General features: G+C 40.1%; 6 protein-coding genes and 2 long non-coding RNA genes across 14 annotated transcripts in view; 4 read left to right on the top strand and 4 right to left on the bottom strand.

Annotated features, from left to right (window-relative positions):
• The window catches only part of LOC134224922 (uncharacterized), a 356,688-nt gene extending 351,387 nt beyond the window's left edge, over positions 1–5,301 (top strand). The window contains exon 9 of the mRNA XM_062704579.1: positions 1–5,301. This exon is cut by the window's left edge and continues 2,982 nt beyond it. The gene's annotated coding sequence lies outside the window, so the exon portion shown is untranslated.
• Positions 5,302–20,202: 14,901 nt separating this feature from the next.
• LOC134220428 (SET domain-containing protein SmydA-8-like) lies at positions 20,203–22,533 on the bottom strand. Its single transcript, XM_062699486.1, has 7 exons — positions 22,382–22,533; positions 22,136–22,267; positions 21,516–22,071; positions 21,305–21,456; positions 21,010–21,104; positions 20,606–20,928; positions 20,203–20,541 (listed from the first exon to the last, which is right to left on the bottom strand). Exons 1-7 carry the CDS (start codon positions 22,432–22,434, stop codon positions 20,293–20,295), a joined length of 1,560 nt encoding a protein of 519 aa, XP_062555470.1. The 5' UTR covers positions 22,435–22,533; the 3' UTR covers positions 20,203–20,292.
• A 9,046-nt stretch (positions 22,534–31,579) lies between these two features.
• LOC134224913 (SET domain-containing protein SmydA-8-like) lies at positions 31,580–45,943 on the top strand. The gene is made up of 7 exons (XM_062704566.1): positions 31,580–31,744; positions 32,002–32,133; positions 43,610–44,159; positions 44,239–44,390; positions 44,455–44,549; positions 45,387–45,709; positions 45,770–45,943. Exons 1-7 carry the CDS (start codon positions 31,692–31,694, stop codon positions 45,941–45,943), a joined length of 1,479 nt encoding a protein of 492 aa, XP_062560550.1. The 5' UTR covers positions 31,580–31,691.
• A 41-nt stretch (positions 45,944–45,984) lies between these two features.
• Positions 45,985–59,498, bottom strand: LOC134224916 (uncharacterized). Of its 2 annotated transcripts, none has more exons than XM_062704570.1 (5): positions 59,416–59,498; positions 46,807–47,415; positions 46,559–46,743; positions 46,268–46,505; positions 45,985–46,210 (listed from the first exon to the last, which is right to left on the bottom strand). In XM_062704570.1, the coding sequence occupies exons 2-5, from the start codon at positions 47,371–47,373 to the stop codon at positions 46,019–46,021; spliced, it is 1,182 nt and encodes a 393-aa protein (XP_062560554.1). In that variant the 5' UTR covers positions 47,374–47,415; positions 59,416–59,498; the 3' UTR covers positions 45,985–46,018. The 2 variants fall into 2 exon arrangements, with proteins under 2 accessions (XP_062560554.1, XP_062560553.1); XM_062704569.1 differs by lacking the exon at positions 59,416–59,498 and adding an exon at positions 58,786–59,244.
• An 88-nt stretch (positions 59,499–59,586) lies between these two features.
• On the top strand, positions 59,587–87,406 carry LOC134224914 (BTB/POZ domain-containing protein 6). Of its 2 annotated transcripts, none has more exons than XM_062704568.1 (2): positions 59,587–59,733; positions 85,629–87,406. In XM_062704568.1, exon 2 carries the CDS (start codon positions 85,650–85,652, stop codon positions 86,886–86,888), a length of 1,239 nt encoding a protein of 412 aa, XP_062560552.1. In that variant the 5' UTR covers positions 59,587–59,733; positions 85,629–85,649; the 3' UTR covers positions 86,889–87,406. The 2 variants fall into 2 exon arrangements, with proteins under 2 accessions (XP_062560552.1, XP_062560551.1); XM_062704567.1 differs by having other exon boundaries at positions 59,680–60,251.
• Positions 87,407–92,168: 4,762 nt separating this feature from the next.
• On the bottom strand, positions 92,169–100,401 carry LOC134220425 (uncharacterized). Of its 2 annotated transcripts, none has more exons than XR_009981893.1 (3): positions 99,799–100,401; positions 99,446–99,596; positions 92,169–92,590 (listed from the first exon to the last, which is right to left on the bottom strand). It is a non-coding gene; the product is annotated as an uncharacterized LOC134220425 (long non-coding RNA). The 2 variants fall into 2 exon arrangements; XR_009981892.1 differs by having other exon boundaries at positions 99,813–100,396.
• On the bottom strand, positions 96,450–97,067 carry LOC134220424 (uncharacterized). Its single transcript, XR_009981891.1, has 3 exons — positions 96,995–97,067; positions 96,718–96,939; positions 96,450–96,659 (listed from the first exon to the last, which is right to left on the bottom strand). It is a non-coding gene; the product is annotated as an uncharacterized LOC134220424 (long non-coding RNA).
• Positions 100,402–112,827: 12,426 nt separating the features above from the next.
• On the top strand, positions 112,828–129,395 carry LOC134224911 (endophilin-B1). 4 transcript variants are annotated; one of them, XM_062704560.1, is made up of 7 exons: positions 112,831–113,198; positions 113,529–113,962; positions 114,031–114,094; positions 114,512–114,547; positions 114,745–114,935; positions 127,922–128,099; positions 128,169–129,395. In XM_062704560.1, exons 1-7 carry the CDS (start codon positions 113,121–113,123, stop codon positions 128,277–128,279), a joined length of 1,092 nt encoding a protein of 363 aa, XP_062560544.1. In that variant the 5' UTR covers positions 112,831–113,120; the 3' UTR covers positions 128,280–129,395. The 4 variants fall into 4 exon arrangements, with proteins under 4 accessions (XP_062560542.1, XP_062560545.1, XP_062560544.1 ...); XM_062704558.1 differs by lacking the exons at positions 127,922–128,099; positions 128,169–129,395 and adding an exon at positions 115,127–115,577 and having other exon boundaries at positions 112,828–113,198; XM_062704562.1 differs by lacking the exon at positions 114,512–114,547 and having other exon boundaries at positions 112,832–113,198.
• The last annotated feature ends 14,784 nt before the right edge of the window (positions 129,396–144,179 follow it).

Here is a 144,179-nt window from a genome sequence, read left to right as displayed (position 1 = left end):
GAGGATGCTCCACATATGCATCAACGTGAAAACCGCATTAAAATTCAATTCAAACATAAAAATATACTTGAAAATGTAAATTTTCACTGCATAGGCAAAATTATTATAAGATTTCAAGTTTATAAATAAGGTTTTGACACAAAACTGATTAAAATACAGGTCAAAAATACACCACAATCAAAAGATATATTAAATTGCATATTGTGCACACATGTTTATATTGATACAAATCTGAATTTATCATAAAACTTTTTCTTCCCAAAACCAGTCTCTATGAGGCAATATGGGCATACCTGCATAGAACAAGATATTGTGCATCCGGAATAAATTTATACCGCTTTTTATACCGAAGTTGGATTTTTCTTCAGATGCAGGCAACTTTCCCAACTTCGGAAGTAGTGCGCTGGATTCGCCTAAATATGCCTAAATAAACAACGCATCAATTAGTTTGACAAATAAAACTTCGGAAGAAAGTTCGGTTCGGAAGTCCCGACTTCCGAATTCTAACTTGGTGCTACGCCGACAATATCTGGCCTTAAAATGCGAACAAGTTCAAATGTCAGTATTCAAATACAAGAATATTATCATATATGTAAGATTCATTACGGAAAAATTACAACAGCGCATTACTGCGATAGAAACAGAAAAAATGACCATTGACCAATTGAAATGTGGCTGTTCAAACGGTGAAGAGTGGCAAATCAGTTCAGTCCGCTGTTGTGCAGTTTTTTTATTTTATTTGGTATGGAATACTCACAACTGTTGTAGGAATATCATATTCTTCCATATTACGATACTTCTTTCGCCTAAATAAAGGTTTTGGAAGGGTGGCCCGTACTGCCCCAAAAGGTGGCTCATATTGCCCCGTATAGTCGGGAACACACATTGAAATCAATACATTTTCAAAAGTGCATTCCAACGATTTCCAAACGCATTTTTCGTCATTCATCGACGAAATATGAAAGGTAACATTCTCTAGTATAAGTCAACTACATTTGAACGATGCTTTTTTGAGCTTTTAAGCGCTTTTCGGAACGATTTCCTTAGGTGGCCCATATTGCATCGATCACCCCTAATAAATAAATCAGATAAATTAATAAATTTACATTCGTGTCACTATTTGTAAAGCTATGAATCTGACGAAATAACCAGACTTGGAAACTTTTTTTGAAACGCCAAAAAGAAAAATGTTTGTGTTCATAAACTGTGTTATAAATCAAACTATATTTAGCGAATTCTTTATCATAAAACCTTGTCATAAACGAAATAGCAAAATATTTCATTTTAACTTGTTTTCGATTTGTGCATGGAAAGAGAAATTTAAACCTTTAGTGGCTATTGACCAAAACTTTTGATGCTGATGTAAAAGTTGAGGCTGTAGGAGAAATTATGGGATCAGTACAAAAGGCTGAATCACAAAAGGACAAACCACAGAAGGCATATCACAAAAGGCCGAAAATGTTCTAACATACCACAAAAGGCGGAACCACGAAAGGCCGAATGATACAAAAGGCCGAATCATTACAAAAGTTTCAATCTTCCAACCAAGAGAACTTGGAATATTCAAAAATTAACGTTTACTTTCATTATGCTGCCCCATAAAGAAAAACTTGTTTACGTGTTTTGCAACTACTAGCAGCGATGTAATCAATCTTATTCAGTTGAGATAATTAACGTAAGTTCAACGTCGAAGTTCAATCTTCCAATTGAAAGAAGTTGTATGACGGTGTTTACCGAGTCAATTTGAATCCTTATATATTGCATAATAAATCAATCTTCATTGCAGTAATGGAAGGATGTACAGTACACAACTGAACACTGTATAAGGTACACTGGGGGAAGTGGAAAAAGGGGGTAAGTGTAAAAATCGACTCGAAAAATTGGAATTGTACATACTTTACAGTGTTTACCACATCATAACATTATGCAAGAATATACTTTGATGCTCACACTAATACTATGTTAAAATTTGTATAATACATACACTAACACAATTAACGCTTGAACTGTAATTTAAGGTTTCCCGAAAAGTTGATTTTTGCATTCATAAAATCAATTCTTAATTGCACCAATTGTCCCTTTTTCAAGTGAATTTATATCACAGGTTACTATTACAATACAATTGAACTAATCCCATTCAATTTGTGATGGTTTGTACCTTGAAAGCAAATAATTCAAAGATTTTACACTTACCCCTGGTATCAAACACTGCGGGGGAAGTGGATAATGCTCTAATAACGCAAATTTTGTCTACCCTCCAGGGTTTATTTCGATAGCTGTGAATCTTAATATGTTCCTTCTTTGTTATCATTGTGATTCCAGTGGTGATTGGACTAATATAAATGAGAAAATGCCTGATTAATCCACCTATCGGTATTGATGCCTTTCACATGTTTTACATATGAAAAAAAAATGTATAAAAAAGTTAAAAATAGCACTGATAGGTAAATATATTCTATAATTCACATTAATTTTTATTCATAACAAGTATCGCCGTTGAATGCAATTTTTTTGTGAACAAATTGGTTAAGGACAAGTGCTTAAGAATAGCTGATAATTTTGAACGTGCTTTGCGCACACACATACATACAAATACGCACCTACAGACATCATCTCAATTCGTTAAACTAAGTTGATTTGTTTATAACCCTGTAAGTCCCATTTTTCCTTTAAAAAGTTCATCTTTGGGGCGAACATATAGATCTTACGTACACTTAGTGTTCGAGAAGGCAAAACCAGCCCTCCCCTACCTATTACGAGAATTCCTTGAGGATCTTTTCCGTTAACGTAATGAAAATATTCCACAAAAAATACTCAGACTAATTATAGTATTGATTTTAGTTATATATAACTACTCATCACTATTGAAGTTCAAGGTAACATGGGTTTTCCACTTACCCCATTCCACTAGGGTAAGTGGAAAAACAACTCCTAATTTTAAAATCAATTTTTATAAATTTCAAGCGACCAAAATGGTATGAATTACCGCACAGTTGGTGCAAAATGGACTGTTTTTGATAGCCCATTTTAATTGAACGCATTTAGATCATTTAAACTGGTTTTACACTAATTCAAACATGCACTATCGATTTTTCCTTTTCCACTTCCCCCAGTGTACCTTACATATAAATATTAGCACTTTAAAGTAACGGAGTAATCCAAGAGGTCTCTTTTTTATTCCTTTGCTGATGTAGTAAACTAATCATCATCAGTAGTATTGGGAAACGTCAAATTCCCAAATCTAATGCAAGAGCCCGAGTTAGAATCCACCGGATTCATGGCTCACAGAATCGAATCTCCGATTCGCATCAATGTAGGAGTTGTGCGCTGGACCAAGCGCACGCTCGCTCCGGTTCACTTTGTTGATCTGCTGGGTTCATTCGGCTTTTTGTGCATTCGGCTTTTTTTGCTTTCGGCCTTTTGCAATTCGACCATTCGTGATTCGGCCTTTCGTAGTAGACTTATGACGTTTACAGCTTTTATTTAACTTGAACATTTTTAAACACTGAACCGATACCGAAAAAAACATGTTAGGTATTTTTCTCGACTACCAAATACCGGAACGACAGACGACGCAAACTACATTTTCTCTATCCCATCAAGCTGCAGACTATATGCGAGATTAAAATCTCTATGAGAATCCTACGACCGCAAAAAGAAGAACATAAAAATAGTGTATGAATATGGTACTTATTCAGAACACAACATAAAAGCAAAGAAATAATGATAAACGGTAAAGTGAAGTAGACTTTTTCTCTTATATATACAAAATATATACAAAACAAACAAAACAAAAACCTAATTATTATTTTTGTAGTAGATGCTAGTTTTATAAGACAATTTACTGTGAAGCATAGGGTACGGTGTGGTAAAATGGTTCTCAAGAACAGACAGAATTGTGTACAGTTAGGCGAGTAGTTACATTGCGATTGATGTTTGGATCATCGTTCAGGCCCGCGGTTTAAGGAACCTTTTGCCCACCCACCCGTCAACAAACAAAAAATAACTAAAAAAAAACGCGCTCCATTAGCATTCATCTCATTGTGGTAGTGATATTTTCGTAAACCATTTCCAATTTCTATTAGTAGAGATCACTGGAATCTAGGGCAAGAAAATATGTGGATCAAGTAATACACAAAATAATGGTACACACAAACTATAAAGCGCATATTAGGTTGATTTTAACTAATTCGACGAGAAAAGACGACTTGTGACTGGACACAGAAGATAGGAGAAAGAAAACTTTGTGCAAAGTGAAAATATCGTTTGAAACATTGACATTGTGCAGGGAAGCGGAAATCAAAATGCAAATCTAGAAAAAAAAAATGGAAGAAAATTATGAAGAACACTAGGAACATAATAGTGAACCGCAGAAATATTAAAATAACAACAGTGAAAAGTTTTAAATTCCTCCAAATCTGTGTAAAACATTGACTGCTTGTGGAGGCTCCTTCTCTCGCTCGAGTGATTAAACTTAGAAAATGTTAATAACAGCAGCAAAGAGGAAGCAAACTAACCATTAACGAAATAATTTTGAAACAATTAAACATAGGTAGATTGTGATAGAGGACACTAAGCCAACAATACAAAATGAAAAAAGAGGCAAATATGTACCAACGCTAAAATGTATGACGTTAGCGTGTTTTTAAACAAAAATCGTTGTTCCACTCCCGTTTTCCATATTTCGTTCCTTGTTTCCCGAAGTTTGCATCTAATTTCTCTGTAAACTCGGGTGAACTGTTTGCGAGAACAAGTAGAGCCACTACGAAATCGAGCTGAATTGTAAATTCCCTGTTTTCGGTTATTATGTAGCACATACATCCTAATAAATTTCAATATTTCTAATGGAAGCCGATTTAGGTAACGCGTGGCACTTTGCTTCGACAAATCGGTCATATCGTGAAAACTTTCAGCTATTGTTGAGCGATCGATTTATCGAAATGGAATGCTCGTTGTGCAGACATAAGTTGCTTGTCGTGCCATCAAGACCCGAACTGTATGTTTACGAATACGGCGTGGTAGTAGCAATGTAATACAACAGCAACAAACTGGAATCAATTAATGCGAAACTTAAGGAATGAAAGAACCATGGACAGCAAATCCAGAACATGAACAAGAACTACTCACAATGAATTTTAATCCCGTCTCTGTTGAATTGAAACAAAAATAGATATTTTAAGAAGTTTTCTTCTGTATTTCTCGTTGCACAAGAGTAAGAATATATTATTAATCAATGAAGACAAAATGGAAAAGAGATCGTAAATCGATGCAAATCAAATAATAAAATCAAGACAAAACAAACTTGAACTGATCTAATGTGTTTGCCGTAGAAGATTTGAGAAAATTCCATTGTCGGTTAGTTGTATCTTGGGCATATCCATGTCTGTTGAATGAGGAGTGTCATTTATAACCAGTAAAAAGTTCAGCACTAACTTGACAAAACAGTTTTTATACATTTTTTTGAGACATTTCCCGATAATAGCCACAAACTCGTTCGTTGCGAACATAATCTTTCTTCAGTCGATGCACATTAAAATTTTCTGTGCGAAAGAAATGTTTTATCTGATTGTTAACTATTAATTGTTGAATGAATCCAAAATATGAAAATTATTAGTCGACTGTCTAATGAGCAGGTTGAAGTCGCTCGAAGTTGCGTCCATCCTGCTTGTTAATTTTTATCTACAAATAATGGAAACAAGCGGGATGGGAATAACTAACTTAGCCATAACTTTTGATCCCATAGTCCGACCTGGACAATTTTCAATAGGAAACAATGGGACAGGATTCCCCTTCGAATGCAACTTATTGCAAACAAATCGGATCAAGATAAGTGCCTCAAAAATTAGTGAGTTCTATTTTGCGCACATACATACACACACGCACACACAGACAGACATCATCTCAATTCGTCGAGCTGAGTCGATTGGTATATAACACTATGGGTCTCCGGACATTCTATCACGAAATCGTCTTGGAAGTGAATATATAGCCCTTTCGTTACACATTGGTGTACGAGAAAGGCAAAAAAAAGATGTAAAAACAAAAATGAGAGATCATTCTGAAGAACCGATTTGTTTTCTAGATAAATTGTGGACTCATAAAATTGTATCAGAAAATAATTGATCAATTTTTGGCGAGACAAGGTTGCCCGGGTCAGCTAGTATAATTATAAATTAGAATTTCCTTCGAAATTTCTTCTGAAATAATTTAAAGGGTAATTCCTGCAAGAATTTTCAAAGGAACTCCTAAAGTAATTATTAATAATTTAGAAGGTATTTCCGGAAAATTTCCTAAAGAAGTTCTCGGTGGAATTTCTAACGGGATTTCTAAATGGATTACGAATAGAGGTGTGCGGCGGCGTTTTCGGCGTCACGCCAAAAGTCATTTTAGCCGCCTGCAGCGGCAGCGGCGTTAATCGGCGTGGCAATTTTTTATTATGTTTCTTTAAGATTTTTTTACATTTTTCGGGATATTTTCATATACATAAATTCTATAAGTTTTCCTAAATTTGGAAATTATTTTCGGATTTTCCACGGTAACTACTTTGAAGCTCTTTAGAATTCCCAAATAAAATTGTTTGGAATTTCAGCATAAAATTCGTCGCAATTTACATAAGAAACTTTAGAATTTCAACGAAAAATTGTTCATAACTTCTACAGGAAAATCTTAGGAAATTTACGGAAAGTTCCTGATGAGCTTCTGTTGAGCATTCGTCGAAATTTACACAAACAATTCTTCATAATTGTAGGAGAGTGCGGCTGGTAGAATGGGTGTTCTATATTGGCTTTCTCAGTGTAGAATAATTAAGAATGGTTAGCTTGGTTCCACGGGAGACTCTAAGAAGTTTTCAAGGATAATTCTCTGGAATATTCACGAGAAATTCTCCGGAATTTTTAAGGAAGCTTCATTAGAATTTTCTGCGAAGGATTGTTCAAAATGTAGATATCAATAAGAAACATCTTAGGATTTCAACGATATTATTCGGAATTATTAGATTTCTACGGGAAATTCTTTGTACAGTACCCGGGCAGAAGCCGTGAACAGAATAACAAAACATGATATGGACTTGATTGATATAAGAGATAAAAGAACAGGCAACAATATCAAAAATTTGCACCGAAATATCATTTAAATATCAAGATATGCTATGGATAAGAACAAACTAATGGCACATGATATTGATCACTTCTTACAAATAGCATAACTAGATATCCTTTTGATATTTTAGTGCAAAATATTGATATTTTCGTCTGATCTTTTATCTCTTATATCAATCATGTCCATATCTCATTTTGCTATCTTATCAACATTTGATATTATTGAGATATTTTCTTCTGTTCGGGTATAGGTTCGGTAACTGATAGTCATTTAACTGCATTGTTTTCAACTGCAATTCGATAGTTACATCGGTTTTGCAGTTATCGTACAGCTGAACTTCAAAACGATTTCCAAGTCGATGATAGCTGCATTGCACTGCACAATCAGGTGCACTTCTATTGCATCTGACGTCGTTTGACAATCGTTTTAGACTACCTTGACAAAGGAATTGCAATAAAATAGAAATATACGAATAGTTTCCACTTTTCAAAGACATAACTTACATTGAGTTTGATAGTATTGCCACTAGAGTGGCCCAGCCTAGTATGGGGAGAAAAAAAGTCGTCGGATTCTACGGGGCACCCTCCAGGATTTTGCCTTCAGGTAAGAACATCATTCTCTGAAAATTTCAGCCTGATCGGTTATTGCATAAGCTGGCGCAATTGATTTGAAGTTAATATGGGGGTTTCAGCCGAAATATATGGAAAAATTCACCTCTGTTACTATTTCGTGAACATGCGCTTGTTTTCAAGGCAATTAATAAATTTAAAAGTGCTCAACCAAACTCCAAATAAATGAGCTAAAAACTGATTTAATGTTAATGTCATAGTAGAATTTTATGTCGAATTGTTCATTGGCATGTTAACTTCATTTCCTGCAAATCTGGGCTCAATCGGGCTCTTCCATCCAATTTCCTGTACGAAATAGTAACAGAGGTGTATTTTCCCATATATTTCTGCCGAAGCCCCCATATAAACTTCAAATCAATTGCGCCAGCTTATGCAATAACCGATCAGGCTGAAATTTTCAGAGAATGATTGTCTTACCTAAAGGCAAAATCCTGGGGGGTGCCCCGTAGAATCGGACCACTTTTTGTATCCTGGGCCAGTCTTTGCCACAGATCAAAAATCATGAAGAACCAATAACTTAGGCAAACAAAGTAATTCAACGAACGCATACTTCATACCTTCTGACCATAAAGACAAGAATGACATCGTAGGGGAGACTGGGTAGACTTGATCCCCTTTTCTGATTTCCGATGTATCACAGCCAAAAATAAATAAACATACGCGATTTCCACACAGATTCTCTGAGAAATATAGTATTTAACTTTACTGATGTTGAACAGTCCTTAAATTATTGTTGTTACTGATACACAATCGATTTTTTGGAGTGCTGTCAAAAATCGACTTTTAAAATATTAGGGGGAAATTGATCCCTCTCCAAGAACTTGCTTTGATAAAATTATAAAGGTGAACTCTGATTTTTTAAATATTTTTACTACAAAATACGCGGAATTTTCGAATTGCTGTGCGTATACAGGGACGATTTTTGTTATTGAATTTGACAGCACATGCAATTTTTCAATTTGGGGAGACTTGATCCCCTTTTTATGATATCTACGCAATAAATATTTTTTCCTGACAACCCTTCATCATCTCTGTCAAATCTTCAAATATTTAGAAGTCTGAGAATAGATCGATATTTTTTGAATTTTTTCGTCAAATTTTTGTATGAGTGACTAATGGGGGATCAAGTGTCCCCATATTGAGGCAATAACTTCAAATCTAAATATCCTAAAACTTTGATGGAATGTTGACATTTTCATCAGTACAGATCATTAAGCATATTTATGGCTTTGTGCTGAGAAAAAAACGAAAGCATTTGGTCATTGTTATGAAAAGTTGTTCAAATTTTGCGTGGCCAATAAAAAAATCTTTGAGAAGGTCAAAACATACAAACCGCTCTGCAGAATAAATAAGGTTGTTAATCTACAAAATAACTTTCGAGCGATCACCATCCTTAATGCCGCCTACAAAGTGATATCCCAGATCATCTTCCGTCGTCTGTCACCCAGTGTTGGTAAAATCACTCATAAATCTCAATCAACGAGCGCTCCCGTGCGAATGAAATCGTCTGCGATTTTAAAGGAATGCATCACGCTTGAATTTTTCATGCTAAAACGCATCATTTCACTCATTTGCTAAAAAATCATTTTGATTTAAAAACGCATTTGAAATCAATTTGGGGGCCATTTATTGCTTATACATAAAAGAGTGTCTAATATTTTATACGACAAACGTCAATTCACTGTTTTTAACGAAGGAGAACAAAAGAAAACCTACAATGATTCAAATGGATGATTCAACTCATCCATGAGTTTTTAGGTGCTGAGTTGGGTGCGTTTCAACTCACGCTTGATTTGAATCATCCATGAGTTTTGGGATTTTGAGTTTTTACCAACACTGCTGTCACCATTAGTGAACGAGTTCGTGGGAAGTTATCAAGCCAGCTTCGTTGACGGCCGCTCGACAACGGACCAGATCTTTACTGTACGGCAAATCCTCCAAAAATGCCGTGAATACCAGGTTCCAACACACCATCTGTTCGTTGATTTCAAGGCGGCATACGACAGTATAAACCGCGTAGAGCTATGGAAAATTATGGACGAGAACAGCTTTCCTGGGAAGCTTACCAGACTGATCAGAGCAACGGTGGATGGTGTGCAAAACTGTATGAAGATTTCGGACGAACACTCCAGTTTGTTCGGATCGCGCCGGGGACTAAGACAAGGTGATAGATTTTCGTGCCTGTTGCTCAACATTGCGCTAGAAGGTGTCATGCGGAGAGCCGGAGAGCGATTTTCAACAGATCCAGTCAATTTATTTGTTTCGCGGATGACATGGACATTGTCGGCCGAACATTTGCAAAGGTGGCAGAACTGTACACCCGCCTGAAACGTGAAGCAACAAAAGTTGGACTGGTGGTGAATGCGTCAAAGACAAAGTACATGCTTGTGGGCGGAACCGAGCGCGACAGGGCCCGCCTGGGAAGCAGTGTTACGATAGACGTGGATACCTTCGAGGTGGTCGAGGAATTCGTCTACCTTGGATCCTTGCTAATGGCTGATAACAATGTTAGTCGTGAAATACGAAGGCGCATCATCTGTGGAAGTCGGGCCTACTACGGGCTCCAAAAGAAACTGCGGTCAAAAAGATTCGCCACCGCACCAAATGTGTCATGTACAAGACGCTAATAAGACCGGTTGTCCTCTACGGACATGAAACATGGACAATGCTCGAGTAGGACTTGCAAGCACTCGGAGTATTCGAGAGACGGGTGCTTAGGACCATCTTTGGCGGTACGCAAGACGGTGTGTTGCGGGGAAGAATGAACCATGAGCCCAACTCTACGGCGAACCCAGCATCCAGAAGGTAGCTAAAGCCGGAAGGGCACGCGGGGCACGACATGTTGCAAGAATGCCGGACAACAACCCTGCAAAGATGGTGTTCGCTTCCGATCCGGCAGGTACGAGACGGCGTGGAGCGCAGCGAGCGAGATGGGCAGACCAGGTGCAAAACGACTTGGCGAGCGTGGGGCGTATTCGAAGATGGAGAGATGCGGCCTCGAACCGTGTATTGTGGCGTCAAATTGTTGATTCAGTGTTATCTGTTTAGATGTAGACTAAATAAATGAAAGTGAATGCAGGGCCTGACACCAACCCCCTAATTTTTCGGAGGACCATGTTTCCAAAATTTCCGGTGGATCATGGTGCACAATTTTGCTCAAAATCCCTTGTTGGCACTCGGATGATGATCAGCCGCCCTTGACATGTGAACAGACGCTGTTTTGAAATGCTCTTATCATGGAGAACAAATGCTCGATCAGATTTCATCCCCCGATAGGAGCATCCACCCCCCCTTTTTCCCTGTCAGCATTTGACCATAGTTTCCGGTCAGCACCATTGCCATGAGGAGACAGGGATAGGCGTTACTGGGTAAGAGGCTAAGAACCGCGAGATGGGGTCTATTTTACTTCTTCAGGTACACGATGTACCAATGCAATGGTACGCTTTACCTAGCATTTGCCGTGCCAAACACCTAGTCTACATTATAAACCAAAATTAAAAATTGTACGAATAGGGTAGATGTACTAGGGTAAAATGCCCGATAGTGGACCCCTTAGTAGCGAAATTTTGCTCTTCCTGAAATAAGGAGTGGAAATTTTCAAAATATTATTTTTGCGTGATATCTAATATCAAGCTCTGCATCTCCTCTTCACGATACGTACATGAAACACTCAAATACTCGACGTTATTCCTTGGAATTAACATTTCAAAATTTGACTGAATTCGCCCTATAGTAGACCCCCTGGGGGTCCATAATAGGAAATTGCTTCCCTATAGTCGACACTTCATTTGATTTTTATGTTCCGTTTCGAAACGTTCTTCTTCCCTATTATGGACCCCCTAAAATATTTCTATAATGGACACTCTCGTGTTTATTTTTTATAGAATTGTAAAAAATCATCTAATTTTAGTTCAATCAAAGTTAATTGCCTATTTCCGGGGATTAAACCACCCGACTTGGACGTTAATTTACAATGTTATGGAAACTCATATGTGAATATGTACGTTATGTGGAAGATATTGATTTGAAAAATGTATTGGAGGTAACCACTTTCCCTTCGATGGGACTCGAACCCATGACCCTACAGTACGCTAGACTGGTGCTTTAACCAACTAAGCTACGAAGGACCTCCGTCGGCCTTCGCAACCTAGCGGCTACTGAACGAGCTCGAGATTCCCAAATTGGACGCATAGTCAAATCACTCGCAATCCATTTCTCAAGCCAATACTTCCACATGTGTATTGTACACGTCCACATTAGAGGAGCGTGAGTACCCTATACTGCCGTTCTATGCATACCAAATTCAAAAAACGACAAATGAGAAAATGGCATTTGAAATCAAACCTTTATTTTCATTGCTGACGTATAACCTGAATGAAATATAAGATTATAAAATCACAGAACCATTCAGAAGACTTAATTTCACTGAAATCATTCTTATTTTTCACCCACAAATAGAATTTTGCTACGCATATCTGCCCCGTTCAGTGCATGATTTCGTGAATGACTACTGCGATTGATATATGTCTCCACTATAGACACTGTTCGTGAACCCTATCACGAAGAACCAAACTAGAGACATCTGTGTGTCATACGTCTGTTCGTCGATTATGCATTTACGCAAAAACGCAAACTTGTGGAATTGTAGTATGGCGGCTAACCTTCTTCCGTTGTACCTTGAATATAAAAAGGGAAACCATGACAGAAAGGGGACTCTTCTGCTGCAACGGCTAACCTGAAATTATCATCAAAGTGAAGTAAACTGGGTTGTGTATGGGAATTAAATTTGAATTAGTGGTTAAAAGTAAAAAGTTAGTTTGAAATAAAATAGCATTAAGAAAGTTGGAATAAACTGGTTTAAATGATCTTACCTGAAATTGTGATATGTGAAACCGAGTGTTGAGAACCGAAAGAAACTGCAAGGATACTTACCGTCACAATCTGGAAGCACAACTAGTTCCTGTTTCTCCGCTGCTCGCTGGTGCTACCAGACACTATAGGTTCCATAGACGAGCGCAGGCACGGTTGGGTTATTTCGATTAAGTGTGTTTTTCCACTTTTTCACAGTGTACCACGCGAATTTAACATCACACGCTGCGTTGCTTGGGTTGCTAAAGTGACGTCATGCTCGTTTCGCTACACTAACTGACAGTTCGTTTGGCTACACTCGCCTTTGCCTCAGCTCGTCTATGGAACCTATAGTGTCTATAGTCTCCACATGCTTTATCTATGGAAGTGAACCATCCACGTGGTTGGAGTATTTATGCCGCATAGAATGAGTATTGTACAAGCGGGCTTGGTAGTCATATGGCTACTGCTTCTGCCTCATACGCAGGAGGTCGTGGGTTCAATCCCAGGTCCGTTCCATTATCCTACTTTGTATCTTTTTCTAAATTTCTCATGTTCTATCAATCGCTAGAACTGGAAATGGACTTCCATACCGTTTCCATCTCAATTCCTATACCTTCAACTTGAATATTCTAACAGTAATCTGCTAGAATTGGAAATGATTTATAAAGCGCGTTTCCAAACATCCAATTAGAAATTCCATCAGTTGCTTTCTCCTATCTATCACATTGGCAGCTCGTTAACCAAGACGGACCTCTGCCTCTCGAACCTAACCCAAAAATTCCAAAAAAATCCGTATGAACTCGTGGCAAGTGCAGAGGTATATTCGGCTTGCAGTGGGCGAGTGATTGCATCATCATTTCCTCCCCCTTCCCTACATTGACTTGCATTCTGACGTGGCAGGCGACAGTATGACCTAACAAATGAGATCACCAGTACTTGTACATTGAAGATGTGAGCTAGTCCCAAGCAAACATCTGTTGGTTCCCTGTGCAAGAACAGTTGATCTGGTCATAATGGAGTAGCAACTACGAGCAGTCAATCAAGCTCAAGCTCAAGTTCAAGCTCGCATAGAATGGAGTATTGTACAAATTGCCCTCATTAAACCAGTGGGACAGGGTAAGTTTGGAAGATCTAAACAGAAAATGCTATTTCAATGTGTGTTACTACATAAAATAAGAGAATCCACCATAATGATGAATTTAATCACCTCGAGACAATTATGCGTAGAAATTAAGGTGATTATACAATCAAGTCATGTGGTGAATTTTAAATTCACCACACGGTTTTCTACTCCTACAGTCCCTTCCCGATTTTGGCAACACGACCGGATTTTAAAGTTGCCAAAATGGGGATGTTGCCAAAAACGGTAAAAAAATTTCATACAAAATTTCAATTTTTTTGTTTGCATTATTGAAGCTAAATACGTAGAAAATGTACTACAAAGTATGTGGAGTGTGTTTAAGTGATGCACGTGCATTATAATTGACATTTTTGCGATATTATTCATAACTCGGAGGTTGTAGTTCGAACAAAATTGAATCAAACTCAAGAATGGTAATCAAACGATAATGTATCTAATTAGCCAATTTCATAATACAAATTGAATAATGAATAATATTTGAAATTAAAAATAGCGTCGGCCACGTCCTTACATAAATTTGTGGTTATAAAAAAAACGTTTCTATTGTAGGCAAACTTTCTTGTGGTCGGTGTGATTAAGAGTAAAGTTCTGTACAATTTTCGCTGACATTATGGAAAAAATGAACGCAAAGCATAAGGCATTCCATTGTTTTAGAAAATGGTAACGGAAATCTGCATTCTGCAAATTGGTCAAGCCAAGTGTATCCAATATAGTGTGAGTATGGGTTAACTACACTCGACTACAGTTCACTTCCATTATTATACCAGCAGACAAATTCGGAGACGCAACGTGGCAGAAAAGCGTACGTACTTGGAACTCCAAAAAACAATCCAATCGAATAGAGTTCGCCGCCGTACCAAACAGACTCCCTCATTAAACAGGTGGCGGTAGTCCTCCTTGGACACGAGTCCTGGACAATGCTTGTGGAGGACCAACCCGCACTTGAAGTAAAAATTGTTCTATACAACGATCCGACAGGCACAAGAAGGCGAGGTGTGCAGCGATCAAGGTGGATCGATCAGGTTGAAGAAGAATTACGGACACTCCGTAGACTGCGTGACTGGTAACGTACAGCAATGGACGGAGACGACTGTTATGTACCGCAAAGGCCACTCCGGTCTTAGGCTGAATAAGTAATAATAAAACCACATGTGACGCATCACTCGCCTATCGAAGCAGCTAGAATTACGCCAGCGATCTCATTGGAACTTCACGGGAGGTACTCCACTTCTGATACTTCGCCATCACAAACAGAACACTCGAGAGCAAGCATTAGAAGTGTGAGTGAGCATTGTGAGCATCAATCTATTGCAATCGTGGCATCCACAGCCAATGAGTGAACTGCCTCGCTCAGATGGATGCCAAACCACGAGTAGAAGCGATCGTTGCTGTGATAAACAATGAGCAACACCGTCTAACAAGCCAAGCCATGGTGAGATATCCATGTAAGCTACGATTTTTGCATTCGTACCCCGCTTGCTCTACTACAACAAATGAAGCCCAACAATCAAACCACATCATGCGTTCTGCTTTATTCGCTCTTTTTTTCAAGGTGATCGAGAGGTCGAGAGGAAGTATCAACGCTTGCCATTCAGTGTGCTAGAGCTCCAGACTCTAAGAGGTCTTCATTTTTAGAATGCTTGAATGGCTTCTTCTAATAACGCACCGTAACGACGCTCATTGTTGTGTTACCAAGCTTCACTCGATAGGCATCCATTGGTGAGCGTTGAAGATCATTAAACGGTGAATCATCGAACGTCCAATTTCAAAGCTCTTAGAGCACCTCCACGGGAGTCCCCATCTGGGTCCCTATCGCTATTTCCGGGCCCTTCATAGGGACTCACTTTCACACCGGAGGTATCTAAACGGGAATGTAAAATAAGAACGCAACTCAAAATTAGCCGCGAGTTTCCAAATTTAGCGCCCCATACTGGGGTGCTAAATTTCCATACAGGGTTGTTATTTTGTGAAACGTCACTTTGGTATTGATAAAAAAATGCAGAAAATCTGTTTTTCTTTTTCAGAACAATTTCGACATAAATTAGCTAGCAAGGGAATTATTCAATATTTTTGCATCTAGTGCGCCAGTCCAACTCAGCGAAGAAGTAATTACAGTAAAAGATCAGCTATAATGAGGAGCGATGCGCACCGGCGCCCGCTAGAACCCGAAATATTCATGGATTTTTCGTGAAAGAAAATTCTACTGTTTTTATTTTAAAAGTTATTCCAAGGAGGAGGTCTTCCAGGAATCCCTCAGAAGGTTCCTTTAGTAACTGTTCAGTATGTTCTTCAAGTAGTTCCACCAGAAAATCTCCCGCAAGTTTGCCTTTTGTGTCGTTGATTTGAACATGATTTGTTTTGGAAATTCATCTAGGATACCTGGCAGGTTCTCCGGGAGTTTCCCAGCAATATTTGTGTTCTTTTAAGAATCTTTAGCAGTTCTCTCAAAATAGTTTAAGGATTTCTTCCAGAATCTTTCAGGATTTTTTTTTTGTTGGAATCTCCCTATAATTTCGTTTGTGGTTTCATTTGAAAACTTATTTTTTTCATGAGAATACGCCGGATTTTTCGGATCTTGTTACAATTTTTTTCTCCGAGGCATCCTTCAGAGAAAAGAACTGTGGAAGCATTCCTGCATGATTTTGTCTAGAGTTTCATGTAGGAAAACTGGTGGGTATTTCAGGAGGAATTTTCTCGACTGCAAGTATAAATCCCCGAAGGAAATTTATAGGAGGAAGAAAGTCCAGAAGGAATAACGGTGAACAAATTTACTACGACGGGTGTCCAGCTAGCCTTGCGATCAAAAGCGTAGAATTCCTGTTCCCGATTCAGTCAAAGATGTTTTCGAGTGGGCTCCTTGGGCATAGTTGTCACACAAAATACATACTCATGCAATGGCGGGCAATTAATTAATAACTGAGGAAATGCGTATAGAATACAAAGTTGAGCAGCTAGCCATGTTCCAGTTGGAATGTAGAGAAATTAAAGAACTTTTAGCAACGCCCGGTGAGAACTCAACATGATTACGAAGTCGCTATACCTAAAACAGAAACCACCGGTGGGAAGATGGGGTGCTATCCTAAAATAGCACTCGGGAGGGAGCGCTATAATAAGAATAGCGATGAGGACTCCCGTGGAGGTGCTCTTAGGAAGCTTATAACTTGCCCCGCGGCAGAACATCAAGTTGGCTTAGATTAACCCGATTTTTTATCATGATCTGATTCTTTTCAATGCCTGCTCGAGAGCCTTACATGTTACCGAACTCTTACGATTACTGTTGAACTGTTGGCAAGCATGCTGGAATCAAAAGACTGCAATTGACACATCAGGAAACTGGAAAAGCCAGCAGTGTTCTGATATTAATCGCTAGACAAATTTGCATCAATTTGAAACAATAAGACTCTTTGAAATAAATTATTGCTTATTATCTGAACGGGAATGCAGCAGAAAGACGGATAAAATGATAAAATGACAGTTTCTCGGCTGATATCAGAAAAGAGGCGCATAATGAGCAAACTTGATGGCTATAAAGCGCATTTAGAAAATCGAATGTACTAATCACTAGCAATTAAACCTGCTGGGGTTTGCTTGCTCCTGGATCACTCATGCAGTATCGGTTGGGTTGGATGTTAACAGCGGGCTTCGCTTAATAGGTGTTATACTATGTACAACCGTGTGAGTCAGCTTGTTGACGACAAAATCAGTGAGAATGCCAAAAAATACGACAATCTACGGTGTGCTGGTTATATAAGGAGGTGAATAGGAACATGAAAAACGAGAATTAAAAAAACAGAAAAGTTTAATAAAAATTGTTTGCAATGAGCGGTGATACTAGTGGTGATTCATTATTTCAGTGAAAGTGCCCACTATTCGTACAGAGCCCATAATACGCATATAAACCTTTAATGGTTAAACGGTAATGGCTTTGTTTATCCTATTACACATGATTAAAAAAGTTTTAGCTCTAAAAAGTAAGAAAAAAAAATTTCGAGGTTGTTGCCAAAATCGGGAAGAAAATGTTGCCAAAAACGGGTGTTGCCAAAATCGGGGGTAGACAAAAACGGGTGTTGCCAAAATCGGGATGGGACTGTATTATCAAAAGTTCAAATCTAGCATAATAATGTTCGTACAATGCTAAAATTAAAGTCGATTGTTTAGCATAAGTAAGCAAACGATCTAGGGATGTTTCATCCCCATTGGCGTTGTAGTTCTTCCAGTTCGTGCTCTTGAAAAATCACCATAAAAAGCACGTGGCCGATTTGTGGCGTTGTTCTATAACCACCTTAAGCGATGGGACAAGTAGACTTGATGTTGTTTTCAATGATTTTCCGAACAAAGCTCGAAATCTGTTAGAGTTTTCTAAAAGTATGCATCAAAATAGACTGCTCTATGGTGAACAGTCAAAATACACAAAAACTAACATGGGACAATTCTGCGTAGAAGGGCAGTATATTTCACAACTGTGTTATATTTCGCCACCTTGGTAAAACATAGTGTCGACTACCTGGAAAGTCAGGGAATTTCAATTTGGACCTGGAATGTCAGGGAAAGTCAGGGAATTTTGATTGAGGTCAGGGAACAAATCACAAAACTATAATAATAAAAATTCATATTGATTTAAAAAAATTCAAGCTGTGAAGCATATTTTATTTTTTCGTGTAGCAGTCTCTAGACTAAAAGTCTACTTCGGGCATATTCCACACACTTAACCAGCATTTCAATGTTCGGTATTTTGTTTGCCGAGTTTCAACTGTAAAATTTCTTTTTTACTGAAATTCTAGTTTTTTAGTAGACCAACGACGTTTGTCAGTAATAAATTCCCGAGTCTCGGTAAAAAAATATGTTGATTATTTTGACATTTACTTATTTTTACTGAACAAATCATTAAATCTGTAAATTGCTGAACAGCACAAAAAGTCGGTAGAAATTGATACAGCTCCACAGGTGAAAAATGAAAATTTACCGGCTATCCTTTAAAAAATACTAAACGTGATTCAAGAGCTTCTCGCTGTTGTTTTGTTGTTTATTTTTTATCTGTTTGGCTTAAAACCATTTTGTAAATTATTGCCGTCGTGCTGGTTGGACATGCGTTTCCAAAAGTGATTTTTTTTGTGTTTTACAAAGCTCAGCCACAGATCGCATAGCGTAAAACAAGTTGAAAGGCATCATGAGAACCGGTGCCCTCTATCTTTACAACTTTTTAAAAGATTTTGTCTTGGAGTATAGCCTCCAGAATTATCGTATTGAACATCGTTCATATTATGCTACATATCGTAAGTGATGATGATAATAAGTCAGAGTTTTTCTTTCCATTCAATCTTTGTCTGACTTTAATTAATATAAATCTGCCAAAGTATTTATTCCTCCATAATTTTATTTTATGCAAATGAACATTGATTTACTGTCCAGTCAGTAAAATATTTTCCTAAAAAACAAATCCTCATTTACTGACTAACTCAGTTATGTTAATATTTATTTGACATTTTCGCTTATGCTGAAAACTCCGTAATGTAAAATATTGCTGTTGAAATTACTGGATGATCCGTAGTCCAAAAACCGACTCCCGTAAAATAAAGTAGCTGTGATGACATTGTTGCCTGTTCTTTTATCTCTTATACCAATCGAGTCCATATGATGTTTTGCTATTCAGTTTATAACTTCTGTCCGGGAACACCCGTTCAGCGAATGAAAATTTCGACCGTATGACTCATTGGAACAAATAGCATTTTCTGCCAAGTGGCCTTTTCTGTCAATCAACCAACTTATTCGGCCAAACTACCATTTAGTTTAGAGTAAACGCTTTGATCAAATGAAATTTTTAGCGAAACCGTTTTCGGTTTAATAACCGTTTAGTCCGATCGTTCATTTCGGGTCTATGAATTTCGGCTTGACACGTAATTCGATCAAATGACTTTCCACCGAAAAATTTTGTCATTTGACTTTGATTTTGATTTGATTTAATAATTTCGCGTGGACTTGCATTGGACAATAAAAACTCCAAAAAAATTTACGTTCAAATATTAAAAAGTGTTCCGTGAAAATATTCAGAATTTCACGTAGAAATTTTAAAGTCTTAGTAAAATTGGAATTCCGAATAATTTTCCTAAAGAATAAAAAAAAATGCGTATCGAAATTCCGCATCACATTCCGTTTAACAGAATTTTGTTGTTTAAATCCCCATTTTGAGTATATTTTAAACAATTGATTATAGAAATTCAGAACAATTTGCAGAAGAATTTCTCATGTAAATTCCGGAGAATTTTCATGGAAATTCCAAAAACCTTCCCCTTGAAATTCCAAAGAAACTCTCATAAATAGGTATTTTGGAATAACTAACAGATTTTTTGGAGAACTTCAAAAAAAATCTCCCGGTAATGTCTTGAAAACGACCTGAAAAAAAAACAGATAAAAATATTCTCGAAACGAACGCAATGAAAAAAGCACCCCCGAAGGAGGTAAACACTATGGAGTAAATTTAAGAAATATAAACAAGTGCCACTGTGTCTGTGGACATTTATTGAAGAAATTGCCGTTATCAAATCAAATCATCCCCTCTACAGCTACAAGTATCAACTATCGACGTTTTCCGAATTTAATTTTATAATTGTTATTACTATTTCCGTTGCCACTCCGTTGATTACGGTTTTGGCCTTCAAGATTTTCGTCCTCGATCATTGCTCGGACAACCGAGATTTCCGCACGCAGCTCTTTGAGTTCTCTCATCGCCCGTTTCACTAGTTGGCCTTCAGGTGTACTGTGATGCTCGAACAGTAGCATGTTTATCGCCTGTTTCAGCTCCCCTTCTGCCTTGATAAGGTTGTCCTAAGAATGATTAAAATCAATAATAATCTTTTTGAAGGAACATAACTGTGTTGAATATTCTTACCAACAGCTCATGAGATCTAATTTCAGTGGTATCGAAATTTCTTCGCGAAAGTTCAATCAGCGCAACGTGATAGTCGTACATGGCGATCCCTACTAATCGTGACAAGCCCGGTTCAAGGAAACGTAAGATAAGGAGCATCTCCTCGCAAAGCTCGAATTTGCGCCTCAGAACTGGTTTAGGCACGGCCATCGGATCGGTCGACACGCAAATGAACTTGAACTCTCCTAGCAGCGTTTGTTTGGCCTCAATTATAAGCGAATGATGTGGGTTTAAAACTTTTGAGTGCTTATTAATAACTCGCTCCAGATCCCGTACTTCCAACGCTGCAGAAAAGTGAATAAGAAGATATGTTTATTATGAAATGTAATGGAGACGCATGGTAAGCTGTACGTCAAGATACTTACGACAAATCATAATGTCATCACGAGCAGCGCACAACACCTCGTTGACGTATTCTCTTTTTAAAAGTTTATGACACTTATTGCATTCCCATCGAGGACTGAAAATCAAATAGGTATTCATTAATGGTTATGATACATTTGTGTTTATTCTGCGTCTCTAGAATAGTCTAATTCGACACGTCTCATGTGAGACGACCGTGTAACTTAAATGGAAGGAATCGCCAATTGCCAATTGATTAGAAACGCTTCTCCTCATACAAGACGCAGAATAAGCACAATTATTATAAGCCGCCCTTACTCATCTGTATAAAATGAACACAGTCCTCCATCGCATTCCGTACACTTAATCGAGCTTAAGTGCGTACCCAACTCCGTAGGATCATTGCACCGTCTGCAATTGCAAATGAAATACCTACCCTTCCGAAGATGAGTTTGTCGATCGTAAGTACCCTACCATGGCAACATGTTAGTAAAGTTTTCTTTTATATATTTTTTGGGTGGGATCTTACAAATAAACTCCTGGTGTAACTGATAGTCAACATTTCCCCCATCTTTACGGGATACGTCGTGAAAACTCTCACATTCGAATAACCATCCACAGACAGTAATGTATTCGGCATGCAACTGTGGGTCATCAGTGCTGTCTTGGGATAAAGTCCTCGAGCCAAATAGCCCTTCTCCGATCCACGACTGTCCACGTTTCCTCGAATTTCGAATGTATTGGCATCCAACAAACCACAAATGCGTTGTAACAATTCTCCGGTAACCTCTAGATCGTCGAGTTTATCAACAAACATCCCGCTTTCTATCAAAGGTTTCACCACGAATTTTTCGTGGATGTCCCAAATCTCTGTTCCGCGACGTTCCTCCAGTCGCGATTCCATCGTCATTATTTCATCATACCGCTCACGATTGCTTCTGTGAAGCATCAGGCAACGCACCGGCATAACCACATTGAAATTGTTGTAGAGGAAATGCCTATCCAAACCAGACATTCGATAGAAGCTGCACTCGGCTTCGTCATGATTGGTGCAATCGTAACATAGTGGTGCTACCCCACACTGCCTACAAAATATAAATATACATATCACAGTTATTTTGTCCATCAAAAACTTCGCATGAAAACTACTGGCATGTGGAACAAGAGTCCCTGAAGCAATTCAAACAACTGACATCCGCATCCCAGTATGGTCCGGTTACATATGGTTCCTCGAGTAAAATCTGCTGCCCTCGCGTCAGGTCGCGTTTTGCTACGACAAACCTGTAAGAAAATATACCCAATTAGGAGAACATTCAGCGTCATGATTTCTCTCCCGGATGGCTTAGACACATGTTTAATTCGTAAAATAGGAAATAATTTCAATCAAAATCTGACCTTCCCAGTTGTTCGGATTCCATAACTTGGAAGTTTTCTTCGAATCCTTCCATTTTTCACTACTATTTCGTTAGATAATTGTATGAAACTATCCCGGGGTGGTAAAAAAACACTTCAAATTATTCTAGAGCTGTTGTTCGATAATGTCTGCTTCGTGCCATGCGCACAGGAAAAGCGAGAGTTCGGCGCATGTAATTTTCGCCCGGTTTGCGCATGTATCATATGCTTAGATGTAATGTTTTGGATTTTCGAAACAGACACAATGCAAGCTGCTGCGTCACAGTGGTGAATATCTTTGGGCAATCACATGGTAAAAGGCGTTACAGTTTGATTTTTTATTACTCGGTTGAAAACTGATTTGATGTCCGTTACAACATGTTTCAAATATGTTAATTTTACGGCCTACAATACGGCCGTTACAAATATTAAATTCTTTTGATAATTTAAAATAACAATAAAAAAAATGATAGCAAAGAATGTTTAGAGAAAAAAATTGTAACTTATTCATCCAGTAGTGAATTTAGAACAAACTTTATTATTATTTTATTTGTTATTTTGGTTATAAGACGAGTTCGAGGCCCTCCTTAGCCGTGCGGTAAGACGCGCGGCTACAAAGCAAGACCATGCTGAGGGTGGATGGGTTCGATTCCAGGTGCCGGTCTAGGCAATTTTCGGATTGGAAACTGTCTTCCCTGAGCATAAAAGTATCATCGTGTTAGCCTCATGATATACGAATGCAAAAATGGTAACCTGGCTTAGAAACCTCGCAGTTAATAACTGTGGAAGTGCTTAATGAACACTAAGCTGCGAGGCGGCTCTGTCCCAGTGTGGGGATGTAATGCCAATTAGAAGAAGAAGACGAGTACAATTTCATTTAATTTCACCACGTGATTGTACCTTTGACAGATACGTATCGTGTCAAGTACGAAACACTGAAGACGGCCTTACTGTTGAGGTCGAATTACATATCTGTCAAAAGTACAATCAAGTGATGGAACTAAATGGGATTGTTCGAATTTGTCTTATGACAAGTTAAGACATTCCACTCAAAGCTCAAAATAATTTTCTTATCAGAAATTTTTGTTTTTTTTTCTGGAAATGTGCTGTTTTTGTTGAATTTTGAAGTACTGCTAGAATTATAAGCTTTTGTTAAAGTCAAGTATGAAACTCAAACTGGTAGAATCAATAGGGGCAATTGTCAGATGTACTTTTGAAAACACGGATGTGTTGTCTGAACAGCTGTTTAATAAAGTTCTTGCATAGGTTCGGAATTGCAGACTTCCCTTGGTGAAGTCTGAAGTAGAATCGGCGGAGCTCGTCATATCAGCATACCCATTACCCACGTTCCGAATATTATCGAAATGCCATACTACTTGATAGCGATGCAATGGACGCTAAAAACTCACCCATCACAATAGAGCTTGGTGACGTTTGATCATCTTTCTCTTGTACGCGTACAGGATGGATAGGATTTGTTTTCATCGGGAAACGCTTCGGAAGCGTTTCCCGATGAAACAAATCTTATCCCCTCCGTGCGCGTGCAGAAGAAAGATGATTAACGTCAGCAAGCTGACGCTCCCTTGACGCTCCCTAACTTGACTTCGGTGATCTCTCCAGGTCTTTGACCCTTAGATTCACCTCCGTCGTGAGTGCCCTCACCTTGACCGTCTCGCCTAGGACTTCCTCCGCCAACTTCTTGTAGGCGGCGCCCTTTTGCGAGACGCCCCGCTTCAGCTCGAGGATCATCTCGCCCATCCGGGTACGTCTTATTCGACGTACGTCAGAGCCGAGTTCACCGAGCTTCACGTCACTCCTCATCGCCGTCCGTCTTGATGACTATAGGGCATCGCCCCTGATGCGATTGGCACCTACCCTAGACTTCTTGCTACCCTCATTCGCCTGGGCGTTCTTTTCGGCCCTTGACGTCTTCGGTTTCCTCTTGACTTGAGAATCGTAGTGTGCTGCGTTTGACAGTAGAAGCATTTTTTTCACGGGTCCAAATTTTTCCATCAGCGGAAAATCGAAGTTTCGGCTGGTGGTGCTGATCTATGCACGAAGAACTATATTCCAGAGATCCTTTTGTAATTGGTAGTGCCGTTTAAATAATGGGCTCACATGACAAAAGTATGAATTCCGATTAAATATGGTTGAATGTTGAATGTACTATTGCTGAAGCTCCAGTCGACCCGGAACAATCAAGTGAATTAGTAACCCACAACGCCACCAGAGGCAATCACCAATGAGAAAGATACGATGAGATTCAGGCTGTGCATCCCATATCCAAGTGAAGCTTTGGGAAATACTGGTGTAAAAATGTATGCGAGCTTCTATGAATCATGACCTGAATGTCGAGCGTGGACCTGATTATCGGCCGCCGATGGCCGTTGGAATAAGAAGTTGCAGATCATTAAGTATAATTTTAATCTATTGTCCTTCATTATATTTGGTCTTATCGTGATACGCGCATATGCAATCGGTCGTTAAAGAGATGATCCTTATTGTTGTGTTGATTTTGGTACTAGAATCACATATTGTTACTGACGCCTATCGGGTTTTAGTCACATTCATTCTAAAAGTGATTTTTGCATATTAATAATTAGCTCTTCCATTTACATTCTTCCTGATAGGTAACATTATATTTCCCCAAGCTCCCACTACAATAAATCATTGCATCTGTTATCTTTCATCTTTATATATCTTTTTCTTAAATAACTTAAATTTAGATGGTGATAATCTTTCAAATTTTCACATGAAATTTCCAATTTCGCGTGAATTTCCACGAGCAATTTTTTGAGTTTTCGCAGATTATTCTTATTATTCTTATTATTCTGTAGAGTAGTTTTTTATCAACGCTGGAAAATCTTTTACATTTCCAAAGAAAATTCTTCACAAACTGCATGGCAGAAGCCCTTCTCCAATTTCTATAAAAATCGGATTATTTCAAGCAAAAATAAGCTAATATGGATTTCGACAAAATGTTTGTCCTAAAAGTATACTGCCGTAAATCGCATATCTGTCCCATATGAATAGGAAACCCAGCAAATATGGGACAGATATGCGATTCACGGCAGTATAGCGAATCCAATTATTAGTATGTTCGATTACACTGTTGGAAGGGGATTCTCTCTATCCCGTGGGTTTTGTGTAAGTGTCTCTGTCTACGGTTCCGTCACCCTTATTTTTGGTCCTTCATTGTCATCAAGATGAACCATAAACCATAAATACTCTGATTACCATGATAAAAAAAAAGAAATAGGAAAAAATGTTTGTGAAAAAAATCAGATTTCATATTCATTTTAATCAAGACGCTAATGTTATTATCTATGATACTGCCATCTGTCCTTTTATTTCATCTTTTCAGAAATCAAGAAGTCTATTTTTCAAGAACAAACATGAACAATAAACAAGAACAAAGAATATTCCCAACTATTGGTTTTCCATCTCTGAAGACAGCACAAATCTAAAACTAGCTGATGTTGAAGAAAGGTCCTCCCTCATCCAGGACATGCGATTTAAAATTTGGTGAGAGAATTCCTTTATACATGATATATATATACATAAATATTTACCAAATTATATGATTATTGACAAAAAACAAAACCATCAGGGCACCCGATTGAAGCGATTTGGATAGGAAGAGTGGAATCGCCAACTTCCTATTGTTAACATCTCGTGGATAAAGGGCGGGCTCTTCTCCCCATCTATTGGGTCAATCTGGGTAACGAGGGCTAGATTATATTATTGTATGTACGAACTTTCTTCTGGAAGGAGATTCTCTATTTATCCCGTGGATTCGCATAAGCGTCTTTGCTTATGGAACCACCCCACCCATTTTTGGCCCTTCATACAGGAGTTTGATGGAATACATACAATAGTATAATCATGATCAAATCGTTTGTCAGATATGGCCAGTGCTATCGGCAGGTGCCTTGCTACAATAGATGGTAGTATCATCATCATCATCATTGACGTCTTCGGTTTCCTCTTGTTCTTGACCAGGGTCCAGGAGGCGTCATCCCCCTCTATTTCCCTGGTCTGGTGCGGCTGAGAGCTCTCAGCCTGCCGTAACCCCTTACCACCGTCTTTTCTGGGTGGACGGACCTTTCCAGGTCCTTCCTCCCCGGTTTTGGAGGTACCTGGCCGGGGTTCAGCTTCCCAGCCCCACTACCCTTGTTCGGGGTAGTAACCCTCCGCGTTTTGGAGCGGCCCCCAGGGAGCTCATCCCCTGGAGACTGTCTCCCCCGTTTTTGTGTCTGCTTCGTTGGAGCAGTCACCCCCGACGTGCCCGCAAATACTTGAGCCTCAGTCTGGGTAGAGTTTGGCACCATCGTCGTTGCTGGCACGCCCTCGGTCGATTCGACCTTGCCCGAGTCCGCGAATCATTGGGCCTCAGTCTGGGTAGACCTCGACTCCACGGATTTCACGGGTTTACACTTGGCCGTCCCGACCGCCCTCTCCAGCTTGGCGTCCAGCATCGACTTTCGAAGTTTCAGCAAGCTCCTCTTGAGTTCCTTACTGATATTATGCTTCGATGACGCAAAGTCGATGATGGCGTCCAGCTGTTCCGTCGCCACCTCGAAGGCCGAAAGCCCATCGCGTTTGCGGTTCATCGCTTTCACAAGCCATGGGCCGTCTATAACCTCTACCGGCGGAGTCTGGGAGATGGTTAAGTGACCCACGCTGGCGCTGCGCACTGAGCTGCCGACTATTGCCTCTGGCCTCCTAGGCGGAGACCTGAACAACCCACCTCTTGCGAAGGGGTTGTCGCCTACACTACTACCAATAATTGAAGAATTGACTTGGTTTTCCATTTTGGTCCCACGAGTTGCTCGGGAAAAGAGGTCCACCACGCCAGAGCCCAGCATGACGCGGTAAGGGACAATTACTGTAGAGGGTGCGCAGGTACCCCACAGGCTCCGTTAAAGGCCTAGCTCATTATTTCACCCCCCTGGCCATGCATCCCCTCGGCACGGGTCGCTTAACGCCTTGGGATTAGGGGTTAGGGACGATGGTCCCGTTGGTCGCACCCACTCACTCTAGTTGATGTCAGAAGGACAACAGTGCCCAGGCTGCACTACCAGCTAAGTACGCAACCCTTAGCTGGCGGTCAATTGTCATCGGAGGACCCGTGGAAGCGTGAGATTGGAACTTGTGAGGACCAGAGCTGTGTAGGTCGCTCCTTCCCAGATGTCAACTCACCATTTCGCAGCCCAGGCCGATGTGTTTTTTTTTTACAAGGGAGAATGCATTTACACACTAACCCAGTACACGTGCATTGTAGTTGCCAAACTACCACACGTACTGGAGTGTCGGACTCGACCACCATCGTTTCCCCCAGGAACTACCTCCCAGTACTACTTCTGGGGGATGGCAGTACTAAACGTACTCGCTCATTCTCGCTCACACAGGCACCCGTCCCATGCGAGACTGACTTGGGTGCTCGCTCTATCGCACCCTCAAACACACCCTACATACTCTGTTGCACCTCTGTCATGCCGTGTGGGTCTAACTTGTGTGCCCACCCTTCTCATGCCATGTGGGTCTAACTTGTATGCCCACCCAAACCCTTGATTCATGCTCATACACTCCATGCTTGCACACACGCTAACGCAACGCTCCTATGGGTCTGACTTGTGTGCCCACCCTTTTCAACTTGCCCAACTTCCCCATGGGGTCTCCCCACCCAGCTTGATATGTTAGGAATCAGCCGGTGGGTCCACCTACCTTTCGAGGAGTTATCCCACTCGCGCTGCCATCAGGCAACCGAAGTCACCCTGGTACGCTCGCGGGCTCCTCTGGTGCCACGTAGGTCAAAACACTCCTCGTCCTCCCGGATGACCAGCCCGACTGGCATCATACTCGCTATCACGCAGGATGCGTCGCGCGATACCGTGCGGTAGGCCGATATCACTCTGAGACACATCAAGCGGTAGGTGCAGGTAACTGGTTACCCCCAGTGCTTTTGTCCAGGACGGGCCGCCGTACCTAAGAATAGATGCGGCAACGCCTGCCAGTAGCCTACGTCTACTGGCGCACACCTTGGAGCTGTTGGACATCATCCTCGATAATGCCGCCACAGCAGTCGAAGCCTTCTTGCACGCATATTCGACATGGCTACCGAAGGTAAGCTTGTCGTCTATGATGACCCTAAGAATCTTCAGACTCCGCTTTGAAGTCCATCGATCTCCATCGGGGCCCGGAGCTTTGTTCATCGCAAGGGTGTTAGCCACTGCGAGTAACTCGTCGTTCGTCACCGGAGCCACCATTTCGGCCACACTCCCAGCGCCTTGCAGCGCAGGAGGAGGCCAGGGACTTGTGGCTCGGGACGGGAAGAGTACTTCGATAATCCTCGCCAACCGGTCCGGTGACCGTTCGGGGGGTGAAGAGCCTCCTTTGGTCTTGGCCATCACGATCCTATAGGCGTCACCCCACGAATTCGCATTGGCACCCTCGCACAGGTTGTCGAAGCACGCTCTCTTGCTGCTCTCTGCTCCGATTGGCTTCTCCGAAGGGACACGCAGGCCCGCCCATAGCATGGATTTTTTTTCTCTACCCATTCAATCCATTTATCAACATTGTCGTACGGCGAGGGCTCATCGAAGTAATCAGCGCTGCTTGCATGCTCCATTGTATCATCGATCTTCTCTGTGCAATCGGACTTCTTTCTCGGTGGCGATGTGATCGTGCGGCTTGCATTTGAGTCCACGCGTTGTTGAAATAGAACTTCTTGCAACCAATCCACCTTTCCATCATTATCCACCTTTCTGGATCCGGATATAAGGGACCATATCCCCTGTTGGCAATATTGAAAATAAAAATACAAATTTGGCTTGAGACACATCATCTCTCATTATTTTGCGATCATGAGTTGGAAAATGACATACGGGAATCGAAATGACCTAACCTGGCTACATTGGCATGGTTTTACGGCATCCGGAATCCGATCCCGGTGGACAACTTTTGACATCATTTCTCATTATTTTGTGATCAGGAGTTTGAAAACTTCTGACTGACTTCGGAGATCTCCATCTACGATTTGTACAGGGGTTCATGCTATGCTATGCTATGCTAGGAGTTCGAAAATTACTTCCGAGAATTGATATCACCCAATCTGGCCACATTAGCATGGTTTTACGGCATCTGGAATCTGATCTCGGTGTACCAATTTTGCAAAAAATCCAAATATGACTTGCGATACATCATTTATCATTATTTAGGAGGAGTTCGAAAGAGACTTCCAGGAATTTAAATGACCCAATTTGGCCACATTGGCATTGTCTTACGGCATCCGAAATCTGGAAAAATTCCAAATATGGCTACGACACATGGTATGTCATTATTTTGCGATCAGGAGTTCGAAAGCAACTTCCGCCAATTGATATGAGTCAACCTGGCCACATTGGCATTGTCTTACGGCATCCGGAATCTGGCCCCGGTGGACCACTTTTGTAAAAAATTCCATGTATGGCTTGGCATGGATCTAGTAGGCGATACAAGTCATATGTAAAAAATATTCTCGATTTTGGCATCTGAAATAAAATTAAAATTAGATCATCTATCCTTAGTAGAACCCGCCCGATAGTGCTCGGGTTTGTAATTTTTGCGTTCGACGTCAGTGCAAGCATGATTGTTTTCTCCACAACACACAAGACCTTTGCATTTTCAAGACCTGCATTCTCATCAAAATTTCCCGCTTTGCATATATACAAACACAGCGGATCCTAAGACGAATCGATTAGTGAGAAAACCGTAAAAATCGATCAACCCGTTCGTAAGTTATATTGATTCAAAGGAAATGCAAACTCATTTCTATATAGAGAGAAGATACTCAATCAATACTTTTCCCAAACCAATCCTTCATCAAATTTGTCAACAGTTGTGCTACGCATGGAAACAATAGCGTATTTCAACAAATACACTCCTACTTTCAGCCAACGTTTGTTGGATTCTAATAATAACCATGCGCCTCCACCATGCACTACTTTTTATTTCAATGATGCCATGCTATCATCACCTACAGTAAACATGTAGGTAGACAACCTGTGCATTGCAGTACCGGTGAGCAGTAATGGAAATGTGACGGACAGCTGTAGCTTCAGAAATATTATTTTTTCATGCTTATGACTAATTAGTATGAATACTTTAATTAGTTTTATAACGTTTAGATGGACGACTTCTTGTCTGCTTCGGACACACACGGATTAGACGCTATCCTACGCGAAACTGCATTTTAATTTGATTCACTTTTGGCAAAGATCCATGTGCATCGGATTGATATGTTCTTCCTGTGGTATGTCTACGCAATGCTATACGTCGTTAGTGGGATGCATGTGGCCGTGCCTATGGAAAAGTATTACGTGCACCTGCGATGCTGTGAAAACGGAATGTTATGTTTATCCAAACGCGCGCGGCTGACCAAAAATGTTAGAATTTGTCCAAGAGCTGCGCATTTGATATTCGCGCGTGTAGCAGGATCGTTTTGTTTTTCCCACCCACTCAGTAGGATGGTCTACAGAGAGTGATAATTTCTTCCAGCTGACGGCTCATCCAACATTTTCTTATTTTTTCATCATATCTCCTGGGTTCTCAATTGTGCGTTGAGGTGTCCAGTATATGGATTAGCCGATACAATATTGTCAATTTAACATGTTGAAACACTGTTCTTTAATGAGCATTCAAATATCAGTTTTGGCGATGATCTAAGAATAGTGTTTATACGTGTGCAGAAGTGAAGTTTGTATTTCACTTCTTTGTAGTTATCTATTAAACAGAGCAACTGAAATTGAGACGCTATATAAATAAGTAATAAACTCAAGTTGAATACTACGAAATCCAATAATCAGTGTCTTATGGCTAATCGCATTATCAGGAATATTTACAACTTCTATTATGTTTTTTTTATTTTCCACACACTTCATTAAAAACAAATGCTGAATGAGAGTACATATTTGAATAAGTTTTTTAAGGGGTATCATTTTAGGAATCGAAAAATAACAAATAGTTATTGAAATTTTTTTTTATTTAAGACCATTCATATCTGGTCGTGAATATGTTACTTAGAACTTTCCTTTTTCTATGTGTGGTTGGTAATGTTTCCCTCAAAATGTACGATGCTGATGTGGGAACCGCTGGTCAGTTTTAAGTCCAGTAGGTGTGGCGCACCGTCAGCAGACTTGTTTGATCATTCGGTCAGAAAATTCATATCGTGACGGTTGCAAACGGGTGAAGTATTAACCGCATACTGTTGGGGTAAATTGTTGGTGAAAGTTTTTTGGAACGGCGACACCGAGCTGTGGGTGCATAGTGGAAAATGGCACATTTCGAGGAAAACTGTGAGATTAAGGAATCGGACGAATTGGGGCGGTAAGGTTAAAGGCGAAATTATCTGCCACAGTTTACGATTGGAATTAGTAGGTGTGAAAGGTGCATCGTTTGGGGTCGGAAGAAAATTGTTTCTTTAATTGTGTGCCGTTTGAAAGTCAGTCAACCATGTCGAAGTGGCTGACATGCAGATTGACGTTGGCCTAGTTGTACAGCGCGTGTGGCTTCAGTTCCGTTTTAACTGCGATGTTGATGGACAATAATGTTTGGTTGTTTATTTTTTCTCACTTTTATTATAGATATTTGGTGGCGAAAAGAGACCTAGCTCGGGGCCAACAGATACTGGTGGAGCAACCGATTGCCGTTGGACCATATTGGGACTCGGAGATACGGTGTTTGAACTGCTACAAAAACTCATGTACGATATGCAGGTTGGTAATCGGCAAGGAACTTTGTTAAGTAAGGTTTTGATTTTTTTTGCAAGTTTTCGCATTATTATTTCCCAAAAATGGGCCAACGGAATGAAGGAAATAGTCAGTTCAGAGAATGAATTCGGAGAGTTAGACTATGTGCCACATATACATCTTCTACATGTTGAGTTTTGAAACTTTAAAATGTGTTACCTAATTGAAGGATCCTCTATGTTTTCAGTTTTAAGAGAAATTAAGAACTTACGTTTCTTACTATTCGGCATTCCTAGTAGTTTAATGATATTGTTCTACATTTTCTTAGTAGCGTTGTCATGCCATCGAAGAGTGCTATATAAAAGTTTAGTTTAGCCACTTTCCGACTAGGAAGGCAAAACAAGATTATAACATGATTGTAACATCAGTTATTTTTAACAACCGTTGATATAATCAAGTTAGGATAAATTATTATCACATTTTTTCACAACAAAATTATAAAATAAAATTAATTTTCAATGATATGGAAATGCTAATATCATCTTCCAAACTTGGACGTACATGTTCATGATAGCATTAGAGGCGAAAGTATAGAATTGATAGTTCCGTTAGGATACGGCAGGCATGAAGAATGTTTTTATAGAAGTCGATTTAAAAGCGAGCGGAGGGCAATATTTGTGATGGCACATATCACACGACCTTCCTTCTGTCAAGCTCCCGTATGAAGGGGAGGGAAGAATATCAGTGTGGAAGCTGATATATCTCCACTGGCAAAAGGAAGGTGGTTTGACTTGCTCATATGCCATCGCGTGCGGAAGGATTTGCTATCGACGAGTACTGTCTCCAAATTTCTAATATGACATCAGAAGTAACACACACGAAATCATTAATTTAGTGTACTACCCTTGGTGGGGGCATCCATCAATTCAGCTGTTATTGGTCGCCGGTACAGCAGCAGTGCCTTTCTCTGCTTTGTTCTCTCCGAGGCAGCCAAGTTGGTTGCGACGAGACGGACGCAATGAGAAAACAGAACTGTGCAATAAAAATCCTATTCGACTAAATGCTGATGTCATATTAGAAATTTGAAGACAGTACTCGTCGATAGCAAATCCTTCCGCACGCGATGGCATATGAGCAAGTCAAACCACCTTCCTTTTGCCAGTGGAGATATATCAGCTTCCACACTGATATTCTTCCTCCCCCTTCATACGGGAGCTTGGCAGAAGGAAGGTCGTGATATGTGCCATCACAAATATTGCCTCCGCTCGCTTTCAAATCGACTTCTATAAAAAACATTCTTCATGCCTGCCGTATCCTAACGGAACTATCAATTCTATACTTTCGCCTCTAATGCTATCATGAACATGTACGTCCAAGTTTGGAAGATGATATTAGCATTTCCATATCATTGTAAATCGTTTAACTTCACGTAGAAGTAACACACACGAAATCATTAATTTAGAAAATTAATTTTGTTAGAAAATTTAGTTATTTTAACAACATCCTGAACCAAGCTTATAGCAGCCTATGTTAGAAAAACTGTTGAACTCAGTAACACAATATGATATAAATTTGTTATTCTCTCCTGATTGGGTTGTTCTGTCCTTTGTAATTGATATGTTTCAATAGTTCACATAAGCTTCGGTGGGCTTCCGTTAAAGTTCCTTTTTTTTGTTTATTACCTGCATAAACTTTCAAACTGGTAAACTAATCCATGGACATGTCAACTCGACCTCACTAGCCATCTAACCTTGAGTCACATCGATTCTCTTAGATATGAATAATATCTATTGCAAATATCAAAAAATCTCGGCTCCGTTAAGTGTTATACACGGCTGAGTCTGTCAAATAAATGCAATAGATAGAAAAAAAAAAAAACCGACCTAATCCACCTACAGTGAACGCAACCCTTCTTACACTTTTGAATGGTTGTGTGTGCCCAGTTCATATTACAATTTCTATGCATATGACCTTCAATTGAATATAAAATAACTGATATTATCATGCTTTTATCGATTTCAAAATAAAAAAAGGGATATTTCTGGAAATTTAACAATTTTAAAAAAATACAAAAAGACTGCAGATTTGATTTGCCGCCTTAAATGGCAATATTAAAGCTTCTGTTTAAGCCCAAAAGAGTTCAAATCGGGTCATAGACGGCTGAGATATTGGTGTGACAATTCTTCTTTAGTAGTCTAAAAATATGTCTCATATTCGTATTTCACAGATATCTCTGAAACCGAATTTCCGATTGTAGAAAAAAATTAATGGGTCCAATGACAAAAACATAGCTTTCGTTTAAAGATAAAATCGCACAAATCGGTCCAAGGACGACTGAGATTTTGATGGGACATATTTTACCAATGTGTGAAGTTGATACGTCTAATGCTTTATGTTCGTATTTCAGAGATATCTCCGGAACCCAATGTCTAATTGCAAAAACAAAATACAATGGGTTCAATGGCAAAGTTATAGCTTTCGTTTAAAGATAAAATCATGCAAATTGGTTTACAGACGGCTGAGATATTCATGTGACATTATTTTATTAGATTTCTGAAAATACACTTCATGTTCGTATTTCTTACATGTTTCTGGAACCAAATGTCCGATTGCAAAAAAAAATTAAACTCGTACAATGGCAAAGTCATAGCTTTCGTTTAGTGTTAAAATCGTGCAAATCGGTCCACGGGCGGCTGAGATCTTGATGTGACATTTTTGTAACGCACACACATACGCACACACGCACACACGCACACACACATACATACATACATGTGCTCAGTTCGTCGAGCTGAGTTGATTGGTGTCTACGACTTGGGTCTCTGAGCCTCGGATAAAAAGTCGGTTTTTCAAGCGATCTTTATACCCTTCTTAGGATGTAAGAAGGGTAAAAAGGGATATTTCTGGAAATTTAACAATTTTTAAAAAATACAAAAAGACTGCCGATTCGATTTGCCGCCTTAAATGGCAATATTACAGCTTCTGTTTAAGCCCAAAAGAGTTCAAATCGGGTCATAGGCGGCTGAGATATTGGTGTGATAATTCATTAGTAGTCTGAAAATATGTCTCATATTCGTATTTCACAGATATCTCTGAAACCGAATTTCTAATTGCAGAAAAAAATTAATGGGTCCAATGACAAAAACATAGCTTTCGTTTAAAGATAAAATCGCACAAATCGGTCCAAGGACGACTGAGATCTTGATGGGACTTTTTTACCAATGTGTGAAGTTGATACATCTAATGCTTTATGTTCGTATTTCAGGGATATCTCCGGAACCCAATGTTAATTGCAAAAACAAAATACAATGGGTTCAATGGCAAAGTCATAGCTTTCGTTTAAAGATAAAATCATGCAAATTGGTTTACAGATGGCTGAGATATTCATGTGACATTATTTTGTTAGTTTTCTGAAAATACACTTCATGTTCGTATTTCTCACATATCTCTGGAACCAAATGTCCGATTGCAAAAAATTAAAAAAAAATTAAACTCGTACAATGACAAAGTCATAGCTTTCGTTTAGTGTTAAAATCGTGCAAATCGGTCCACGGACGGCTGAGATCTTGATGCGACATTTTTGTAACGCACACACATACGCACACACGCACACACACACATACATACACATGCTCAGTTCGTCGAGCTGAGTTGATTGGTATATACGACTTGGGCCTCCGAGTCTCGGATAAAAAGTCGTTTTTCAAGCGATCTTTATACCCTTCTTAGGATGTAAGAAGGGTAAAAACTGAGTGATACACGCGTCATAGGACGAGTTCCAGCATATTTATGGTGCCGGCAGGGCCACCATTAGAGATTTGATTCTCAATCCCTGAAGCAGCTATTTTTTTCCATCCTGAATAGCACAGAAAAAATATGCAAATATGTATTCTAAATCTTTTTTTAACGACTATAATTGTACTAACCTTAGTTCACATAAGTAGTGTCAAAGGACATTATAAACACACAAAAAATCATGTTTGATGATACGTCGGGGTTAATTAATAAGCAGCATATCGATACCTATGGCGCGTACACTAGAGCAGTGTGCTCGACGCTGTGTGGAGGGTGACCTTCTATTGCTTCAGGTCCGTTGAGGGAACTTAGCGTCCTCCTACCGGTCTGAAAATTTTAGGGGTTTCCATTTTTAAGCAGAATCTTCGACGCCATCCCAAAGGATTTTGGTTAATACTATGAGGAACTTAATACTAAGTTAATACTAAGAGGAACGAAATCGGTTCGCTTCACCGTCACAAGCTGAAATTTGACGTGCAATCAGTGATGTACTTGAGGATGCCATCGACATTGACGTTTTTAACATTGAAGCTCAAATGGTTGTTTCGGCTATTAATAGGATCAAATCGTCCTTCTCTACTGGCCCGAGCCAAATAACTTCAGCAGTGTTAAAAAATGCTCCGATATTTTGACCACCCCTCAGTGCATACTATTCAACCTTTCACTTCTTCAGCAAAACTTTCCTATTCAATGGAAATGTTCTACCATGTTTCCTGTATTTAAAAAAGGAGGCAACAGTGACGTAAGAAACTATCGGGGCATTACATCACTTGGAGTTGAATCGAAAGTGTTTGAGTCGCTGATCTATGAGAGATTATTCGCGGCATGCAAGAATTATATCAGCCCGTTCCAACGTGGTTTCTTTCCTGGTCGATCTGTGGAAACGAATCGCGTAAGCTTCACATCGTTTTGTATGAACAACATATCCAAAAAAATTTAAGTCGATGCCGTTTTAAGTTGATGAAAAATTTCCAAACTCGATTTGTCAATTTGTCCCACTAGTTCCAGAATCGATTGGATCTTAAAATCTAACAAATATTTTTGGGATGTTATGAGCGTAGGCAACACTTTGCCAGGACATAAAACGAATCACTACTTATTTAAACGGTTTTCAGTCTATTATTATCAAACAACCACTTCATTTTTTCAGTGGGACAAATTGATTCGAGTTTGAGATTTTTCATCAAAAGTAACATGGGACAATTATGCGTAGAACGCCAGTATTTTATTTATTTATTATCAGACTAAGGCCGGAGTGGCCTGTGCTGCACATAAAAGTCTTCTCCATTCAGCTCGGTCCATGGCTGCACTTCGCCAACCACGCAGTCTGCGGAGGATCCGCAAATCGTCCTCCACCTGATCGATCCACCTTGCCCGTTGTGCACCTCGCCTTCTTGTTCCCGTCGGATCGTTGTCGAGAACCATTTTCACCGGATTACTGTCCGACATTCTGGCTACGTGCCCGGCCCTCCGCAGTCTTCCGATTTTCGCGGTGTGAACGATGGATGGTTCTCCCAGCAGCTGATGCAACTCGTGGTTCATTCGCCTCCTCCACGTACCGTCCGCCATCTGCACCCCACCATAGATGGTACGCAACACTTTCCTTTCAAAAACTCCCAGTGCGCGTTGGTCTTCCACGAGCATCGTCCAGGTCTCGTGTCCGTAGAGAACTACCGGTCTTATAAGCGTTTTGTAGATAGTCAGTTTGGTACGGCGGCGAACTCTATTCGATCGGAGCGTCTTGCGGAGTCCAAAGTACATGCGATTTCCAGCCACTATGCACCTCCAAATTTCTCTGCTGGTATCGTTATCGGCGGTCACCAGTGAGCCCAAGTACACAAATTCTTCTACCACCTCGATTTTGTTGATGACTAGTCCAATCCGTTTAGCTTCGCTTTTCAGTCTGATGTAGGCTTCCTCCATCCTCTCAAAGTTACGTGCCATGATATCAATGTCGTCGGCGAACCAAATAACTGGACGGATTTCGTGAAAATCTTACCATTCGTGTCAATCCCTGCCCTTCGTATTACTCCCTCCAAAGCGATGTTGAATAGCAGACACGAAAGACCATCACCTTGCCGTAACCCTCTACGCGTTTCGAAGGGATTCGAGAATGCCCCTGAAACTCGAACTACGCACATCACCCGATCCATCGTCGCTTTGATCAACCGTGTCAGTTTATCCGGAAATCCGTTTTCGTGCATTAGCTGCCATAGCTGGTCCCGATCGATTGTATCATATGCGGCTTTGAAGTCGATGAATAGATGATGTGTGGGCACGTTGTATTCGCGGCATTTCTGCAGTACTTGGTGAATGGCGAACACCTGGTCCGTGGTAGAGCGTTCGCCCATAAAACCCGCCTGGTACTGCCCCACGAACTCCCTTGCAATTGGTGCTAGTCGACGGCATAAAATTTGGGAGAGTCCCTTGTAGGCAGCGTTCAGCAATGTGATTGCGCGGTAGTTGCTACAATGCAGCTTATCGCCCTTTTTGTAGATGGGACACTAGGGCAGTTCAAATTTCAAAAATGTTCGAAAACTTCAACTCCCATAGGTCTATTAGCATCATTTTGATAATATAGGAGTTCTGGCAAAATTTCAGGCAATTCGGTGGCCATATAGGGGTGGCGCGAAGTCAACTTATGTTTATATGGAAATTTGTATGGGAAAAACTTTAAATTTATTCAAATCCCCCTACAACTCTTAAATCGTGATGAATTTAAATAATCATCCCCAACCTCCCTTTTTGGAATCTATATAAATGAGACCTCCAGATAACACATTAGTTATTAGTGGATTGAATGGTTCTATTGACAGTGTGAATATGGGATAAATGGCTAAAATGGTGTAATTAGCCTCAACGTAGCAGTGGAAATATAAATCAAAATTAATGAGTTACCCACTGGTTGAGCTCAAAAAGATGCCAAAAATGGAGGTTGGGAATTTTGCCAGGACTCCTATATTATAAAAATTATGCTAATAAACATATGGGAGTTGGAATTTTCGAACATTTTTGAAATGTGAACTGCCCTAATGGGACACACGACACCTTCCATCCACTCCAGCGGCAGAACCTCATCCTCCCAAACCTTGGTAATCACTCAGTGCAGCGCTCTAGCCAGTGCCTCACGACCGTGTTTAAATAGCTTTCCTGGTAGTTGGTCAACTCCAGGGGCTTTCTTGTTCTTCAGCCGGCCAATCTCCTCCTGGATTTCCTGAAGATCCGGAGCCTGTAGAATTATATCCTGCGCGCGTTCCCCCAGGTCCATCACCATACCGCCATCTTCGTCTGCCACATCGCCATTCAGGTGCTCTTCGTAGTGCTGCCACCACCTTTGGATCACCTCACGCTCGTTCGTAAGAATGTTCCCCTTTTATGTTTTGTACATATCAGGCTGTGGCACGTGGCCCTTACGTGAACGGTTCAACTTCTCATAGAACTTTCGTGTGTTATTAGCGCAATACAGTTGCTCCGTCTCTTCACGTTATCGATCCTCCTGCTGGCGTTTTTTCCTCCGGAAAATCGCTGCGCCTAGCTGCTCTTCCAGCTGCTGCGCGTATCCTTGGGCTAGTCTACCGTCTTGTAGCCGCCCAATGTTAAGCAGCGGCGTCCGACTTCGACGCGTGTTGTACACCGTCGAGAGTTTTGAGCGCAGGCATACTGCAACGATGTAGTGGTCGGATTCAATATTCAAACTGCGGTAAGTGCGGACGTTCGTGATATCGGAGAAGAATTTACCGGCATTTAGAACGTGGTCGATTTGGTTTTCCGTTTCTTGGTTAGGTGATCTCCATGTGGCCTTGTGGATATTTTTGCGGGGAAAGAAGATGCTTCGGACTACCATTCCGCGGGAGGCTGCGAAGTTTATGCATCGTTGGCCGTTATCATTCGATACGGTGTGCAGAATATCCGGTCCGATGACCGGTCTATACATTTCCTCCCTTCCTACCTGTGCGTTTATGTCGCCGATGACGATTTTGACGTCCCGCAGTGGGCATCCATCGTATGTCTGCTCCAGCTGTGCGTAGAACGCTTCTTTCTCATTGTCGGGTTGAAAATCATTTAAAAAGTCCGTTGCCAACCACTGGTGCCTTGAGAACTCCTGTCGGTTAAGCACCACTGCTCTATAGGAGCCGTGGTCTCAAGACAGTGGTTGCCACACACTTGTTGGGGCGTTTTCACTACAGTGATCTCTAGGACAAACTTAAATTAATGTTTTACTCACCCTTGCTTATTTCATGAACAGACGGTACATTGGGCATTTATGGATTACATTCAATCATAACAAAAAAGGGACGAAACAGCTTGATTTGCTTGGACCATGCACATTAAATTTGTTTATTAAACATTCTAAAGGAACAGTGGGGATACGGAACGCATGTTCATTTTATTCATTTATGTAGGTAATTGCTCATTTTATGTTCCCTATTCGTTGCGGCCGATGCACGTTGGTCGACTTGTAGAACTGGGGCGGGCTTCAGACAGGAGGGGTGTGCGGCTGGGACGCCGGCGAGGGACACCAATCAGCTTCCACATTCAAATCGGACAGAGCGTCCAGTTTTGCTTCCGTGGAAAACTTGGCCTTATAACAAATGGCCTAACGTTTCACTGTGGTCCCGGGGAACGGTACCGTGTGCACTACTTCGCGAGTCTTTGCAGAATCGAGTGGGATTTATAACTTTTAGGTCGAAATCACATGCGGTAATCTTCTAGCGGTCTTGTCGTCCGGTGGCTTCTGTCTATTGACTACAGTAAACTGTCCGGCACTACACTACACCAGCACCGCTACTGGTTGAATTCTCAACGACTTGGCTTTCACTCGCGACGTATATACGCTTTCTTTATTAAAGACCGCTAGAACTGGCTTTAAGTCCACACTAATCCCACTCGATAGTTCAATTAGAGGAATTAAGACGTAACCGTGTGGCTTATCTAATTGATCTCACGTTCAACTTTTATAAAATACCTAACTGTTTGAAACGTGTGGTCACTTTGACTGTGTGACGACGCTGCCGCTTTCTTCGTCCCTCCGGGCCAGTATCGAAATTACAAGAGAGCCCTCCAAGGGGCTTGTGGCCTTTTATATCCTATCCCAAGAACATCCCCAATTTTCCCGCGCATCATTTTGCCTATCGCCATCTTCCTTCCGCCCCAGTGTGATGATCACAGGTATTGTTGTTTTTGTTTTTGACAATAATTCAAGCGGTACATAATATTGTATTGATGCCAATTTAAATTTGAATTTTATTGCATGCAAGTTTTATTAAATTTAATTATCAATTTGATACTACTTTATTTTATTTTAATTCAACAAGTTGTAAATAGGGTATAAATAAATAAATAACAAAAATATAAATAATTTGTGGCATCAACATGGCTAATAAATATATAATTAAGATTCACTCAAACGTGTATTAACAACGGAGCACGAACCTTAATTTTATATTTATACATTTACTGACATAATATTTTCAACAAAACATATTTACAAAATTTAAACAAAATCAAGCTGACGTTCACAAAACTCTTGGTACATTGTAACCAGTAAACGGTTGGTTACAAGGTCTCCCTTCGTGCGGGCAGTGCACGTTGATGATACTATAGTTGAAGAAACGGCCTTTAATCCTTGCGTTGATTGGCTGCCGGGCCGTCGTGTCAGGTCTGTTTTGTGTCCCAACTGACACCAGAACTTGAGTTTGTGCGCTTTGAGCGGCACACGGTCGCTTTGGTGGGGCCTACTTGCGGATACATTCAGCTTTTTATATGAATTTAACAGGGCCCACTGCAATGATGTTATCGATCATTTAGAAATCTGCCTTCGATCATTTAGTAGTTTTTCAATAACTCAGTCCAGAGGCTAAATTTCAAAATGTGTTGTATGACGGACTTCTAGTGCAAAGGTTTATCTACAACTCTGCCTAACAGTTTGTTGTTTGAATTTCACTAAGAACGGAGCTATAGCGCTAGTAGCAGTAACTTAGACTAAATGATTGCATATTTTGTTATCATTTAGTATAAGTATAGCAAATAGCACCGTAACTCCTTTAGCAGTGGAATTCGAACATCGACCTGTTCAGGAGAGTTGTAGAAAAACCTTCGAACTAAAAGCCCAAAATACAACACATTTTGAAATTTAGCCTCCTAAATGAGTTATTGACAAACTACTAAATGATCGATAACATCCTTGGCCCACTGTCAAAGCCACCATATCCTAGGCAAGCCCCACAGCTCGCAGATGGCCTGGGGAGGGATCGTCAAGCTCTTAGACATAGACCCTGCTGCCCGCATAACCGGGCAACAGTTATTCCCAATAAATAACATATCCAAAAAAAAATGTTTTCCCTGAAAATAACATTTCCCCGAATATGACATTTCCCAGAAAATGATCTTTTTCCTGAAAATGACATGTCGCCGAATATAACATACCACAAAAAATACTTTTTTTCTAAAATAACAATTGCTCTAGAATAACATTTCCCCGGTTATATATTTTCTTAAAATATAACAAGAATTCATTTGGCGGAATTAATGCAACCAAAAGTGAAATCTGCCTTCTTTTAATTATTGGATGTTTTTTTACCATTATTCTTCTTCTTCTTCATTGGCATTACATGCCCCACTGGGACATTGCCGCCTCGCAGCTTAGTGTTCATTAAGCACTTCCATTGCGAGGTTTCTAGCCAAGTTACCATTTTTGCATTCGTATATCATAAGGCTAACACGATAATACTTTTATGCCCAGGGAAATCGAGACAATTTCCAACCCGAAAATAGACCAGACCGGGAATCGAACCCAGTCACCCTCAGCATGGTCTTGCTTTGTAGCAGCGCATCTTACCGTACGGTTTTTTCTTTGACCATTCTCTTCTCATCAAATGATAAAGTATCAAAACACAATGACCCCGTTGACCAACTAATTTTATCATTTTACGATTGTAACAGTAGCAGGAATTGCGAAATTAAACTGGCAATTCCGGACAAGATCGGGCTCATACAGCTAGTTACTAATTGATCGAAAACATCCTTGGGCTAGGGATGCCCTTAAGACTGAGAACTTCGGAGTCCAGAAGATATGTTCAGACTCGGACAAATGAAGTGTAGCTTTATCGTATACGACTCGTGATTGCCCGTAAAGCTGCAACGCATATGGCGAGCTCAAAAGCAAGCAACAAAGTGAACGTAACTAATATGATCGCACCAGCCTCTGCCCGAAGCCACTAGCCAGCCGGGTTCTTCGATAAGTCCATCGGTGCCTGTTTGCAGATTTCCTCATCCAAAGTCGAGTTAGGCTCTTCCGGTTTTCAAAAGGGGTTTTTTCCTGAGGAAAATAAAAAAAAACCTTGGAAGTTCAGAATTTTTTTAGTAAATAGCCAGAACAATTTTCCTTGGGAAATAAGAAGAATTTCGGGAATTCGTAGTTCAGAAGAATTTCTCGTAGATCTTCGGATTCAAATCCATTTGCTTTTTCCTGTTCTGTCTATCTGTTTCAATTTTACTTTACTTGGCGTAAATTTCATTGGCTTCGCAATCTTATTATTAACTCGAACGAACCATAATGTTCTTGTTCCGACGGTTTGGTAAGGAACTACGGAACATTGTGGTTCGTTTGTTTGAATAATAAGACTGCCAAGGCAAGCACACTACATATATTAATTAATATCCAGTTAAAACCCTATAACATAATTCTCATATTTTTTTACAATCGCAGAAAATGCAAAATGGCACCCCTTTGCTTCGATTGCGCGGCTCACAACGAAACTGAATGCAATTTCTATCGTGACTCTGGTTTGAACATCAATTTCCTGATCGATCACTTCAACGTCGTTACTCCGGTGCGTTGTCTACTGTTAGCCACAACGAATCCGGCAAAATTCGACGAGATGATGACCATGGAAGCGCACTCAAATATCAGGAGAGGTTCGGAAATATGGAAGGCCCACGAGAAAAAAGTGGTTCGCCCTTTGCTGGATAGTAAAGCATTCGAAAAGATGCAGTACCCCGTTGTGACCGATGAATTGATCCAGCAGATTTGTGGATTTTTCGACATCAATGCGTTTGAAATTCGCGGCAACATGGATGATGGACTACAATTCGAGAGTCTCGTAAGAGGACTGTATCCGAAAGTGGCCCTGATGGCCCACCATTGTGTGCCCAACACGTTGATCGTAGTCGATGGGGATGCAAAACTCAGACTGTACACGACGGTACCAGTGAAGAAAGGTGAAATGCTGCTCTACAATTACACAAGGAGTTTGTTTGTACGTTCTACCGCCTCCGCATCCTCGTGCATAACTCGTTACGGACTGTAAACATTACTTATTATTATTTATCCGGCAGGGGACATTTGAACGAAAAGCTCATCTCAAGATAGGAAAATATTTTGTCTGTTCTTGCAGTAGGTGTGAAGACCCAACCGAGCTGGGGACGCATCTGAGCTCGCTCATTTGCACACGATGTGATGACGGATTATGCTCGTACTATGGCAAAGAGTGAGTTTTTGTTTACACGGGAAGCTTGGGTTAGATTTTGATGACTAATTGGTTACTATTTTAGAGACAAATGGGTGTGTAGCAGCTGCGCGAAAGAAGTCGAGAAAAAATACGTAGATAATGTGTTTTCGAATGCCCGAAAAGATGCAATGGAATGTGGTGAGTGATTGAAATCAATTATTCATTTATTAATGGAACAGTTGCATTTTTTTGGTGTGTACTATAATATTCGAAAATTAAAACTGAGTAGGTACAGTTCATTATTGTAGTGATCTCATAGAAGTTACATATACATAAAAAAGCTAATAATGAAGGAAAATTAATTAATCACGTCACCCTTCTTTATTACGTGTTTGTATTTAATCTCTATTTTCTTGCATGGAACTTCACTCTTCTCGAGCTCCCTACTTCTAAAATCGTGGCGTGGTTTATGGCCGATCAGAATTTCTCAAAGAGATGAAAAAATCCCGTTGAAATTTTCTTATTTTTCTTTTTAATAGGACCACATTCCAACTGGAAATTGGCCTGTTTTTCAACTGAGTGTTCTATTAGAATTTTCACGTTTATAAAATGTAGTCTATTTTATGCTTGCCATTGCATGAGATCGAAACTTCCATGGTTGTTGAGTGACAAGGACAACTTCCAACCAATCCATACATTTGAACATTGTGTGACAAGTACAATTTAATTTTGGGAAGTCATCCAAAATTTGAATTCTTGCGACCGTATTGAAAATCGTTCATAAACTTGTGAACTAACACGTGTATTTTGAGTCACGGTCTCGGAAACAACAGTCACGTTTTCTGGAAAATGTAACTGGTGCTCCTGAATCTGTCACTTAAATCACGGTGTATTTTTTCTGCTATATGGTGTCTCTGATTAGGTTATCTGAGATAAATAATTTTCTTCGGTTTTTCGAATGCATTAACATCTTAGTAGTTCAGGGCTACTTATTAGTATGTATAATAATCCAAATAAATGTCAATTTAATACTAGCCAACGATATCCACGAGCTGGAACGCACAATCGCTAAGCATTCCCGAACACTGCACCCATGTAACTCCATTATATTGGAACTGAAACAAACACTTGCTGGAGAGTTGCGGAATCTATGTTTACTATCACCACCATCCAAGATATCCAAACAAATACTGCAGCGTAAATTCGATCTATGTCAGGAAATGCTTGCGATCCTGCGAGTTTTGGAGCCTGGCATATCCCGCCTTACCGGAATCGCACTATATGAATACAATGTAGCCCTGTGGGATCTAACGAGAAAGAAGTTCGATACTAAGATTATCCCAGCGGAAGATCTTTTGGTAAGATGCCTTTTCTATTATTTCACTCGTTTGGAATATAACCCATTTTTTCATTAATAGGAAGAACTCGCTAAGGCTGAAAGTGGACTAAAGGAATCTATAAGTATGTTACTGTTTGAACATCCTTCAACGCCAGAGGGTCAATTGACGAAACGTGCGATGCGCGATCTTAAGAGCTTACGAGAGGAAATGAAACAAGTGAGGTCAATGATGGTCTTGAACTCAACAGGATGAAAGAACAAGGATGGTCAGTGCAAGGAATAATGATGATTAAATTCATATGACACATTTTTTTTATTTTGATACATATCATACATTATACACAACATCACGTATTATTGTCTGAATTCGTTGAAGAATTGCCTGACGGTTTTCACAGTGGGGAGGGCTACAGTAAACACAATTTTGCAAAAGAGATTGAATTGTAACCAAATTGGGATTATCATCTAGGTTATGAAGAAATCCTCTACTGCTATCTCCGTTGAGATCCTCCAGGAGTAACTGCGAAAAGAGTATGTTTAAAACCATTGAGTTGTTTTACACATTGCAGTGACCTACCTGACAAACGGCATACAAATTTATATCACTTTTTTCGTAGGAACAAATATCGTTCTGTACATAGGCAAAACAACCATCGCAATCTATTCGAGAATGCGTATGTGCGTGTGGATTCAGTCTTCTATTATGACTATCGAGTATTATCACATTATTTAGATCTACAAAAGAAAGTTTCACTTCTTTGGAGGAAAGAATTCGTACAACGATGTTGTCTAAACTCATGTCTGTTAGATAGAATCTGAAGAGAAAAAAATGTAATTATATTTGTACTTTTTTTAACGCATTGTTTACCTAAAGCCATTGTATCCGTTGGTGAATTTTAAACTAGCCTTAATCAATTCATTTGCTATCATTAGTCTCACATTCAACGAGTTATCGTAAAAGTTGACCAGTGATTGCCCTTCATAGGTTTCCACAACAGTAAATCCACCTTGGAATACAAGCTTTGGGACTGGAAAACCCCGTTCATGTAACATCTATTAGAATTCAACACCCATTATTCTAAAATCAGTTCATATTATTCAGTAGCCAAAGATTACCTTTAAAAGCAGTGGTTGAACATTCACTTTTAGAAGAAGCATTTTGCTCAACTCATGTCCATCAATCTCAAGCAACAACCTTCTTAAAACTTCTTCATCAGAGGGACAGATTACGGCACCTTCTACAAGATTTTCATCCAGCACGCGTCGCCGAAGAGCTCGAAGATATGGTTCCTCGTTTTTCAATCGGCACTCTTCTGTCCCACTGGTGCCAATTTCATCGCATATTTCGTCGCTCAACGCTCGCACAGCACCGTCCTTGTTGAGATTCCTGATGACAACTCGTTGCTTATTGTCATTTAGGGTGCCGTAACGGACACCATGTTGATTAATGCAGTGCATTATGCCTTCCAACAATTCATTCCCATCAAGGGTTAAGAAGTTCTCGAAAAAATCACAATTGATGGATGCGGAGAAGCATCCAGGACAGAGAACTTCGGTGTCATATCGGCACTGTTGTGTGAGTAATTGAAGGGATGATTTTTTTTCTGCTGGCTCATATTTCGTAATGACACTCAAGAATATGGCAATGAGATGCAGTTTGGTAAGTATCCGGTGATGTGACATCCTGTGGTTTTCTCATAGTGGCGTGAGTATCGACTTACGAATCTGTAATATGAAAAAAAAAAAACAAATTCGCTTCAGTGTCATAGTTGTAAATGGAGAAGCTCTGAAGGAACGAATTGATTCCTTGCTCATCCGCGAAAAATCTAGTAATGAAAAAATGCTGCACCATGCGTCTCCATCTGCTCGAACGTTTATAAGATGATAAACGTGTTCAAGATCCCTACCTACCCTGCTCTCTTGGAGGCCCATTTTACCCTGAAAATCATTTGTGGGAACATATCAACCTATCAAAACCACTTGGTATATTACACCCCAATAATATGAAATATGGAAATAACTTCAGCGTAATTATTAAAAATGGAAATTTCAAGTGACGAACCCTCAGGTCGGAAAATGCAAAAAAAATCACATACAATTTAATAAAAATAGTCTGGAAAATCAGACAGCTTTGCTTTTTTTCTATTAATTCACAAAAAAAAAACTTGACGCTGCAAGACTCCGACGCCTTTTTCTACTTTTATTTGATAATTATCTAATACATGCATTCATCTCTTAGACTAGGTGTTCCGTGTTTTCTTAACACTATCATCCTTATTTGCTATGTTACATTTTTTAGTTATTATTAATACATTTCAATTGTCTCTGGCAGTTAGGATTTTTCCTCTGGTTTAATTGAACCATGTAGGAATTACAATGTTTTCAACTTAAACTAAACTTAACGTAATTTATACTAAGGGTACAAGGAGCTAATCGTTGCAATAGAAGATTGCAACGATTTTTGTCTAAAATTGGAAATTATTTTGTTGGACATTTGTTGCAATGTCTCAATATTAGAAATTCTATGAAGTTCATTGGTACTATACCACGGAGGCATCTTCAGAATCAGTTTCAAAATTTTATTTTGAATCCTCTGGAGTGCCTTCTTTCTGGTATTGCAGCAACTAGTCCATATTGGCACAGCATACAACATGGCTGGTCTAAAAATTTGTTTGTAAATCAAAAGTTTGTTCTTAAGACAAAGTTTTGATTTTCTGTTTATAAGTGGATATAGACACTCAATATATTTGTTACATTTCGCTTGAATGCCTTCAATGTGACTTTTAAAAGATATTTTTTGATATAGCAGAATTGCTGATTATTTAGCTTCGCTATACCAATTAATTAGAACCCCATTCATAGTGACAATATGTCTGCTAGAAGGTTTCAAATAATAAGCTCTTGGCTTATGTGGGAAAATTATAAGCTGAGTTTTGGAAGCATTCGGAGAAATTTTCCATTTTTGCAAGTAAGTGGAGAAAATATCCAAACTTTTTTGAAATCTACTACAAATGACACGAAGGCTTCTCCCTTTGGCTTGGCCTCTCTGTCATCCGCAAACAAAGTGAGCGATCTGATAAATAATTTTGGATCAGTTTAATGATGTACAGAGGAAAATTAAAATTCATCAATTTTACCTTCATGCCAAACACTGTCAAATTCTTTCTTTATATCAAGAAGAGCAACTCCAGTCAAATATCCTTCAGATTTGTTGAACCGAATTAAATTCGGAACTTTTAATAACTGATGGGTGGTTGAATGCCCATGGCGAAAACCAAATTGCTTATTACCAAAAATAGGGCGATAACTAGAAGCCTCAGCTGGATCTTTGTCCGGCTTCAAAATTGGAACAACTTTGGCGTTTTCCCATTTATCTGAAAAGTAGGCCAATTGAAAACATTTGTTAAATAAATTAACCAAAAAGGATAAAGAGCTCTCAGGCAGTTTTTTGATAAGTATGTAGAAAATACCATCATAACCCGGGGCTTTCATATTTTTAAATTTCCTAGTAATACATCTCACTTCATCCAAATTAGTTTCCAACGAAGGGTCAAAAACATTCTCATTCTCTTCATTCTGTTTTTCTCTTGATTGAGAATGTCTTCGAAGCTCCGTGTAACCTGATCCTCAATTGGACTAGTGAGACCTAGACTAAAATTATGGGCACTCTCGAACTGCTGAGCAAGTTTTTGAGCCTTTTCGCCATTTGTTAAAAAAAATTATTTCCCTCTTTAAGCGCTTCGTTAATTTCCAAAAGGGTTTCGAACTGGGATCCAATCAGGATCAAAATTCCTATCGATATACGTTTTATATAAATCCCAATCAGCTCTATGATAATTAAAAGTAGAGCTGATTGGATTGCTAATGGCTTCTTGTGAGATTGTCAAAAGGTGAAGGTGATCAGAGTCAAAGTCAGCATGAGTTACCAATTGGCCACACAGCTGACTTGAATCCGTTGAAACTAAATCAATTGTAGAAGGATTTCGACTGGAAGAAAAACAAGTTGGTCCATTGGGATATTGAATAGTATAATATCCTGCAGATCAATCTTCAAATAAAATTTTACCATTGGAATTACTTTGAGCATTATTCCATGAACGGTGTTTGGCATTTTAGTGACCAATTATGAAAAAAATGGATTTGTTGCGAGTTAGAATTTGAAGATCAGCTCTCAACAAATTCCTTTGCTGTCCATTGCATTGGAAAGGCAAGTATGCAGCAATAAAAGAGAATTGTCCAAAATTTGTTTCAACAGAAACTCCCAAGGTTTCGAAAACTTTGGTTTCAAACGAAGATTATAATTTATGTTTGATACGTCTATTAATGATAATGGCGACCTCACCACAGGCGCTGTCAAGACGAACATTTCGGTAAATAAAATAATTTGGATAATTTTTTGATGAAAAGACCAGGTTTTAAATATGTTTCAGTTATAATGGCAATGTGCACATTATGAAATGATAGGAAGTGGAATGATTCATCTTCCTTACCCTTTAAAGAGCAGGCATTTCAAAGAATTATTTGAATCCATTAAAACGAACTCCAACAACATTTTTTTTGAGTAAATTTGATACCAACCTGAACAGCTTCAGTTTTGGTATTTGGTTTGAATCATGTGATGCAATTGTTCATTTAGAAAATAAAAGTCGGAAGCAGACATGCTACCTGAGTCGTCAAAACGAATGTTATTTCCCGTTGAAGAATGGGTATGAAAATCATTCATCGTCGGTGAATTGGCACATTTAAATTTATTGGAATCCTCTCTCACAGGACAGGCGTCCTTGGCGTGAGAGGTTCCACCACAAATCATGCATTTAGCATCCATGTGGCAATGTTTAGTTCCATGACCCCACTTTTGGCACTTACGGCACTGAGTGGGGTTTTGGAAATTTTCCCCAGGCCTGCGGAAATGTTCCCATGTAACACGGACATGGGACATAATACAGGCCTTTTCCAAACTTTTCATATTATTTAGTTCATTTTTGTTAAAGTGAATTAAATAAAATTCTTGAGAAATACCCCTCTAGAAAGTATCAGAGCGAGATTTCTTTTTCATCCAAAGTAATTGAGAAATTTCAATTTTAATCTCATCCAGTGATTTATCATCACGGGGGAGACCTTTCAAAACGACTTTGAATAATCGCTCAGTTTTGTCGTCGTATGTGAAGAATTTATGGCGCTTCTCAGTTAAATACTGAAGAAGACGTTTGCGATCGTCAAAGGATCCCGGCAAAACGCGGCAGTCACTCTTCCTGACAATCTGAAATGAAACCTTGATCCCCTGAAGGTTACTCAAGATTTCATTCCTAAAGCCAGAAAACTCGGCAACAGATACCACAATTGACAGAATCCGTTGTTTCTTCGCATGAATCGAATCACCTGGGCTAGAGGTAGATTCGATTTTCTCAAATTCGTCATTAATCAAATCGAACTGATTGCTCAGTTCGATAGGAGAAGAAATAATGTCAACGTTAGAGTTAGAAGGAATATCTGAAGTCTCCAGCTTCCTTCTATTTTTTCCGCGCTTGGGCAGGACGGTCTTGAAACCTTGTTTCTTAGAAGGAAGTGGAGAATTCAGAGATTCCCTCTTCTACTTGTTTTTGTTAATACTCATTGCTGAGCGTGAAGACGTGACCTTCGGAGAGTTTTTTTCCAGAACGCTGTCGCTGCAGGATTACCACCGCTTGTCGGAATTTTACTTCCGCAAACGGGTTCAACGTAAAACGAAGGCACGGGTCCTTGCAAATATCGTAACGGGATCAATGGGTAAAAATATAGCGCTGAAAAGCACTGTTGAAATTGAAATAGCTTCGGGTAGTATTCCTTCCGCAAAGAGAAAAATCAACCGCACAGTACAAGAGCACAATGCGGTCTGATATTGGTGAAAATGGATTTCCCGATTAAAGTCCGCCTAAATCCCCATAGTGCGATGGCGGTAACTTTGAAACGCATCCCGAGCAGGAGCAACGACCTCGATAACAGAAATTGGTATGAACTAGCCTTGCCTAAGAGTTAAAATGCCAAAAAATAATACCAAAAACTTATATGCAGAATACTTGAGGCATAACATGCTTAGGTATTTCAATACCAAACGAATAATAGTTGGATATGCATTTGGTATTGAAATTCAATTTAATAACAGAGTATGTTACGACTAAAGTATTATGTATATAAGTTTTTGGTATTATTCCTTTGGTATTTTACCTCTTATGCAGGGCTAGTATATAACAGAGTATGGTATCAATAACAGAATTAGGTATCATTGAGCCAATTTCTCCTGCTCGGAATCGGATCGATTTCAACAGAATTTAGAACACGTATTCTTCGTCCTAAAGAAACTATTATAGAGGGTGGGAGGGCCAGTTGGAATGCGGAAGGCTTTCCACAAATTTCCACAAATATTGGGACACATATTCTATATCCTTAGCAGACGATCATAGACGAGGTGATTGTGATGCATAAGTACAGGGGTTAGACAAAAAAGTTGAGATAGGCAAAATTTTGTCGAAGCTCAAATCAACATAAGTCTGCATAGAATAATCCGATTTTAATAGAACTGGGACCATCGGACGCGGAAACCCTTCTAGTATACATGTAAACCTCCGATTGGGCATTGGCCATTGGAGTTGTTTCGGGCTTTCCGAGGGTATTTTGAAAATGCATTTTTTCTACTGCTTGTAGATTTAAGGGACGTTTACTTTTATAATATTTTATGCTTTACCCAAAAACGAAAACTAATATGCTGATCAATGCTGACTGCAGATCGAAAATCCGTCAGGTATACGCAGAGACTTTTGGTTTTTATGGTTTATGCTAACGTAAAAACAACACGACACTAATAAAACGCGACGCGAGACAAGACATAACACTTATCGTTTTCACACTCGTCAACTAAGAATTTTAAAAAATTACCTTTTAAGTCCACCGGTTTCGGGCGCGATGTTGCCCATCATCAGGACAGTGTAAAAACAGTGTAAAAACGATAAGTGTTATGTCTTGTCTCGCGTCGCGTTTTATTAGTATACGCAGAGATATGACCATTTCCGTGAAAACGGTACGGGGTTGGCCATACACGCTGATCAAATATCACTTTCGCAGAACCTGATACAAATTGGCCAGTGAGTCCTACAGTACTCAAAATATATCTTTTATAGAGATTCTGTATTCATTGTTTTGGGAAAACATGAATTTTGACGCCAGATGGCTCCATAACCGGATTCACTTTGAAGGCCCCTGGAACCTTCTATAAGGGTGGCAGTGGACACTATCATTCTGGAAATGTTTCTGCAATCATCGTCTCAAAAAGCTATGGAGTTAGATACCCATGTTTGCACTATTCCGATCTATAATCATTTCATCATGTTCCCGAAACCGTTTTTACGGAAATGGCCATATCTATGCGTAGTTTTGATGGATTCTCGATCTACAGCCACCATTGGTCGGCATATTTGTTCTAGTTTATGGAGAAACCATAAAACACAGAGGGGAGATTTTTTTCATATGGAGTTTAGCAAGTATGACAGTACCCGCATACATTTATTCTCCAATGTCAAAATGCTCATATTTACTATCATAAATTGTCGTGGTATTTGTGAAAATTTGTATTGTTTACCGTTTTTACAAGAGAGAGTGGTGTCGAAGGCACATACTAAATTAAAGATTGCATCGAACAAAAATACACCGAATCCGTTGTATTTTGTATTGTTGTATTAAATGCTGATAAATAATTATGTTGCTAGAAGAAACTCTGTGCTGAGCAGAAACAGTTGTTTCTGGCATTATCAAAACTTTATGCGTTTCATAACATTCTCACTCACTGCAGTGTTTATTTTTCATAAACTACAGCGTTATTGTGATAGTGCCGTCGGCATTCGCTTGCCTGAAAGCAACAAACAGCTTGACACCTACCTGTTAAAACATGGTGAAAGTAAACGTCACATAAAATTACAAGCAGTGGAAAAAATGCATTATGAACATACCCTCGGAAAACCCGGAGCATCTCCGGTGGCCAATGACCAATCTGTGGTGTCAAGAGTGTCCGCTTCTGATGGTACGGATTTTTAAAATCGGATTATTCTACACAAAGTTCTATTCTTCTCTACTTATGCATAACAATCCCCCCGTTTATGATTGTCTGCTAAGGATAGAGAATATGTGGGTGGAAATCGGACAACCCTAATAACCTTCCGCATTCCAAATGGCCCTGCTACCCTCTTTAATCGTTTCCTTAGGACGTGCTCTAAATTCGCGGTTGAAATCGATGCGATGCGTTTCAAAGTTACCACCATCGGCATGAGCATGAGCATGATTGATGTTTTAAAGCTACCGCCATCGGCCGTAAGTCGTTCAAAACAGGTTTAGTTTTCTTGCCCTCAGATACATTGAACCTATTATACAAGCATTCTATATAATTTAAACGTGTAAATTTGCTGAACAAAAAAGTGTCTAAAATTCCCGGTTGTGGGCCCCTCATTGTACCTAAATGTAACCCGCTGCAAACTCCATCCATTGCTTTCAATTAATAACTGTGGAAATGCAAATGTACACCAAGTTGACAAGCAGGTCTAGTTTGGAATGTAGAGTCATAAAAAGAATAATATTAAGTTATCAAAGGTCTCTCTCCATTCGTGTTCATATCACTGCATAATATTGAGAGTCTTTTACGTCGTGTTTCTGTTTCAAAATGTCCAAAGTAGCCCACGCTGATTATAATTATATAGGTATTAATAACATTTCCACCTTTGCTCTTGAATTGAAAAGTTAGTGAAAACCAAATAGCTTAAATATTTTAAATGTGCGATCATAACAAGCAGTACAGACGTCTATACTGCCCATGATCGCATATTTGTAACAATTGCATTTTTTGCGATTTTGACTTAGGCTCATGAATTGTCCTCAAATTGTTAGATCTTTCATCTAAGTTGGTGAAATCTGAAAGTTTGTTCTAAAAATCTTGAAAAAACTACCAAGTTGTTTTGTAACATCGAGCATAGTGACCGCATAATTGTAACACTGGAAAATTATTTCACCGATGTGCCATGTTCCTTGAACAAAAATCAGTACAATTGATGTGCACTCAAATATTAAGTGATGCAGATATAGCTGCCGATGATTTTAACTGCAAAAAGTGTTTGTGCAATTTTCTAGAATTTTTTTGAAAATGAGTTAGATTTCCATACTAATGCATATCACAAACTTCATCGTTCCATTTCTCCCATGCCTACTTTTGTCGATTGTTACAAATATGCGATCATGGGCAGTAATAGCACATACTCATTTAATGTCGATTCTTCTAGATTTTGTTGGAGATTCTTCAGTATACTGCTTATGATCACATATCAGTCCCATCTCTCCTGGATTTCCTATTCATGTGGAACAATTATGCGATTGTGGGCAGTATATTATTTGAAACTGCGAGGATCTTTCTATTGCTTTAAGACGATCTAAACCAGGCCTGCTCAACTTTTACAAGCCACGGGCCAATCTCTAGAATTAACATCTCCTGGCGGGCCAGACAATATTGATTATGTTTGTTTTCATTAATCAATGTTTGTGCTGTACACACAGATATGTGCTTCCGGAAAGAGAAAATACCTTATATGAGAGATGTTTCTTTCTGAAATTTTGATTTTAGCTCTTCATTGTATTGTAGGTTGATGATCTCTATTTAAAACGTTTCAGGTATGTATATGTCAAGCGAATAAACTTGAAAACAGCTGGGAAGACCTTAGATTTTATCATAATATTTAACAGATTTGCTATTTACTATTTTAAACAAGATATGGTTAAGCTCAATTTTTCAATTCTGTATCAATTTTCAGCATCCAACTGTGTCATCTTCCGTCAACATAAATCAGAATTGGTTGTTGATAAAGTTTATTGGCTTAACCCTCTAAGACCCGGGACGAACGGATTTTTTTCAAATGGCTCGCATTCAGCACCTGATTGTCGGAATTCCTCGTGGTTTCGTTTGTGCTCAATGGGAATAGCTATATTTTTGCTCTGATACATTTTCAAATAGAAATTTTTGTTCAGGTCCGAGTTATTGCTAAAAATAAGTGTGCGCGGGGGTGTTTTTCCTATAATTCAAACATTTTTTTTTGTCTTTATTATCGAGACATTCAGCCCGAGGCTGGCTCGTCTCGTGATAATAATTCAAACATCTCTTCAATATTCTGGACGTGTTCGTTCATGCCCAAAATTTATCAAATCACCCATCAAACCAACCCAAAAAGATATTTGTAAAGATTTTTAGTCGATTCCGATGTTTTCACCATTTGAGTAGGGCATTCATTTCATTTATTTAGTTTACATCTAAACAGATAACACTGAATCAACAATTTGACGCCACAATACACGAATCGAGGCCGCATCTCTCCACCCTCGGATACGCCCCACGCTCGCCAAGTCGTTTTGCACCTGGTCGCACCACGCCGTCTCGTACCTGCCGGATCGGAAGCGAACACCATCTTTGCAGGGTTGCTGTCCGGCATTCTTGCAACATGTCCTGCCCATCGTATCCTTCCGGCTTTAGCTACCTTCTGGATACTGGGTTCGCCGTAGAGTTGGGCGAGCTCATGATACATTCTTCGCCGCCACACACCGTCTTCTTGCACACCGCCAAAGATGGTCCTAAGCACCCGTCTCTCGAATACTCCGAGTGCTTGAAAGTCCTCCTCGAGCATTGTCCATGTTTCATGTCCGTAGAGGACAACCGGTCTTATAAGCGTCTTGTACATGACACATTTGATGCGGTGGCGAATCTTTTTCGACCGCAGTTTCTTCTGGAGCCCGTGGTAGGCCCAACTTTCACAGATGATGCGCCTTCGTATTTCACGACTAACGTTGTAGTCAGCCGTTGGCAAGGATCCGAGGTAGACGAATTCCTCGACCACCTTGAAGGTATCCCCGTCTATCGTAACACTGCTTCCCAGGCGGGCCCTGTCGCGCTCGGTTCCGCCCACAAGCATGTACTTTGTCTTTGACTTATTCACCACCAGTCCAACTTTTGTTGCTTCACGTTTCAGGCGGGTGTACAGTTCTGCCACCTTTGCAAATGTTCGGCCGACAATGTCCATGTCATCCGCGAAGCAAATAAATTGACTGGATCTGTTGAAAATCGTACCCCGGCTGTTACACCCGGCTCTCCGCATGACACCTTCTAGCGCAATGTTGAACAACAGGCACGAAAGTCCATCACCTTGTCTTAGTCCCCGGCGCGATTCGAACGAACTGGAGTGTTCGCCCGAAATCTTCACACAGTTTTGCACACCATACACCGTTGCTTTGATCAGTCTGGTAAGCTTCCCAGGGAAGCTATTCTCGTCCATAATTTTCCATAGCTCTACGCGATCTATACTGTCGTATGCCGCCTTGAAATCAACGAAAAGATGGTGCGTTGGGACCTGGTATTCACGGCATTTTTGAAGGATTTGCCGTACAGTAAAGATCTGGTCCGTTGTCGAGCGGCCGTCAACGAAGCCGGCTTGATAACTTCCCACGAACTCGTTCACTAATGGTGACAGACGACGGAAGATGATCTGAGATATCACTTTGTAGGCGGCATTAAGGATGGTGATCGCTCGAAAGTTCTCACACTCCAGTTTGTCGCCTTTTTTGTAGATGGGGCATATAACCCCTTCCTTCCACTCCTCCGGTAGCTGTTCGGTTTCCCAGATTCTGACTATCAGTTTGTGCAGGCAAGTGGCCAGCTTTTCCGGGGCCATCTTGATGAGCTCAGCTCCGATACCATCTTTACCAGCTGCTTTATTGGTCTTCAGCTGTTGAATTCCCTCAAGGTGGGGGCTGGTTGGCTTCCATCGTCCGCTGAACTGACGTAGTCATCTCCTCCGCTGCCTTGACTTTCACTGCCTGTACTCTCAGCGCCATTCAGATGTTCCTCGTAATGCTGCTTCCACCTTTCGATCACCACATGTTCGTCCGTCAAGATGCTCCCATCCTTATACGGGCACATTTCGGCTCGCGACACGAAGCCTTTGCGGGATGCGTTGAGCTTCTGATAGAACTTGCGTGTATCTTGAGAACGGCACAGCTGTTCCATCTCCTCGCACTCCGCTTCTTTCAGGCGGCGTTTCTTCTCCTGAAAAAGGGGGGTCTGCTGTCTCCGCTTCCGTCTATAACGTTCCGCGTTCTGCCGGGTACCTTGCTGCAGCGCGACCGCCCGCGCTGCGTCCTTCTCCTCCAGAATCTGTCTGCACTCTTCGTCGAACCAATCGTTCCGTCGACTTCGACCCATATACCCGACGTTGTTCTCCGCTGCGTCGTTAATGGCTGCTTTGACTGTATTCCAGCAGTCCTCAAGAGGGGCCCCATCGAGCTCACCCTCTTCCGGCAACGCTGCCTCGAGATGCTGCGCGTATGCAGTGGCGACATCAGGTTGCTTCAGTCGCTCTAGGTCGTACCGCGGCGGTCGTCGGTACCGAACATTGTTGATGACGGATAGTTTTGGGCGCAGTTTAACCACCAGATAGTGGTCAGAGTCGATGTTAGCGCCACGATATGTCCTGACGTCGATAATGTCGGAGTAGTGCCGTCCATCAATCAGAACGTGGTCGATCGATCGAAGAACTGTAGCCCATCAAGTATCAAGTAAATACAGACACCACCCCAATTAATAAAAACAAAGTCGATTGTTATAGATAACTAGTTGACCCGGCAGAAGTTGTCCTGCATAGTAGGCGATAAAACGCGTTGTGAACTGCCCATGCGAAATTTTCCATACAAATCATAATATTAGATTTTAACTATTTACTCAACTTTTCCCGTGATTTTCACATGAGTAAATATCATATAAACCCGTCGGAAACAATAACCAATACTTGTTGCAAGAATGAAGAAAATCCATCCAGCCGTTTTCGAGTTATGCGGATATGAACACAGACCATTTCATTTTTATTATATAGAGAAGATAGAAGATAGATAAAAAGATAGAAGATATGGTTTCGTGGACCACTAATCAAAAGTTCGGCTTCCAACTTAGTACACAAGAAAGGTATAAAGAAGTTAAGAAAAAATAGCGTAATAGTTATCATTCAAAGCTTTCATAAACACGAATGAATAAATACACTTTCTTACCACTTCCTACTAGTCATATTGGATTCTCGAACAGCACAATGATCATCAAGGTTCTATTTCAATATTACACACTATGTTAGGCGTTCTTGGTAGGCCTTTCCGTCACTGAATAGAATTGTACCTACTAAAAGTGGCGCCGAAACGATAATCTTTATTCATCCCCGCACTGAACCACCTAACGTTCTCGGCGTTTTGTAAAAACAAACAAACAATTAATGTCTCTACTCATCGACCACGTTGTGCTCTTGCTAGAATGAATTCTCGGGCGCTCTCTATGTTATTGAATAACATATCTGGGTATATCGGTAAACAGTCACGATTTGTTCACCGTTTGTTCTGAGTAGGATTAACATCGTCTCACCTGATATTACTAGGTATGTATGTACCATAAGATATTGAACAGTGCGACACTAGCTCTTGGTTCACCAAAGATTTACAAATACAAAGATTTTACATGAAACGTGTACCAGTTGGCGTGTAAGTAACTTTGTCTCTGTTTTCATTGGAAATTAGCAGGATTATAGAGTAGGTTTGAAAATCATTTATAATTTAAGGGCAAACAATATTTCTTATCGAATAGTATTTGAATCCCAAGGCGAATTACCCTCTGATTTATAAATAATAAATTACCACGATTTTTTAGGAATATTTTTAAACTTAACTAGAACTTCTCTATTTCATAAGTGCTATCAATCTGCTACAAATCAAAACATTGCACAACCACTAGAATCAGGGCCTACTACGACACCGTTAGATATCGCATGCGCATAACTGCGAACCAGGCCCATCATTGAGAGCAGCGAGAAGCGAGTGAACCAAGACTACGGATGGACTTGGCTATGAAGAGAGCGACCTAACGCCATCATCGGTCGGACTGGTCAGTCAGTCTTAGAATTTGTTCGATTCGATCAACATCTTCTCCCGGTGCGGTTATCTTGCGGATGTACGGTGAGCCGTTTTCACTCATACGGAACTTTCTCTGGTCGTTGCATGCCTTTCTTTCAACTATAAACGTCGCGTGCTCGCGGTGAACTACGAACCTGTGCCATTATTGCCTCGGTTAACAACACTGTTTTCAATACGCATGTGCTTTCGTGTTCTAAACTTAAAACAAACATCAGAGGGCGAATAATCGATTGGGTTTCCACTGTTCATAAGTCGTTTTGAATTGTACGGCATTCATTATTCCACACAATTCAAATCAGTGACCGTGCATAAAGTGAACCAGTGACATCCCGTTACGTAAGCTTGTAGCTGTACTGCTGCACTTGGATATAATATTCTCGTTTGGCCACAACAACACACAGGCCGGACATCGACATTAAACAACAGCAAAAACAGCTACCTATATTTATCTGCGTACATCGTAGCAACATCAGCGGAACAAAAACACCACGCGCCGAGGAGGCAGACGACAATCGGAAGCCATCTGAACCAGAGGCCGAACGGCATAAATGAGCAATAAAGTAAGTCAAAGAAGTGGAGAATAAATTAAAATTTACAGTCATCAGCACCTACACGCCCCTGTCTGCTAAAGGAATCGCACACAAGTCCTCCACATACATACATAATGTTCGCGAGAATTCGCATCGCATTATCTCCCGAGCAGAATCTCAAGCGGAGAACCAGCAACCTCGTTGAATGACGATTTGAATGGAGTTCAAGTTCAAGTTGTTCAGGTTTTTATTTCTGCTTCGTTCTGCTTATTCGCGCTTACGTCGGCTTACGGCCCATCCGCTTGGTAGACGTATCGATATCTGCGTCGAGCAAAACAGCTGCCAGCCCCAACCCAGCAGTAGGGTATTAAACCGGATGATTCAACAACAATAACACCAATAACACTGACTGACGTATTGGGTTGGGATGTGTGGCCGTCTCCCTATCCTAAAGCATATAGATCAGGTTAACGTGACTTTGAAAACGGACGGAGCGGTCAGATGTTGGCGTCGCTGTTGAGGCGTTGTGTCGCTAAATAATGTACACCCAGGTTTTTTTTTACACGGTTGCAATTCATTAATTTCTCGGTTAACCTGAACTTTTACAGCTTTTCAAATACCCCCTGAATTTTCTTTGATTTTTTGTGAATTTTTTGGTGGGGTTAAATCATTGCTTCATTGACGCTGAAGGTCTTAAACGACGAAAACCAAACCGTGTAAAAAAAAACCTGGGTGTACAGTGAAAGTTACTGGGAAGTTATTTTCAAAATTTGCACACATTTTAACAATCTAACTTTTATATAATGTGTTAAATATGTGAAGTATCCATACCATGCTGCTTGCTGTTCTAAAATAATCAGTATTTAAGGCATTTGAAAGATAAGAAAATTTTGAAAATGTTTCTGAAATCGCATTCTTGTCATATTAGTACTCTCAGAATAGTACTAGTGAACATCATAGAATAATATCTAAATTGGGACATCAGAAAAAAAATCAGAAAAATTCAATTCCAATTTTAGATCATTTAGATCATTGCATTTTGACATTTTTTTTTTTTTAATTTGTGACATGAGGAAATTTCTCTTAATTTCTTAAATTTGGTGTAAATTCTTATTTTAAAAATGGCTTCCACCTCAAATGGTTAACCATAAATTATTGACGGTTCCCTCATTCCTGTGAAAAATGTAAAACGCTCCATCGTTGAACATTTTTTATCTTCCTCAGTCATTTTAGCGTCTGAAGGAAGAAAATTGCTACTGTTTGAGGCTATTCTTATAGCATTATTTTCTCACGTCTTTGAAAAATAAGATCGCTACATCTTATATGGCAAGAACCTGCAAGAACAAGTTTTCTAGTTGCTTTCCAGGGGTAAAATTATTTCATACCCAAGCCAAAAGCTGAACAAGTTCCGCAACCATCAGCTAGCAGAAAGTTCAACGATTCATTGGCCGGGTGCTTGTCGAACCTAAGCTGGATCTATGTACTTTATAAATAAGGAACAAAGAAAAAGAAATCGATAACATAAAAAATGAAAGCACCGAAAATATAGCTTCAAAGCTTGTGGTGATCGAAACACTTCTGGATGAAACATCCCGTTGAGGAGGTGATGGGACGCTAAAACTTTGTAAACCAAACGGAAAGATGCTCAAACTGGTTATAAGAAAGGGAAGAAAGTTTCAAAATAGGAACCAGAAAATACATAGGTAGATGCTTTGAGAAGTGAAAACAATGAATTAAACAAAACAATTTACATGGAAATGTCATCCGCCGTCGTCGCCACCAAACTCGCCGAAAGTAAATCAAAGGTGTGTCTGACACTCTGAATCATGTATGTTAAATCAGCTGTTCACAATCCTTGAAACTGTGAGACAAAACATAGCAGAAAAATGCTGCGAGATATGTAGAATGTCGATAAACGCAGTAGAAGTAGAATATACCGTTGCAAACAACTTGCGGATCGCCCGGTTCGTGCGCTTCAGTGTGCTTCTGACTGTAGCGCTGGCGGCGGCGATGACAACAAAGCGCGGACCTGAACAGTCACGTGTTGGAGTCAACAGCCAGCGTTGACCGTGAAAATTAAATCCTATAACAATACAAAGTGAAGTTCGTAACCGGTAGTATTGTGAAGGGAGTGATTCCGTTATGTTTATTTTGAACAAAAGTCGAATGGAAATGATGAATGAAATAGGAAACATGTAGGTACCTACCTTCAACAGCTGATGCAATGCATGAGCCTTCTCTACATAGGGGAAAAGACGGCTTTGGCAGGTTTTGTTCTATTATTAGCAGGGGGGTTTTTGTCTACCGAATTTTATGAAATTTGGCCACAATATGCTTTGATATGCATAGAATGTTTAAGCCAAATTTGAGCATAATCAGTCATAAAAAACCCCCCTGACAATAATAGAACAAAACCTGCCAAAGCCGTCATTCCCCCTATATACGTACCTTCTTCCATCTGCACCTTATAGCCTATGCAAATTACGAGCATTTACGAGGCATTTTACGTGGTATCATATGAAATGAAAGTAAGATGAGTGGTCTTTGATATCAAGATACTCTTCTTCATGTCATTAAGGTCACTCCTGACGGAATCCAAGATTAAAAGTGCTCGCGTTTTCAGGGGCCACCACTCGATTCAGAGGCGGCGCACAACTGTCATTTTTGTTGATTTAGCTTTGCTGCGTCGCAGCATGCGTGAAATAATAAAAATGACAGTTGTACGTTGCTTCTGTATCGAGTGGTGTGCCCCAGAAAACGCGAGCACTTTTAATCTTGGATTCCGTCAGGAGTGACCTTAAGCTAATAATCTGAATAGGCTATTAATATAAATGATTCGCAGTACTTTCTTGCCTGTATCTGTAACTTCGGTATAACTGTCATCTGATGTCATTCGGCCGCCATAACATTCGAAATCAGAAGCTTTGAACATTATCCTTTGTTTTCCGGCTACTGTAAACCTGGTCGCCGTTTTCACATCCAACGATTAGGTTTTGATCTGAGATTTTTTTGATCTCAGGCTTTGATGACATTGAAGCTTGCTTTGATGATTGAATTTGCCGATGAGAAGCGTTCGGCAAGGTCGATGTTAAGATAGACTTTTACTCTTATTACCTTAAAATGATAAGATAGGAAATCGTGATTTTTGCACAACACATGAATCGAATATGGTCATTGTTCAACCTACTGTTATCTGCATTTTTATTACAAACCGATAGCTACTGTCGTAGCTGCATAGACTTTTGAATCTGAATATAAATTTAAAAAAATCGAAGGTTTATTAACAAGATCATGATAAAATTTTCTATTGATTCCAGCAATGCATTAATATTAATCAGACTGCAATACATCAGTAATATGATGTAAGTTTGGTGGTTTGATGTAATGGTTGTCTTGTCTTGTCTTGTCTTATCTTAGCACATGCACAGCCAGTATTGAAAAGCATCCTGGAAATGTCGGTTGTATTTCCGAGCATTTTCTTGTCTGCATTAATATTTGCAGCATATCATAGATATGACACAAATATTAAAACGACCAGGCCCACCGTGCAGGCTTGAAATGGGAGATAATTCATTACTCCCCGGCAATCAGATTATTTAGTAATAAATAACATGATCAACGAAGAGTTTTGAATCTACGAAAGGAAGAAAGGGGCTGTCCACAAACCACGTAGACTGAAATTTCACATTTTCAAACCCCCCTCCACCCTAGTAGACTTTCGTAGACTTTTCCTAAACCCTCCACCATCCCCTTAAAGTCTACGTAGACAAACTTCCAAATTTTACAAAATATAATATGTGATTGGACGATCAAAAACGAAATCAAATTTAATCCTGTCCACTGCTCCTGAAACCAAATCTGCAAATCAATTAATTTAATTTCTGTTGAATTCGATTCCTCCCATGGGCGTAGCCAGGATTTCGATTAGGGGGGCCAAATTTTTTAGGTCTTCTGAATCGTAGTTTTATAGTAGTTTTATAAAAACACGTGAATATTAGTGCTTGGTACTTTTCCCTTTTGAGCTCCAAACACTTTGAAACCAAATCCACAGCCAACAGTAAAGGCTGAATCTCAACAGCACGTCAGCGTTGAAGTCAGCGTTTTGTACTAGAACGTACCCAGCAAACACAAGATCGTATATCATAGCGAATAAGTGTACAAAGTGGAGGCCTTATACGCACATTTTGCATGCAGTCAAATGGAGGAATGCGCCTATATCGCCTCCACTTATTCGCTAACATATGCGATTTTGTGTTGACTGGGTAATACCAATAAACGTGACGCATTCACGCCCGGATTCTTCAGGAATGCCTCCAGCAATTTCTTCGGCAATGTCTTCAGGAATTCCACCATCAATTTCGCCGGAAATTGACCGAAAATTCCACCATTATTTACTCCAAGAAATCCTCCACGAATTCTTTTATAAGTTCTGCAGGGAATTCTTCAGATAATTCTTTCGTGCTGTTTCTCATAAAAAAATCAGAAGGGTTATGTACAAGACACAACCGCCCAACGTAAACTACGTAAGGCAGTTTTTTCATTGAGGATTATAGTGCCATCATGCATGAATATTTTTAGAAAATTCATTTGATTACTTATGTCACTGGTTTCGAACAAAACTAGCGTATCTTAAGATATGAAAATTTTTGGATACGACAATTGTTTAAAAAATTCACTATGAAAACCCAAATTTATTCCTCAGTGGTAATGATCTGGGACGGGACTTGCAAAGAGGAAAAAATGTAACTTCATCTGCAACCAGCAAGCGCTGTCACGAATTGTCAGATGCAACCAGCACCTTTTTGTGTAAAAGTATTGGTATCCCTCAAAAAGTATTCCGAATGATTTTGTTTTATGAGTACTTTTTCACTTTGAAAAGTATTCTAGAAAAGCCGGACTGCTTAATATTGAACTGTTATGAATTTTCCGATAGGAAAATCTTTATAAAAATAAGTTTACAAATCCGTAAATCACAAACACTTTTATTGTGCTCAGAAGATTCTACCCGGGATTTAGGTGAAACACTCAAGGAAACAGTTGAGAATCGATGTTCAACTGTGATGAAAAGAAGAACTAGTGTCAAAACAAGGAAAAAGAAGCCGTCTTTGCAGGTCTCGTCTCAGGTAATGATGCCTTTCTTGGATCCGAATTGCCTACATTTGGGTTTTGAAGCATTTGATGAAATATTTCAATAGAAGAAGCCCTAGGGGAGCATCCTCTTTTCCGTTTGCAACATTTATTATTTAGAAACATTCCAATCATAGGCATATCTTGTTTTTCGTGCATCACCAGAAATCATAAAATGTCTATCATGTACCAAAACCCAATTAATTTGGTTGTGATGCGCGCGAGTAGTAAACGTTGAGGACGGGAAAAGAGGGTGTATGTGTTATTACAACCCAACTCCCACTATCTGGCAGTGTCACCAGTGTTGGAAAAATCTCAAAATCTCAAATCTCATCGGCGATTCAAACCATGCGTGAGTAAAATCCCATCAGAATCATGGCCCAGAGATTTGCTCATGATTCGAATCGCAATTTGCATCATTGCATGATATTTACGTGTTCTTCATTGTTAAATGCATTGAATTATCTGTTTTTCGACTAAAACAATGGCCAATAATTGCATATATAAACAAAACATACGCCTCGATTGCGTTTTGATGCTTTTTAGAACGAAATCATTTTTCGGTGAGTGAGCGAAGCGATGCGATTCTGGCCGTGAAACTCAAGCGCGATGCTCCCCCTACAGAATCGCAGGCGAGTTAGCTCGTGCATGAAACCTCGATGATTCAGATTTGAGTATGATTCTACCAACACTGAGTGTCGTGTCACTATGAATAAAATATTCGTGCAACCATTTTAATATTATCATTGCCAGACTTTTGAATCAGGGAGCAAGAAGGTGATAGCTCTATTGTAACTCATATAGTCCGTTTCAAGAACGTATGCGTTCCGAAGCTTTTGTCGTGTACAATAAGTACCACATGATTGCACCCACGTATTATAAAAATATCTTAAGTGCATTCACACTTCCTGAATCAAAGTTATATCCTTCTGATTCAGGCGCGCATTTAATTGGACAAAATATTATAAGGCCGATAAAAATATTTTTATAAAATGTGTCTCCCCCCCTTCGGATTGTTTTGCTCAAAAATAACAATCTGAGGGGCATTAAAAAAAAATTTCCGGTAAATTTTGAGAACTTTCAAAACATTCTTTAACAAATCCGAGGAGTTTTTTTATTATTATTTTTTCCATTTTAATATTTATCTTTTACTAGCAGACCCGACGAACTTTGTTTCGCCTAAAATTGATTTATTCTCTGATTAGTTCTCGAGTTATGCCGAAATTTTTGGTTCATTTGTATGGGAGCCCCCCTTTCTAGAAGGGAGAGGCGTTGCAAACCACCACAGAAACATATCTTCCCTTCCAAAACCTCCACACGCCAGAATTGTTTCCATTTGCTTGATCTCGAGTTATGATGAAATTGGTGTTTCATTAGTATAGGAGCCAGGTTTCAAAGAGGAGAGGGGTCTCGAACCATCTTAAGAACCTTCCCCGGCCTCAAAAACCTCTGCATTCAAATTTTCACGCCGCTCGATTCAGTAGAAGAAGAAGAAGATATTACCCCCTCCCTCTTGACTTTGCGGAGATCAGTAGACCTTGACCTTGCGTAGACCATAATTTTTAATAAATATGGGTAACGGCCTTATTAGTTTTCAGTTTGCAAAAAAAATGTTCAACATTTTTCCAAAGTCATTTTTCAATATAAACATGATTGTGCAATTATATTGCGATGATTGCATACTAGCAAGGGCATTGGCATTGATAAGAATTGATCGTCTCATGCCTGCACAAACATGCCCATATCTGCATCACTTTTTATACACCATGCACTACACTACGCATTTTTGTTACCTTTGTTTCGACCGCGGTCACTGGTCTGGCTCCATTGTTCTACTTTTTGTGCGAAACACCGCACAAAAAGCAGAGTCCAAAAGCCAACCGCACTGAACGGCGACGGCCGAAACAAGACTCTTGCGGACAAGAAAAGAGGGTGCTGCCAAAATGATCCGATACCCTATTTTAACGTTCGTAACCCAAAGTTTCAATATAATTGACAAATTGGTAGAGAATTTCCGAGTCGATTGAAATATAAATCTCAAAAATCCATCGGAAGATAAAGGCGCTATTCAAGTTCAAAATCTTACATGATTTCGTGACGGTCTCGAATTTGGAAATTTTCATTTGTCACCCTGTATCCGAGTCTTCCCCTTAGACGTAGTTTACGTCAAAATCTGAAAAATTGCACCGTGGAATTCCTAAGAATGTTCCGTGAAAATTCCGCAGAATTGCCAATAAACATTCCTGAGAATTCCGCGAAAAATCTTCGAACTTCCTGTGTAAATTCCATATTTTTTCCGTGAAAGTTTCGAATAATTTCTTGTGAAAATTTCAAAGAATTTCTCCAGGAATTCCACCAAAAATTATACCGAAAATAAAATCAACAATGGAATTTTTGGAGGAGTTCCTAGATTAATTCCTAAAGATATCTAGAAAGAATTCCGGTGGAAACTTAAAGATTTCCACTGGACATCCTGCAGGAGTTCCTTCAAAAATTCCTCCGGGAATTCTTCCAGGAATTCAACTTGCAGATCCTCCAAGAATTCCTCCAGGATTTTCTCCGAGAATTATTCCGATAGTTCCGACAGTTCCTACGGGGGCTCTCTGAAACTTCTTCCGGGAATTTCTCCAGAATTTCCTCCGGGAATTATACAGAAATCCCTCTAGAAGCTCCTCCGAGAATTTCTCTGGGAGCTCTTCAAGGAATTCTCCGGGAGGCCCTCTGATGATGATGATGGTTCTGCTACATACCCCTACAAAAGTTTCAGCTAGATGAGATTTGTCTATAAGATGAATTCTCCAAGATTTTTTTCCTTCTCTGGTAGTTCCTCTGGAGGTTCATTTAAAAATTCTCCCGGGAGTTTCTTTAGAAATTCCTCCGGGTGTTCCACCAGTAGCTCTTCCAGAAGATCATTCAGGCTTTTTCAGGAAATCATTTAGGCTTTCTTCAGAAAATTAGCTGGAAACTGGGAGTTCCTCCGGGAGTTCTTACGGGAGCTCCTCCAGCAGTTCCTACGTGAATTCCTCCGGGAGATCCACCAGCAGTTTTTATGAGCATTTCTCCGGGAGTTTCACCGGCAGTTCCTTTGAGAAGGAACTCCCGGAGTAATTTTCGGAGGAACTCCCAGAGGAATTTCTGTAGGAAATCCCGGAGAAAGTATCAGAGGAATTTTCGGAAGAACTGCCAGAGGAACTTCTAGATGAATTTATTGAAGAACTACAGGAAGAATTTTCGGAGGAAATCCTGGAGAAACTCTCGTAAGAACTTCTGGATGAATTCCAGAGCAAACTCCTTGAAGAATTCTTAAAGGACCTCCCGGAGGAGCTCTCAGAGAAATTTTCCGAGGAACTTCTGAAGGAATTTGTAGATACATTCCCAGAGAAAGCCTTAATGAACTCCTGAAAGAATGTCTGAATGAATTTCCGGAGGAACTACTAGTGGAACTCCCGGAGAAATTTTCAGAGGATCAGCCGATGGAATACCCGGATTTGAATTTCTAGAGGAATTTCCGAAATCCCATTTCCCTTGAAATTCCTGCCAAATATCCTCAAAGAATCCCCTGTAAAGTTCCTGGAGAGATTACTAGAGGAACTTCTGGAAAAACTCCTGGGGGAGCTCCCGGAGGAACTCCCACAAGCACTTCCAGAGAAATTCTCATAAGGTAGTACTGAAATAATTATTGGAGAAGTTCATGAAGGAATTCCTGGAGAAATATCAGAAGGAATTCCCGAAAAAATACCAGGAGGAATTAATGCAGAAATTACCAGATGAAATCCAGAAAGTATTCCCAGATGATTTGCTGTTCTTTGTTTGTTCTGATGAAATTCCTGGAAGAACTCTTGGAAGATATCCTGGAGGAACTCTAACATTAATTTCCGAATGAAATTCTGGAGTAAATTCCGAGTGAAGTCCAGAAAGAATTCTAGGACAATTTTGCGGAAAAAATTCTGGAGAAATTCCTGAAGGAAGAGAAAAATTTCCGGGGAAATACTTGTACGAATTCTTGGAGAAATTCCTAAAGAAATTTCTAGAGGAATTCTTGAAGGATATTCTGAAATAATTGCGGAAAGAATTCCAAAATGTAATTCTAGAGGATTTCGCTATTGAATTTATAGAGGTATTCCCGGAAAAAGTCCTGGAAGTTGTTATAATATTACCGATTATCACCTTGCATTACATATTCTTGGATTCAACTATGTCAATCTGGCAACACGGAATATAATAAAAACGCGCAGTCTAATTCTATACTCTTATAGTAAAGACGTACTTTTCTCTGTATCCGAAACACCAACAAAACATGGTGTCAGAGACGCTCATAAGAAAAAACCAACAGTAGCACTGAAAACTTGAATTCGTAAAAAAAAAAAAAAAAAAAAAACAAGTCGCAGTAGCTGAAACGTGAGTGGAAAAAAATGCCATCCGATGACGAGTTCGAAGACTCCGTGGAGAGTGATCTCGGTGGACCCAGTGTGCGGAAAAATACGGCGGTGAAACTAACCTCAACCTCTGCAAACGTAGCCGCTGCAGCAAGTTCCGTCGTTACGAGAGTGATAAACAATAATGTACCGTTTCCCGAACCACTTTCTTTGTCGGGAAATGTTCGTCAGAATGTGAATGATTTCATAGAAGGTTTCGAAATATATCTAATCGCGTCGGGACTGGAAAATCAGGAAGAGAGTGAAAGTGGCCACATTCAAAGCGGCTCTTGGGCTAGAAGCGAGGAAAATTTTTAACAACTGGCCGCTCTTGCCAGCAGAAACAAATAGTGTAAGTGCTTGTATGGAATCGGTGAAGAAATACATGGTGCCCAAAAGAAACGTCAAACTCGCCCGGTATGAGTTTTTGCAGTGCAAACAACAAGTAGCCGACGGTGCTGGTGATGGTGAAACGATGTCACAATTCATCAATAGAGCCAGGGCGCTTGTTAAAGATTGCAACTGGGGTAACATGGAAGAAGAAATGCTTCGTGATATCATAGTGGCTGGTTTGAGTGACACTCGGCTGAAGAAAGCGTTTATTGATAAACCAGAGCTTACTGCTAAACAAGTGATCGACCAGTGTATGTCCGAAGAGGCTACAAGGAAGGAGCTAGAGAAGAATAAATGGATGGAAGAGAAACACGTTGTAAACAAAATATATAGAAAGCATATGAAATCGAAGCTGTGCTCTTACTGTGGGAACGAGTATCATAAGAGTTTGGCTGATTGTCCCGCTCAGGGCAGTGAATGTCGCTATTGTAAACAGCGGAATCACTTCGAAGTCATGTGTTGGAAAAAGCGAGAAGATATGGAAAAGAAGAAGAAAAATGAGAAGCAGAGTAGGAAGAATAAGAGTGGACGATTCAACAAAAAAGTGCATACGATTGGGGAAGAAAATTCCAACGAAAGCAGCACAGAAGAAGAGTTGGAAGAAGAAGTCATAGACTCAATCGAATTTCTGTACAGTGTGGAACAAGGACATTCTGGACTCCTGAAGGCCGACTTGACCTTTCTGGACAGTGGAAATCATTCAAAACAGGTCCACTGCATTTTGGATACAGGAGCTTCGTGCAACGTCGTGGGCCTACCGTCGCTTTTGGAAATTCTGAATACGAAATCAATTCCCTCGATAGAAATCGAGTTATCCTGAAGGATTTGGCGGCTCTTCGATTAGCACTGTAGGAAGAACAACCGTCGATGTTCGACATAAAGGGAAACTATATAAGGCCGTGTTCAACGTAGTACAGTTTCCTCAGATGCCAATCCTATCCAAGCACACATGTCTTAAGCTGGAGCTAGTTAAACTTTGTATGACCGTGATGGAGCAACAAGAAACAGAGGCCAGAAATATTGTGTCTCGATTTTCGACTGTATTTCAAGGCTTAGGTAGACTCGAAGGCGACGTGCATCTCGAGGTAGATTCATCCATCAAACCAATTATACAGACTGCTCGCCGTATCCCAGTCACAATGCGGGAAGAGCTCAAACAACAGCTAGACGAAATGGAAAAAATGGAGATTGTCGTTAGGGTGGAAGAGCCCACGGATTGGGTGAGTAATCTTGTCCTTGTGAAACGAAGTGGTAAAATTCGAATATGCATAGACCCAATTTTATTGAACACCGCTCTCAAAAGACCGCATTACCCAATTCCCACCATAAATGAACTATTACCAGAACTCTCAAATGCTAAGATTTTCACTACAGTTGACGCTAAATCTGGTTTTTGGCAGGTAAAACTGGATGACGAGAGCTCAAAGCTGACCACTTTCTGGACTCCATTTGGGCGTTATCGTTGGTTGCGAATGCCGTTTGGAATCTCGCCCGCGCCAGAAATCTTTCAACGAAAGTTGCACGAAGCAGTTCATGGCCTTAAGGGCGTGCGTGCATTGGCCGATGATATTCTTATCTTTGGATGCGGACAAAGTACAGAAGAAGCTATGGTAGACCACAACCGAAATCTGCAAGCGTTTCTAGAGAGGATGGCGAAAAAGAATGTAAAGCTGAATAATGAGAAGATTCGTTTGTGCCAGCCCATGGTCAAATTTTTCGGACACGTGCTCACTCCCGATGGTGTTAAACCAGATCACGACAAGATTCACAGTATCAAGGTGATGGAAGAACCTCAAGACGAGGCTGCTCTTCTTCGATTCTTAGGAATGGTAACATACCTAACAAGTTACCTTCCTAAGCTAGCCACAGTAGCCGAACCACTGAGACGCCTGACTAAGAAAGATGAACCATGGAAGTGGGACACAGAACATCGACAAGCCTTTGAACGCGTGAAGGCTTTGGTGACAAAGGCACCAGTACTGAAATATTTTGATATTCGAAAAGACGTGACCATTCAATGCGACAGTAGCAGTGTTGGGCTTGGAGCTGTCCTTCTTCAAGGCGGACAACCAGTGTGCTACGCTTCAAAATCGCTCACACCAACGGAGAGGCGGTACGCACAGATAGAAAAAGAGACGTTGGCAATACTGTACGCATGTCGTAAGTTTGAATTTTACATTATTGGAAAAAGTAACTGTACAAACGGATCACCAACCGCTATTGAGAATTTTCAAAAGGCCACTGACCGAAGCTCCCATGAGACTGCAGCGGATGCTTCTCGCCCTCCAACGATACAAAATCACATTGCAGTTCAAGCCAGGGAAGGAAATTGTGATTGCGGATATGCTATCGAGGGCAGCTTTCGCTGCAGGAGATGGTACGAACCAGGATATTTACGACATCTACACGATAGATATGGATTTTTCTTTCGAAGAGTTTGAGCAAATAAACGTGATGGATTATGCCCCGATTTCGGACTACCGGCTGGATCAAATACGCAAAGAATCTCATCAGGACGAGGATATCCAATGGATAATCCGGGCAATCGTGGAAGGATGGCCCAGCAGACCACAAGAAGCACCGGACCGTGTTCAAGTTTTTTGGAAATACAAAGACGATTTGAGTGTTCAGGGTGGCATTGTCTACAGAAACGATCGGATTTTAGTTCCTTCGAATCTGAGGTCAGAAATTCTAAAGCGTTTACATGCTTCTCACTCTGGAATTGAGGCCACAATGAAGCTAGCTCGGGACACAGTATTCTGGCCGGGAATCAACCGCGACATAAAAGAACGTATTCAGAATTGTAACATTTGCATCAAGTACTCCTCCAGTCAACAACATCAACCAATGCAAACTCATCAAATTCCAAATTATCCGTTCCAAAAGGTTAGTATGGACCTATGTGAAGTGCATTCTGGGGACAAGAAACACGTATACTTAATCACAGTGGACCATTTTTCGGATTTCATTGAAGTTGACGAGCTGAAACGGGGGGCAACTGCAGGTATCGTCATTGAAAAATGTCGACAGAACTTTGCGCGGTATGGTACACCAATGTACGTAACGACGGATGGTGGTCCGCAGTTTGATTGTGAGGAATTTCACAGATTCGCTGAAAGATGGGAATTCAACCACACCATGTCGGCCCCTTATCACCCACAAGGGAATGGTAAAGCGGAGTCCGCCGTGAAGATTGTGAAAAAGATTGTTAAAGAAATCTTTGGAGACAAAAAGTGATTTTTGGCAGTCACTTCTACAATGGCGGAACATACCAAATAGCTGCGGAAGCTCTCCAGCTCAGCGAATGTTTAGCCGGCGTACGCGGTTCAATGTCCCTATGGCAGATGGTAAATTCAACCCAAAAATACAGGAAGGAGTGAAGGAGCAGATCAAACAAAATCGACGACATGCAAAATACTACTACGATCGTACAGCCAGGAACCTGCCGACTTTGGAAGTCGGGCAGCCAGTATTCGTGAAGAAGAAACCATCGGAGGGAAGGCATCGTTCATAGTACTTTCAATGATCGTTCCACTGTTGTTGATGTGCAAGGGCAAAAGTATCGAAGAGACAACGTCATGATTAAGCCGGCGGGTATTAGGAGCGTTGCCGGACGATCACAGGAATTTATGGAACGCTCGGCTACACCGGAACCAGAGGTAAAGCAGCAAGCCGAGGAGTCTGATACTAGCGCGGCTACCAGTAACGATATTGTCAAACCTACACCAGAGACAGCAACAACATCGACGAAGCACGACCGTCCGAGACGTAATATTCGGCAACCAGACTGGTTTAAAGATTATCAAATGTGTTGACTTGTTTTTATTTAATTTTATTTGAAGGGAGATGTTATAATATTACCGATTATCACCTTGCATTACATATTCTTGGATTCAACTATGTCAATCTGGCAACACGGAATATAATAAAAACGCGCAGTCTAATTCTATACTCTTATAGTAAAGACGTACTTTTCTCTGTATCCGAAACACCAACAAAACAGAAGTTAAGGCTACTTTACACATCGGGAAAATTTTCCGCCGGATTTTGGTCCCCGTGCATTTTAAATGGGGCCGGGATTTTGATTTTCCGTGCCCAAATCCCGAAAACATCGCATATGCAAAAATACATGGGGAAAAAATCCGCGGACCAAATTCCCGAGGAATTTAAGGAAGAGTTCCTGGAGGAATGCTCGAAACAGTTTATTATAGATTAGCAGATGAAATTATGGAGCGAAATCGGAGGATTTCCGTCATTAATTACTGAAGAAACTTCTAGTGGAATTTTGGGAGGAAATTCCGTATGTATTCTTGGAGGAACTCTAGAATGCATTCCTGAAGGAAATGTCGCAGATTTTTTTGGAAGAATAGCCGAAGAAATGGCTAGAAGTAAAACTTGAAGGGAAGAAAAGAAATCTTCAAGAAACTTCCACATGAATTTCCTAAAAAAAAATAGTTGGGGGTTTCTAGTTAAGGAGAAATTACAATTACAAGAGAAGGATTTTCAAACGATTTTCAGTTCCCAGGGGAGCTTCTAGAAGGATTTCTAGGAGAATTCTTTAGCCCGAAATGTTTCGAGTTGTTTTGAAATTTCATATAGTATGGATCCTGGATACCCTTATAAGTTTTTTGGGAATCTTTTTAATTTCAAAAACCTATTTCTGAATATGATTGAATCGTAAAGTGCACATGTTCAAGCGAATTCATTTCAGTACCCGTTCAATCTTTCCACCATTTAGGGGGGGCGACGCCCCCCCCCCCTGCCTTCCTCTGGCTACGCCCTTGATTCCTCCTATAGGTGTGCACCATCGACACTTTTGCATCGGCGCGCCACTGCTTAAAATCTGTCACGCATCTGACCTACAATTCTCCACACCGGTTCAAATTTGTAGAAAACCGAAGAATTTTCTGAATTTCCGTGAAAATTTAGAATTATTTCCCGAGGTAATTTTAGGTTTAAATGGACATTCCGAAATATTTCCCGTGGAATTTTGGCATGGTTTCGTACGTTCTTGCAGATTTGGAGCAATTTCCTGAGAATTATTTAAAAAAAAGTCGTATAGACATTCCGAAGACTTTTACGAATAATTTGCGGTGGAAATTATAGACAACTTTCAGTTGAAATTTTGGTGAATTTGTACAAAAATTTCGAATAATTTTTCATGAAAATTACAAAGGCTTTCTTACAAAAATTGCAAATATTTTTTTTCGGAAACTCAAAGAATTTTCTCGTGGAAATTTTCAACAGTTTCTTTAGAAATTTCTAAGATTTTCCATCGATTATTCCAAAGAATTCGCATTAGTACTCCCGAAGAAATTGCTGTAAAATTTACAAAGAATTTCCCATGGACATTTCGAATTTCCCGGAGACTTCCCAGAAAATCTCCAGTGAGGGGTTCCAGCGGAATTCCCCGTTGAAGTGTGACATAATTTTCCGTGAAAATTCTGAAGAATCACTTGTAGTTTCCAAAGAAGTTCCCGACGAAAATAATAAAAAAAATAGTTGAATCTGCAATAAAATCCAAGTGTAAATTTTGAATTTTCTCGAAAGTTTTTATAGAACATTTCGGCGAATTTTCCTGCTCAGCACAGAAGAATTTCATGAGAATATCCATATAGTTTTGAGCCGTAGTTCAGACTATTACTTCAGTGAAATTCATTAGATTATTTCGATATCTTCTGGGAAATCTGGGAAAATCCTAAAAAAAATCAAACAAGTGAACTTTGCACATAGCTTCTGTAAAAATTGTTTTCCAAAAAAAAAATAAAAGATCAAAAAGTCTACGCAGATTAGATATCTTTCGCGGATTATTTTGTTGATGGAAAAATAAACAACATATTGGGTTTCATTGGTAACGACAACATTCAGCGTTTACTTAGATGATAATTCCAGTTCAGTGTCGGGAAGCAGTTATTGTCAGATTTTTTATAGCATATAGCATATAGTGCGCGTTGCTCCTCCACGAGGTTTCCACCCGAAAAGATCCTAGACGGGACCTAGAATCGAACTCGCCATCTCTGGATTGGCAATTCTACGCCTTTTATCGCAAGGCTAACTGAAGACCCTACATACACTATTGTACAAATTATTTCAAAACAACTGAATGTTATCTTTGAATTAAATGCTAATGAATGTTCACAGCTGCGAAAGGAACGAGAGTGTCAGCGAATGAAGATACCACTTTGATAGAGTGAACTACTTTAACTGGCTGACACCTAGCTGACTACTTTTAAGGGAGTCCTACACGCAGAAAAATATATTTTAAAAACAACAATTCTTCACATAAATTCAAAAAGAATTTCACATTGTTTTGGCGGTAACAAGAATTATTGTTGTTTCAACAATCTAGTATTGTTGTTTTTAGCAGATTGGAAAGCTTGAGCTTTCAAAAGCTTTTTTTCAAAGTTTTGATCGATTATAATAATATTGTTGAATCAACAAGAGATTTATGTTGAATTCAAACATCAAGATTTTTAAATTCATTGGCTTTTCTTTTTGAAATATTTTTTCTTGAATTTGAATAAAAATTGCTAATGTTTTTTGGGTTTAATAATTCATAATTTTATTTTTACCAGATATGTTTGGACAGGAATATTTATATCGATACAGTACACAGTATTTTCCACTTCCGCTTACGTTTTATAATAAAGGGGAACCAACTGCCGATCTGAAACCAAATCTATTCTTGAATTGAAAAATCGCAAGAAAAAGAAAATAATTTGCATACCTGTTTGGAAATGTTATTCTATTAGGCATCGTTGACTCAGACTATGTTGACAATGCTTATAAGTTCTCTGCCGCAGGTGAGTTTTTTTCAACCGCTGATAGAATAAGTTGCTCCTTCCCTCTGGGTGTTAATGGCTATTATGTCCTGTAATACCTAATCAATGACAAAACCAGATTGAAAACAGATTAATTCATGGTAAAAACAAAATAAAACCTATTTACCTTTATGAATGGCAACTATCCTACGAGAAATCGCGATGGTGCGCGCAGATTTTTTTCCCGAAAACTTTAGAAAAAAATATGCCTAAATTCCGACGACTTTTGACACTAAAAACAAATCGTACATTTCAAAATGCCCAATTATTTTTGTTTAACAAAGAATATGTAACCGTAAGCATTTACATTAGCTGTACATGCGTTTATTACGCTATCAATAAGCTAATAAGCTCTATACTGGCCGTATTGTAGATCCAGTTGAAAACCGAACTGAGCTCTCGCGACAATCGCATTTTCTCCCATTTCCAAGTGTCGCAACTGCATCGCGGGTGGTGCGCAGGATGGCGCACGGCTGTGGCATCTCGTGTGTCATAGATGCGCACTACTCACGATGCAGTTGCGACATCCAGAAATGGGAGAAAATGCGATTGTCGCGAGAGCTCAGTTCGGTTTTCAACTGGATCTACAATATAATAGCCGAAAAGGCGAACAATAATAACGACTACCTGAGTATTCGCGAAGTCGAAGCAAAATTCTTCACACAAACAATGACAGTTCTTTATGGGTTTTTACAGTAGAGCAACAGAGAAGAAGAGATGGCGGCCATGTTTCACTCAAACTCTGACAGATACCAATGAGGTTTCCCATAGGAGGGAAGAGCAGAATTTGCTTCGACTTCGCGAATAGACCTGTGCAGGAGTTCATGAAATTCACTCACCCGATGGATTTTGACATTTGAGCGGGTCGTCTTCTCGAACAAAAGTTCATTTTACGTTCATTATGCGACCCGCTCAAACGTCATAATTTCTTGGGGGAGTTCATTTTGCGTTAGTCTATGTTTCATAGCCGGCTGTTTTTAAATTTTCTGTAAAATATAAAGTACGTAACTACTGCGCTGGCTTTTCAATGATATATATCAAGCCATCTTAAATGAACTCTAAAAGGGTAATTTGGTTGTAGTTAATAAGAGGAAAACAAGACGAAAATGTTTTACATAGTTTAGGAAATGGAAAAATGGTACTGACTAAGCGATTCATTTTTTAGTGACATTAAACTTCAAAATGATATCACACTTTATCTAGCTTTTTTCGTATACGATGTTCTGCATTGGGAGAAAATCAATACGTCACTGTACTTTCTTACACTTTCACATTTTTATTTTCCACCCCTTCATTCTGGAACAGGAAAATAATGGAATGACAAATATTGTGATTAATTCTCGTCTGCCGCCATTATCATGTGTGAAATACTAGATAACAGCTCCACAATCGGATAAATTTATCATCAAATTATAATCGATTGGCGTCTAAACTACATAACATTTGTCGAGTGGCATTTGTTAATATTTATCAAACGGCTATTGTAATTCTAACGAAAAAATGTTTAATTTTAAATTATGTCCACAAAAATCTACTGAGGTCATTTTCAAATGTAAATATGTAAATCATTCGAGCTTCTCCAAAAAGCTCTTTTTCATAAATATTGTTGAAATAATAATAGTTCGCTATTGATATTGTGTAAACAAATCTGATTGAAACAATAAATTTTGATGTATTTTCTATGAAATTTGACGATTTAAAAACAACAATCAGATTTTTTGATTCAATGTAAACTGTTTTCTGTCCGTGTATAAAGCGGCCTTCTTAGCCTGGCGATAAGATGCTCGGTTGTAAAGCAAGACCATGCTGAATGTACAAAGGCTCGATTGCCGGTTGGATCTAGAGAAATACCTCAGTTTTCCTGCCAATCCGGTCTGGTATAGGATGTTTTCGGGTGGGAAACATTCTAGACTCCCTAGGCATAGTGCAATAGAAAAACTGAGGAAATGCTAATAGAGTACTAAATTGAAACGCAGGCCAAGCTTCAGTTGAAATGAAGAGCCATTGAAGAAGAAGAACTGTGGAAGTGCCTCATGAGCAATTAAGGTGCAATCGCCCCTCGAGATGGTAATGTCTCAATGGAGGATATTATTCGAATGAAGAAGAAGAAAAAGAGATTAGTTATAATTGTATTGATAGAACACTCCTGACTAGACTTAATTTGTAATTGAAACATCAATCAAATGTGTTCCGATTGTAATAGCTCATAGATGCATGTATTTAAGACTCGGAATGATGCACTATTCCGATTGGCGAGTCCGTTTTGTAAACATGAACATGTCCCAATTATCAAATCGCAATGATTGAGTCATTCTGTGAACTAGAATTCATCATAAACTGGGTCACTACATTCTTCTAATCACTACAGTCACTGGTGCAGCGTTTCAAACTTTTGTCTCGTCTCATCCCGCCGTTCTAAAATTATCAACGAACAAATCTGTGAAGTGATTGCATTCGTATTATATGTGTCGAGACGGTTATGACGCAGCTAAAACGGTAACACCAAACAACTTAGAAGCCGGTTGCTGAACGTCCAACAGCAGCAGCAGCAGCAGTTTGTGTATTGATAAGATCCTCGCTAAGCTCATCGAGTGCTTGTGTGCTTTGTTTACCAAGAGCACGTTTTAGCGTTCCGGGGTGGAAGGATGTCTTTGCGGCGTAATAGAAATGGTATTTTTTTCGTAGATGTATACCCAACACCTAACAACGTGTTTGTGTAGTTAATCATTGCCGGTTTTAACGAGCACTGATTTGAGTTAGCATTAAAAAAAACACGTGCTTTGAACAATCGTTTGCCGGTCGGAAGTCCGTCTGGTGAACCAATCGTGATTAGATTTTCGATTAGTCTAACTCTAATATAAACTTTTTTAAACAAAAAGAATTCTAACAATCATTAAAATTATCTCTATGTTTACCCAATCAAAATTTACTGCAACTGCTCGTGTGACTTGCAAACGATTCGATCAAACAAACAAGAGATACGTATTTGTAAAGTCGGAATATTGTATCTTTGATAACTGATAACATGGCTCCATGGGCGTGTATGTCTTGCTCTCTTGGGAACCTTTTTTATTGTGCTATGTTTACAGCAAGTAGAATTGCCTCTAATTGGGACGGTGGTAAACATTCGGTACCAATAATTAAAATCTATTGATTGTGATAGAACAATTATTGCAAATTTTCAACCACGCCGCCGATATGAAGCTTACGACTGTTCATTCAGTAGTGCAGAGGTTCTCCATCAGGTACTAACTTCCAACAAAACATCTCAGTGTTTTTATTTTCTTAGGTTCATCATTGAATTGGTAAAATATCATGACGATTAATTTTTTGGTTGATATTGAATGAAGAATGGAAAATATCAGGTATGATAGAAAAGGTAGTCATTCACGTTGAAGTCCGTCATCCGGGGCTTTGGCAGTCGAAATCCGACGATTCAGTGATTAAGTGCGTTGTTCTCCGGAAATAAAATCACTACAGCCAGTCGGACCCAAACTTGGTGAATAACATCGTTCCGTAACCGATTAATGAAAGAAAGACACTTCGAAGGGTTTTCCTGAAATTTCTTATAGGACAGATTTTCTGCAGAACAAAGTAGCAGTGAACTATTTTTTCAGATTTCTCATTAAAAGAAAAACAGAGCGTCGCAGAACGTGTAAGGGCGTAATTTTCGTGGTCCTACGGGGCAGGATATAGTTGGTTGGTGGCAATCGGAATAGAGCAATATTAAACGAAGTTGGAAGAGAAACATCCCGAGCTGACCTTGTTGTGGAATGTGGATACGGTTAAGAAGAAGAGGTCTTATGACCCGGGTGGCCTCATTAATTTAGCTTACATCTAAACAGATAACACTGGAGCAACAATTTGGCGCTACAATACACGGTTCGAATGCGCCCCACGCTCGCCATGTCGTTCTGTACATGGTCAGCCCACCTCGCTCGCTGCGCTCCACGCCTTTTTGTACCAGCCGGGTCGGAAGCGAATACTATCTTTGCAGGGTTGCTGTCCGGCATTCTTGCAACATGCCCTGCCCATATCGTACCCTTCCGGCTTTAGCTACCATCTGGATACTGGGTTCGCCGTAGAGCTGGTGGTTCATCCTTCGCCGCCACACACCGTCTGATTGCACACCGCCAAAGATGGTCCTAAGCAGCCATCTCTCGAATACTCCAAGTGCTTGCAAGTCCTCCTCGAGCATGGTCCAAGTTTCATGTTCGTAGAGGACTACCGGTCTTATGAGCGTTTTGTACATAACACATTTAGTGCGGGTGTGAATCTTTTTTGACCGCAGTTTCTTCTGGAGCCCGCAGTAAATAGGCCAGACTTCCAAGGACGATGCGCTTTCGTATTTTACGACCACCATTATTATCAACCCTTAGCAAGGATCTAAGGTAGACGAATTCATCGACCAGCTCGAAAGTATCCCCGTCTATCGTAACACTGCTTCCCAGGTGGGCCCTGTCGCGCTCGGTTTCCCCCATTAGCATGTACTTTGTCTTCGATGCATTCACCACCAGTCGAAGTTTTGTTACTTCACGTTTCAGGCGAGTGTACAGTTCTGCCACCTTTGCAAATGTTCGACCGACAATGTCCATGTCATCTGCGATACAAATAAATTGACTGAATCTATTGAAAATCGTACCCCGGCTGAAACACCCGGCTCTCCGCATGACACCTTCTAGCGCAATATTGAACAACAGGCACGAAAATCTATCACCTTGTCTTTGTCCCCGGCGCGATTCGAACAAACTGGAGTTTTAGCACAAAATCAGAACACCATTCACCGTTGCCTTGATCACTCTGGTTTGTACAGATCTGCTTTGAATCGGCGGCGGCGTGAATGCAATTTTCTAAAGGTGGCGGCGGCTCGGATCGGCGCGGTTCAAAATTATCCTTCAAACAAATACCTTTTAGAAAATTTGCATTTCTCTTACACTAATGGCAATGAGCATAATTTATTTTGTATGCTGTTAAGTTTTGCTTCAGGAATACCATGAGAAGACTCATCCAAGGTTCAAATACTTCTTCAGGAATTTCCTAACGATTTCCTTCAATGATCGAGGAAGTTTTCTTGAAATTTTTTCATGTATTTTTTCAATAGTCATCCGGTAGAGTGTGTAATTCCTAGTGAAAATACTAGCAAAAATAGGCCATACATAAAGTAACTGGATTCAATTCATGGTACGGTGCCCGAGCAGGAGAAATCAACTCAATAATACCTAATTCTGTTATTGATACCTGAATCTTTTATGAACTAGCCTTGCATAAGAGGTAAAATTTCAAAGCAGTAAAACCAAAAATTAATATACACAATAATTAAGGCATAACAAAATATGCAAACACACTTTTTTTTACATTATATTCGCGAAAACTCAAATAAAATGTTGCTCAACTAGTAAATCCAAGGAAATAATCCTCTACTCTTTTCTTTGGACTCTAGCATTTTATATTTTTGGAATAATTTTCCAATATATTTGTCAGCACTATCTCAATACTGTCCATTGATTCAAGCCCGTTTGAAGCGTCATGTTCGATTGGATCCCACAAATGACAGTTCGATTGGTGACCTGTTAGTGTCTTCGCCAGACTTTATATCTAGTTACCTTAGGCGTGAGTGGGACTGTAGAATAGAGGTAATAAACTATAGAGGAAGATTGTCGCTGTCGTCACTGGCGAAACATCTTTTGCTGGCGAGGATAGGGCACTAGATGTCAACGAAGGAAAAATCAGTACGTTTCAACAGGTAGATACACAACATGTTTGGGGACGATAACAAAAGAAACCGCAGCCACAATTGTCCTCTATAGTTTATTACCTCTATTGACTGTAGCGTCGAGAAAAAAAATCATTGCCCTGGCACCAACTTTACATTTACAATTCATCCACACACAACTCACCCTGACAGTAATTTCGAGCGTTACCGCATGAATGTGAGTGGCTCATTTAAACGGTTGGTGAATTTTTGTCATTTGCTGGGTGAATGTACATTTTACTGTGATGAATTTCATATTTATGGCACACTGGGTGATGTGAGTTTTGTTGATTACTCCTTTCCCTCTTCGGACAGGTGTGATCTATTTCAAGGAAGAAAAAAAATAAAATTAAAAAAAATACCTTCATCCAGTACTACCGAATATTCACAATCCTGGTATCAGTGACGTATTCAGAAAAAGGGTTTTGTTGAGGAGGAGGGGGCCTCCGTATTGAGTTCGATGTAACAACTAATCATTATGTTTCTGAGTATCTAAGTTTCTGTCACGCGTCGTTAAAATACAATGATCCAGAATCTTTTCGTTTTCTAAGCTTCTTTCGAACAAGTAAAATAATACGAGACTAGCCAGCCTTGGGCTGAAAGTCTCCCTAATAAAGATATATAAAAAAAAGTAAACTAATAAGCACAAAGGGTTGTTTTTTTAATTTTCACGAATAATTATAAAATACTCGTCCTTACCGATATGAAAAAAAAATCCTTCAACATTTATTGCAGCCCAGGTCATACAAGAACTCAATGGAGTATAGGCCTTGAGCTCCTTGAGAGCTGTTTAAGCTCTGCACGCGTATTCAAATTGCCATTATCTCTTTTTCAAAATGGATAATGTGCTCTGTAATCCATTGATCCAAATTGGATTTCAATTTAACTATATTAATTATAAATTCCGAGAATTTTCTTGAGTTTACGCCCTATTGGCTGTTAGATCTTTCCAAAGATGGTGCATGCTCTAAGTGATCCATCCATATAACCCAATTGTATAAACCCTAAACAAGAGGTCAAATGCTATTTGATTCAAATGTGGCACAGCCGAAATTTTTCAAACGTATAAGGATTTGAGCGGATTTTTTCTTTTAACAAATTATGGGAGGGGAAAGAACCCCAAGAACTGAAGAATAGGAGTGTTTGTATCCAATATAAATCGGAAGAAGCAATGGTTGAATCGCTACGGAAGAATGCCGAGACATAACCCGTCACCCCTCCCCCCAGATACAAAGAAGAATTTTTTTTTCGTGCCGTTTGCCGTTTGGCCGAATAGTTAAAAAAATTTAACCTTAGTTTCTTCTTTCTTCCTTCTTCCTTATTCTTTCTTCCTTCTTCCTTTTTTTTTCTTCTTTTTTTCCACCCTTTATCTTCCTTCTTCTTTCTTCCTCCTTCTCTCTGCTTCCTTCTTCGTCCTTCCTTCTTCCTTCTTCCTTCTTCCTTCTTCGTTCTTCCTTCTTCCTTCTTCGTCCTTCCTTCTTCCTTCTTTCTTCTCCCATCTTCCATTTTTCTTCTTCTTTCTTCCTTTTCCTTCTTCCTTCTTCCTTCTCATTTCTTCATTCTTTCTTCTTTCTCCTTCTTTCTTACTCTTTCTCTCTTCCCTCTTCTCTCTTCCTTTTTCCTTCTTCCTTCTTCCTGCTCCCTTCTTTCTTCTTCCTTTTTCCTTGTTCCTTTTTCCTCCTTCCTTCTCCCTTCTTACTTCTTCCTTCTGCCTTCTTCTTTCTTCTTTCTTCCTTCTTCCATATCCCTTCTTACTTCTTTTTCTTCCTTCTTCCTTTTTCATTCTTCCTTTTTCCTTCTTCCTTCTTCTTTCTTCTTTCTTCTTTCTTCCTTCTTCTTTTCTTCCATCTCCTTTTCTTCCTTCTTCCTTCTCCTTTCTTCTTTCTTCTTTGCTTCCTTCTTCCTTCTTCTTTCTTCCTTTTTCTTCTTCTACTTCTCACTTCGTAAGGAAACGCATTTCAACTATTCGGCCAAACGGCATTTGGCCAAATAGCATTCGGCCAAATGACCCTTTTGGCCAAATGGCATTCGGCCAAACGACATTCGGCCAAATGACCCTAAACCAAAGAAAACACAGACGTAGTCCAACGTCAAAACCTATTATATATTCCTTGGAAAGGCCGTTGAAGACCCCATTTATGGCAACCAAAAACAGAGTCATTGCTAGAACAGACCACTGCGGGACCTCAACCTCCTCTTAGTAAGTCCTGATAGAGCCGGAGTTACCGATGAAAACCTGGAAAGACCGGAGTTTCTGTAGAAACTTTAGTATGTTCCCAAGGAAGCCTCAGTCCGCCAGCTGCTCAAGCACTAACGGAGTCCAGGTGCGGTTAAAAGCCCTCGCTAGCCCAGCAAAGTACGAGCTGGTCCCATACCCTGGGTGGAAGGCATGTTGATTAAAGCCAAATTATTCATCGGCTGACGTAGAGGTTGGGGCAACCTCCCATTTTGACACGGGCAGAAGAGCCCGGCTAACAGTGGTCACGAGTAGCCATTGGAGATCAGCCTCCTCGAAAGTCTTGAGTAAGGCGACAGCACAGGGATCAGACCTACAATGGTGGGTGGGATGGTGGGCATTCATATATCCTACAAGTGGAAAGGGAGGGAGATCTCGTTGATAATACTGCCGAGCTTGTATAGAAATAACCTTAACAAGTATATAATAGTCAAGAAAATCATTGGAAAGACGGTCAAGAAAAATTATCTTCAAAATATCAACTGACGTCAGACGAATTGTCTATTATTCACTGATTTTAGTTAGTAACAGCGGGCATTTTTATTCCCGAGCTTTTAATTTATCATTATTTTTTTATCGATCGCTAAACTCTGAAATATTTTAATAATCCCAGACTTATCAATTTAGAACTAAACATTTTTTTTACCATTATTCTCCTTTTAGACCGACACCAGTGCGGACAAGATGGACGAAGAAGCGCCGGATTTTAGTCAACGATTCAACGATATGCGTCACCGTAACCATCTGGTAGATTGTTCCTTTCGTGTAGACGACAAACTATACAACGGTCATAAGTTGATCCTGTCCGCTGCCAGTCCAGTGTTCGAAGCCATGTTTTACGGTTCCCTAGCGGAAAAGCAGACGGTTAAAATATCCGATATTCGGCCGGTCGTGTTTGAGCGAATGCTGGACTTCATCTACGCAGGGACGGTGGATTTTGACCGTATTCTTCATATTGAAGAAATTCTGGAGCTTTACTATTGCGCACAAAAATACATGATCGACAGTCTGCACAAGCAGTGCGTCAGCTATTTTGGTCGAAGCATAAAACCCAACAACGTTTTGAAAATTCTCGACATAGCTTATAGAATGAACCTGGAAGATATTATCTTTTCGTGTTTGTGTGTCCTGAAACACTTCCTGACTTCCGGTATGAGTCTCAGTAACATCATATTGGAAAGTAATCATCATCTATCGAAGAGCTGTGTGGATCTAATTCTCGAGGACAACTATGAGGTTAAGGATAACATCATCTGTATGATTCGCGCCTGGTGCATAACCGAATGTGAGCAGCAACGTCTCGAAGTCAATAGTGATAGTTTGAAAACCGTTTTGCAAGATATCGAGCTTCCGGAAAAGCTAAAAGACACAATCATAGATTGCAGTTATACGAGTATTCAGCCGATAACGAATGAAAACACGTATCATTGGACTCCTATTCAAAGGATCCACTATAAAGCCGTAAGGCCTTTGATAATTGGCGATTCAATGAGCTTCGAAGCAAGTATTACGTGTAACAGGTTCATTGTTTTGAAATCTTTATCCGTCAACAGTAGACTGACTCCTCAGTTGCTTCCTATGGATAAACACCGTGATACTTACACGGAGAACATTGCGGTTGAGATCTGCTCAAAGTTCAACGGGAAGGTTGACTCAATCTACCAGGAGCAGCATCTAGTGTGTGATGTGCCATTTAACAGCAGCTTAGATCTGAAACTGGAGAACCCAATTGTGCTGTTTCCAGACATTGCTTATCTAATACGACTAAAGTGGGGACCGGGTAGTCTTGGTTACGAGTACCCCCGAAACATTTTATCTTCGTACGGTAAAAGCAAGCAGTTTAGAGTTAACTTCAGTGAGAATATCTACGTAGAAACAGAAGGTAGTATTTTACATGGAATCGTTTGTGATTTGTATAAGTAATTAATTAAATAGATTTAGGTTTTACGTCCTTTTCGAATGACAAGCATTGAAGGTAACTAGTGGGAAATAATTCATGTTGACCCAAATAAAATAATTTGTTTATAGCTCAGATCAAAAGAAAACTTCATAATACACGTTTTGGCGTTTTGTTCATTCTACAGTTTCGTTTATCGTAAAACTACTCGAAATATTATTTTACCTTGGGCGTGATAGTAAAAATTCTCTAATAATGTCAATTGATGCTTAGTAATGAACTGAGCCTTAACCAAAAAACATTAATTGGGTCAAACTGAACATTACAGCACTGATGTTAATGATTAAAATATTAAGAATTTAAATGTCTAAGAAGTGAGAAAAACTAATTGTTCTGAAATGTTCGATAACATATAAAATAGATTTTCATCATTAAAAATACTTTTAAATTATTGGAACAAATATTGTATAATTACCTGTATCAGATAATTTGAACCTACTTGAAATTCTGATTAATGCAGAAAAATAAAAATGGATATGCAAAACTAATGGAGTAAATTATCAGGTGAATATCACATAAAATGTCCGAAAACTTCAAAAGCAACTTTCTAGTCTGGCAGTAAGCGGTCTTCCACACAATACGTAGAACTGTATATATATAGTTGGATGTTGTTTCACATCCTTCCTTGTGTTGATTGGCTTCAACCCAATCACGAGTTGGCGCATCTTACCCAAAACTATGAAGCCGGTTCCCAGCTCGTTGGTGGCGCCACAGCTTTGGTAGAAGGTAGCCGCTCGATGCCCGCTTTTCCTCACTGTCTGTCCTGTCCAGCAGATTTCCTCAGCGCTGCGACGCCGAAGTTGCGGGGATGTAATTGATCGTAGATTATCCTGTCGCTACCTGCGAGCCTACACAGAAAAAAAATCCGTGGTTAAAATTACCATTTGGTAGACTACGCTCTGTTTTTAAAACTACTATGGAATATCAGTGTAGTATTCAGAGCAAGCGGCTAATGATTTTAGTTTGTTTAAGTGATTGCAGACTATGAATTGATTCTGCTATTGCGGATAGTACATTAACATCAGCAATCAAATATACCAATCGTGAAATCACATATTTCGCGTGCCCCAATTTACAGTACAATGTGGCAAGTTTTACATTAGACTTGATTCGAATTCTCAATTCTGCATATGCGCTAATACTGATCTCTATCGTGAAAGAATCTGTGCAGTGTGAGATGGTGTTGGTAGCGCCATCGGGTTGAGTAGCAACGACGAAGATTGCACTGGCAGTTTGTTGTCGAATTTTAAAACGAGCAGTCGCACCGCTCTTCAACGGCGGATTCCAATCAGCCTTTTTTCGGCTGGAATACGACATGTCGCAGTCGGTAGAAATAGTGTTTGCTTTTATATTTGTAACTAGCGCATGAAAATGGTGCTTGCCACATCCATTAATGTGCTAGTTACTAAATGGTAAGTATGCTCTCATTTTATGTTGTGGATTTCGGAGCGAGCAGGTCTCCGAAATCATAGAAAGAAAAAACCGAAGCGAGCAGGTCTTCGAGTGTTTTAAAACATGATCCCGGAGCGAGCAGGTCTCCCGAGGATCGAATAAAAGATACCGGAGCGAGCAGGTCTCCGAGGCATTTTTTTTGTTTATTCCGGAGCGAGCAGGTCTCCGAGGCATTTTTTTTTGTTTATTCCGGAACGAGCAGGTTTCCGAGGCATTTTTTTTTGTTTATTCCGGAGCGAGCAGGTCTCCGAGGCATTTTTTTTGTTTATTCCGGAGCGAGCAGGTCTCCGAGGCATTTTTTTTGTTTATTCCGGAACGAGCGGGTTTCCGAGGTATTTTTTTGTTTATTCCGGAGCGAGCAGGTCTCCGAGTCATTTTATTTTGTGAATGCGAGTAGAACTCCGAGGCATGTTGACGTCGAACTACGTCTGTGACCACTTTGCAAATGCGAAGCAGGATTCCAAGACATTTTGTGTTCATTCGGTAGACGTAGGACTACGGCTGTGTATTCTATAGAGGAGTACACTTTGCGAATGTGAAGGACTCTGAGGCATTTTCGTGTTTATTCCGGAGCGAGTAGAACTCCGAGGCATGTTGGAGTAGGGCTTCGTTTGTGTATTCAAAAGAAGAGTACACTTTGAAAATGCAAAGCAGGACTCCAAGGCATTTTGTGTTCATTCCGGAGCGAGTAAACATCAGAGACATTTTGACGTAGGACTGCATCTGTGCATTCTAAAGAGGAGTACACTTTGCGAATGCATTGCAAGATCCCGAGACATTTTTTGTTTCTTTTTCGGAGCGAGTAGAACTTCGAGACATGTTGACGCTGGACTACGTTTGTGTATTATGTGGAGTACACTTTGTGAATGCGAGCCGACCTTCGAGGCATTTTTTTTGTTTATTCCGGAGCGAGCAGGTCTCCGAGGCATTTTTTTTGTTTATTCCGGAACGAGCGGGTTTCCGAGGTATTTTTTTGTTTATTCCGGAGCGAGCAGGTCTCCGAGTCATTTTATTTTGTGAATGCGAGTAGAACTCCGAGGCATGTTGACGTCGAACTACGTCTGTGACCACTTTGCAAATGCGAAGCAGGATTCCAAGACATTTTGTGTTCATTCGGTAGACGTAGGACTACGGCTGTGTATTCTATAGAGGAGTACACTTTGCGAATGTGAAGGACTCTGAGGCATTTTCGTGTTTATTCCGGAGCAGAGTAGAACTCCGAGGCATGTTGGAGTAGGGCTTCGTTTGTGTATTCAAAAGAAGAGTACACTTTGAAAATGCAAAGCAGGACTCCAAGGCATTTTGTGTTCATTCCGGAGCGAGTAAACATCAGAGACATTTTGACGTAGGACTGCATCTGTGCATTCTAAAGAGGAGTACACTTTGCGAATGCATTGCAAGATCCCGAGACATTTTTTGTTTCTTTTTCGGAGCGAGTAGAACTTCGAGACATGTTGACGCTGGACTACGTTTGTGTATTATGTGGAGTACACTTTGTGAATGCGAGCCGACCTTCGAGGCATTTTCGTGTTTATTCTGAAGCGAGTAGAACGCCGAAGCACATTGACGTAGGACTACGTCTGTGTGTTCTATACAAGAGCACACTTTGTGAATGTGAAGCACTCCGAGGCATTTTTTTTGTTAATTCCGGAGCGAGCAGAACTCCGAGGCATGTTGACGTAGAACTACGTCTGGGTATTCTATAGAGAACCACACTCTGCGAATACAGAGCACGACTCCGAGAAAATTTTTGTTTTTTCCATTTTCTGTTCATTCCGAAGCGAGTAAAAATCCGAGGCATTTTGACGTAGGAATACGTCTGTGTATTCTATGGAAGAATACACTTTGCGAATGTGAAGGACTCCAAAGCATTTTTGGTTATTCCGGAGCGAGTAGAACTCCAAGGCATTTTGAGGTAGGACATCGTTTGTGTATTCTATAGAAAAGTATACTTTGCGAATGCAGAGCAGGACTCCGATGCAACTCCAAGACATGTTCGTCTGGGTATTCTATAGAAGACCACACGAATGCAGAGCAGGACTCCGAGACAATTTTGTTCGTTCCGGAGCGAGTAGAACTCCGAGACATGTTGACGTAGGATTACGACTGTGGCTTCTATGAAGGAATACATTTTGCAAATGGACTCCGAGGCGTTTTTTTATTTATTCCAGAGTGAGTAGAACTCCAAAGAATGTTGACGTAGGACTACGTTTGCAAGTTCTATAGAGGATTGCTCTTTGCGAGTACCGAGCAGGACTCCGAGGCATTTTTTTGTGTATTCCGAATTGTGCAGGAGCAAGTAGAATTCCGAAAAAAAAAATTAAAATGGGACCCACAATCATTATTAGTTTTTAGCAAAAATATGACGGTACTTAAGATATCAAGTTTGTTCTTCTTTGCATTAGATGTTGATGGTATTACAATATTATGAATTGTTTTAATTTATTTTGAAGCAATTTAGGTATGATTTTTATTTATAATGAAATATTTATAAAATTGAAATCATATTCTTACAAAGTTGAAAGAGTAGGGAAGGAGAAAGATGTAGTATTCAGAGCAAGCGGCTAATGATTTTAGTTTGTTTAAGTGATTGTAGACTATGAATTGATTCTGCTATTGCGGATAGTACATTAACATCAGCAATCAAATATACCAATCGTGAAATCACATATTTCGCGTGCCCCAATTTACAGTACAATGTGGCAAGTTTTACATTAGACTTGATTCGAATTCTCAATTCTGCATATGCGCTAATACTGATCTCTATCGTGAAAGAATCTGTGCAGTGTGAGATGGTGTTGGTAACGCCATCGGGTTGAGTAGCAACGACGAAGATTGCACTGGCAGTTTGTTGTCGAATTTTAAAACGAGCAGTCGCACCGCTCTTCAACGGCGGATTCCAATCAGCCTTTTTTCGGCTGGAATACGACAATCAGATAAATTAATCATGGTTTCAGAGAAATTCTCCACTGTTTCAGTTCATGTGTCAACATTTCGCATGAACCACAGTTGATTTTTACTGCGCGCATAGTAAAATCAAACGGGTTTGTTAACTGCTGAAAATCGTCGGTGCATGTTTTAAATTAACCCCGTGGAAAGGTAATTTCAACCGCAACATTTTTTTTGCGTGTAGCGACTTGCACTTCCATGCTCCAAGCTTCCGATGGCATCGAGTCGTATTATCTTCTATGTTGTTCGTAACGGTTGTTTTTAAAGGCGACTTATTGGGCCTGCGCAAACCTTCTGTCTCACCAATCTCCCGAAATTCCTTTGATTGTTTTGAGAACTTCTTCTTCTTCTTCTTCAATGGCTCTACTCCAACTGGAACTTGTCCTGCTTTTCAACTAAGTATTCTATTGCACTTTCTCAGTTATTAATTGAAAACTTTTCTATGCCCGCCATTGCATGAATGAGTATGTATCTTGTGTGACAAGTCCCTCCTGCCAGCGACCAACAGCCGTCCCGGTTCTGCTTCTGAGCTGGGAGATGAGGTATTCCGAACTCCATATACAGGCAAGTAAAGAGAAATGAGAAGACAGGTGCTGACTGGTTGACGGTCCAGATAGAAGTGAACGATGATTTATTCGTTTCCAACCTCGGAAGCACGAGGTTTTTCGGTTATCGTCTGTTTGACGTTTGTAACAAAGTATTATCATTTTACAGGTGTATACATTTTTATACATTCATGGTGTGGGTGACACAACAGCTGTTCCCCTTTTAATTAATACATCAGTATTCGTATCCGTATCAGAACTTGAAATTATCAAATATAAACAAAATCATGTTTTTCAAATTATCAAATTTACAAAATCGTTGAGAACTAAATTCATTTAAATAATTCACTTCACTGTAAAATTCACTTCGAACTTATTAACTACGAATAAATGAAATCTGGATCCTCGATTCGCTTACGGATCCGCTTCGATCGCCGTGGATACACGTTCGGCAAGTTCGCCAAAGTCGCGTTTCGCTTTCTGGCCTTTGCCGGAACCATAGGGAATCCCCTGAATGGTTCATCATCAGAGCCGCTTCCAGCGTTGACTTCTTCGGTGTCCTCTTCGTGTCGTTCTTCAATTCCAGTTCGTTCTTCGACCGTAGCATCTCTACTACCCGTACCGACTCCCAGCCACACGTTTTGTCTCGGCTGCGGAGTTTGCCCCTTGTAGCACCTAAGCTGACTTCGGTGGGCCATGGTGAGAGCGCTTCCAATTGCTATCTGGAATGTGTTAATGGAAAAACGTTTGAGAAACGTTGCCTTAATCCATTTATTCGGTAAATGGTGATGAAAATTTCGATACCATACAGTATCTCCTTCGGTCAGTGTGTCTAAGTCTTCATTCAATTTTTTTGGTTTAATAGACACATTTCTATCATCATTTACATCATTTGGAGACTGCGGTACTTGTAAATAATTTCTATAAGCCTTTTTTGGATTCAAAAGGTCCAAAATCGTTTTTGGTTTAAAAAGAAATATTTTCTCCGAGGGAAGCTGCCCATCACTCGAAACAATATTATTTCTATAATTCATTAGAAATAAGTTTATCTGATCCTCCAAATCATCATCTTGCAAGTCTGGTTCTAATAAAAACTTTTTCAATACTGTTTTAACAGTTCTCACCAGCCGTTCCGCCTGCCCATTACTGGAGGGGTTATAGGCTGGACTTTTCAATACTTTTATCCCCTGCTTTTCAAGAAATGTTGTGAATGAATATGAATTGAATGGAGGACCGCCGTCTGATACCAGTACGTCTGGTAAACCAAATCTAGCAAAAAAGCTACCAATTTCTTCACCACTTTTGCACAATCCGTGCCCTTCTTCATCCATTCTACCTCCAACCACTTTGAGAAAGAATCAACAATCAGTAAAAAGTGTGGTGAGAAAAATAAAAGAAGTCAATGTGAACTCGGCTGAAGGGTCTTGTTGTAGGTTTCCAGTTGGATAAAACTTTGTTTTTGGTACTATTACCATACTTCCACATACATCACAATTCGATACATACTTTTCAATGTCTTTATTAATGCCAAACCAGTACACTTGCCTTCTTGCCAATTGTTTCATTTTAACTATTCCTGCGTGGTTGGCGTGTAAAAGCTTCAAAATTCCGTTTTGCATTTTATGTGGAATTACCACCCTGTTCTGGTACAAAACGCAACCTTCAACAATTTCCAAATCAGTTTGATTTGCAAAAACGTCCATAAGACATTTATCCAACTTTTTTGGCCATCCATCACGCAAATATTTCATAAGTTGTTGTAAAAACTCGTCGTCCTTTGTCCATTTGGCAATCAAAACAAAATCAATGGGTAATTCATCGCCAAAGTTTATACTTTTTATAAACTCATGATCTAATTCAATGGGAATCTTCTGCTCCTATGGGAATCTCGAACAAAAATCGGCGTTTCCCATTTTTGCAGAAGGTCTGTACCGTATTTCGTAATCATAAATCGAGAGTTCAAGTATGTATCGTTGGAGTCTTGTTACAATTATGGAATTTTCCCTTCTTTATCGAAAATCCCTATCAATGGTTTGTGATCAGTATAAGCAATGAACCTTTGCCCATATAAATATTTATGGAATTTTTTAATAGTACAAACCAAGGCCAAAGCTTCCAGATGAAGAATTGGGTAACCTTTCTGCGCGTCATTTAACGTAAAAGAAGTAAAACTAATAGGCTTTTCGATGCCTTCTATCACATGTGCAATCACTCCTCCTAGGCCATAGCCTGCAGCGTCTGTTACTACTACAATGTCTTTTGATGGGTCATAAAATTCTAAAAATTGGTATTAACCAGTGCGTTTTGCTTTTTGGAAAGCTTTTTCACAATTATTATCCCAAACAAATTTAGTATTTTTCTTCAATAGTTTATACAAATGGAATAACTTGATAGACATATGGGGCACGAAACGATTATAGAAGTTGATCAAGCCTAAATATGACTTTAGCTCAGTCACATTTCCAGGAACCTTTGCTCTTTGAATTGTTGAAATTTTGTCTGGACTAGGCAGTAACCCGTTTTCGCTGAGAATATGACCCAAATATGGCAATTCTGACACAAAAAATTTACATTTTTCAACATTTACTTTAATATTTGCATTTGCGAGTCTTTCTAAAACAAGAAACAATTTCTCACGACAAACTTCCAAGTTTTCACCTGCTATGAGTACATCATCAAGATAAACATAAACATTTTCAATCCCGTCTAAAATTTGATCCATAACTTGTTGGAAGATCGATGCACTTGAGGAAGCCCCCTGGGGTAAACGATTATATGTGAACAATCCCTTGATTGTGTTAATCACCATAAATTTCTTAGAACGTTCAGTCAATGCTAGCTGTGTATAAGCTCCCTCTAGGTCTAGTGTACAAAAACTTTACAATTTGCCAATTTAGCGAACATGTCGGCTGCCAAAGGTAAAGGGTAAGTATTTGGTATTAAAACTTTATTTATTGAAACTTTACAATCAATTACGAGTCTTATTTCATTATTTTTTTTCATAACTACAACCACTGGTGATGCCCATTCACTGGTCTTCACCGGTGTAATCACATTTTCTTTCTCTAGTTTTGTCAAATAATCCAGGACTTTTCCCTTCAACCGATAGGGTACATCATAGGCCCTTTTGAAAATAGGAACATCACTTTTTAATACCAAATCAGCTTCAAAATCTTTAATGGGCGTTGAAAAATTTTTCACAAACACTTCCGCAAATTTGCTTTTGATTTCTTGAATAATACACTCTTTGTCTGCTGAATCTACCCTGTTTACCATTTGTTTACTAATGTCGAATTCGTTTTTAAAAAGTTCCAACCTAGGTTGGAACCAGTTCCAACCTAAGTGCTGTCAAAGTGTTTTTTATTCGCTCAGGTTGGAACTAGGTTCGCACTAGTTCCAACCCCAAAGCTGTCGGGTTCGAACTGTGTTGTTTCACGGTTTCGCACCGGGTTCACCAATACAAATGCACTTCAACTGTCAAAACCACGTGGGTGGGACTGGGCGGAATAAACAAGCAGAAGGAAGAAACGAAACTGTATGTTTATTAAAATAAAATGCGCATTGAAAATCTTTTTTTTTTGTTGGGGATTTTGTGATATTTGTAATTGTAGTTTTAAATGAAATTAATCCAGTACTGTTGTCTAGATTCAGTTTTAAAAATAATTGTTAGGGAAGTTATGTATTCATAAGTTCATTCAGGTTTTCCTCACATTTTGTGTCCTAAATTAGGTCGGTGGATGGAATTAGTTTGGGAATTCCCCTTGAAAGCCGTTCACAAAATCCACTAGGAATTGTCAGAAAAATATAATTGAGGAATACCGAATAGAATTATTTCTTATGAAATTCTTCCAAAAACTCTTTCGTGCTTTCTTCAGACATTCTTTCAGTAATTCTTTCTTGAATTTTCAGGCATTCCACCATATGTTTTCCAAGGGATCCTTTCGAGATGAATTCCTTTGGAAATTCTTCTATGTAGGAATATCTTTGAATACTGTTCCAGGATTTTCTCTTGAAGTTGCTTCAGGAATTAATTTAAAAATTCCTACAATAATTCTTTCAGGGAATCCTTCTGGAATACAGGAACTTACTCGAAGTTTCCTTCAGGAATTGCTCCGCAAGTTTCGTACATAAGTTCCCCTGGAAGTACTTGAGCAATTCCTCCGGGAGATTCTTGAAAATCAAAAATGCACGGGGCCCGAAATCCGGCGGAAAATTTTCCCGAGGTGTGAGGCTACCTTTATCAGGAGAGGTAGCTACACACAAAAAAAAATCGTTGGTAAAAGTAAAAAAACGTTGGTAAAATTAAGAAAATTAGTTAGTGATTTTCAGTAGAAAGTATTAGATTGTTAAATCCACCAATGCAAAAATTGTCACTTCGATAAGAACGTTAACAAGAGCCGACTTTTCAAACCAACATTTTCCTCTCAAGACTAAATGTGTATTTTACATTGAAATCAACTTGTTATCTTTCAGTATAACAAGTGGTGTGAGCTTTTAATACAACAAGTGGATTTTTCCTTGATTTTTACCCATGAATGCTGAAATTAAATTTTATATATGCAGAAATCATCATTTTTCCCTTTATTATGTTTCATAAATACAGCATATTTCATAGAATACTATTATTAATCCAAATCCGAACCCGAAGAAACTGGTTGTTCCTGTTGTGTCCCATGAATCTCCCAATTGTGCAACCCCGCAATTTTGCCGGATCGTGACGAAAGTACCGAGTCTCCTCGAGTAAACCAGCTGCATGATACGCATTCCTCAACACGACCGACGACGGAACCACTATACGGTGAAAAAAATATTAAGTAAAACACTAAAATTAAGGTCTTACAGTATTTACTTTATCAGCAGAGGACCGAATAAGCATCAAATAGTGGTCGATGGCGCCAATAGGCAGAATTCGATGGTTGCTCGTACATCGATGAGGAAGTCAAAAAATGCAATGAATACGGTCCCGGGTCGAAGCGCCCAAAAGTCCAGTGTCCGGAGGAATCGGAGCCTTTAACTCACGCGAATCTAGAACACTCGCGTCTGGTGGACAATTTTCGTACTCGTACGTGACCTGGGAAACAGTTTTTATGAATTTATCAATAAATTACTATTAAATTTCAAATTACTTTTCTGGTGATATTGGGAAGTACCTTCTCGTTTTCTTTGCAACTGTCACTGACGGATAGTCGTGGGCTGCCAGTTACATTTTTTTTTTCTGTCAGTGTTGCCAAAAATGTGAAATGTTGGGGTTGGTTTGATTATTTTACAAATTTCGTTCTAAGAGTTTTGACTGTTAAAATAAGAATTTAAAACTGAAGAAAAACTTTCAAATCAATCAATTCAGCATATGACTAAAAAGTTTTAGCTCTTAAAATTACCAAATTTCTCATATTCTTAAAATAAATATAAGGAAATGTTGGAATCCCAACTTTTTTTTTCTCTGTGTAGGTAAAAAAAGTTAGCGAAACCTGGAGAATTTTAATTTTATGCTTTTGAGTGTTCTCCAAAAAAAAACTTTTGTAGAAACAGATGAATTTTTGTAAAATATAAAATCTCTTTTACATGAATTCTATACGGAATTCTTGATATAAAAAAACGGGATTATAGAATATAATTAAATAGGGGAACTTTTCCGACCTCCATCTCACTGAAAATAAATATATTCATATCATCGGGAAACAAAGAAATACAGCATCAATTTCGTCGCCTCTTTTTGTCAACATGCGTGCTCACAGCTGAAAAGGATCACAAAAATAATAATCAATCCAAATTCCTTTCCATTGCTTTGCTTTTGATGGGATGAATATCGGAGCCATGAGATGAATTCCAGGAGCAGTTCCCCTATTTCTTCTTCTTCTTCTTATTGGCATTACATCACCAGTTCCCCTATTTATATCCGCCCAAAAGTTAATTCCACTATCCGCAAAAATCAGTTCACGCACTTGAACATATTTATTTATTTATCATGATCTGATTAGTCAAGGCCAACACACTGCCAGTGCACTGGATGTCCGCGATCATCTGGATCATATGTTTCGAATCAAAACAAACACGATGCTACGCACACCAACATATCCAATGACAGATGGAACTGAAAATGTTTTTTTATTCAGGGTTCGAGTTGGCACTGACCCAGGTTTAAAAACGAGTTCGACATAAGAAAATTGCTCCTCCACTGAGGAAAGAAAACATCAAGCCAATTTCGGCCAAACAAGGGAATAAATTTAAAGTCAGTATTTAAAATTAAAAGATTCAATTTAATTTTCAATCCATTTAGATTCACTAAAGCATTTGTTTCCCCTTCAATTTTTAGTTTTGACCCATTGACGACTAGAAGTTGCTTCTCACTCATGGTTAAAGGGTTTTTGAATAATGAAAAATATTGAGATTTTCCCATAACGGTTACACTAGAACCACAATCAACCTCCATTTGTACCAAACGATCATCAATTGAGACATTTATAAGACATGGTTCACTTATTCTATTAAGAGACGCAACACACATACACTGCAAATCACCTGAATTCCATTCATCATCATCGCTGTCATCGTCAGCCCCCGGAATCGTCGACATTCTACCCATCAAGGTGCTCAGGTCTTTCTCAGCGCTCGTACCCGGTTTCGCAACATCCACGAACTTTACCGCATCCCTTTTCATGTTTTTTAGCCTAAAGCATTTCCTTTTATGTGTCCTTTGACCCCACAAAATCGCACGTCATATTAGAATAGTCTGTCATTGTTCTGGTTATTGAATCTAACTGTCTTTTGTGCACGATTGCTGTAGTCCTGAGTACGTCTCATGTTATTGAATGGTTGTGTATTCCGGTTGTTTTGTCTGTAGGGCTGGAAACCTAATCTTTCCTAACTGGTATCCGAACTTGAGTCGGCTGCCCGGTGTTCCCACCGGACTATCCTTGCTGTATTATAAACTTGAAGCAGTTGATTTATCCGAGAACCCTGAGGAAGCCCCGTGTTAATCGTTTTCGCATTGTCTTTTGCTATATTCCATGTTGTAATGAATTTGTCCATCGATTCAAGGATGTTAAGTTTTCCTCATTCAGAACCCTTTGCTTCAATACCTCATCGCTAAGTCCATGCAGAATCCTATCTTGAGTAGCAATAACCTTAAATTCGCCAAAATTCCGCTTTGAGTTTTACTGCCAAGACGAAATCCTCGGCTGACTCATCTGGTTGTTGGACGCGATAACTAAATCTGGTTCGGTTTTGTCGAACCTTTGTTTCAACTTATTTACAGTTTCATCGTAATTAACTGTCGCTAATGTTCCCTGCTGAAAACTAACTTCAATTGGGAATAGACATAAGGTCCACACAAATGCATGAAACGCGACTTTTTTTGTACTTCTGACAATTCATTTGCCTCACAACAACACCGCAGACGGTCAACCCAGTCTGAAAAGGAAGTTCCTTGCGGTATGGCTCAATACTAGAAGCCATGCCACTTGGAATCTGATTTCCATACATGTTCAATTCTTTAGAATAGAAATAAAAAGAACAAAAGGTCCAGAAAAATCTTCAGTTGTAGGTTCGCAAAGAATAAAAAGATCAAAACGACTTACCCGTACAGAAACGATTGGCTCTCGCCTAAGGCCTTTGCCCGTGTCGACAATTGTCGCAGTTACCCTATGTGGTCTTCCGGAAAACGACCCGAAGCCGTACTATTCGAACTACTTTAAAACCTTCCTAGGTGGCCCAAACACTTCCTGAGATCTAAGGGATTAAAAGAAAACACTCTTAGAATTCTTTGAATAGAATTAATGCTCAATCCTGTGATAAAGGAGAACAAATGATATTATTCACTAAGGATTCTTTTTCCTTTTGTTTTGCAAACAATAGACACTATGCAACCAAAAAAAAAACCACGTGGAGTTTCCCACTCCGCAAAACGGTTTTTTTTACAACAATAATTTACCTGCGAATACCGACCTTTCGACGAAATTGCTGTTTTCCTCCGCAAATTAATGGTGATAACGAAATTCGCCACCTTCGTCTGGATTTTCCGGCGTTTGTAGCGGCCAATTAGGCGGATAGTTTATTACCACCGTCCTCGTTGTCCGACGTTTTAAATGCCGCCGCTGGCTGCGACTCGTAGCAAGAAAAAAAATGCTCCAACGCTATCTGCAAAGCTTCGCCGTATGCCTTTTCCCGTGGTTGTAGGCTGCTCCCGGCGTGCTGTTTCGTGGCCTTCGTTGTGGGAGAAAATTCCGCACACACCATACGCGCCAAAATGCAGTCCGTTTTTTTTTATCGATAGCAACCGTACTTGCTTCACTAGGCACTTGTCGTCGTAACCAAAACTTTTGCACTGCAAAACCGTTTATCTGTTGCCGTTGTAGCCGAAAAAAAACGTATCCGTCCCACTGCACAAGATTTGGGTTTTACTTTTGAAGGTTTCACTGTTCACACACTGTATAACTGTAAAAAGGTTTTTTTCCTCGTCGCCAGTTAAAGAGAAATGAGAAGACAGGTGCTGACTGGTTGACGGTCCAGATAGAAGTGAACGATGATTTATTCGTTTCCAACCTCGGAAGCACGAGGTTTTTCGGTTATCGTCTGTTTGACGTTTGTAACAAAGTATTATCATTTTACAGGTATATACATTTTTATACATTCATGGTGTGGGTGACACAACAGCAAGTACACAAAACCACGGAACAATCCGCTCTCTGATCCGTGTCTCGTTCTCATCATCAACGATCCACTCTAGTTTGTCCAGTTTGTCGCCGAGAACTAACCCAAGCTATCGACTTGCACCAAGCCAAACGCAACGTCCAGCTCCAGCTGATTATACATTCAGTTCTCCACCGAAACGCACATTCGACACAAGCAGTGAGGAAGCCCCTATCCCACTCATCGCAGTCGAGCCTTTCCTGCCAGCGACCAGCAGTCGTCCCGGCCCTGCGATTGAGTCGGAAGACGGGGTCTTCCGACCTCCAACGTTTGGCAAGTATGATCAGCGATCCACTATTTCTTCGCCTAAGAGTGTCTCAAATTCCAGTGTACAACTGTATCGCGATGAGAAAGCAACAGACATTACAATCCTCTATCAAAACGTAGGTCATTCCACGTCGAGCATCCGTGCGAGACGGTTGTAAGTCCGCGTACGGTCTGCTTCTCATTCGGTTTTTTTTCCCTGAAGTACAGGTAGCGTTTTTTTTTTCGAAAGTGTTTTGAAGCATAGTGCTTGAGTGGAAGTGGTGCTTAGCTGTAGCAGTTAAGTAGCCATTTCGTTGGTTTTGCAACTACGCAAAACTTTGTAGTTTATTCGGCGTCCATCGCAGGCGCAGGCATCATCGTCCCACGCCGACAGTCATCATCCATCGTGCGTCTCCACCAACACAGACGCTGCCGTCCTGCCACCATTCATCCGCCCAGTTGCAGTGTTGGGTGCGGCGAGAACACCAACAATAGCGTGGTTCGCTTCGACCGCACCACCGGCGAGTGTCCATCGAGCTAGTGTGTGCTGCCAGAACTGTTAGCCGGCGACACAGCAGTGTGAACGCAAGTATTTAATTGAGCTCCCTCTCATTGTTCCCCTCTCTTCTCCATCTTATTGGAATAGTTTTTCTTTCTTTTTTACTCGTCTTCCCCTCTGTCCCAAATCATTATTTTGTTTGTGTGTGTGTGTGTTTTTGTTCAGCCCTTGTGATAATAGTTTAGTTATAAAATAGATTGTGCCTCGCTGCAGCGGCGTTTTTCGTGTCCGCAATGCGCGAAGGCGAAGTTGGCGGGGGTACTTCGTATTCCATGTCAGATGTTTCGTTGCATTCGGGTGTTCCAAACCAAAACGAAATGGACACCAGCAACGCTAAAATTTCCTCTACGAGCCCCCGTCCCAAGGTCTACCCTCACGACTCTAGTGGGCCGTATGTTGTTTTCTTTCGACCCAAAGGCAAACGTTTGAATATCAGCCAGATCAGCAAAGATCTGGAAAAGCGATTCTCATCTGTCATGACCATTGACATGGTTGGGTCCAGTAAACTCCGTGTCTCGGTCAGTGATCGCAAACAGGCCAACGAGATTGCCACCTGTGAACTTTTCACTCTCGAATATAAGGTGTATTTACCGTCAGCAGTGTGTGAGATCGCGGGGGTGGTGACGGAGGGAAGTATGACATGCGACGATTTGAAACAAGGTTTCGGTCGTTTCAAGAACGTTTCTTTGCCTCCTGTTGCGATACTGGATTGCAAACAAATGTATTCGGTGTCGCAGGAGGGAGAGAAGCGGAGTTATTCCCCGTCTGACTCTTTCTGCGTCACTTTTTCCGGGTCCGCACTGCCTGACTACGTAGTGATTGGCAAACTTCGTCTACCTGTTCGCTGTATGTACCGAAGGTGATGAATTGTGTTAATTGCAAGCAGCTAGGCCACACCGCTCAGTACTGCTGCAATAAACCTCGCTGTGCATCATGCGGAGAGAAGCATGTGGAGGGCGCGTGCAAGACGGCACCGAAATGTGTCTATTGTAACAAAAGCCCTCCACATGCTCTTGAAGCATGCCCAACGTACATACAGCAGCGAATCCACCAGAAGCGGTCTCTACAGCAGCGTTCTCGGCGAAGTTACGCCGAAATGTTGAGGAAGGCCGCTCCTCCACTCGTTTCTGATATCACCTACTCGTCTCTTCCTTTGGACGATCAAGGTAGCTCTGACTCCGAGGTTGGAAATGGGGTTCCCTTTGTTTTCAATGGCTCAACGAGGAAGAGAATAAAACAGAGCCAGCGACCCTCAAAAAAGCCTAGAAAACAGCCTCAAAGTGAGCCCCAATCCAACATGGTCAAATTCAAAGCGGGTGGAAATACTCAAAAACGTTCAACTTATGTGGTTTCCCATCGAGATGATGGAGAGTTTCCACCGCTTCCGGGAACATCTAAAATCCCAGATGCCCCATTTTTTTGCGATTTCTCAGCCAGAAAGAGAGCATACAGAGCGAGCAGAAGAACTCCCGAGCGCTCCAATGTTCACACTTTCTGGCATCGTGGAGCTCATCCTCAACTTCTTTGATGCTTCCGACCCCGTGAAGAACATGGTCAAAACTGTTCTTCCTATTCTGACTCCTCTCCTGAAGCAGCTGGCTTCAAAAATGCCCCTCCTCGAGTCCTTTGTATCCTTCGATGGCTAACTTAGTCAATAAGGGTAACATGATTTCGATTCTACAGTGGAACTGTCGAAGTATTCTTCCCAAATTAGATATTTTTAAATTTTTGGTTAACAAATTACAATGCGATGCTTTTGCTTTATGTGAAACATGGCTAACACCAGATGTGAACCTTCATTTTCCTGATTGCAACATAATCTGCCGCGATCGGGCAAATCGATATGGAGGGGTGCTTTTAGGGATCAAAAACCGCATTCCTTCTATAGAGTCGGTTATGCCCGAGCCACGGTTGCTCCTGGGAGATTTTAACTCCCACGGAACAGGCTGGGAGGAACTGTACGACGACAACCTTTCATCAATGATATACGACCTCTGCGACGACTTCAATATGTCAATTTTGAATACAGTTACACGAGTGGCTCCTCCAGCAAGAAATAGCCGTCTACAGAGTGTATGTAATTAAGAGTGGCGACATGTGCCGCATTTGACAGGTCTCCTGCTCGTTTGGAACACGGTTTTGTATGGGAATGACAGATGAATTCTGTTCCAATTCTGACAGTGTCGCCACTCTTAATTACATACACTCTGGCCGTCTAGATCTTTCCATTTGTTCGAGCTCATTATCGTTGGACTGTACTTGGAAGGTGGTCCATGGTAGTGATCATTTGCCGATCGAAGTCTCGATTTCCAATGGACGTAATCAATCCGTTTCTGTCGACCTCTCATATGACCTCACAAAGCACATCGATTGGGGATCATATGCGGAGGCCATCATTGATGGCGTAATGTCGATAGAAGCACTTCCCCGCGAGAAGACTACGAGTTTCTATCCCAGTTGATTCTTGACAGCGCTCTTCAGGCACAACGTCGGCCAGTGCTAGGAGCTTCGGTTCGTAGGAAACCACACAGTCCGTGGTGGGATGTCGAGTGCACACAAGTTTATCGCAAGAAATCCGCCGCGTTCAAAGAATTTCGGAAACACGGCTCGATCGTACATCACAAACGGTACATTGCGCTCGAGATCCAGTTTAAGAAACTGGTCAAAGTGAAGAAGCGCGGATATTGGCGCACTTTTGTTGAAGGTTTATCGCGCGAGACTTCAATGAAAACTCTGTGGACCGTCGGGAGAAGAATGCGCAACGCGTCGTCCGTAAACGAAGATCGTGAAAGCTCGTCGCGGTGGATACTCGACTTCGCAAAGAAAGGTTGTCCGGATTCGGTACCGGTGAGGCAAGAGCTACGTGATGCTTTTGCTGACAGGGATGATATGGATCGCCCCTTTTCGATGATTGAATTCTCATATGCTCTCATTTCATGTAACAATTCCGATGGATCGAATCAGGTTCAATTTGCTAAAAAACCTCGCTTATTGCGCTTGTTCAACCAGTTACTGGAGTGCAACATTGTTCCGGATGATTGGAGGCAAGTGAGGGTGATGATAGTTTTTTGTCAGATACACAATTTGGTTTCCGCAGGGGCAAGGGAATGAACAACTGTCTTGCGTTGCTTTCTTCAGAAATTCAGCTTACTTTTGCTAGGAAAGAGCAAATGGGTTCAGTGTTTTTGGACATTAAGAGGGCTTTTGATTCAGTTTGCGTTGATGTCACCAATTTTAAACAATTATTTGTACAATTTGTTGTCAGAGAAGCGTATGAGTTTTTCTCATGGTGACTCGGCAACTTCACGAATTAGCCACATGGGTCTCCCCCAGGGCTCATGTTTGAGCCCCCTACTTTACGATTTTTACGTCAGAGACATTGATGAATGTCTCATGCCAAATTGCTCGTTGAGACAGCTTGCAGATGATTGTGTTGTATCCATTTCGGGGCCAACAGCGGTTGATCTGCAAGGACCATTGCAAGATACTTTGGACAATTTGTCTGCTTGGGCTTTAAAGCTGGGTATCGAATTCTCTCCGGAGAAAACTGAGATGGTTGTCTTTTCAAAAAAACATAAGCCGGTTAAGTTCTCGCTTCAACTGATGGGTATGACAATCACTCATAGCATGTCTTCTAAATACCTCGGCGTCTGGTTCGACTCAAAATGCACCTTCGGGAAGCACATTGTGTATCTGACACAAAAATGCCAGAAACGGATCAGAAGATCTTATCACGTTATACCGAACAACCATTCTGTGGGTCCTCGAATACGGTAGTTTCTGGTTTCAGTCCGCGGGTAAAACACACATGCTGAAGCTTCAACGGATTCAGTGCCGTTGTCTCCGTATCGCGTTAGGTTGTATGAATTCGACTCATACGATGAGCCTGGAAGTACTTGCGGGAGTACTGCCGTTGACAGATCGTTTCGCGGAATTATTGCTCCGGTTCCTCATCCGCTGTGAGGTTCTCAATTCATTGGTCATTGACAACTTCGAGAAGCTGCTCGAACAAAACCCTCAATCTCGATTCATGGGTATTTACCACTGGTATATGACGCTGAAGGTAAGCCCATCTTCGGTTGACACCAATCGTGCTAACTTCTTAGACTCTCACAGTTCCTCTGTTACTTTTGATCTGTCCATGAAGCAGGAGGTTCATGGAATACCAGACTTCCTTCGTGCGGAGGTCATACCTCCATTGTTTGCAAGCAAATACGGGCACGCCAGCGAGGAGAGAAGCTTTTACACAGATGGATAAAAAAATGGATGACTCCACTGGTTTCAGTGCTTTCAACGTTTTTCATGACGCCTACTTTAAGCTCAATGAGCCTAGTTCCGTTATACTGCTGAGCTAGCAGCTGTATACTATTCACTCGGACAAATCGCATCCCTATCTCCTGACCACTTCTTCATCTTCACTGACAGTCTAAGTTCCTTGGAGGCTGTTCGGTCAATGAAACCGGTTAAGCACTCAGCGTATCTTCTGAATGGGATACGAAAAGCTTTGAGTGCCTTATCACAACGGTCTTACACAATTACCATGGCTTGGGTCCCTTCTCATTGCTCGATCCCGGGAAACGAGAAAGCGGACTCTTTGGCTAAGGTGGGCGCTATGGAAGGTGATATTTGCGATCGGAAAATCACCTTCGATGAATTTTTCACATTAGTTCTTCAGGAAACCTTGAACAGCTGGCAACATAAATGGGGAGTTGGGTAGATGGCTGTATTCAATTTGCCCGCAGGTAGCGTCCATGGTTCAAAAAATTGAATATGGGACGTCTCGTCATTCGAACCATGTGTCGTCTAATGTCCAATCACTACACTTAAAACGCACACCTCTTTAGAGTGGGACTCTCGGAAAGCAATCTCTGTGTTTGCGGAGAGGATTATCAGGACATCGATCATGTCGTGTGGGCGTGCAAGAAGCATCGTAGCCCCAGATCTGCGCCAACTGAACATCTCCGGGTTCGAGAAAAAAAAACCAAAGCCTATTAGGGAAGTGTTGTCGGGCCTTGATCTCGAGTACATGTCCCTGGTCCACCAATTTTTGAAAGTTGCTGATGTAAGACTGTAATCATTGTCTACCCATTCCCTTGTCTGTCGAACCCCATTACGAATGTCTTCCTCTTATTGTACATTTCAATGTCTGTCGTTAATCCCTTCCGTATGTCTTTTTCTCGTCGTTGTTTGTCCCGTTACAGATGTGAAACATCCCGAGGAATGTCAACTTTGTGAACATCAGCAATGTAATTACTTAAGTACCCTAAAATCCTTTCCTTTCCTACTGTATTATTGTATTCCCTAACCTCGACTAAACCGCGAGTCTTTCGGTTCCCCAAAACTCGAGCCAAAACTAACACTATGTATAAGAATCAAGAAATGTATTGTTAAACCTGATCCCGGCTACGTAACGCTTCACGGCAAATGAGCCTTCCAAATAAACAAAAGATTAAAAAAAAAATCAAAACGTTGGTGGTCTGAACACCAGCATCGACGACCACCGCCTCGCTATTTCCAGTTCCTGTTTTGACGTTATAGTGATAACAGAGACATGGCTCGACTCCAGAACACTTTCCAGCCGAATGTTTGGTCACGATTACGAAGTATTTCGTTGCGATCGGAATCAATACAACTACTGGTGGCGGTGTCTTGATTGCCGTGCGTTCCGGAATCAAAGCAAAACCAGTTGAAAGCGATTCTTGGAGGAGTCTCGAGAGATGGGTGACCGAAGACTGTTCCTGTGCTCCCGTCTGATCTGGTCCGTGACATACAACTCATCGATACTCACTGCCAATCAGTCTTCGTCGTCTTAGAAACGGCCACTCCGACTGACGAAGTGCTTGTCCTGGGCGATTTCAATCTGAATGGTGTCTCTTGGTCCGTGGAAGCAGTACCACAGCGGTTTCATTTACCCTGATCCAGAACATTCGATGCTACATGCTGGTTCTGTCAGTCTTTTGGAAAGCTACCGCTCTGTCACTCTTAGCCAAATTAACAGCATTGTGAATGAAAACAAAATATATTTTAGATACCAGATAAAGATTGTCGCTTCGGTTCCCTTTGTTCTGCTGTCCGAAACATGTGAGGGACCGAAATCCGTCCACTTCGTTAGATATCAATAAATTAAAGAGGGATTGTGGGAATTAATTTATGAATCAATAATCTCATCCCGATCTTATACTTGACAGTAAACTTTCTGGCCATTGAAATCGAAAGTAGGCTCTGAAATTAAAATAACATAATTGAAAAACAAATCGCCACTCCGCGAACGCGAAGTTTCAGGTGCCATTTTGTTTGCACGTTGGACGCAATTGTACCGAAAGTGGCTGTTTAAATTGCAAATCGCAATTAATAGAGTAAAATCAGCAGTATAAATAACAAAAGGATTGCTTCTCAAGGTGCGCTATTTACAGTGTTAGTCTAACCAATTGATCTGCTTTAATTTAAATATTCTGTTAGAAAATAGCTGTACGGATAATGATCCTATGATTCGAAATCCGTCCACGATGGAAAGATTTCGATTCAAGAGGTGTTGATTTTGTTCGTAATTTTATCATATTTTATATTACAGTAGCCGTTCGATAACTGCAAAATGTTTATTTTTCAGTTAACGAATGCCGTTCGATAACTGCAACGCATTCTAGACGTCAAACGGTTGTCAATCGACGTCAGATGCAATAAAAGTGCATCTAAATGTGCAGCGCAATGCAGCTGTCATTGAGTCTGACATCAGTTTGAAGTTTAGCGGTCCGATAACGGCAAAACTGTTGCAACTATCGAATTGCAGTTAAAAAGCATTGCAGTTAAATGACTTGCAGTTATCGAACGTCTACTGTACTTTCAGTGCAATACAGTGGAGCAGATAACAAATAGAAGTCCTCGTGCAGTTAGATCAATGACGAACGTTTTATTTGCATTAGATTTGTATTTTCTAGAGGCTTTTTCATATAATGAAGTGCCTAAATGCACGGGTTTCGATGCACCACGGTACCTAACTATCAAATCGTATGTATTTTTCCTCTATTGATATTTAGATCCCCTATCCTCGCCAGCAAAAGATGTTCCGGACTGCGACAATCTTTATCTGGTAACTAAAATATCTTTTATGAAAATGGTCGCACTTTGGACCAATGCTTTGTAAGCAGACAGGACAATGTACCGCTCATCTTGCCAGCACCTTATTGCGCACTGGTCAAAAATGCTGCTCATCACCCTCCACTACTTGTCAGCATCGAATACAGTCACGTGCACGACTTCATCGAACAAACTGCCCCGTGTCAGGTGATTTTAAGAAAGCCGTCGACTTAAGTATTAACGTCGACTTAAGTATTGATGTTTAAATCAAATGATTAATATAATAAAAAAAAATCCTTTATTATCCATAAATAGTTTATTTTTATTTATTTATTTGTTTTATCTTTTATTTTTATTTTATTTTTATTTTATTTATTTATTTTTTCACTAATACCAAGTATAGTAGAAATGAAACCTTTAAAGTTCCTGCAGGTGAACCTTCATCATGCAAAAGGAGCTTCTGCTGTTATGAGTAGGAGATTCAAAAAGGAAGAATTTGGCGTGGCACTAATTCAAGAGCCATGGTCTAATAAAGGGAAAATACATGGTATAGACATACAGAACTGTAAGTTGTTTTATGACGAAAAACAAAGTTCGCCAAGAACTGCTATTTTAGTCGATAAAACATTGAAATGTTACCCCATTACAAGCTTTTTAAAACGGGACGTGGTTGCGATCATGGTTGAGGTGCCAACCACCAATGGAAAAGCTGAGGTTGCTGTAGCTTCGGCCTATTTTCCGGGTGTATTAACAAGTCATTCATCGTTATGGAAACTCATGTGAATATGTACGTTATGTGGAAGATATTGATTTGAAAAATGTATTGGTAACCACTTTCCCTTCGATGGGACTTCGCAACCCATGAGGTCGCAAAGTCCGACGGAGGTCCTTTAGCTTAGTTGGTTAAAGCACCAGTCTAGCGTACTGTAGGGTCATGGGTTCGAGTCCCATCGAAGGGAAAGTGGTTACCTCCAATACATTTTTCAAATCAATATCTTCCACATAACGTACATATTCACATATGAGTTTCCATAACATTGTAAATTAACGTCCAAGTCGAGTGGTTTAATCCCCGGAAATAGGCAATTAACTTTGATTGAACTGAAGTCATTCATCATTGGCTGTGATAGTAATGCGCATCATACCGTGTGGGGTAGTACAGATATCAACAGTAGAGGTGAATGCTTACTTGAATATCTCTCATCTAATAATATTGATATTTGCAATAGGGGAAATGATCCAACATTTTCTAATGCAATTAGACAAGAGGTCTTAGATCTGACACTGTGCAACGGTGCGATTTATGAAAGATATGCAAACTGGCATGTCTCCAAGGAAACATCATTGTCAGATCATAGACATATTGTGTTTGAATTGAGTTGGGGAAAGAAGATTTCATTAGAAGATTAATTTCAAGAACTGGAATATTTTTCCCAAAAGGTAAATTATAAGATTTCAAATGCTTTCTACAACAGTTGTCCTACGAAACAGTCGTCCTCTAATAGGGACGTTCCGTGGTGGAACTAAAAATTGGAGAAACGAACCTGGAATTGGACTCCGTATAGGAGTGCACTTTCTGAGTACAATAACGAAATAAGAAAGTCCAAAAGAAGATCGTGGGTTCAAACGTGTGAAAATATTAGGAATACTCCAGAAGTCGCGAGATTTCAGAGGGCACTTGCAAAAGATCATACTAATAAACTAGGGAATCTGAAAAAAAGGATGGATTTTCCACACTAACTTCTGGTGAAACATTAAAGTTGATTATGGAAACCCATTTTCCAGGATCGATTATGTGTAGACCCAACAACAAGTGGTTCGTTTGAAAGTCAAAGATGTTCAGCAAGAACAACTAAAATGCCTGATGATGCGAAAAATGTTGCACAAGCCTTGGCTGACGATATCTTTACGAAAGTCAGGGTAGAGAATGCAGTGAGATCTTTTGAGCCTTATAAATCTGCCGGACCGGACGGAATAATTCCAGAAATGCTTCAAAACGGAGAATCAGTGCTGATTCCGCCGTTAATTGAGATTTTCAAGGCAAGTCTAAGACTCAATTATATTCCATCTTCATGGAGGAAAGTAAAAGTTATTTTCATACCAAAAGTAGGAAAGCGAGATAAGACGCATCCCCAAATCATTCAGGCCCATTAGTCTTTCATCAGTTCTGTTGAAAGCTATGAAAAAGGTGCTGAGTGATTATACTCAAATTACATGATTAAACATCCACTGTCTAAGTTCCAGTTTGCTTACCAGTCCGGTAAGTCAACGTATACGGCACTTCATACAGTGGTATCTTAGGTGGAAAAAAGCGCTTTCGGTAAAAGAAATAGCACTTTGTTCTTTCTTGGACATTGAAGGAGCTTTCGATAACGCTTCTTATTCGTCAATGGATCGCGCTATGAAGAAAAGAAACTTCGACACGAACATTATCAAATGGATTCACACCATGCTTGCAAAAAGAGAAATCTCTTCAGAGCTGGGAAGTTCGTCTCTTACAGTATGGGCAACAAAAGCTTGCCCTCAAGGAGGGGTCCTCTCACCACTAATGTGGTCCTTAGTTGTAGGCGATCTTCTAGGAAGCTTAGAAGATAAAGGTTTCGAGGTTGTAGGCTTTGCTGACGATATTGTCATCATAGTGAGGGGGAAATTCGACAATATCATTTCTGAAAGAATGCAATGGGCTCTAAATTTCACCCAATCGTGGTGTATTCAGGAAGGCCTTAGCATTAATCCGTCAAAATTGTAATGGTGTACCATTCACTAGAAAAGGAAACTTGATCTAAAAGCTCTAAAGCTTGGAGGACTAGAAATTCAGCTTAGTGAACAGGTCAAATACCTGGGAGTCATTCTGGATTCTAAACTAAACTGGAATGCTCATATTGAGTGTGCGATCGGAAAGGCAACTAGTGCCTTCTGGATATGCTCTAAAACATTTGGAAGAAAATGGGGCTTAAGACCAAAAATGATAAAGTGGATTTATACTTCCATTATTCGTCCAAAACTGACATATGCTGCTCTTGTATGGTGGCCAAAAACAAAAGAGTTAGTGTCCATTGCTATAACGGGAGCGATGCGTAGCACTCCTTCAAAATCGTTAGATGCAAATCTAAATTTGCTACCATTGTATGAATTCGTGCAGTTAGAAGCGGAAAAGAATATGCAAAAACTTAAACGATTGAAGCTATTCAAGTCAGGCGATTTAGTGGTCCACTTGAGTATCTCACAAAATTTTCAATATGGGCCAGTGATGAATATGAGTGGAGACTGGATGAAACCTGTGGAGAATTATGACATTCCTTATTACATACGTGAGCCATCACGTATGGACTGGGAAGTCGGAGGTCCCACTGTTCGGGACGGTTCCATAAAATTCTACACAGATGGCTCAAAATAGGAACAAAAACGGGAGCAGGAATCTTCGGCCCTGGGATATCGATCTCAGTGGCAATGGAAAACTATCCAACGGTGTTCCAAGCGGAGATTTTTGCTATAATGAAATGTGCTAATATCTGTGTAGAGAAGAAATATAGATATGCAAATATTTGTATCTTCACAGATAGTCAAGCGGCACTCAAAGCATTGAGTAGCTTTAAATGTACATCAAAACTTGTCTGGGACTGCATTCTTTCATTGCGAAAAGTGTGCCAAGAGAACTCCGTAAATCTGTACTGGGTTCCAGGACACTATGTGGCATTGAAGGTAATGAAAAGGCAGACGAGCTTGCAAAACGAGGTTCAACCACACAGTTTATTGGCCCAGAACCTTTCTGCGGTATATCATACTGTACTATAAAAATGGAATTGAAATCCTGGGAAGCACAAAGGTTGATGATCAACTGGTTGGTTGCCGAAAAGTGTGCTCAATCAAAGAGATTTATAATTCCCAATGTTAAAGTAACCGAAAAGCTCTTGGAGCTCAGAGATAATAAAACCCACTACCTTTCCAGGATTTGCAGTCCAAATATCTCTTGGTTGCATAAAGCCACTATTTAGAAATTTAGATCTACCCTTGTACAATGCATCACAACTGCAAACCAGATGTTCCGAGGTTTCACGTTCCATGTTACAGAAACGACAGATATCATTCTGAATCTGGCCAATATTTTTCAAGTGATATCTGCTCGGGCAGAATATTTAGAATGTTTTGCATTTTGGGGCGGTTTTCGAGACAAACGTGAGTTTAGGGTGGTGAAATATAGTGCTTCTACCCTATGATGATGAAAATCGTTAAAAACGTATGCACAAAGATTACCTCTAACAATCACAATGCAGCCCTAATGCAGGCAACCAGTAATATTAGTACGGTGTAGGCTTGTGGTGTAACTTGGAATGAACGTTGTTCAGCACCACCCTTTCAATAACAGAAGCGGCTCTAAAAAAAATAGAAAAAATCAATAACAGTTTGCTGTCAAAACGTTCATAACACACAAAGGGAGAGAAAATTTTTGCATTTGCTTGTTTCAAGCAAAAGTATCGAAAAACTTTTGCAAATATTTCTGACCTCGAGATAAACACTTTCTAGTTAAAATTGTAAGTGTGCGGTTTGTGTTGTGTTCTTTCCCGAGGGTAGAAAATTACATAGAATTGAGAGACGAGCTGTATCGCATTCGACCGCTTTGAGGTCGGGCCAAAGAATTATTGGAAGAATCCGAACAAATTGCACGCACAGGACTATAATCCAAAATGAACATAAAAATGCCAGATTTCGACGTAAAAAAGTTCGTGAAGGATGCAGGTTCCACACTTTCCCGAGTTGTTCAGGTACGTCCAGTTTCCTCTACAAGCCGAAAAATTTAAAATTAGTTTACAGAAATCAACATTTTTTTCAAGCTTCGATTTATCGATTAATTTGGTTTTCTTTTCTGTTGGTTGGATTGTTGAAATCTTCCCACAGCTTCGAGTCATATTTGCCTTCATGTTTACAAAGTTTTCAATTCGGTTTGATTTTAATCATATTATTTGACCTATCTGTTAAGCAGTGAATGATAGGAAAAGAATAGAAAGATTTGAAATATCTAGTTAGCGAGAGAGTAGTCTCAATGTTGAATGTTCTATCCAATAACTGTATGCATGCGTTCTTTCTGCTTACAGCTGACAGAGGAGAAACTTGGCACTTCGGAGAAAACGGAGATGGATAGACACTTTGAACACCTTAGCGAACGATCTGACTGTGCTCGAACATGGACGGACAAAATCGTTCGGGACACGGAGGCAGCATTGATACCAAATCCAGCGAATCGGGTCGAAGATTTCATATTCGAAAAAATGGAAAAGCAGAAATCGAAAAGGCTAAGCAATTTAGAATACCTGGGACTGGATATGATCGAAGGCGGGGGCGAATTCGGCCAGGATGGCGCTTACGGCAGTGCGCTGATCAAGGTGGGCCAGGCCGAGCAGAAGCTGGGTTCGTGTGAGCGAGATTTCATCGGCTCAGCCGGAATGTGTTTTATTCAGCCGCTGAAGAAGTTCCTGGAAGGCGAGATGAAGACGATCACGAAGGAGAAAGGTATTCTGGAGAGCAAGAGGTGAGTCTGTCATGAATATAGAATCGTTTGATAAGATAATCATTCTTGATTTGTGAAAAACGTTTCAGGTTGGATCTGGATGCATGCAAGAACCGAGTGCGAAAGGCAAGAAGCATGTTGGGACAACAAACGGTAAGAGATGTTGTTTGTTACCAACAATATTGTGTAAACACATTTATGAATGTAAGCAGCTTTGATAGGTATTAGTTATTTAAAGGACGTGAAAGATTATCTAGACAAACATCTGTGGTTGTTCTGGAAATTATTTAAGCTGTTTTTTCTTCTATATGTTCTTGTTGGAACAACCACCTATTAAATAATCACGGAAAAACAATGATTGGTCTAGACAGCTTGTAATAAAAACCACATGTGTATATGCTCCATTACGAGATTCTTTAGAGACGCCTAATTCGTCCGACGTTGTTGAACTAGAAACATTTTTTTTAAATTGAACACAAGCATCGGAATTAAACGTATATAAAGTGACCTAACCTACTAACTCGAACTAACCTAATCAAATCCTCTATTTTTGTAACGTTTTACTGACAGAAGGATGGAATTTCTCCTGAAGCAGTCCTGGACCAGGTATTAATAGCATGCGATATTAACATTTACTAATAAACTTTTTAGTTGTAGTATTTCTAATAAAATATAGCTAATTAATATTTTTATGTTCTTAAAAGTAGTCAAATAATGCACGTTATATTGAATACAAATATTTGATGTTGCATGTTGTATCCGAATTCAGTTAACTTCTCTTAAATCTTCTATCCAACTTTTAGGCTGAACGAGACCTTCGAGTGGCGCAATCGGAATTCGATCGGCAAGCCGAGATCACCAAATTGCTATTAGAGGGAATCAGCACAACTCAAGCAACACATCTGCGACATCTACACGCATTCGTAGAGTCTCAAGTACGCTACTATGGCCAGTGCAATAAAATCATGAACGATCTGCAGAGGGAATTGGTCAGGTATGTTTTGTCAAGATTTTACTCGATGTTTAGATATCTCCAATACTAGCGCCATGCTTTGATGTGTAGTCCTCATTCACGTGACTTCAACACGTCGCTTTCCAAGACCCGTAACAAAATCAACTTAACTATACTCTATTTCTCTCTACACATTACCTATTATCTCTATCTAATAACTAATCAACTGGCAGCATGCGTCCACCAACGCCCCGCTTGCGCGTTAACAGTGAGGACGTAGACCTCACTAGTGGACCTCCCTATCTAAGCCCGTCCCAGCATCAGCTTTCTGTACAACTATTGACACAAGGCAGCAACCCACCTTCTAACCAGCACTGGCAACAGCAGACGATCACACTACATACGATGGCCGAGGCCGGGGAGGAAGGCATGACCCATCATAGGCCAAAGCCCGTACCGACATCGTTCCCCATCGCCGATGACAGTGTGATCGCCGAGCTGGTGGCCAATAGCGATCCCAATGACATCTCTGTCCTCTAAGCCGTCTGCAACCTATTCTCACTAGCTATGTAATGCTACGTTTCGTCACGAGCTTCTGCTCAGTTTTGTGTATTCAAGATATGGGCTTTTACTTTATTGTTGTGAAATTTTGATGAGCTTCTACTCCATTATATTATGCTACTGGAAAGTGTAATGTGAGGTCTTTCGAAAGTCTGAAATGTTAAATATTAGCCAGTTTCCACCAAAACTTGACTTACATTTTTTTCAAGGTTTTTGTAATAGCTAGGATATAGGAAAATTTATTCAACGTTGGATGTGTTTCAATTTTAGATAAATAATATAAATGTATTTGATTAGCTAGTCTAAAACAAACTTATCAACGGTGTCGCGTGTACGAACTGAGTACCTGTTAAATTTTCCAGTGTGCATAAATTGCAACAAATTGCACGAGACTCAGCTGTAGTAAACCGTTTAAAGAAGGATTGGATCCAAAGCGAAATAATTATATTATTATTTATCAAAATTACTAATGATATGTTGAAAATTGCTTGCCTTCAAAAAATTACTTGACAAGGTAAACCTGGCGCAACTAACAATAACAATGATAATAGTTTTATGGGGTGTTATTTATGATCAACCCCATCTCACATCTTTTGAGCTGTGTGTAGAGAAGAGTAGTAAAGAAGACTGAGTGTGGAGAGTTTTGTTGTCGAGTGTGTGATCACTGAGCGCGAAGAAAAGACGCCATTTTATGAATCGAGAGAAATAAAGATATTGTTATAATCCGTGTAATTCGGTTTAATTTGTTTTGTATCTGTTTCCGTCCACCACAGTTGGTAACCCCGACGTGATTCCGCGAGTGTCGTTCGAGCGCGTATTTTCGTAGCATCTCGACTTTGGTTTCTTTCGGTCCGGTCCGGTAACTTACCCTCATTCGTGTTCCATTTCCGTTTCATTCGGTGCAATCCGATTACCTAAAATTCACCATGTCAGACTACGAAAATACATAATACTCCTCGTACTGCCGCTGTTTCCGTGAAACTTCTCGTCGTCGCAAAAGTGGACCATTCGGTGATATGTCATATTGCCGATTTGGTTGCAAATCCGCCACAACAGGACAAATACAAATCTATTAAGGATAGGCTCATCGCTCGATTTGCTCTTTCGCCACAAGCACGACTGGAACGCTTATTGGGTTCGTCTGATCTCGGTGACATGCGCCCTACACATCTTCTGTCATAGATGCAAGAACTCGCAAACGGCCTAAATTTCAACGATGATCTTCTCAAAATGCTATTTCTGCAGCGTATGCCATCCCATATTCGGCCTACTCTGACCATCAGCGATGGCCAAGTTAGTGGGAATGGCGGATAAAATGGTAGAAACTCCGCAAACACCCTCTGTATCTGCTACATTGGAAGTAAATGAAGTAATGAAAAAAAAGAAGGAACAACTAGAGGTGCTTAGTGCGGAATTCCGTCGCCTTAAGTCCGGTCTGTTGAATAGCAACCGAGCGCTATGAACTAGCAACATAGAATAACAATTCCTGTAGTAGGCTAGAACCTGAATGAATAAAATTATGTCACTTCCATTGTTACCGTTACTCAAACCAGACCTGTTTTACTGCCAACTCTGCCTATCTTAATAGGTTATGGGCCCAGGTCAATTTGAAAAGGAAGTTGTAATTGGAACGTAATTAGCAAGCGTCTAAACTTATCAAGATGACGGAAGATAAGCTTTGGTTGTTCGATGGAACAAACTTCGGAAATTGGAAGTTCCGGATCGAAGTTCTTATGGAAGACAAGAACATGCTAGGTTGCTTAACGAAGGCCATCGGTGATGAAGAGTTTGCGAAAGGTCTTGCGACGGACACTGCCGAAGTACGTGCCGAAAAGAAGAAGAAAATCGAAGCGTGGTGGGCCCTGGATAGGAAATGTAAGAACCAACTGATTCATCGGATCGCAGAAGACCAATTAGAATATGTCAAGGACAAAAAGACAGCAAAGGACGTCTGGGACGCATTGCGGTACGCTTTCAAACGTATTGGAATAGTTGGCAAGTTTATTTTGAAGAAGCAATTTCAAGAATTGAAACTCTCTGAATCTGACGATGTGGAACAGTTTTTACTGCGTTTCGAAAAGATATTAAGAGAGCTGAGGGCGGTAGGTGTGAATTTGCAGGAAGAAAACGTTGTTTGTCAACTGCTGCTGGCCCTTCCAAAATCGTATGATGCACTAATCACAGCACTTGAAACGATCCAACCTCAACAACTGACCCTGGAATACGTCAAGATACGTACAGAACACGTTGGTGGTTCGGCGTTTCCTGGACGTCATAAGAGCACTGGAAAAGTAGAAGAAAATTATGCTCGTGTTACTGCCTTCTTCGGTACCCGGATTGAGGTGCTCGGTAGCTCGATTGAGGTGCGACAACGGCGGAGAATATGTGAGCAAATCATTTCGTCAGTTTTGCCGTTCGAAAGGTATCAGCATTGAAGCAACCGTCCCATACAGTCCACAACAGAATGGCGTCGCAAAACGAATAAACCGCTCGTTGCTGGATAAATCGCGGTCAATGAATCATGATGCCAGTTTACCTAAATCTTTGTGGGGCGAGGCATTGTTAACTGCAGCTTATGTGAGTAATCGAAGTTCGACATCTGCTCTAAAAAACAAAATAACACCATTTGAAGCATGGTACGACAAGAAGCCCAATATTGATAAAATGCGAATTTTCGGGTCGGTGGCGTAGACCTTAGTACCAAAAGAAAAGCGTGGTAATGTTTCTCAGGTAAATCCAATAACGATGGCTATACTGATTTGACGATGGCTTTTGCGCTGAATGCTGGAAGGTTCGTGGATAACATCCCAAGTACAATCATTGAGCTGCTGAAACGTAACGACTGGAACCATGAGAAGGATGCCATCAGAAGTGAGCTGGAGTCATTGCATAAAAATAAAACGTGGGAGCTAGTTCGGAACCACTCAAGGGATATGCTGACGCTGACTGGGGTAACGATCCAGATGACCGTAAATCAATTTCTGGTAACGTTTTCCAAGTTTTCGATGCGACAGTTTCATGGTTGACCCGGAAGCAGAAATTGAGAAATTGAGAAGTAAGTTAACTTAACTAAAGACTGTTCGGTTGAGAAGGAGTGTTGAATAGCAACCGAGCGCTATGAGCTAGCAACATAGAATAACAATTCCTGTAGTAGGCTAGAACCTGAATGAATAAAATTATGTCACTTCCATTGTTACCGTTACTCCTGAAACAAACGAACGAACGAACACCAGACCTGTTTTACTGCCAACTCTGCCTATCTAAATACGGTCCACCGCATGGGATTGACCGTCGTCGTGTTCGATCATCGTCCTGTTCCAGAAGCGAATCGGAAACATGCTGGTATCACCGTAAGTACGGACAACATGCTGATCGATGCAAGCAGCCGTGCAAGTATGACCAATCAAAAAACTGAATCAAACTCACCTGAGTCGGCTGAGGTAGGTAGTGTTTTTTCAAGCCGACGGCTAAAATTGTATGACAAGACAAGTGGTATTGTCTATCCGGAATAAATTTATACCGCTTTTTATACCGAAGTTGGATTTTTCTCCAGATACAGGCAACTTTTCCAACTTCGGAAGTAGTGCGCTGGATTCGCCTAAAGATGCGCTAAAAAACGCATCAATTAGTTTGGCAAATAAAACTTCGGAAGAAAGTTCGGTTCGGAAGTCCCGACTTCCGAATTCTAACTTGGTGCTACGCCGACAATATCTGTTATCTGATTGACACTGGCTCTGACGTCTCCATCATCCCAGCTTCGTGACGGGACAAGTTATCAACGCCTATTCCGTTTTTGCTACATGCAGCCAATGGTTCGGAGATCAAAACATATTCGACCAAGTTCATCACTACAGATCTTGGACTTAGACGGCCTTTCACATTTTTTGGTGTCTTATGTTAATCATGCAATTATTTTAGCTCAGAGGCGCATCCACGTTCCGAGTCGTGGGTAGGACAAATAGAAAATGCCAATTTGGGAAACAGTTCTGGAAAAAGAATTCCTAGCCTCTTCAAGATAAGCTTCCAAGCCTCTTGAATGGAGGCTTCCGAGCCTCTTGAAGGAAGGATTCCAAGCCTCTTAAAGGGAGGCTTCCAAGCCTGTTAAAGGGAGGCCTCCGAGCCTCTTTGAAGCCGGCTTTCGAGCCCTGAAAAGGGGACTTCAGAGCCTCTTAATAGGAGGCTTCTGATCCTCTTGAGAAAAGGCTTCCGAGCCTCTTGAAGGGAGGCTTCAGAGTCTCTTGAAAGCGGATTTCGAGCCTCTTTAAAGGCTTCTAAGTATCTTGAAAGTACGTTTCTAAGCTACTGAACCTTTTGAAAGTAGTCTCCGGAGCCTCTTGAAGGGGGCTTCCCAGTCTCTTGAAAGGAGGCTTCCGAGAAGCGTAGAACGATTCTTCTAATTCTCTTGCAACGAAGCATCACCATCAGACTCAAGATTTTAGCTCAGAAGCGAATAGATGGATTGCATTGAAGTTTTTTTTTTTAAATTTGTTCATTCAACGTTTTGTCCTTTTGATCTTTTTATCGCCCTTTATACACTGTGCTTGTTTTGGAGGGCAGGATTCAATAAGATTTGATTTACTATTCGTCTTGCATATTATGTACAAGACTTGAAATAAAAAAAATCACAATTATCAAACTTTATCAATAAATTTAATTGGAATTGTAATACAGTCGACTCTCTACATCACGATGTTCTATTTCTCGATGTCTCTCCCTATGTCGATGGTTTTATCGGTCCCTTCAATCTACATACATTTGGGCTTTCTACATCTCGCTAACTTCTCTATCTCGATATCTTCTGGTCATATTTTGTTCAGGATTCTCACTTCCTATGTCGATATATTCGAATTTCTAGACTACTAGACCAGTTTTTGACAAAAACAAACACAACAAAAACAAGAGATGACATTTGTTTTGTTATCGTTTTTCATTGCAACGAGCTTTCATCGATCTAGTACCTCTTTCAATTTACCTTCCTTTCCTTATATCGATGGTCCCTTCATCATCGAGATATAGAGATGCAACTGTAGGGCCGCCAATACTCATTCTTGTCCGAGGTACCCCCTGGGGCCAGCGAAGGTAACCCCAGGGGTACATGTACCCCAGGTTGAGAACCGCTGATATAGATTACCGAGACATTCAGCCCGAGGCTGGCTCGTCTCGAAGAATCTGTTTTCGGAGCTCAGAACCCTTTAAGAGCGGTCTTCGGTATGTTTCTGGTTCCTCAGATTTCAATAGACCTTTTGAGGTTTGAAGAAGACTTTTTCCGTGGGCTTTGAATAATCCATTCAATTGTGCTTAATCATAAAGTCTAAAATATTTAATTAATCGCATTTGCAGATTTCAGCAACTTCTATTTCACCTCTGTAAAACATAGACATCTTTAAGCGCTTTAGGGATTTTAAAGTTTCTGAAGTCCTAAACAACAATCAATCAGTATTCTATTGCTTTAGGATACCAAAAACAACTATTATTGTTGGGACTCTGATTAACTTCAAAATCATCTTCTGCTAAAACACAAATTCTTGCCATCCAATGACTTCATATGTTCTTACCAGAATCATGGGTAGGACAATGCTTTGACTGTCCCACCCAGGAAAATTCATGCGTAGGACATGTCCTACCTGTCCCACCCACTCCCGGCGCCACTGTTTTAGCTGATTTCCTTGCTCACTTTGGTCTACTCATTGACATGAAAAACAGGAATCTTATCGACGTCAAGACAAATATGCGATCCTGTGGAGAATTAACGAAAGCTGACGTCCACACGATCACCACCGTTAGCTGGAATCATCCATTTCATGAACTATTGAAGCAGTATCGGGAAATAACACTCCCAGCCAATATGCAAGCAAAAACAGAACATGACATCACATACCATATTGTAACTGCAGGCCCGCCAGTTGCATCAAAAGCCAGACGAATGCACCCGGACAAACTGAAAGCAGCAAAGGAAGAATTCTCCTTGATGAGCGAACTCGGAATCTGTCGTCCATCCAGCAGCAGCTGGGCTAGTCCGCTCCATTGCGTTATGAAGAAAAACGGACAATTCAGATTTGTTGGTGATTATCGCGGGTTGAACAAAGCAACGATTCCTGATCGCTATCCCGTGCCACATGTACACGATTTCCTGAATTCGCTACAAGGTAAGAACATTTTTACTACTCTTGATTTGGAACGAGCCTACCATCAGATTCCTGTGGAGGAAGCTGACATTCCGAAGAACGTGGTGATAACGCCATTCGGTCTCTACGAATTCACCAAAATGCAGTTTGGTTTATGCAACGCCAGTTTCGTTTATCGATGGCATTTGTATCGGATCAGAAACCCCAGAGGAACACAAACAATGCGAATAGTTTTCGAACGACTGAAGCAATATGGTCTAGTCATCAATATTGCAAAAAGTAAATTTGCACAGTCTGAAGTAGAGTTCCTTGGTTACTTGGTGAACAAAGAGGGAGTCAAACCACTACCGTCCAAAGTTCAAGCAATCAGCGAATATGTTCGACCATCAACAATTAAAGATCTTCGAAGATTCCTAGCGCTAGTGAATGTATGCAAAAGATTTATACCTAAAGTAGTGGACATGCAGCTTGAACTGCGAAAGTTAGTTTCTGACAATCGCAAAAATGACAAAAAGAAAATACTGTGGAATGATTCGGCGATAGCTGCATTCGATCGTTGTAAACATTCGCTTGCCGAATCTGCATTCTGCACTCCTCTATTACCCAGATTCAAAGAAAGAATTGGCACTCATGATCGACGCTTCGAACACTGCAGCTGGGACAGTACTTCATCCGCTATCATTGTGGCAACCACTTGGGTTTTACTCCGAAAAGTTTTCTTCGTCGCAAAGGAATTACTCTACATTCGGACGTGAGCTGCTATGAAGCTATGAAGATGTCTGTCAAATATTTTCGTTATTTTGGAAGGCCGTAAATTTACCATCTTTACTGATCACAAGCCGCTCACGTATGTCATGACCACGAATTCGTCTTGTAGACTTCCTCATGAAGAGCGATATTTAAAATACATCTAACAGTTCACCACCGACATTCGCCACATCAGTGGCAGTGAAAACATCGTGGCTGATGTATTGTTTCGCGTGGAAGCATTATCCAGCATCGATCTTTCGGCGATTGCAGAAGACTAAGCAAACGACCAGCAGTTAAAAATCTTGATGAAGTCATCGTCGTTGAAGATTGAACCTGTTAGAATCCCCAGCATTTATCGTCCTGTGTATTGCGATGTATTGGGTGAGTAATCGTGTTCGTCCCTTCATTCAAGGAAAGCATCGTACCTCCATAATTCAACATTTCCATGGTTTGGCACATTCCGGAACAAAAGCAACGCGAAGATTGATACGTGACAGATTTGTGTGCGCATCCAGCGCATCTATGAATCGCTACATCAATAAATTCGTCCAAGCCTGTGTCGATTGCCAACGATCAAAAATAAATCGGCACACTATTTCGGCTCTAGGAGCGTTCGATCCTCCCAAGTCTCGATTTAGACACATACATATTGATCTGGTCAGTGGTCAGTCCATTAGCTCCATCGAAACGAAACCGCTATGGACTGACCATGATAGATCGCTTCACGCGATGGCCTGAAGCAGTTCCACTACCAGATAGGATAGGAATTAAATGGAGCGAAGAGCTTCCGGTGGTATTGTTAGGACTGCGAAGTGCATATCACCAGGACTTGAAGTGTTCTACTGCTGAGTTGGTGTACGGGCAGCCTTTACGTCTGCCGGGAGAGTTTTTTGATCCTCCAACGTCAAACATGGATCGTACGTATTTCGCGCAGGAGCTTCATCGATACTTTTCAAGGATGCGTGCGCCAAAAACGAATCACCATTCAAATCCATTGTTTTTTTTGACACAGTGCGCTTAACATTTGTAGCCATGTATTCATCCGTGTTGATTCGGCTCGTCGTTCTCTACAGCCACCTTATGAGGGACCTTATCAAGTGATAAGTCGTAACGATAAGCATTTTGAAGTTATCACCTTGGGAAAAAAAAGATAATTTCAATAGATAAAATAAAACCAGCGTTTTTCTATGAGCAAGACATCGAGAATCATCCGGCGGAAGATCCCCGAACAGTCGTTACCTAATCCGACCACCGTGTCCGATTCCTGGTGTAACGGGGGGTGCATATGGGGTGTTATGATCAACCACATTTCACATCTTTTGAGCTGTGTGTAGAGAAGAGTAGCAAAGAAGACTGAGTGTGGAGAGTTTTGTTGTTGAGTGTGTGATCACTGAGCGCGAAGAAAAGACGCCATTTTATGAGCCGAGAAAAATAAAGATATTGTTATAATTCGTGTAATTCGGTTTAATTTATTTTGTATCCGTTTCCGTCCACCACAGTTTTTTTTGTAAATCAAGGTAATGATGCACTTTGCATTTTAATTTATTGGAATATCATCAACGGGGCAAAAAAGAGTTTTCGACGAGGCTTTTTTAAATTGTTTCAGGGATTAATACAGCTACCATGGGATGGAAAGGGTTAATATATTTTTTAAATCCATCCAATTTTATTCGAAAAAAATAATGTGGATGGCTTATTTTCAATACTTAGTCCTTACCATATTCAAAATGAATGCACAGAACCACACGATTCACTACTAATGGTGGCCTTCTTACCCTACATTCCCCTACATTTTGGGCTAAAGACTTATAAATTGGTCACAATAAGGAAATATAATCAAAAGAACGATTTTTGACATTATTTTTGATCCAATGTTCAAAGAACTGGTGATTTTATTTGTTGGAATACATGAGTTTCACGCATTTTTGTTAATGGTGATTCGAATGATGTGATAGAGAGTGTGAGTGATCACTGGCGGAGTTGAGCTGGGGACACGTGACCCACCAAATCGAAAGCTTTCCTTAAAATTTAATTACGTACGCCAAAATTGTTCTGCGAAAAAGAATTAATGATTTTCCGCCTATTTTTATAATCACTGGCGGAGTTAAGTAACGAGTTCTTTCAAGAATTTCTTTTCCAGAAATTCCTTCGAATGTTCCTCTAGGAATTCCATGTAAGCTTCGTGGCCGTGTGGTAAGCGACATCAATCGTCTGAACTAGCGATTCTCAAGCTTTTTCCCTTCGAGCTTTTGCATTAATTGAGGTACCGCCTGTTTTTAGCTGTAAATGAAAATAATCGTAGCTCTTAAGGTAGGCTAAAAACTAACGATATATTTGTCTCTCCATAAACTTTTCTTAAATTTTAATTTGCTTTGAAACTTCCCAATTCATACATCGAGCTTCCTACAGAACTTTTTTGACTATTGGATGCTTCCGAGCGTATTGAAAGGAGACCTCCGAGTCTCTTGAAAGGCTGTTTTCGAGCCACTTAAAAGGAAGCTTTCGAGCATCTTGAAAGGACGCTTCTGAGCTGCTCGAAAGTATGTTTCCAAGCTTGGAAAAGAATTCCGAGCCTCTTGAAAGAAAGATTCTAAACCCCTTCAAGGGAGGCCTCTGAACGTCTTGAAAGTAGGCTTCCGAGCCTTTTAAAAGGAGGCTTTTCGAGCCTCTTGAAAGACCTTACGGAGGCTTACCGAGCCTTTCGAAAAAAAAGTCTTCCGAACCTATTCCGAGCCTCTTAAAGGAAGGTTTCGAGCCTTTGGAAAGAAGGAGGCTTCCGTGTCTCTTGGAGGAAACCTTCCGAGCATTTTGGATGAAAGGATGCTTCCAAACCAGGTTTCTCAGCCCCTTGAAAGAAGGCTTTCCAGCCACTTAAAATGAGGCTTCTGAGTATCTTGAAAAGACGCTTCTGAGGCTTTCGAGAGTACGGTTCCAAGCCTCTTGAAAGAAGAATTCCGAGCCTCTTTAAGGGATGGCTTCCGAGCCGTTTGAAAAGAGCTTTCCGAGCCTTTTGGAAGAAGGAGAAAAGAAAAAAAAGAAAGCTTAAAAGAATACTTCTCCGGGCCTCTATAAAGGAGACTTCCAATCCTCTTGAAAGTAAGCTTCCGAGCCTTTTAGAAGAAGGCTTTCGAGCGTGTTGACAAGTGCTTTTTTGTTCGGGTGCACATACTGCGACCAGTTATTAGATCTATTGTAGCATTCCCTGTATCCTTAGTGTAAGAGTGCATGTCGAATTACTCCATTACTATTGAGAAGCAATGCAGTAACGGTTTCGATACAGTTTTTGTTTTGTTTTTTTTCAAGAGTATCATGACAAAGGTCCCGCTATTTAGACCCTTCACAGAGAAAAATCTCATTGAAGGCGCGCCCCTTATCAATCTTTACTTGACAAAACAGAACAGTAATACTGTCATTTGGCCGGAGCCCTAGCCACTTCCTTGCCTTCCTTCTAGAATATCACGAGTAAAGCTAAAAAACCCGAGGTTTAGCTCTGTCTACAAAACCATTTCTAGCTAAAGAATTTGTTCAGTAACAAGAATTTCCGTTTTTTTAAACTAATTGCTTGGAAAGTTACTTCCGCTGCATATAGTTTAGCATCAAATGGAGGAAATTCGAGTCTTTTAACGATCTGCAGGATAAAGATAATTTAGTTAAAATTCTGAGACTGCAATTGGTAGCGAGGACTAAATACGATGAATCCTCTTATCACCACAACTTATTGTCCTAGCTTGAAATATAGATTAATCTAGGGCTTGGTGTGGTTTGAAAAATGCCTTCCGAGCCCCTTGAAAAGATCCTTCCGAGGCTTTTAAAAGAAGCAAAAAAGAAAGAAATTTTTATAAAATAAAGCATAAAAGAAGGTTTCCGGTCCTCTTAAAGATAGTTTCCGAACCTCTTTAAATGAGGCTTCCGGGGCACTTGAAAGGAGTCCTCCGAGCTGCTTGGAGAGATTTTCGAGAAGCGTAGAAGGATGCTTCCAATTCTTTTGCAACAAAGCGACTGAGCTTTTCGGGAAAAAAGTCTTCATATTTCTCAAATGGAGGCTTCCGAATCTGTAGGCTCTAGATTTTAGTTAAGAATCATGTTCTAAACATATTATTCAACATTCTGTGGCAGAGAAGATTTTTAAAATTTGTTCATTCGAGATTTTGACCTTTTGATCTTTTCTCTAACAGACCTTCATCCAATGTACTGGTTGTAGACGGCAAGATTCAATAGGCCATGATTTACTGATCGCCATGCATATTATGTACAAGACAAAATTTTATAATAAAAAAATACAAAATTATCAAAACTTTATCAATAAGTTTTGATTAAAATTGTAATTCATCCGCCATTATGCATTTTTGTCCTAGGTACCTCCTGGGCCCAGCGAAGGTATCCCCAGGGGTACCTGAACCCCAGGTTGAGAACCGCTCGTCTAGACGCATGTGCTAAGGAGTGTGGTCCAGGTAAGGAGGAATTCTCCACTGGTCCACTGGGTGTTGTGTCTTTTTCTTGTCCGTTGTCTCATGCTAGGTGTTAGATGTTCAGTCTTGGTCGAAGACGGTGTTCCTGTCTTAATGGGATTTATTCGAAATTTCTTTATAACTTCATTCAGGATTTTTTGAGATTTTTTTATGAATTCCTTCGGACATTTCTCCGGAAAGTAAATTAAAATTTGTTTTTAGAAAATTGAAATTTTTTTTTAGGATTTTTTCGGAAATCTTCAGAAATGGTTTTAGGAATCATTATGGAATAGCTTTAAGATTTGTTTTACAAATTTCATCTGGAAATTCCCTTAGTATTTATTTCAGTCTTTACAAAATTTTCGGAAAAAAATTCCAAACAATATTTCCAGAATAATTCTTGCAAGAATTTTGTATGGTTTTACTAAATGGATTTCCTAGAGATAGTTTCGAAGAAATTTTCGGAGAAATTCACAAATTACAGAGAATTTTCCGAACGAATCCTTGGATGAATGTCGAAAGGAATTCCTGGCCTAATTTTCTTGGAGTGGATTTCTGGAGGACTCACCAAAAGAATTTCTGAATGATTTCCCAAAACATATCCCACAGAAATGTCTGCTAGTTGTAGATGTAGGATAAGAAGAAGATGGCTACAATATGAAATCGATTTTCAATTTTAGTGATAGCTAAAACATGAGTAATATACAGAGAGGTATAAAATAGAAAAGAGATGGGTCACTGTATTATTAGAACATATAGCCGTTCCTATTTTTTTCAAATCCCTTCATAGGTCAACAAGCTCTGTGACAAAAGATTTTCTTTTATAAATTTTCTAAGTTATCAGTTTTTAAAACGGGACAAGAAATGTTTTTGTTTAATCGGTTTTGTTCACTACTCGCTTTTCTATTTCAAGTTCTTCCAATAGTTTTTTTTTCTGAGTAACAAAATATTAAAATCAACACTCCACAATACTCCCTAGATTCCCTACTTCCTCACCTCCTGCTATTACCCTATAGTGCGTTGCTGTCTTTGTTAGTTAGTTGCTTAGCTACCTAATATTAGTTCCCAATCCTATGATAGAAGTAATTGGAACACTGTGCCCGGTTCAAATAAACCCCGTACCTAAAACGAGCCCCCTTTGCAGTTTGGGAGGTCCACAGCCGTACGTTCCGGTGGCAGGCTACGAGGACGACGAAGCGAACGGCCTGTCAGGTCGTGTCAACAACATCGAACTGGGTGGAAATCCAGGCTACAAGCGGGCACGTGTTCTGTGCTCGTACGATGCCAAGGACGGCACCGAACTGAATCTTACCGCAAATGAGGTACCTATTTTGGAGCTAAGTTAAATATTGGATTTGATGTGTTACGCTTTTTTGTTCTATTTTATTCAGGTTATTTTCGTTTGCGAGTGCAATCCACCGAACAGCGATTACATGAACGGAAAGCAGGGTTTGTTGAAAGGGTTAGTTCCAAAGGCTTTTTTGGAGTTGTTGGATGATTAAACTCATGCAAAATTTTAGTTATTTAAGCGCATATTTTAGTGTTTATTTAGTCTATTCTAAAAATAGATTATCGAATGTCTATAATCGCTTCAAGATATTTATTTGAAGTTTTTTCGTTTCGCAAATGAAATTTATAGAACACGTTACTCTTTAGCTTATCATCATATCCTTAAATACGAATTGTTACGCCTGGTTGCGTGTTAAACTGATGATAACAAATATTAGCTAACAGCAGACTTAAGCTTTTTACAAGCGAGAGTGTTTTTGCTCGCTATTAAAGTCAAAGAATTGAACAGGCTTTGCGCTTTTAGGCCAGATTACCAAACATAGCTACTTATATCATATAACTCGAGAAAACTTAATCAAACGATTATGAAACATCATGAAACAGTGTCGATTATGTTGTGAATACGGTTTAGTCAATTAAATTTAGCATACACAAACCAATCGAAAAAAGTGAGAAATAACAACAATGAGAACAATAATATTAAACAAAAATCACGCAAAACACATTCCTCCTCGCGATATTTGAAACAAACGCCCATCCTCATTCGAGTAAACTTTGGTGATTTTTTGTGTGATTTGTACACAGCAAGACCCATCACGCATCACTCTATGAATGTTATTTATTGTCTCAATCTTTCAAATAACTCTTATCGTAAGCTCATAAAAGACATATATGACATTGTATTCGTTTTGTGTTTTTCATTTGCATAACATTGCGTAATTGAAAAGTGAAAGTTGAAAACAAAAACCTTGTTTCTCAGAATCTCGGTAATAATTGTTATTAAACAGATGTTATCAATTACTACTAGTTACACGCTATGATGTACACACAAACTTAAGAAAAACCCTATTTAAATAACGATGAATAACTACTCCCATCAACGAAACTCACTCGAGTTGATGAACGCATTACCGCACACAATTAAATGAAACGAATGATATGAACAGTTACAGTTGATCCAATCGATAAAAGAAGTGTGCATCTTGTCTCTTCCACTCCATGTTAATGTTAATCGAAAATAATTTTATCTCGTTAGCCTGTACTTTCCGGACATTATGCATGGTTGCATTGCTATGAAATAAAAACATTGACGAAAAATAAATCAAAAAGCTGTTTTTATTGCATTCGTGGTTTTATCATTCGACTTTTTTTTACGTAAACCACGTCTAAGGGGAAGACTCGGATACGATACAGGGTGTAAAATGAAAATTTCTAAATTAGAGACCGTCACGAGATCATGTAAGATTTGTAACGTTAATAGGTCCTTTTTTTTTTCTTTTTTATTTCTTTATTAATGAGACTTTCAGCCCGAGGCTGGCTCGTCTCCGTAATAGGTCCTTTATCTTTCAATGGATTTTAAAGATTTATATATCAATCGATTCGCAAACTCTCCACCAATTTGCCAGTAGTATTGAAAAAAAGATATTTTAGTTACTAGATAAAGATTGTCGCTCCGGTTCCCTTTGTTCTGCTATCCGAAACATGTGTGGTACATACCTGTCAAATCGTATGGATTTTCCTTCTTTGACATTTAGCTCCCCTATCCTCGCCAGCAAAAGATGTTCCGGACAGCGACGACAGCGACAATCTTTATCTAGTAACCAAAATATCTTTTTATTGAAAATATTGATTATCAACGCTAAACCACAGACAAACAGACGTAACAGCTTGAACATTTTTCTTAAAAATCCATCGCTAAACTTCTCTACCACCATCTTGCGAGCATGTTACACGAAACAATGTTTCGTATTACATTGTCACCAGAAGGCGTTAGAGTGAAATGTCAAACTCGAAGGATTACGACACTAGCGTCTCTAGTTGTGAAACGCGCAATCATGATGGTGAAACTGCGCCCAAAATTATCCGTCATAAACAATGTTCGGTACCGACGACCGCCGCGGTACGAAATAGAGCGACTGAAGCAACCTGATGTCGCCACTGCATTCGCTTTGACGCAGCCGCGCTGTTGCCATCTAGCGGCGACGGACGTGTGCGTGAAATCACTGTTTTTCAACATGGTGAAGTATAGGAAGTATATTTTAAAATGCTTTTAAAATGTTATTAACAGTGATATGCTGAAAACTTTTAAATACGTACGGTTAGAATTTTGAAAAACTACATGTTAGGCTCCTTATCTACACATGTTTTTTTAATCGAAATAATTCAACTTTCGTGTTTCCTATATAAAAGTAAATTAAATTTCTAACCCAAAAAAGTGAACAATTTTAGGCAAAAATGTGTTTTAACGCTTTAATAAGCATTTTAAAATTGACGTCCTATATCCCTTGCTGGGTGAAATAAAAAAGCATCAGCCGGCCCCCATTTTGTTTTCTCGATTTCGTCAGGGCCAATACGCGCAGCATCTCGAGGCAGCGTTGCCGGAAAAGGGTGAGCTCGATGGGGCCCCTCTTGAGGACTGCTGGAATACAGTCAAAGCAGCCATTAACGACGCAGCGGAGAACAACGTCGGGTATATGGGTCGAAGTCGACGGAACGATTGGTTCGACGAAGAGTGCAGACAGATTCTGGAGGAGAAGGACGCAGCGCGGGCGGTCGCGCTGCAGCAAGGTACCCGGCAGAACGTGGAACGTTATAGACGAAAGCGGAGACAGCAGACCCGCCTTTTCAAAAAAAGAAACACCGCCTGGAAGAAGCGGAGTGCGAGGAGATGGAACAGCTGTGCCGTTCTCAAGATACACGCAAGTTCTATCAGAAGCTCAATGCATCCCGCAAAGGCTTCGTGCCGCGAGCCGAAATGTGCCGGGATAAGGATGGGAGCATCTTGACGGACGAACGTTTGGTAATCGAAAGGTGGAAGCAGCACTACGAGGAACATTTGAATGGCGCTGAGAGTACAGCAGCGAATTTCAAGGCAGCGGAGGAGATGACTACGTCAGTTCAGCGGACGATGGAAGCCAACCAGCCTCCACCTTGCGGGAAGTTAAAGATGCAATCCAACAGCTAGAGACCAATAAAGCAGCTGCTAAGGATGGTATCGGATCTGAGCTCATCAAGAGGGGCCTGGAAAAGCTGGCCACTTGCCTGCACAAACTGATAGTAAGAATCTGGGTAATTGAACAGCTACCGGAGGAGTAGAAGGAAGGGTTTATGTGCCCCATCTACAAGAAAGGCGATAAGCTGAAGTGTGAGAACTTTCGAGCGATCACCATCTTTAATGCCGCCTACAAAATGATAGGCCAGAACATCTTCCGACGTTATCAAGCCGGCTCCGTTGACGGCCGCTCGACAACGGACCAGATCTTTACTGTACGGAAAATCCTTCAAAAAGGCGGTGAATACCAGGTCCCAACGCATAATCTGTTCGTTGATTTCAAGGCGGCATACGACAGTATAGACCGCGTAGAGCTATGGAAAATTATGGACGAGAACAGCTTCCCTGGGAAGCTTACCAGACTGATCAAAGCAACGGTGGATGGTGTGCAAAACTGTGTGAAGATTTCGGGCGAACGCTCCAGTTCGTTCGAATCGCGCCGGGGACTAAGACAAGGTGATGGACTTTCGTGCCTGTTGTTCAACATTGCGCTAGAAGGTGTCATGCGGAGAGCCGGGTGTAACAGCCGGGGTACGATTTTCAACAGATCCAGTCAATTTATTTGCTTCGCGGATGACATGGACATTGTCGGCCGCACATTTGCAAAGGTGGCAGAACTGTACACCCGCCTGAAACGTGAAGCAACAAAGGTTGGACTGGTGATGAATGCGTCAAAAACAAAGCACATGCTTGTGGGCGGACGGGGATACCTTCGAGGTGGTCGAGGAATCCGTCTACCTCGGATCCTTGCTAACGGCTGACAACAACGTTAGTTGTGAAATACGAAAGCGCATCATCTGTGGCAGTCGGGCCGTGCGGTCGAAAAAGATTCGCCACCGCACCAAATGTGTCATGTACAAGACGCTAATAAGACCGGTTGTCCTCTACGGTCATTTGGGTGGCTCAAATTAGTATGAGAAAAACTTTTTTCAATTTTTTTGATGAGTCGCCCTCTTATTTGGTTCTATTTGATGCCCTGATGCTCTGGACTAAATTTCAGCCAAATCGGTCAACGTTTGGGCGGTGCTAAACTCGTTGGAAGTTTATATGGATAAATGTATGCAGAAACATCCAAAAACAGTGAATTGCAGTTGGACGGCAGAGCTTACGATGAAGAACCATGATACACTCAACCCGCTTTTTATGTCACTTATTGGCGGGACGTAAAGCGAATGTGACGTAAAAATAATTTTTGCTAAAATTTCGAGTATTTCACTGAATTAATTGATCGTGAGGATACATTCAAATACATTCACCTGCGTCTTACATGAGGAATTGTAAGATCTCTCCAAATCCAGGAGATGTTATAAGATCTCCAAATTGTCCTGAAGTTTGAATCAAATGGTCTACCGAATCAACCAAAGCCTTCATGATGTCCCAAACCGTGGTATCAACTCAATTATGTCCTCCGAGTATTTGTCTTTCACTTGCGTCTCAAGTCCATGTATATGAGATTTTTTAAGATTTGCAAATTGTCCTGGAGTGTGAATCAAATGGTCTACTTAATCAACCAGGGCTTCCACGATGTCCCCAGCCTCGGTGTCAACCCAATTTTGTCTTCTGAGTATTGGTCTTTTACTAACATCTCAAATACAGGCATATTATATATTGTAAGATCTCCAAATTGTCCTGGAATTTAAACCAAGGCTTCTCAAATACAGGCATATTATATATTGTAAGATCTCCAAATTGTCCTGGAATTTAAACCAAGGCTTCCATGGTACCCCCCGCCACGATATCATCCCAATCATGCCCTCTGAGTATTTGACTTTCACTTGCGTCTCACGTCCAGGTATATGAGATGTTTTATGATCTCTAAATTGTTCTGGAGTTAGAATCAAATGGTCTACCGAATCTACTGAGGCTTGCACGATGTCCTCAACTACGGTATTATGCCTCCCATGCCCTCCGAGTATTTGTCTTTCACTTGCATCTCAAGTCCGTGTATATGAGATGTTTTTCTCCAAATTGTCCTGGAGTTTGAATCAGATGGTCTACAGAATCAAACAAGGCTTCCACGATGTCCCCAGCCTCGGTGTCAACCCAATTTTGTCTTCTGAGTATTGGTCTTTTACTAACGTCTCAAATACAGGCATATTCGATATTGTAAGATCTTCAAATTGTCCTGGAGTTTAAATCAAATGGTCTACAGAATCAACCAAAGCCTTTATGTTAACCTAAGCCGTGGTATCAACTCAATAATGTTCACTGAGTATTTGTCTTTCACTTGCGTCTCGAAACAAGACATATAAGGTGTTGTAAGATCTCCAAATTGTACTGGAGTTTGATTCAAATGGTATAATGAATCAACCAAGGCTTCCATGATGCCCCCAGCCGCGATATAATCCCAATCATGCCCTCCGAGTATTTGTCATTCACTTGCATCTCAAGTCCAGGTATATGAGATGTTTTAAGATCTTCAAATAGTCCTGAAGTTTGAATCAAATGGTGTACAGAATCAACCAAGGCATCCACGATGTCCAGAGCCGCGGTGTCAACCCAATTTTGTCTTCTGAGTATTAGTCTTTTACTAACGTCTCAAGTCCAGGTATATGAGATGTTCTAAGATCTCCAAATTGTTCTGGAGTTTGAATTAAATAATCTAATGAATCAAACAAGGCTTCCATGGTGGTCCCAGCAGCGGTATCAACTCAATTATGTCCTCCGATTATTTGTCTTTCACTTACGTCTCAAATCCAGGCATATAATACGTTTTAAGATCTCCAAATTGTTCTGGAGTTTGAATCAAATGTTCTGCCGAATCAAACAAGGCTTTCACGATGTTCCAGCCGCGGTGTCAACCCAATTTTGTCTTCTAAGCATTGGTCTTTTACTAATGTCTCAAATACAGGTATATGAGATGTTCTAAGATCTCCAAATTGTCCTGGAGCTTAAATCAAATGATCTATCGAATCAACCAAAGATTTCATGATGTCCTAAGCCGTGGTATCAACTCCAATATGTTCTCTAAATATTTTTATTTCACTTGCATCTCAAAACAAGACATATGAGGTGTTGTAAGATCTCCAAATTGTCCTGGAGTTTGAATCAAATGGTCTAATGAATCAACCAAGGCTACCATGGTTCCCCCAACCACGGTGTCAACACAATTTTGTCTTCTGAGTATTATTCTTTCACTTGAGTCACAAATATTAGCATGTCAGATGTTGTAAGATTTTCAAATTGTCCTGGAGTTTGAATCAAATGGTCTACCAAATCAACCAAGGCTTTCATGATTTCTTCACTCGCGGTATCAGCTCAATTATATCCCCCGAGTATTTATTTTTCACTCGTCTCATGAAAGATGAGGTGAGGTGTTGTAAGATCTCGAAGTTTTCCTGGAATTTGGATAGTTTGCGAATTGCGTCTCAAATTCTGACATGTAACATGTTGTAGATCTCCCAATTGTTTTAGAGATTGAATCAAATGGTCTACCGAATCAATCAAGGCTTTCACACTTAAAATAAATCGCAGATTTCTGTGAAATTTCACCGAAATCTCAACAGCAGAACTGTTCGGTGAATAATTTTACAGATTTTCGGTTGTTTTGACAGTTGAACAAAGGGAAAATCGCCGAACATTTTGTGAAATAATTACCGAACAAATCTGCTGTTGAGATTTCGGTGAATTGAAGCAAAATTCACCGAAATCTGTGAAATGATTTAAGTGTGTTTATTATGACCTCGGCCACGAAGTATAGACTTCAGATATTTCTTCGATGATTTGGAATGGAATGATTGTTGAATGCGTATCTAATATGGATCTATGGATCAAAATGGATGAACCATTTAAAAATAATAATCCTTTTGACCTAAAGACCAGTACTCCATGACTTGCTTAAATTACCTGGAATGGAACAATAGTTGAAGAGGTGTCCAATTGAGTCCTATGGATCAAAACGGGTATGAGCAAGTTTTTATAGAGATAACAGCCTTTTGGTTACGCGTGTTGACCGTAAAGCTTATATTTTTAGGGATGGGTGATATTCATAGATGACTTGCAATGGAACAATAGTTGAAGCCGTATTCACTTTGGTTCTATGGATCAAAAAGGGCATGGGCCATATGAATTGCCGAATTTAGTCACAATCAAATTGCTACAACCATCCCTACAAACGTTTTACCGAAGTTTGTAGAGCAAATAATCGTTTTCATGACCGTTATGGAGCTAAAAATGTTCCTTGCGATGATTGTCTGACTTGTGCTGCTTGGGTTTTTCTTCTTCTTATTGGCATTACATCCCCACCCTGGGACAGAGCCGCCTCGCAGCTTAGTGTTCATTAAGCACTTCCACAGCACAGTTATTAACTGCGAGGTTTCTAAGCCTAATTACTGCTTGGGTTGTTACTGGGTTTTCTGGGGACATCATGAAGGCCTTGGTTGATTCGGCAAACCATTTGATTCAAGCTCCAGGACAATTTGGAGATCTTAAAACAACTCATATTCCTGGAATTGAAACGCAACTGAAAGACAAATATCCTGGAAACATAATTGAGCTGATACCACGGCATGAGACATCATGGAAGCCTTGGTTGATCGGGCAGACCATTTAATTCAAGCTCCTGGACAATTTGGAGATCTTAAAACATCTCATTTCTCTGGATTTGAGACGCAAGTGAAAGAAAAATACTCGGAGGACATAATTGGGTTGATACCACGGCTGGAGACATCATGGAAGCCATTGTTGATTTGGTAGACCATTTCTCGCGTGATTTTTGAAAACGTCGTAAGTCCAAAAGAGAGGCTCTCTTTGTTTACTTTCTCTTTCGATTATTACAAAGCCAAACTAACGTTTACATTGGATTTTCCAGTACCGACCTGAAGAAAATAGCTTTGTCTAGTATGCTGAGGTGAAAATATTGCAACAAATTTTAAACTAGCCTAGATATTAGCAAAAGAGAGCGTAATGAAAGAGAATCGCTCATTTGGACTTACGACGTTTTCAAAAATCACGCGAGATTTAATTCAAGCTCCAGAACAATTTGGAGATCTTACAACATCTCATATGCCTGGATTCGAGACGCAAGTGGAAGAATAATACTTGGAGGACATAATTGGGTTGATACCACGGCTAAGGTTATCATGGAAGCCTTGGTTGATCCGACAGACCATTTGATTCTAACTCCAGGACGATTTGGAGATCTTAGAACAACTCATATGCCTACACTTGTGACGCGAGTGAACGACAAATACTCGGAGGACATAATTGGGTTGATACCGCGGCTGGGGACATCATGGAAGCCTTGGTTGATTCGGCAGAACATTTGATTCAAACTCCAGGACAATGTGGAGATCTTGCAACATCTCATATGTCTGGATTTGAGACGCATGTGAAAGAAAAATACTCAGAGGTTATAATTGGGTTGATACCGTGGATGGGGACATCATGGAAGCCTTGGTTGATTCGGCAGACCATTTGATTCAAACTCAAGGGCAATTTGGAGATCTTAGAACAACTCATATGCCTACATTTGAGACGCAAGTTAAAGACAAATACTCGGAGGACATATTTGGGATGAATCCGCGGCTGAGTAGTCTAGGGAGTTCTTGGATGACCAGGAAAGGAACGGCTGCTTAAGGCATATTGAGTTTGGATTAAAAGATCATATAGAGCATGAACCATTTAAAAAAAAGAGATAACAGCCCTTCGGTTACGCGGGTAGACCTCAAGACCTATATTCCAGGGAATTCTTGTATGACCTGGAACGGAATTTGGTTTAATATATCAAATAGGGCATAAACCATTTTTTACAAGAGATAACAGCTCTTTCGCTACGCTTGTAGACCTTAGGTCCTTGGTTACGCGTGTAGACTCCAGGAAATTCTTGGATGACCTGGAACGGAACAATTGTTGAAGGCAAATGATGAATATACAAAGCATCTACTTTGTTCTTTGGGTTTCTAAGAGTGCCTTCTTATATGCATATTTTTGGATGTCAATAATGTTTCTTGATTGTAAATTGTGCCGTCCAACTGCAATTTGCTGTTTTTGGATGTTTCTGCAGACATTTATCCATATAAACTTCCAACGAGTTTAGCACCGCCCAAACGTTGACCGATTTGGCTGAAATTTTGTCCAGAGCATCAGGGCATGAAATAGAACCAAATAAGAGGGCGCCCCATCAAAATGTTTTTTGAGCCACCCTAACGGACATGAAACATGGACAATGCTCAAGGAGGACTTGCAAGCACTCGGAGTATTCGAGAGACGGGTGCTTAGGACCATCTTTGGCGGTGTGCAAGAAGACGGTGTGTGGCGGCGAAGAATGAACCATGAGCTCCCCAACTCTACGGCGAACACAGTATCCAGAAGGTAGCTAAAGCCGGAAGGGTACGATGGGCAGGACATGTTGCAAGAATGCCGGACAACAACCCTGGTGTTCGCTTCCGATCCGGCAGGTACGAGACGGCGTGGAGCGCAGCGAGCGAGATGGGCAGACCAGGTGCAAAACGACTTGGCAAGCGTGGTGCGTATTCGAGGATGGAGAGATGCGGTCTCGAACCGTGTATTGTGTCGTCAAATTGTTGATTCAGTGTTATCTGTTTAGATGTAGACTAAAAAAATGAATGAATAGAGCCATTGAAGGGGAAGAAGAAGAAGAAAAATAATGAATTCATTTTTTTATGAACGAAGTAATCTATCTATGAAAATATAAATGTTTCGATTCAATATACAAATGATTGAAGTATTAAAAATATTTAAAAAGAAAAAAATAATATTACCATATAATAAAAAAGAAACACAATTCATTTATTAGAAACTACTGAGTTGGTTTCCTTCCGACCAAACCGAAACGAGTAGATTGAAATGGGCGACAGCGACTCACAAAGCAGAAACCCACCCGAAACCGATTCAACGAGTACAGCAAACACTCTCGGTCGATGTGAACTCCCAATCAAAATCAATCTATTCTCCTTGTATTTTTTAATACACCACAGCCCCACATTCATGTTCGCCGTCGCGTTTACACTTGCGGTGAGTTCACCGCAGATACGATTTCACGATGATTTCACAGACATGACCGTGAAATGCTCATAAATCTGATATTGTTGATGTTTTTCGTGTTTGTATGCATCTCACTACTAAATGCAGCATCTGCCTTTCATTTGCACATGATTCCCTCACGATTTGAGTAGGGTAACCGGCGGTAATGTTGGCCCTGGATGTAACATTGGCTCATCACGCAAATTAATCAATATTTCAGCGATAATACGTCGATTTGTAGAGAGATATTAACCATCACTTCTTAAGAAAAGTGTATCAAACATATATCTGCTTCATAACTCTAGATTTATACACTTCTTAAACTATTAAAAGCAATTATCTTGCGTGAAAAATCACTTTGACTCGGTTTATTAGCAGCCATGTTTCGTTGACTTAAGCAGGCAGGCTGTGCAAATGTTTTTTTTTTCTTTTGCCCTATAAAAGAGTTTTCTGAATAGACTTACCTGCTTTCGGACATTAGATGAACGGATAACAATCATACTATGTTAGTTATCATTTTATTTCACAATTTTTATTAGTATAGCGACACGATTAACCAAAACTTTTTTGAACAATACTGGGGGCACCCGTAGTCAAATGGTGGCATGCGCTTTCGATTTGTAGCACTACGTTAGTATAGGTGAAACTCTGAAATCAAAACATTCTCACCAATAACCCGTACTGGAGAAAATAACTGAAAGCTGCAGATAGAATATCCGATGCTTGCGATTAGGATGCCAAGAATTTTTGTAAAAACAGGTTAAGTTTCATTCGCAAATTACATAACGTTAAACTCAACCCGAACCAAGCCTCTAGTAATGGTTCATGTATGGTAGGGTTCTAAAATTTATAAAGTCCTTAACGCTCAGACAAGAACCTTCCCACTACCTAAAACGTCACGTAGTAAATGGGCCCTCATGATGCTTTTCTCGAATCACGATATAATCGCTTTCATTCGCAGAACATACCAAAAATAATTGCCTACCTTACGGCTTCCAAACACGATTCAAGCAAAAGCGATTCAAGCATCAACCTTTCTTGGTTCGATACACCATTTTCTTCATAATTTCGCAAATAAATGATTCAATTAGTGTAAGAATATTTAGTTTTATCATCTTTCGCACGAATCCTACAAACATTTTCTCATTTAATAATGGAAAGATACAATGGATCATATGTTTCATTAGATAAACTTTCAACGTCATTTCATGAGAATAATTTCAAGTCAAATTACTTGACAAATACCTTCATCATAATTTAGATTTATTATTGCTTGCAAAAAGTATTTTGATCTGTAAAATGATACCGAAAAAGTATTCTTTTAACTCGGGAAGTTGAAACACGTGAGAGTTTTGAGAGGATTCACAACAGCTGATCGATATAGAGAGGAGTGGAATCAAACGCACGTACCAATCATGAAATTTCAATGCAGGCAGAGTTAAAAACAAGCATCCTTTAATTGTATTTATTAATAATTGTGTAATAATATCAGGTAGTTGGCACAGTTTTAACTGTTTATGCACAGTACAAAGCAAGGAATTGCCTAGAATAAGTTTTACAATTGGCTTTCTTCAATAGTGCGTTATGCACCATCCCCACCTAAAGCATTGTTTACGTTTTGGAAAAAAGTTTCTTTGAGAGGAGCGAGAGCAACACCACTGCCATGATTTCAACTAGCAGTAAATCTCAAAATTATGCGGTAGCCAATAATTAACGTATGCAATTTGTTTGTAGGCAAAACATGAGGGCTAGAACATGTAGCCTTTTTGCAAGTGCAGTTTTTAATACGGTTTCATTTTTCTAAACTTCTTCACTTGCAAATATGGTAAATATTTGGGAAATAAATGATTCATATAATAGTATTTTCGTTAGCATGTCCTTGGTAAGCGTGCTATTGGGGAAATCTGAAACGCACTCTCGCAATAGTGTGGTAGTATTTTACATGCAACCAATTAGAATTCACGCTCAATAAGATGATTTGATTTTCTCTATTTGTTTGCATGCTGCCTTTATTCAACGCAAGCAAAATGACTGGTACTATAAACAGCAACCCATCTCTATCTCTCGTATGTTCGAAATCAACACTCACTCGTCCCAAGTGGGCTGAAAAATTATCCACATGATAGGGACAAGGATGCCGACCTTTTGTCCATTTCTCTCGAGACTTTCGCTGGTTTAAATGAGATATTGCGGACATTCCTCGTCGTTTTTTGCTATTTGGCGTCAAAACCAAATGTAAGCAAGCCGGCTGGTGGAATAATTCTGGTTGCAAATGCAATATATAAAGATTTATAACGATAAATGTGCTCAACCGTAGCATAATGGGCCAAGGTTTGAGCCGTTACCCCTATATATCAAGAAGTTATTATCGAAAAACAGTTTGTTCACGTTCACGGGAGGTGTAAATCGCGCTTTACGTGGGGGACGTACCGTTCCTCCCGATCATTTTAAACGACCGCGTAAAAAAAACTTTAATAAAATCCGTATAAAAACCCGCGAATGTCTAGTAAAAAACTAGTAAAAACCGACCCCATCGTATAAACTTTGATAAATAACACTACCTAATCGTATCGTTAATTTAATTTGCGGTGATTATTTCAATTCGTAAACACCTTTTACCATTTGTGCAATTCAACATCGCACATACGAATCACCCATCATGTTTACATTGCTTGCACTCGCGACTGACCTCGTGATGAAGGAAGAATTGACTGACCGCGAATGTGTCTCTTGCATGCGATGGCTGCTACGATCTGTCATGTGACTGAAGAACAGTATATTAGACTTGTTCATGTTTATAGGCCTGCCCAACGCCACACATCTCCCCTCTTCTCTAAAAAAATAACGACTGGCATCTATGTTTAAAGAAAAAAATTACATTAACGACATATTATTAATGATGGGAATACTCTCTCACAATGATAAAAAAGCATCTTGAACCAAACGATCACTTCCGGCGCATTACTGTACAGCGAGCGTCTAATTTCGTAATCGTTAAACTAGAAATACTAGAATAAGAGATCGGCGAAGACGCCATCTTGTTTCCAATCGAACCATCAAAAGCGGTTCCAATTCGACTTGTTTACTTTTTGCTTCCATAAGAAGCAAGCAAAAAGTTCAAGTGCTGCCAGTAGAATTTAAACGATTTCATGCATTTTCATACGTTGCCATTTCGTCAGTTTTTCACTCCGCCGGTCTCTGGTTATAGGGTTGCTACGTTAAACACTATTTTTAATAACCCTTTTTTGCTTCTAGTAAAAATCATCAGTACTAATACTACCTTTACTTTCTTTGAGCATACGTGTATTTCAATATGAAACTATAAATGTCAAACAACCAGCAACAAAAACTAGAAACCGATCCGGAATAGTATCGATAAACTGTTCTTAACTATAGGCGGATATCTTTTCTCAATGCAATCAATCTCCACGAGCACCTTACGAATCCACGATAGAATCTTAATTCTTATGGGCGTTCTACCATTGTGGGGAAATTAAAATCTTGCCTGCGGACGTTCTGCTACAGAGTTCTCACAATTTCGGTCTGTAGTAATACCACAGATAAACAGACGTCTCACTCAGCACATGTTCCATCGTTCACCTTTTTAACGGTTAATTTAATTTTATGTAGGTGGTCAATCGGCCACCGATGGCGCTTCCATCGATTTTGCTTGTGTTTGACGTTTGCGCACTACCGCCATCTGGTTGCCGCTTGACCACACACTGTGATTTTAGCATTGGGGGATAATGTTTTCGTGACGATGATTTTGATTGCATTTTGTTCTAAGTGAGACGTCTGTTTCTCTGTGGTAATACTATTCTTCTTGCGAGCGTCCCACCAACGCAGAGGAAGAATCTTCTGAATGCGGGCGTCCTACCACACTGAGTTGTGATCATTCCGATCCACAATAACACCATTCTTCTTGCGGGCGTCCCACCAACGCAGAGGAAGAATCTACTGAATGCGGGCGTCCCACCACGCTGAATTGTGATCATTCCGATCCACAATAACACCATTCTTCTTGCGGGCGTCCCACCAACGCAGAGGAAGAATCTACTGAATGCGGGCGTCCCACCACGCTGAATTGTGATCATTCCGATCCACAATAACACCATTCTTCTTGCGGGCGTCCCACCAACGCAGAGGAAGAATCTACTGAATGCGGGCGTCCCACCACGCTGAATTGTGATCATTCCGATCCACAATAACACCATTCTTCTTGCGGGCGTCCCACCAACGCAGAGGAAGAATCTACTGAATGCGGGCGTCCCACCACGCTGAATTGTGATCATTCCAATCCACAATAACACATTTTTCTTGCGGGCGTCCCACCAACGCAGAGGAAAAAACACTTGAACGCGGGTGTCTTTTCACGCTTAACTAAAACAATAAAACTCTATTTATTGAACTCCTCGCTGAACTAACATCCTTAAATTTTTCAACAGAAAGATCAACAATATCCAAAAAGTACTTTTACGAATTTTTGGCAACACAGGCCACCAATAAAATTCACCTAATCGAAATATTGCTTTCTAAGCACAATACATCTAATCCACGCGGCATTGCAGATATTTTATGTCACAGTATCATTCGATTTCACTACACTCAGATACAAGAAGCATTGCATATTTTCGGCAAATTCAACTATTGCAATCAAAAAGAAAATTCTGAAAACAACAACATTGAACATAACACATAGTTTTGAAAATGGAATTTGTAAATAGTAATTTATGAAACAACTCTTTCTCATAAGTAAATTTCAAATTTTCATTTTCTTACTTAAAATCATTCCTATACTTTTTCAACGGTACTTTCAATTTTATCAATAATTTTATTGTGTGTGTATTGATAATCATACTTGAATTTAAAAAGCTTTACTAAAACCGGTTCATATATCGCCTTGCTCCGAAGTCAATCATATTTCACCCATCGCACACTTGGAATAATCCATCAACAAACAAATCCTACTCTACTCTTCTACTACCAAGTCTACTACTCTATTTAACTTATCTAAAGAAAGCCTTACGAAAGTTACTCTGTTTTACATACCAATCAAAGAGTATAAACCATAAAATGCCAGCACATAAACGTCCCAAACATCCGATGTTTTTCAAATGTCCAAGAACAGCACCCAAAGACAGCATCGGTGGATAAAATCAAAACATCAAAAATCATTGTCAGAAAATCTCCATAATAAGCTGTAAACAAGTATTCTTCGCATAGATGTGTGCATTCTAGGCGCAGTTGAGAAAGTACACGTGAAAAATAAACTCATACTATTGAGGTTTTTAGCATTATCATTGTTTACAAAGCATTTCTTTGTTTTCTGTTAGAAATGTCAGTCTTGCCTGTTTGCTGCTAGATTATTCATTTCATTACATTCTAGGCATAAAATGCTGAAGAAAACATCAATAAAAAGTAAAACGTTACAAACATCATTTTGTGTTCGGATCTACCGGAATGTTCAAGCAGAATCATATCAAAACAAAACCTTAAATGTAAATAATCGGGCTGCCGCTATACGTCTCATAAAATATCTTATAGCTAACTACCAACAAAACTCAATAAGTGAACGGTATGAATTAATTTTACATTCGGCGCAATCACTTATGCAATGAGGCAAATTGAAGAAATAGTTGTAACTAATTAAAAAACAACACAATGACAATTCCACGTGAGAAATCGCAATGTGTGCACTGAGAGGAGAGTTGCGGGTCTGTAGCAAAACATTTTGAAAATCAGAATCTCTCGAGTCCGCGGCATCCACACAAATATAACGAAACCATTACTCCTTACCTATGCAAAAAAGTGCTTCGCCGCTCCAACCTCTTTTCGGCTTCCCGTGAAGTTCGTTCAA

The sequence above is a fragment of the Armigeres subalbatus genome, chromosome 3, assembly GCF_024139115.2.
Source record: "Armigeres subalbatus isolate Guangzhou_Male chromosome 3, GZ_Asu_2, whole genome shotgun sequence".
NCBI classification, from domain to species: domain Eukaryota; kingdom Metazoa; phylum Arthropoda; class Insecta; order Diptera; family Culicidae; genus Armigeres; species Armigeres subalbatus.
Note: the sequence above shows the minus strand (reverse complement) of the source record. Positions and strands in the feature narration are given on the sequence as shown.

Excerpts from the sequence above, each read along its gene's own strand:
- LOC134220428 (XM_062699486.1), bottom strand. The coding sequence starts at position 22,434 with ATGGAAGGATTCGAAGAAAACTTCCAAGTTATGGAATCCGAACAACTG. Across the intron at positions 21,457-21,515 it reads GTTACACCAGGAGTTTATTT|GGTACTTACGATCGACAAAC; the intron begins GTAAGATCCCAC and ends TTGCCATGGTAG. Across the intron at positions 21,105-21,304 it reads TGTTCATTTTATACAGATGA|TCCTCGATGGGAATGCAATA; the intron begins GTAAGGGCGGCT and ends TTTGATTTTCAG.
- LOC134224913 (XM_062704566.1), top strand. The coding sequence starts at position 31,692 with ATGGCACATTTCGAGGAAAACTGTGAGATTAAGGAATCGGACGAATTG. Across the intron at positions 32,134-43,609 it reads AACTCATGTACGATATGCAG|AAAATGCAAAATGGCACCCC; the intron begins GTTGGTAATCGG and ends TTACAATCGCAG. Across the intron at positions 44,391-44,454 it reads TGCTCGTACTATGGCAAAGA|AGACAAATGGGTGTGTAGCA; the intron begins GTGAGTTTTTGT and ends TTACTATTTTAG.
- LOC134224916 (XM_062704570.1), bottom strand. The coding sequence starts at position 47,373 with ATGTCACATCACCGGATACTTACCAAACTGCATCTCATTGCCATATTC. Across the intron at positions 46,744-46,806 it reads TTCAACCACTGCTTTTAAAG|ATGTTACATGAACGGGGTTT; the intron begins GTAATCTTTGGC and ends GAATTCTAATAG. Across the intron at positions 46,211-46,267 it reads ATTTGTATGCCGTTTGTCAG|TTACTCCTGGAGGATCTCAA; the intron begins GTAGGTCACTGC and ends CTCTTTTCGCAG.
- LOC134224911 (XM_062704558.1), top strand. The coding sequence starts at position 113,121 with ATGAACATAAAAATGCCAGATTTCGACGTAAAAAAGTTCGTGAAGGAT. Across the intron at positions 114,095-114,511 it reads GCATGTTGGGACAACAAACG|AAGGATGGAATTTCTCCTGA; the intron begins GTAAGAGATGTT and ends TTTTACTGACAG. Across the intron at positions 114,936-115,126 it reads CTGCAGAGGGAATTGGTCAG|CATGCGTCCACCAACGCCCC; the intron begins GTATGTTTTGTC and ends ATCAACTGGCAG.